Source organism: Cololabis saira, chromosome 16, assembly GCF_033807715.1.
Source record: "Cololabis saira isolate AMF1-May2022 chromosome 16, fColSai1.1, whole genome shotgun sequence".
NCBI classification, from domain to species: Eukaryota; Metazoa; Chordata; class Actinopteri; order Beloniformes; family Belonidae; genus Cololabis; species Cololabis saira.
In genome coordinates, this window is record NC_084602.1 from 12,579,682 (window position 1) to 12,708,816 (window position 129,135).

General features: G+C 41.1%; 2 protein-coding genes across 6 annotated transcripts; both read right to left on the reverse strand.

Annotated features, from left to right (window-relative positions):
• Nucleotides 1-212: 212 nt before the first annotated feature.
• Nucleotides 213-47,055, reverse strand: fermt2 (FERM domain containing kindlin 2). Of its 4 annotated transcripts, XM_061744455.1 has the most exons (17): nt 46,883-47,055; nt 43,463-43,620; nt 24,083-24,316; nt 18,645-18,773; nt 16,186-16,218; nt 13,403-13,628; nt 13,202-13,304; nt 12,825-12,932; nt 10,639-10,773; nt 10,023-10,072; nt 9,371-9,495; nt 9,103-9,209; nt 8,800-9,018; nt 6,688-6,708; nt 5,676-5,800; nt 4,305-4,446; nt 213-2,583 (listed from the first exon to the last, which is right to left on the reverse strand). In XM_061744455.1, exons 2-17 carry the CDS (start codon nt 43,617-43,619, stop codon nt 2,410-2,412), a joined length of 2,088 nt encoding a protein of 695 aa, XP_061600439.1. In that variant the 5' UTR covers nt 43,620; nt 46,883-47,055; the 3' UTR covers nt 213-2,409. The 4 variants fall into 4 exon arrangements, with proteins under 4 accessions (XP_061600439.1, XP_061600441.1, XP_061600440.1 ...); XM_061744457.1 differs by lacking the exon at nt 16,186-16,218; XM_061744456.1 differs by lacking the exon at nt 6,688-6,708.
• A 5,098-nt stretch (nt 47,056-52,153) lies between these two features.
• ddhd1a (DDHD domain containing 1a) lies at nt 52,154-76,271 on the reverse strand. 2 transcript variants are annotated; one of them, XM_061744501.1, is made up of 15 exons: nt 75,687-76,271; nt 72,856-73,355; nt 70,687-70,863; nt 66,970-67,071; nt 64,140-64,268; nt 63,113-63,260; nt 61,090-61,199; nt 60,840-60,946; nt 60,493-60,755; nt 60,048-60,123; nt 59,675-59,824; nt 58,312-58,376; nt 58,050-58,222; nt 56,932-57,126; nt 52,154-55,988 (listed from the first exon to the last, which is right to left on the reverse strand). In XM_061744501.1, exons 1-15 carry the CDS (start codon nt 75,845-75,847, stop codon nt 55,807-55,809), a joined length of 2,538 nt encoding a protein of 845 aa, XP_061600485.1. In that variant the 5' UTR covers nt 75,848-76,271; the 3' UTR covers nt 52,154-55,806. The 2 variants fall into 2 exon arrangements, with proteins under 2 accessions (XP_061600485.1, XP_061600486.1); XM_061744502.1 differs by lacking the exon at nt 66,970-67,071 and having other exon boundaries at nt 52,311-55,988.
• Between the last annotated feature and the right edge of the window lie 52,864 nt (nt 76,272-129,135).

Consider the following 129,135-nt stretch of genomic DNA (forward strand, 5'->3'; position numbering starts at 1 on the left):
GGAGTGTCATGTGGGGAAAGATGACATTCACGGGTTTTCTTGTAAATAGCTGTTAAAAAAAGAAAGAGAAAACTGTTGAAATAGCATCACAATAATACTTGGCTCATGCCCAAAAGGCATATTTCTAAAGAAGAAAAATGATGCAATAACAGCAGGGGTGCAAGTCACGTCATAGACCATGTTACTTGTGGATAATGAAGATCAGATTCCAGTCATTTTAAATAAAAATTACTTTATTTTTTTAAAATAAATGCATTTTTACAGTCAGAAAACAGAACAGCAGGACATGCACTGCTGCTCCAGACACAGGAGGCAAACAAAAGCATCAGAAAGAGGTAAAAAGAAAACAGACTTATTTATTTTTTTTGCTGATTTGTCTGAAACTCCAGGGTCTCCTTCATGTGGACATTATTAAACGGCACACTTCAGTTGTGAGAAAACAAGTTTAGTGGAAAAAAAAAAATTAAATTAAAATAAAAACACTGAGCAAGTAAAATTTGCAGGAGGAAAAAAAAATGCACGTAAAGAATCACTGTCAACTTTCAAAGGAGGAACTGAGTCATAAATGGACGTCATTAGAGGATAACGAAGAACAACCTACAGGGCCAAGTGCAAATGCGAGAACACAGGACATGCTAAATACAGGGTTAGGCTGCATGTGAATCTGAGATTCAGGGAAAGAAATAAGGTAGACAAAAACATATTTTTAAAAAAGCCTGGAGTTTGAGATTAGTGTCATCTTCATATATATTCATACATATCTTCATCTGGAAACGCTGTAACACCACAACATTTGCAGCTACAACTCTGAACACTACACATGTTGACAAATGGCTTACCCCCTTTCATCTGAAAGGAAAAACCTCCAAATCCCCGAATCTGACCACAAAAAAAAAAGAGAAAAAAAATCTGTACAATTCTATAAAACGTTTGTGTTTTTACATTAGTTACAAAAAAATAACACTTCATCAATTCTTCATACTGAGGACACAAAAAAAAGTTTGCATATTCATTCCTTAAAATCTATGACCTTTTGCTGGTGTGTATTCATAACAAACATATAATAATACTATATGGTGTGAGAAACAGAATTGCATTAATGTAGGAGGCGTTACAAGGGATAGTGATAGCGTTCCTCCTCTGATGTCGAGTACATGTACTTCACAATGACACATCTGCCGTCTCAATTCTCTGGTTGCCACTTGAAGCAACTTGTTGTCTGCTTAAAACTGTCCATAAATGCCATAAATGGTCATTTGTGGTAAAGTGTTACCGCTCTTTGGCACATTTTTATGTACTTCTATGCCATTAGATTAACCAACCTGGGTGCTGGCAGTCAGAAAACTGTATAGAGATGTCAGTTTAAGAAGTTTCTCAAACTTCAATTTGCATTTTCAAAAGCAAGTGTAACAACTATCAATGGAATGAGGTTTTACATCTTAAGTAGAACCCCCCCCTAAAACTATGAAAAGTATGTAACAACTTGATTTTTTTTTTAAAGAGGCCGGACTTTACGTAGGCCGTTTCTTAAAGCAACAGGATGCTCATCCCAGTCCACGATCTGTAGTGTTTTTAGACATGCACAGCTTTAATAGTCTATTCGATACACACACACAAACAAAAAAAAGACTCAACATCTTTCTGTCAGCTAATACATAATCAATACGGAGACTCAATACAAGCTGTGAAACAAAAAAAGGACAGGTAAGAGAAGAAAAAGGACATTTAACAGCTTATTCATGAACAGGACTGTATACTGCAGAAGTGCTTACATGTGAAGGCAGAAGAGAGGACAGGATGGACACGGAGAGCTGAAATGAGTTCACCGGACTCAACGGTGAAGTGTTTTTATGATAAATAATAAGCTATAACTGCGGGTATCTGTGGCACCGTAATCACAATATGTTTTAGTGTCAGCTCCTTAAGTCCAACTCTCGAGAAGAGCGGAAGGGGAAAAGGAAAATGAAGAGGAAAGAAGGAAAAAAATAAAATAAGAAAAAACTCTTTGGGATTCAATGTGATGCTTGATTAAAGGGTTGTCATGGACGTGAGTAGGCGGCCATCGTTCCAGGAGGAGAGGAGGCGGTTGGGGGTTCGGGTGGTGTCAGGCTTCTGCTCAACCACAGAGCTTCATCTGGACAGTGTCCACCACAAGATTAGTGTTTTAACAAATTACCTTGTCAAGGTTAATGCAAAAAAAAAAACAAAACAACAAAAGAAACACAAAAACAAAACCTGTGTCTGCCATGGCAATAATTGTGCTGCTCTGGACTCTTCAACACAGTTTCATACACTTAAAAAGACAGAAATATAATAAAATAAACCCATACAATTCCACCTCCCACCACCGGCCCCTCGTCCTCCTGGCCCCTGACCTACGACCCCCGACTCCTGCCGGCCCGGGGCCGCTCACACCCAGCCGCTGGTCAGCTTATAGAACATTTCCTCATCTAGCGACTCGTTCTGGTCCTTGGCGCGCGTCGACAGGAAGATGTAGCCGCCGATGAACTCGTGGACCACCTTGCAGTCGACTTCGGCGCAGATGAAAGAAAGACTGGGCTCGTCTGCAAACTCCACGGTCACCTGAGCACACAGAGCACGTCAATCACACTGATGATTTACAGCTGAAACCAGAAGTTTACATACAAATAGTACATACTAGGGCTGGGGATCGATTCAAATGTCAAGATTCGATTCGATTCCGATATTGATTTGGGTTAGTGTTATTAAAACTGTTTTTTTAGCTGTTGCATGAATTATATGACTGTAGTTATGCAAAATATTACTACTAGTATTATATTGAGATTAAACAGCAAGTATTGGCAGCTAATGATGCTGTAAGGACCAATCAGCTCCCAGAATGCTGATAGAACTGCTTTCAGAAACATCATGTGGGTCAGAATTATCAAACAGATCCAGGGAGGAAACAGAGACGGATGAAATCGGTTTTATTTTTTCCCACATTCCGTTTTTATTTGTTCCATTTTCGGTCTATTTTGGTTTTTAATTTTTGAGCATTTGGTTTTTAGAATTTTTTGCAAATGTAACCCCAAGACAATTTATGCAATTATAACCTAACACTTTAATGTTTTCATACCTTTAAACATATTTAAAGGCAAAAACACGGCACCAGTTATTCCCGTGTCCAACAAAACATTCCTTTTTTGGGGATAAACAAAAAAAAAAAAAAGAAAAGAAAAAGTTGTAATGTAATGATGAATTGGGAAATCGATTTTTTTTCAACACAGGCCTAGTACATACAAAGTAGTAATCAGTGGTAAGTAATGTCACTCTCTGACATTATATCAGAATAAATGTTTCCTGTTTTAGGTCAGTAAGGATGACCAAAATCACATCTGTTTTTACAGTTTTACAGATTACAGTTTGGGAATGAACACAGGGATGTTTCCACCTTAAATTTTGGAGCTATATCCTGTGTTGTGCTGAAACTAAAACTGAATTGTTTGGGCACAATGACCACTGTTACATGTGGAGGAACACCACTGTGAAGTACGGGGGCGGCAGCATCGTGTTGTCGAAGAAAAGAACATTATGCCCAGCAAACTAAAAAGGTTGTGGGAGGATGCCTAAAGGGTTTGACCCAAGTAGCTTACAAATGATACCAAACACTGAGGGAATGCATGTAAACTTCTGGCTTTGAAGAACTTAAATAGTAATCCTAACTGGCCTAATCAAAGGGCTTGTCTTTTTATACAGTCTATGTACATTTTTTGTTTTAACTGTAATTCTGAGAGCGTCTTTCTCAGTAGAGCCGTTTATCCATATTACACATTTCCATTAAATACTTGACAATTCCTAAAAAAACACTGCTTCTATAATGTTCCTAATCTTGCAAAACAGGACAACTAACGACAGTTCTCTGCAGCATTTTGTGCGATTAGCCATTCATTTTCCATCTCAAGAATCTAATTTGTTGATTTAGTCAGAGATTGATGACATTCAGCTGCTGTTTTCATGCAACCTTTGTTGGTTCCACTGAGACACTAAAGTCCATCTTTCTAAACAAGGTGTGCATCTTTTGACATTGGTGTTACACTTCTGAAGTGCAACAAGTGAGTGAAGTGGGGTGAAGATAAAGATGGAGAACCTGAATATTTTACATCTGAGTGTGATGTCAGAGGAGAGTACCATGGAAATCAGAATCACTGACCGAGTTGCACATTTTTCTCGTTATTTCAGAGATTGTGAGTTGACTGTTACTTCAGACACCCTAATACTGTATGTGTTCTGGAGCACAGTTATGTCAGGAAAAGCCGTTTTCTGATTTTCTACAGGTTCCCTACCATCTTGATTTCCCAGTTGACGTTCCACTGTTTCATGTTGCTGAAGCGCCAGGTCTTGATTGCATCTCCAGTGTGAGCATCCATCCGGATCAAACGGTTATAGGTGATTCCGATCAGCTCCTCCTTCTTTCCTCCTTGGAACCTGCGCAACAGAGAGGTACAATCTTCTGTAAGAACACACTAAGTTGTGTACTACAAAACTGAACAAATGGGTGACTGATAGGGGTGTAACAATATATCATGCTACGAAATTTTGTGATACAAAGCCGTCACGATACGTGTAGTGGAGGTGACAAACTGTATCATATGTATATGTATTGGGTTATTAATATTAATCTATCGTGTTGACTAGTAACGCGCATCCGACCACGCGTGCCGACCGCGCGTGCCGACCGCGCCTCGACCCGCGGACCAAAATCTCACTCCGCTCAGAAGAAACTAGTACCGTTTTGGTCCCGATCACGGGACTCTTGGGGGGTTTTGAGCTCTGAACCTTTACTTATGTAAGGCTGGTGTAGAGTTAAGCCTTACCTTATTAAATTAAACCTTTTTCGGGTGGTGAGTAGGATAAACACGGGGACAACTTCTGCTGAGTTCCAGTGTACTTTAATGTCCCTCAACAGTGTAGGATTTTAGAACATCAACACAGCACCTAGTGCCGTACTGTGGCGTATCACTCCACCCAATCTAAAACATACTAATCACTACAGATAAAATGACTAGTGTCATTATAGTCCCTGATTTACATCAGAATATAAAGAATATATTTATAAATAATTAACCCTGAATTACCAAAATAACCTTCTTAACAAAAATAAATCTCCTCTTACACTTATAAGGTGAGCATGAATCAATCTTTTTTATCATGTAAAATTGTATGTATTTATTTACTTTTATTTATTTATTTATTTAATTTTAGTTGTTAAATTTCTGGAAAAGAAAAAAGTCAAATCATACATGAGAGAAACTATTCAGTTTGTGGCAAAATATTTGTACTTGTATGAAACTGAAGATGCATAACGCAAACCTGACATTTACTTTTAGTTCAGTTTTTGTAAAATGGTTGGCCTGGCTTTCTCTTTAAAACTTAAACAGTTATAAAGCATTACAAACTGTAACAATAGGGCAAATGCACAGCATTGTTTTGTATTTTGTGTCTTTCAAATAAAAGACAATTTTTTCCAGTCATATGTTCCTCATGCAAGGTTGTTAAAAAAATACTGCTATATCGTATCGTATCATTACCGTGACCTCAATATCGTGTATCGTACCGTATCGTGAGATTAGTGTATCGTTACACCCCTAGTGACTGATGAAGCATAAACAGGCATCAGTCATGTATTGATCTTTAATGGAAATGGAAAAACCTACTTTGCAAGGAAATGTGTGATTCCAAACTCGGGCAGGGACTGCCATGCTTGAATGAAGCGCATCTTGGCCTCAATGAGACTCATCTGGGCCACGTTCTGGTGGGCTTCAAGAATCCGGGCAGAAATCTGGCAAATACAGAAGCACACACATTACAATTATGTTGCCCACAATAAAGTCATTACAAACGAGGACACAACAGCTTTATCCCATCACCGCAGTTTAACCAAGCACCACACCCAAATCCACACACACCCGGTGTGAAAACAAGCCACCTCTAACTCCATAAAGCCAACACAAAGTGTTATCCGGAAAGAAGAGAGCAATCACAGCACAGCTAGAAAAACAAAAACATATATTAATCTGAGCGCCTTGATAAACTAGGTTAAAGTTAAAAAGCTGAGGGAAGCTTTAAGCTATGCGAGTTTTCATGCGTCGATCAAATCTGTGCAGTCTCCCCTTTCTGATTAACATCAAATATAATTCATCTTTTAAACAGCTCCCAACTTGGAACGACCTTTAAAATATAGCATCTTCAGTCTGTGATGAACTGCTTCACAATAGAATAACAAAATACTACATACATTTACTGTGATGAATTGCTTCTCATCATTACAGACATTAAGATAAATCAAAAACATTATTCAAAAACACAGTAAAGCACCCATTATCTAAATTCTGATGGATCGCCTCGCTATATCAGTTGGAGTCACCTTAAAACTATACAATCTGTGGCAAATAGGCTGCAGCATGCGTCAGACTTGCATGGTTCATTTATTTTTCTGACTATCTCTGTTTTCACTGCTAGTTCCAAACAATGTGGATGTCATTATGTCATCGCAATACTTTTTTGGGGGTTGCATCCTCGTCTTATAGCCGCTTGCAACATATTAAAGCTGCAGACAAACGACAAACTCTCTCTACTAATTAGAAGTTAGGTGAAATGACCCACAAAATTGTTACATAGTCATGCACTTATCTAATGCTTGAAGGCACCCGGTGACACTGAACTTACCAAGTCCCTGATAGAGCCTGGCTGAAGAGGGGGGGGGGATAGAAGTATGGCGGAGATGCAGATGGAAAGAAAAAATAAATTTTGGACAAAAAGAACAGGCAAGTAAGATTACTGTCGACGGAAAAAGGGAATAAAAATAACAACGCAGGAGGCTATAAGTGTAATAAAAAAAGCCTAGTCAGGAGGTGTGTGGTAACAAGATGTCATGCAGTATTCAGACACAAGAGGAAGAACAGCAGCAATCAGGGAGTGCAGATGTTAAAGTCCAAGTTACTCTAGAACTCAGTGGTTGGTTTATTTTTAAAGCCTCCCCCACAGACGCATGTTATTCCTCCCTCCTCCACAAGATGGTGCTGTGTACCAAGAGGAGGACAGTTTCAACAGCTCCTTCTGAGGCCGTTTGTTTTTTATTTAAATCCACAAATTATGGACCAAAAAAAAAAAAAAATCACTCTGGACCAAGTAATCTCAGCATTTCTGTGTGTGTGCATCCGCTTGTGGCTGTAGCGCGGAAGTTTCCTCGGGCAAATCTTAAAACAGGAAGCCCAGAATGAGGGGATATGGGGAGGGGCCGTGGCTGACCGGAGAGCTAACGGGGCTTTTCCCAGAGAGTTTTCCCGCGCAGCATTCCCAAGCTAAACTCATTTCCGGTTGCTCCCACGTCCCCTAGACGAACAGGGCTGGAGTGAAAGTCCGGAGCTGGGAAGTAACACAAACGCAAATAGGAAAATCTATTTCTTCTTCATATGATAGATAATACTGAAACAGTTAAACACTGTCAGTCTTTTTGCTACTACAGCATGGAAGGAAAAGTCCTTAATGCGTCTTTTAGTATAATATATTTCAGGGAAACCTCTGGATTGTCTTTCAAACTAATGAGAAGAATAAAACCAAAAATGATTGACACTTAAAACAGAGGAAGAAAAAAAAAATTAACAAATTTCCTTTCCCATAGTATTAAATGGAGAGATTGACAATAATGTATTATTACTAAATAGATAAGTGCACTTCTTTCCCATCAAGGAATGAACGGCTCTTATGCAGACCTTGATATCAAGCGACGGTCATCATTTCATCTGGATCAGGTGTGTTGGAGCAAAGAAACCTGAGGGGAAGTGGCCACCGGGGAACACTGATGTACAGTCACCAGGAAAAACAACTTAAAAAGACGTGCCAAACGTGGAAACTTATTTTTATGTCGTATTTAAAGACAGGATGGTCAGACGTCAGATGAGCCTGTGTTTAACTCTGAAGCCTTTTGTAAACTATCATCATGAAACACTGGTGGTTCTTCTTAGTGAATTCCTGTTTTAAATCTCACTCTCCTAAAGTTTCAGCTCGGTCTACGTCTCTTTCTAGCCGTCTATTACAGTTCAGGCCGTTGTCCAGACCGTTTCTGAGTCATCATTTGATTTACCAGGCACCTCCTGACAGCCTTCCAGCCCTCTGACAACATTCCACAGTTCTACTACAACTTAAACAAATCCAGATTGAGTGAGTAAGCTACGGGGGAGGCAAATACCTCCCTCACCCATCCCCAACTCACACAGGCATGGCAGTCGTGTACTCAGCTGTTCCAATGTACACGCACACCTATTTGCTTGCATGCAAATCTGCCAGTCACACTGTAGAACCTCCCTGATGTTTTGAAGCTAAATTAGGCCCTTGCTCGCGACCAAATATCGCACCTGTGGCACATTGCTATCCCGTCCACAGTGCTATGTTTGCACTAGTATATTCTGATTTACGACCTGTGGTACACCTGAGCATCGATTACACGGTCACTGAGACTGCAGCTTTTCCAGGCCGTTACAGCTTGACAAAAATCATTTCCACTGTGATCGTATTGAGAGTTTTGGACGACCGCCGTCCTGGATTCCCCTCAGATAGAGGAGGGTAGGGGAGAGGAAATGGTGGGAGACATAGGAAAATAAAGAAAGGGGGGGAGTAGACGCTACATTCCTGTGATGGCGGGAGGTGCTGGAAAGCATCACATGCTCCTCGATCCGACTCCACAGCCTTGTCATCACAGGGGTAAACAACCTCCCACAAAATACACAACTGAGCCCATCGTTACGCATCAATCTGCAGAAAACGTTTCTACGAGCTTACCTGCTTGTTTTTGTACTTCTTTAGGTAACGTGGGGACACCAGACACTCCGGGTTGATGTCGGTGGTGATTGGTTCGATGAACTGAGGGTCGGGGTTCATGTGCTGCATCTTGAGGAAGGACAGAATGTTCTGGACCTCCAGATTGTACGAGCTGTCGGCCATGGTCTTCCCTTTGGAGGCCAAGCGGCACGCCGCCATCCAGTGAGCGTACTGTTTCTCCTAAGAGGTGAAACACAAAAGTAATGATGAATACATGGCAGAGATGAAAGCGAATCGGAAGAAAGGGCTAAGGTTCAGGTTTACCGTGTCACACCGAAGCCAGATCTCATTCATGCCGTCGGCCACCGGGATCAGCAACTTGATGTTGAATTTCTGGCCTGAGATGTTAACATCTGGCGTTACCTCGCAACCTATGCGTAAGAAGCCGAGGCGGAGACGGAAAGAAGGGGTCACGAGTCACAGTCATTCTTCAGATGCTCCACCTCGGATAACAAACTTTCAGCAGATAAATAAAACGACACATTCCAGCACTGGCGACAGAAAACATGTTTGCTGCGTTGTGTGACGGCACCTCTCAGGTTCATTTGGTGAGCGGGCGTCCCATGTGACTCCTCTTTACTCTTGTAACAGGAAATTGTGATATCCTTGAATGTGCACCAGTACTGCTTATAGCCCTTCAGTGTCAGTTTCTTGGGTCTAAAAATATAAAGCAGACAGAGAGACAGTCACAGTTCAGATGGGAAAAAACACTTTTTTTTTAAGGTAATGAACAGGAAGAGTGAGAGACGTAGAGGGTTTCTAAAGTGCAAAGTCAGCTAGGTGATTAGGAAAGGAACCAGCGGTGTGGAAAAGCATTATAGAGGAAATTCCCCTTGATATCAATCTGGTTTATACTGTACTGTACATTTTATGAGGAGCCGCTGCAGGGGCTGACCGCCTGTCAGCACAGTTTTTGACTTAAATGGATTGGCTTCCAAATGTGTTTGGCCCAACAGTAATTGCTCTGAATAGCCAAACTAAAAACTAAAAGGTTGCTGCAAGAAAATGGTCTTTGGCAAACAATCCAACCACTAACAATAATGCAGAAAGGTTTGCTTCATGGTCCCTTGTTGGGCTCATGTTTCAGATAAGAGAGAGAGGCTCAGACATTCAGTTTGCGTTTTTGGTTTAACAGTGAAGGAACAAAGTCTTGTGGGATCACGCAATCCTGGAAGCGAACTCACTTGAAAACTTTGACATAGTCTGCTAGCTCGGGAATAGATGTGATGTCACCCTAGAAGGAAAGGGAAAGCCCATTGTTAGTATAATACTGGAAAAGACTCTTCATAAGAATAAGACTGTGGTTAAGCAAAACCTTTAAAACCAAACCATTAACATTTTCCTTGTCAGTGTTCATCGGAGAATCAGAATCAGAAAAGGGTTTATTGCCAAGTTTGTGAAACACACACAAGGAATTTGTTGTGGTGATTGGTGCAATACAATACGAATATAAAATCAAATATATAAGAGATAAAATGTATAAACAGAAATGTACAATATGCGGTTTTAGAAGGCTAAAAAGACAACATTTCTCATGCTGTATCTCTATATCAGTGTCAAATCTTTTACAACTCTAGATTTTTGTTCGATACTGTGAGGAAAAACTGAGTAGATTTTTTCTCGTGCCTTTGTACTGCTAATGAAAAGAGACTTCAACAGGCAAAGAAACAAATCTTAACATTCATTTAGAGGGAAAGATGTTTTACAGGTGAATCAATTTGGACAAAAGTACTTGGGTAATCCCGTCCCAGGTGCTGTCAACACAAAAACGACTTAGTTATGATGATGATGCTGTCATACCAGCGCGTTGGATGTCTTCCCTCCCTCCAAAGTGATCTCCAGGTCGGACAGGGCTGCATCCACCTCATCCACCTCCTTCTCACTGTTATTCATGTGGTTGTCTGAAGACATGATGGACAGCTTGTTGATGTGGTACTGAGGAAGAGAAAAAGTTCGGATTAGGCTTGCTTTGAGAGGCGCGTCTCTCTAAACCATAACACCTAAGCTGTGACCGTTCATCGTTCCATCCTTTCAATGCTGTCGGATGGATGAAACCTTCAATGTAGCATCAACTAAATTTCCGGGGGAAAAACAACCACTTGGGATGGAAAGATGGAAAAGACTTTGCTGGCAACTGTTACCCACTCCAATAACTGTTGCTGATTTTTATGAAACTTTTCCGCTATGTGTGCTACTGGTGCAAAAATGCTCCAACTTCCTCTTATAAAAGGGAACGCTTTTGCAATAATTGCTATATAAATACTTTAAGATGTGTTGCCATTTATGTTAACATGTGCAATCAATATACACCAGCAATTGTTTTATGTTTTTTTTTGGAGAGTGAGATGTTGAAGTGGAGATGAGGAGTTGAGATGAAGACGATAAGTTGCAATGACGAGGATAGCGGTGATTGTCATCCAATCAGTAATAAGCACCGATGCCCGGTAAATGCATTTATACCACATCTTTGCACTGTAACATGAATTATCCTCATGTGGTGGGAGATTATCAAATTGCGGAAATTTGTTACAATGGAAACAACCATCCATCCATCCAGATAGGGTCATTGCAGAAAACCCCACCCTGAGTCACACACACTAAATGGAGCTTGCTGACAAACGGTATTTACAACGTCAACTCATGACTCTCCACCAATATGTAAATGAACAGCTGCTGAGAGAGTGAGAGCCACAGATGAGTGTTTGACAGAGATATGCGGCGCTTTGGATGGCAGGAAGTGGGACAAAGGGCTCAATCCCACATCCTAATCCTCTGCTTCTTCACTATATTACTTTAAAAGTCGAACACGGCGAGGCCCGATTCCTGTTCGCGTGTTTGACTATGAGGTCAGCCACTTTTCTCGCCCCTTGACTACCTCATTTCTGTGAACTGTCAAAGTGAAAACATCCAGGTAATTGCATGCCAACAGTCACCAGAAGCATACTAGATGGGGAAGATCATTGCTCTTTTTACACCCTTGTATTCCCTCCAAGTGAAACATTAGCCAAAATCCGTGAGCTCATACAACTAAACTGAATCTCAGCAGGGTCTACCGCCGAAAGTGTGAACAGACAGGTAGCAACAGAGTCTAAATACCCAATCTGGATCAGCATGTCTCTGGAGGCAAAGTAACAAGAAACCAGTTAAGTGCAATTATTAGCATTCTGATAAAAACACCCCCATCATCTCAAAGTGACAGAGTGCTTTTAAAGGAATGTTTGCAGGTCTACGTGTCTGGCTGGGGTGGGTGGTCTAGAGTAAGGCATGGGGGTCCTATGGCCCAGGATGCTCTATAATTACCCCTGGGGTGGGGACAGGGTGGCGTCCTCAGGTCTTGGCACCCACGGTTTATGAGGGTCAGAAATAGCAAGGGCCCTGAGACTAGGCGTATCAACCTGGGGGAGCAAAAGGGGTTAAAACCTGTATATGAACTATCCCTACTCCTAGCTCCATTAACAGCTGGAATAAGGAAAATTGATGCCCTCCTGATTTTCATTTGAAAATGTCTTGAATAGAAACTTGAGTGGGGTTTTGTAGAAAGTTCTAAGCAGCAGGTTTCAGTAAACACGCGTGTCACATGAGCAGAGTGGAAATCCCTCGCAACGTTGTGCCGGAATGACACTTCTGCAATTCTCTTAAGATCAGCAAAAACTTTCATTGCCATGTAATATTAGTCATAATGACTCATTAAATTGTTGACTTTTCAAAACATTTTACTCAAAAGCCTTACTAATGCAGTAATTCTATGAAAAAATATATGTGATAATGCACCCATTAACTGATTCTGCAACGACATAACAGCCAAGTTTTAGCTTGCACGCAGTTGCAGAACTGGCAGCCATACGTCTCACTTTGGGCTCCGATTCAATCCAATTCATTAGCTTGTGGTTGAGAAAGCAGTGTGCCCACTGAAAAGGTCTTTTCACCACAATGCTGAAGCAGGACAATTATGACCAAGCACTCACACAAACCCACAGACTTCTTACCTGCAAGGCGGCAAACATCATCATTTCCTCCTCTGTGCACTCAATTTCTTCCAGCAGGATAGCCCACTTGGACTGCTCATAAAGCTGGTTTACTCGAATGGCATCATACTGTGGATAAACGCAAAAGAAGATTGAACATGGGGGACCGTAAAATACCTGCTGAAGCAGAAGTTGAGGGTTGAACCTTGTTAAGCAAACGTAAAGCTGGCGGTGTTTCCCAGGCTCACACTACAGTATAAAATGTATGGTAAAACGAAATTATCCTTAAATATGCATCAGAAAAATTACTAGACTGTTACAAACTGTTACAAAACTTCTGTATTCTCTTTTAAACTAGCATGAGCATTGAAGTTGTGCTGCTTTGCATTGGGACGTACCTTTGGATTGAGGTCAAAGAAACAGTTGTATTTGAACCTCAACAGCAGAACCTCATTCTCCTTCACATCCTGCTCCATGAGAGACCTGGATGAGTCCAACCACCTGTACAGACAGTCAATGAGGTCAGATCAGAGTGAAATGCAACAAAAGGTTCTCAGTAGGAGCAGTTTAGTGAAGCCAGCAAACAAGCGCCATCTCACCCCTGATTGATCTTGGCTTTATCCAACAGAGACTGAGGCTTGTAGAGTTTGGCCAGGATGTCTGGTGAGGAAATGGGCTGGCTGACGGCGAGGATGCTGGGATTGCCCTCAGACAGCGGGCTGTCTCCGAACCAGGCTGTGGTGGGTGACAGGGGGCTGCCGTCCCTGGAGTCGTAGGTCGGGGTCATAGTCTTGCTGTATAAGCCTGGACTAGAGTAGATACTCCCTGGAAACACACAGCAATCAATTAGACCCCTGCTGTCTTAAAAACAAGCATTTCTTCTTGATCTGTCACTCACAATTCCATGAAGAATACATTCACAAATACACCATCATGGGAAAAAAAAAAAAACTGAACGCTTCTCAAAAGAGCACAAACTTGCAGCCTTGCCAAACCAGCTAGCGGTCAACAACATCATGTGACTACCGGCCAAAACTTTGCAAATGAGTGACTTCAATAACACCCCACTGCTGGAAGTGGGGCGGATGAGGACCAGCATGCAGTTTATGCACAATATGATCAAGGTCATCCACTTACTGTATGCACAGTCAAAAAAAAACCTGCAGGAATGCGCTGCACACAGCAAACATGCCCACAGGAGAGGGGGAGAGCACACACATGGGAGGCAAATACAATAACTACAGCATAAACAACTAAGTTTGAGGAAGAAAAAATTCAAATCGAGTTTCTAACTCATTCAATTGTTCATTCCTCTGTATGTTTCTATTTAGTTTAGTTTCTCAATCTTGATCTACACGTAAGCACCAAAGTGGAGCTGTTTGCATTTCCTGTTGGTTGTGGAGTATTTTTGGCCACATCGCCCCCTACATTCCCTCTCTCCCTCTGTGGGGCCTGTAGGTCAAGAAGCAACTCTGGCTGAGCTACTAAATCCTCTTTGAAATAAGGAAGTGGGCTTGATTTGTAAAAGTGCGTGCACGCGCGTGTGTGTGAGCTGAGGTCATGAGAACGGGGTGCAGGCCGTGTGGGGGAGGGTGTTGTCATGTGGTTCCTTCAAGGTTTTCCTGCAAATGTCGAGTTCATCGGGTCAGGGAGAGTACTCCCATCCCTCATAGAGTTTCCAGAAGAATGTGAAATATCCAGAGAAACCATGTACACGGTGAAAGCTGGCTGTCCAATAAAAACACAACAAGGCCTCCTCCATCCTGTTTACTGACACTTGAATGCCGGCAAAACGGCATTGAGGACGCTAAAAACAGCTTTACTCGCAGATGCTCCCACACTGAGGATTTGAGGAGGGCTTAGGATGGACCACCATCAGTCACTAATACTAGAAGTAAACAATGAAAAATATGTCAATAAATTTAACTGTCTTGTGCTTCTTGTGTGGGCTGTAAGTTGAAACATGAAAGCTGGATGTTGTGCATGTGACTGTTGCTAAACACTAAAGCAAACACATACAGGATTGTCTCAGAAAATTAGAATATTGTGATTTTCTGTAATGCAATTACAAAAACAAAAATGTCATACATTCTGGATTCATTACAAATCAACTGAAATATTGCAAGCCTTTTATTTAGTGATGCACTGAAATGAAAATTTGTGGCCGAAACCGAAACCCAAAATAATAATAAACACTTGGCCGAATACCGAACATGGTTCTTCAGCAGTTTTTCATTTATTTTGCCATTTTTTTCACCATTGCATAAATCAAATACATTTGATTTAGGCATGCTTTTCAAAGAAAAAAATCTTTTCCAAAATTACAAGGTAGAAAATATTTATTGAACATAAAAAAATGAAAATGTTTTAATTTCCCAGCATTATGTTGTTTTGGTTCCACCTCCTGGTGAATGTTAGGTAAAATTCTTATGGGGTTAGTTTTTGGTTGGCCAACGATTTATTACGGGAGCGGCCAGTCCATTGGGTAAAATTCTTATGGGGTTAGTTTTTGGTTGGCCAACGATTTATTACGGGAGCGGCCAGTCCATTGGGTAAAATTCTTATGGGGTTAGTTTTTGGTTGGCCAACGATTTATGTAGTGCGCAACGTTACGGGACGGAGCGGCCAGTCTATTTCCTTATTTTACAACGCCGTTATTAATTGTTCGTTTTTTTCCCCCAATTATTCCACCGAACACCGAAAGTGTTTTTTTTGCCATTTTCGGCCGAACAATTTCGGTTACCGAACAATCGGTGCATCACTACTTTTATTATTTTAATATTGCTGATCATGGCTTACAGCTTAAGAAAACTCAAATATCCTATCTCAAAAAATTAGAATATTCTGGGAATCTTAATCTTAAGCCATGATCAGCAATATTAAAATAATAAAAGGCTTGCAATATTTCAGTTGATTTGTAATGAATCCAGAATGTATGACACTTTTTTTTTTTTAAATTGCATTACAGAAAAAAAAGAACTTTATCACAATATTCTAATTTTCTGAGACAGTCCTGTATACTTGTAACATGCCCGCTGATGACCATCCGACTGCCCCCTCACCATATCCAGCAAAGATTTCATTGGCTAAAAAGTGACAGTCACCAGGCACACGTGAGCAAAAGCAGCCTTTTTATTTGTTTCTTTTTTTTTTTTAAGTGAGCTTTGAGCTAATTTCTAATAGGACGCATAAGCATTTATCATGAGACTACCAACATCAGCTGACTTCCTCCAGAGGAGCAGTCAGGTGACTTTACTGCCAGTCCCAAAGGTTAGGGATGTCATGTGACCTTTACACTCCAGCTGTGGGGAAGAGGGGAGGATGGTAACAAGGCAGGGGTGAGGAAGCAGTGCTGAAGAGGAAAGGACAGGGGAAAGCTTACCTTTGACAGGTCCGATGTATATTATCTCAGAGGCTACGAGGAAAAGAAAAGGAGTAAGAAAGATAAAGGGAGAAAAAAGTAGAGGGAAATGGTAGTCAGGGGAGGAAAAAACAATAACAGGTGACAGACTTAAGATTATGAAACTCTCAGGAGGAAAGAAGAAGAGGACAGAGGATAAAAAGGATTGAAGAATACAAGAAATGAGGAGATCCGTGGCATTTCCACAGAAATTGCCAACTGTTAGCCTCAAAGTGACTCAGTTTGCCCTCTTTGTGGAGTGACATGGTCCTGGCGTGACTAGTGAGGTTCCAGCCACCCATTTATAATCATCCAGCAGCAACGTGAATGACTTAAAAGCCGGGCGAGGCGTTGGTCGACATAAGCCAGCCCAGCACGTATGAACTGCAGCACAAATATAAATCACTGGCCGTCTGAGGTGGGTCATCTTTAAAATAGAACACGTCAAGATGTGCGATACGCTCTCTGGGAGTTGATGGACCGACATTATGGGCATCGCCACGGCTCTTAGTTTGAGCCATAACAACAGCTGGGAAGTATTTTCTACCAAAATGGTCCATTCTGTGGACACTTTATACGAGCGTTCAGACTGAAGAATGCTTCTTTCAAGAAAATTTAAGGTCAGAAATTGAGGTTTTTGACCTTCGCCCTGTGTGGCTTGTTGGCGACAAGAGTGAACCCAACTATGGAGCATCCATATACTAGTTACCAAAGTAAAAACTCTTCAAATACAAAACAAGTTTTGGATGAAAATGTATTTGAACAGAACTGACCATCATCTTAATAATTTTACTTAAATTTTTTGATGTAATTATTTTTTTTTTTCAATGTAAATCGTTAGTGAACTGTAAAAGACTACCTGTCACAGTTTCCTGGAGTTTAAAAAGACACACTGGAACACGTTCGTGATATCTGATTTGGGACTGGACGGACGCTGGGACCATCAAGCTCTTCCTGTCTGATGCTGAACTTACTGACATATACAGTAAAACCAGGAGCTCTCTCTCATTTAAGATAAAGCATGTATGTCTACTTGTTTGTAAACAATACATCAGTCATCCAAATTGCTGAAAACTATTTTTCTGCTGATTGACTGATTACTTTTGCTAATCAGTGCAGAACTACATGTGATTAAAGTCAAACTGAAAGAATGACGGAAGGCGGCGAAATACTACGGTTCTGATTGCAGCCCTGCCTCTCTGCAAAGCCTTGTGATTTCTATCAGGAGATCTGGGGCAGGGAGCCAGCGTTTCCCCACAAGGGACAGTAACTTCCCACAGACTATAGCGTATGATCCGATTGAAGGGAGAGCAGAAAGCGCACACGTACACATGGAACACATGAGGAGACATGAGACAGTGCAGTGATTCTGCACATTCACGATAAACGTCTCAACTTTTCCTGAAACTGCGACCGCATAGACACGGAGAATAAAATGTGATCTTCCCCACACGAAGCAATGTGGCACACCCTTGTCATGTAACAATGCAAGTCTCAATATCATACTTGTTTACCTTTGTGAAGTAGATAGTTTTTACATGTTCTTGTACTTTGCTTCACTGGGTGGAAATAGACTAAGAAAAAAACATCTTTAAATCATTTTGTTTTCCACCGCAAAACAAAAAAAAACACATTCTGTTGCAAGTGCACAATTATTGTTAAGGCATCTTTCCAGTCACTTGTTTGTGTATGGTGAAGAAATGCATATTGAGCAAACTCTGCTGTGCAGAAGAGACTCTAAAAACACCAAGAGCCGCAGTCACCCTGCCCCGTAGCGTTAGTATTTCTGTTGATGCTAGCTCAGTGACAGCAGCCTGGCCTGTTTTCTTCTGCTTCTCCCTGCTCATATGATTGCAACTCTCCCATCACTCGCTGCACAAAGGAGGAGGGCCGTAATAACTGCACTTGTGTTGCCTGGTTTGGTTTTAAAATGGCAGCGTGACCAGCTATGTGAGGAATCCCAACGATTCTTAGGCCTCCCTGCCAAGGAATTGTGAGCTATGACTTGTCTATCCCATGCAGGCCTCAAACTCACACGTTCATATTTGGTCACTGTGAGTAGGGTGCAGCAATCTGGAGTTATCTTAGTGGTTTCTCAGCCACAACCCAAGTAAAACAAAACAAAAAAACAAAACAGAAGGAAGACGCTCCATTTCAGCCAACAGAACCTGCTGCTTGACCGCTTGAGAGAAATTACATTATTACTTTTCACATTAAAAACAACTAAATAAACCAAATACTCCATAGTTCCTTACAAGCAGACCAAAATGCATACGTTAACGTTAGCGCAAACCAATTCCTCAGAAGTGAAGTGCAAAACTGCTAATGTTCTTACATTACTATGAGTCCTACATAAGCGTGATCCACCCTCCTACATTGACATTTTGGTTCCAGCTGTATTTCTGAAACAAATACTGCAACAAGCTCTTAGTGCAACTCACCTGATCCAGGAGTCAACAGTGGACCCTCCAGCTCAAGATCGTCTTCCTCCGTCTCCTCCAACTTTTTCTTTTTCTTCTTAGGATCCCGGGGTTTGCGCAGTAGAGACAGCTCCTCTGGGTGGCGGATATCTGAGGGTGGTGGCGACATGGCAAGAAGGTTCATTTGTTACCACGTAAACATAACTTTGACTTGCAACAAAGAATATCTAATCTGTGCACAAAGCTGGGCAGGTTTTGAGGTCTTAAAGTAACAAAAACATACAGTAATTAGTGGTGTTTTTTTGTTGTTGTTTTTTTAATACAAGCTTTTAATGAACTAGAATAACTCTCAGAGAAACAGGGACGTGTTGTTAACACAAACTGCAAGAATAGTGAGAGGCAAAGGGGAGAAGGAAGAAAAAAGTAGACTGGTAGGAACTGAAGACAGCTGTGCAGAAGAGGGGTGGAAAATTGCAAATCCCTTTTCTCTGGGCCCCAAAAAAGCCCATGCTTTAACTGTAATCCCCAGTGCAGGCAAGACAGACACGACCTCAGTCACTGGATTTACCTCTCTTTCTAGAGCTAGGACAGACTGGATTTTTTTATGAATAGTAAGAGAAAAACAAATCAGAGACGAGATGCGTGCGACATCCTAAACAAAAATGATACGTCGCCCCAATAATATAATATAATGACTAAAACAGCAGTCTATCCTTTGGCTTCTTTCTCCACTTTTATGTCCATGTCTCGGAATTGAAGCCGGGGAGCCATCAGTCAACGGCAACTGTGATGGAAACGCTAGATGGAGGAGGATGAGGTAGCCAGAATGCGTCAGGATCTGAATCGATGGAGCACGTTTAGATCCAAGCACATCTGCACACTCAGCTGGATTTGATTTTTCTATCAAACTCTGTCAAAAATTAAAGAGCTTTCCAGTATTAAAAAGCAATTTTAAATTACCTCCCCCAACATCGATAGGGAGAGCTCACTCGGAATTTTCCACGGATGAAGGACTGAAATGGCGCTCCTGACTGATGGAGGAGGCAGCAGAAGGTGTTGAGGACAACTCAAATAGGAGGTCAAGAGAACATCTCAACTTAGTGAGAAAGCTTGTTTGGTTTTTGTAACTAAAGCAAAAGCATTCCAGGGGTTTTAAGAACTACCAGATGGGAGCTCACCCTCTGCTTTTACCCTCCTCCCTCATTTTTGCTCTGCTGCAGCTCTGGAGCGCGGTCCCTGTGCCCTTATACAGCCATGCGAGTTCCAGGCGTGCTGCTGCGAGCTGTAGCCCCACTGAGCTACGTGAGGAGGCCGACAAACACGCTGTATATCAGACTGCTGAGGAACTGCAGAAGCATGTGGGATTTTACTACGCCATCACTAACAATTGTTTAACTCTTTCCAATCTAAACATGGGAACTTTTGTGACAAATATAACAAATGTAACTCACATATACCCCAATTATATTCTTTTTTTAAACTGTTCCTACAAATGCTTCCAGTCAAGATGTTAATCCTTATAAAACTGTTCCAAAAATATATCGAGATTATACAGCTAAAAATACCTTGATTGTGTGTTTTTAACTTTTTCCCCATCACTCTTATATAAGGGGTTGGCAGACTGGGAAAGACTCCAGTCTGGTCCAAAGAACTACTCATGAAGTTGTAGAGGAGTTTCAACAAAGACAGACCTCCGACATCCAGAGCCTTAAAGAACTGATGATAGCTCTCACCACCCTTGGAGCTTTTGAACGACCTCAGCATCCTCAGTGCTAGTTTATGAGCAAGTCCACAGACTCAGCCTCCTCCGGGGGACGGATAAGAGCCTTGAATCTGACGCCATTTCCAGAATTAAACTCAGTTTGCTAATAGCTTATTAATTTGAAAAAAAAAAAAAAAGAAGGCAACCTATACCAACACTATTTCTCCCCATCAAGTGAAATATCAATTTAGGGTTCCTTCAAAAATTGAAACTTTTTTTTTCCCCCTGGTAAAGATGCATGAACATCTTGATCCCACACTAGTGGCAAGTTTGTAGAAGCTGCCCACTTAGACCAGTCTACTGTTACCGAGTCACAGTTTCAGAGACATGGGCATTAAGGGGACATCATGTACTAAGGAGGCAAGACATGAAAACACTGAAATGAAAAAAACCAAAGGAGCATACCAGCTAGAGTATTACACAAGTATTTTTAGACAGGGAAGGTTTCTAGTTTATTTCTGATTACATTCTCACTTAAGAGTTTCATTGTTTGTACATCGTTAAACCTTCAGAATTATCTTAGGAAATTATTTGGGATCGTGTCAGGGACAGGAGGGCATGGTGGTGGTCACTTTGTAGATTTTATCTAACAAAAATAAATAAATAAATAAGATGTGAACAATGTTCGACCCTTCAGACTTGTGGCAGTAACCGGGCCTGGAGCCAGAGGAGAGAGGTTGAATGAGGGCCAGCTGGACTTGCCAGATTTGCTCCTTGGAAGAGATGATTCACTGCAGTGAGTAATGGCGACCACAAAGAATCACCATCATTGTCTAATTTTACTAAACTAAAATTTACTCAAAGAGTCGGAGAGCTCAGCTGTTTTACGCAAAAAGCTAGCATTTTTTTTTGTTTTTTTTCTTGCAACCCTGAAGACAAACATTAAATTCAAGGCTTAGAAGGGCAGAAATTTGATTAATCGACCAGACAAGCTAAAAAAAAAAAAGGTGCTAAAAAGGCACCTTAAAAGGACACGAAAGGATAATAATGCACTTTATGTAGGAGTTAGATTTCAGGTCAAACCACCATCGCCCTCTGTTATGACAACAGAGACCAGCACACTATGGCCAAGTTAACTACCCCACAGGTTGATGGGCCATAAATCTCCCAGACCAAAACCATAGGGTAACAGTTCACACAAATCCAGAGAGGTTTTGGGGGGACAAACTGCTCTGACCGAACACTATTCACAAAAAGGACCTGGACTTTCTACCTCCTGCTTCCCTCCCTTTAAAACAAGAAGATATAGAAATACGCCCATTTACATCGCTTTATTTTCTTCCATTAACGTTTCTAGTAATTTAATTGATTTGCTGTAATGTTACATGTTCTTCAAAATTGGACCAGTGTTGTACCACAAATGGTAGCAGAGGTTCGTTTACACATCACGACTGAGTAGACCAGTCTGACTCTTGTTACCCTGAAGTGGTGCTTTGCTGAGAGAAGCAGCTTCATTTTTTACACGGGCAAATACTCTATTCCAGTCACGTGTTAGTCAGTCGGGATGGGTGCATTTTCTGTGCTGGCCCCACAGGATGAGTTAAACAGCCTCCTGCAATGCATTAAGTGTGTAAATCATTTATCAAAAAGGGAACATCTGTTGGTTGCAACATCTCAACCAGAAAAAAAGAAAAAGAAAAACAAAGGATGATTCCCAAACTGTCTTTGTTTTATATCATTGTAAACTGAACTTCGGGGCTTTCAACCCCGGGACGACGCTTTTTAAAAGATGATAGTTGCAATGAATCAACAAAGAAAAAAAATATATATATTATAACTTAGAATGAAAAATCCTTGGTGCTATTTCTGCACCATCAACTAAGCAGTACTGTACAGGATGGGAGAACTGCCAGATAAAAGTGGTGTGATTTTCATGTTTTACAGTACATTGACCTTGGGCAGACTTCTACCCACCCAGTCAGTCCAGATTGACTGTATCCATGTCAGAACAACAGCTGCTTGGAACATTAATGAAGCACAGTAGGGAGTTTTAAACTTCCAACTTAAAGTGAAACGCCAGTTTTTGGTGCTTTATATACAGTATTGATGTTCATTATTGGATTATGCCACACAGACTGAAAACTAGACAAAATAGAAATATCAAAGATAACATATACCTCTTCAGATTAGAAAATGAAAGACACCAGTTTTCCTTCTCTGTTTTAAGTCAACTATTATCTCTGTCCCTCCCATTCCCATTCTACTGTCTGGAGTGAAGGCCATTGGGTATCTTTGTGTCTTCCTGTTCCCTCTGATTCTCTATGGTTTATAGCTCTCAGCTAGTCAGCAGAAAATATTCACAGGAAATTGTAAAATTCAAAGTTGCCTTGCAAACACAAAGTGCTTCCAGACCAGACTTTCTGGAAATAAGCCTTGTCAGACAAAACAACTCTACAATACAGAGTACTGTCTTGTACTAATGAGTAACACATAACATTCAAATAACAAATGTCTTTATTCAAAGACTGGGGAGCTGGGGATCAAACCACGACTTTGTGACTCAAACGCTCTGTCTCCTGAGCTACAACCACCTTAAACAACTGTGATGTCAAACACTGCATATACAAACACAGCGCAGACTTTTGCATTTACATTTAACATCCTGACCCATGCCGAGTCAGCTAAAGGCTATTAGTCCTGGATTTCAGTGGAGGCTAATGAGTTTTATAACAGAGGCAGCAAACACATTCCTGATCAGGACAGGCTGACAGAAACACTGCTGTTTTGTACATTCCCCATCTGCTGGCCTCCGTTTAAAAAAAATAATCTCTGTCTACATTTAAACTCAATAAAATGAGAGCATGTGTTTTTCTTAATATCATGTAACTCATTTGTAGACCCAAAATTAAAAACAAGGCAGACTACTACCTGGAAAAAAACGAATAAAAACTGGAAAGATGCCCCTGAAGGCTCTGATCTGCAAGACACAACAGGTGTGCTGTGACCCCGTCTTTAAAAAGGACTTGTTTGGGTGGGGGGTCTCCAAACCCTCCAGGAGATTGATAAGTGGAAGCAGGAGCGAGGGGTGAGATCTGTGCTGCAGAGAAGGGGTTGTCTGGATTCAGCATGAGACCCCTGACGCATCTCTGCCAGGGCTGCGTGGATCCAGTGATTCAAGGCATCAACAGAGCGTCCGTTTGAGGTCATTACAGCACCGGGGGAGCACTTAAATATGCAATGGGTCTTTATAGAAGAGGCTGTAGGTGAAGCAAAGACTGAGCAAAATGCGAGCTATTTACATGTAAATGAATATGCACTTTGGTGTGGTTTTAAACCCGAGACAGATTGATAATCTCTGTATACTAAACACGAGTGTGGGGTGGATACGCTTCTCCAGACTCATCTACCAGACTCATCTACCAGACCGTAGCACGCACAGCTTAAGGTATGTTTAACAAACACCACAAATTGCCAGATAAAAAACAGAGTGAAAGGAAGGGCATGATTAGCAATTAACAATTGATGTGGAGCATTTTCACGGCATTTCTAAAAATGCCATCACGAGGGGAAGTTTTCAGTTTAGTGGGGTGGGTACATTCAGTGTGTCCACTCAGACTGGATGTTACAGCCAACAGCTGACAAAACCCTCCCAACAAGTCATTTACACCTCATCAGACCGGTTTCCACATGTCCACTGAAAACAAAAACCTTCTAAACTGCTTTATGTGTTGAGAAACGGGTAGATATTTTCACTCACTGAACGTTTTGCAGCTGTCGGACACAGCCTTGAAGACCCGGTCTGAGAAGTTCACCTTGACCTTCATGTGCTTCATGTTGGGCAGCTGCAGGCGCAGCAGTTTGTGTTGTGGCGTGAAGAGCAGACGGGCATCAGCTTGGATGCCGTACTTGTCCAATGTCCAGTGGGTTTTCAAAAGCCATGTTTTCTTTTTTTCCCACCACAGAGCATGATCTGACCAATCCTTCTTCACATCTAAGATACAGAAGAAAAGAGAGCAAATTAGATCAATGTGGGTAATTGCACAGTGAAGAATGACAAAAAAAAAAAAGAATAACCAAAAAACGAAATCAACAAAAGGCTGAAAGAGTTGCATAGTTATTTATACTACACAATTTGTTTACTGGAGCATCCTAAAGCAAGTACAAAGTATTAAAGTATCCATCACGTGTGTGGACTGAAGTTGAGCTCAAAGCGACAGCAATGGGACATTTAAGTGAAAGAAGTGACTGTGTGACACTGGGGGGATATCATGTTCATACTTCTCAATATGTGTGAAAGTCACACTGTGATCTGTCTAAGTAGACACAAGGCACCACAATCCTCACATAGCTTCCAGGCTTTTGGAGCTCAGTACAAAGGAGACGGACCTGTTGTCTCACGGTTCTATGTATGAGACTAAAAGGGGAAGAAGAAAGCCTCAGGGATTTGAAATAGAGCAAAAGATCTGTTTTGTAGATCACCTGCCTTTAGAATGAGAGGCACAACCACAAGCCGAGGTTCTGTGTGAATGGCAAATCTCTTCATCAGGAAGGGTTAACGTAAAGAAAATCCAAGTTACACACGCTGAGTAAAGATGGCGTTAATAGAATAAAAAAATCTGAGTTTTTAGTTATTACTAAAGGGTCAGTTTAGAAATGTACTTCTCAAAGCTGCGTCTCAATTTCTCCACCCACATATCCCTTTATTGCTTTTCCAGCCCATCCTCAGCATCACTGAGTCACTGCACCCAGCTTCCTAAGACGTCTTTTAACCAAATCATTCGATCTGGACTTTTATTATTTCCTTTATTTAACCAGGCAAGCAAATTAAGAACAAATTTCTTATTTTCAAGTGCAGCCTAGGGGGGTAAGGAGAGGGGGGAGCTAAGATGAAAAGACTGTTTTAACTCAAGCAGTGCTGCATCTTTGAGGTGGTTTGAACAAACTGCAACGACTGCTTTAGTACCACATATCTAAAAATGCAACATATGGACCAAGAAAGAAGATTTTAATGTACGTCAGTCAGCTTTGTGCAGACTTTCTGGGCGAATCAAATTCTTTTAAAATGTAAAAGTCAATGCATTTGTATCTAAAATGGAGAGAGATGAAAAATGTTAATACAATAACCCACAGTCTTCCACTATTAAGGATGCTTGTCATGCATGGCAGCACAACGGATTAAATAATGATAAACAAGACAGAAAAGCAGAGACTTTAAATCCACTTTAGAGTTAAGATGTCCTGTCGTAATCAATGCTGCTGATGATGCCCCCCATATCCAGAATATTAAACTACACTCCCTGAGCTGCTCTCCTCCCTCTGTCAAAACAGCATGTAGCCATGTTTTCATGCGCTGACATTTTCCATGATACACTCCTGTTGACCTCGTCTGAGAGATGAATGAAGAGTTTGTGGATAAGCCAGCTGAACGTCATATTGTCTGTTTACACCACGCAAACAAGGCAGCTGTGACGCCAACAAAGCAAACTGAACAGAGGAAGGAAGTTGGTGGGCATCTCAATTCTGATGCCACTGAGAACGCCTTGTCGGGGAGGGTGCTGTATTTTAAACTGTTGGGTTTTATATTGTTTAGTATGCTGGGAAAAACAAGAGTGAAAACACTCCAAGCTTTCCGAGTCCCTGTGAGAGTCCCTCTTCTAGTTTGGGGGCGCCGCTGTCATCGCTCCATTCTGATGCCTCAGCTGTGCAGAACCCAACATCATTGCTACCATCAGCATAACCACACCCCTAAGTTTCCAGAAGCTACAAAAAAGGCAGAAATAATGAGAGGGAGTATAAGGAGAATAACTGAAAATAATCCTGAATGTATTTTCATAACTCTGCTAACAAATTTTCCCCTAACAACCTTATAATTTCTGGTGTCTGGGAACGATGCAGAAACGGCTAACGTCAACATCTGGCACTCAGGTCTTCACCACAGACCTCGTTCTATAGAAACTTCCTCATCATCAGCATGCATTACCACCATGGAGTCTGCGACAAGACGTGAACACACATCTCCGTTGGTATTAGTAACAACACGCTCCCCACGGCCTCTGCTTATCCGTTTCCTTGTCGCTGCCCCCTGCCAAAACCTCAGTGGGCACAGCCTCCCCCTCCAATGCTCGTTTGTGTCATTACGCAGTGGTTCGATGTGCTGTGATTGGATAACGGCAGCTCTGGTAGGCTTCCATTGGGCTCTTTCAGTAATAAAACGGTAACTCGACCCGCAGAGAGAGGGAGAGAGGGCCAATCTACCAGCTAAAAATACAGCCTGCCAAGTCTGACGTAATGCAGCAGTCAGAGGAATGGGGGGGCTTAAGTAATTGGGTGCATCAAATGTGGACCCACAGTCTCCAACATGTGTATATGTGTGTGTGTGTGTGTGTGTGTGTGTGTGTGTGTGTGTGTGTGTGTGTGTGTGTGTGTGTGTGTGTGTGTGACACACACACCGGCCTTAAAACACAAGGGGAGGGGAAAAAAATGAGAAAATGGTTTTATGACCTCTGCACAATGTGATGAGTGATACAGAGACTGTGTGTTGTGTGTGTTTGAGTACTTGATGGGCAGGTGGTCCTCTCACTCGTCCATTAGTTACATTAGCCTTGTCTGTGTTGTGCACATTTATGCTTTAATGGGAAACATTAATTCATAAATTCTGCTAAATTGACTCATTCTCATTCAGCGTCACAGCTCTAAATCAGAACGGTCTCCACCTCATGTTGGACTAGACACCAGAATCAGAGATACTGCTTTAAGAAAGAAAATATAAATATTCATTGTACTATAGCTGTGTGTCAACTTGAAAAAAAAAAACACTGTAGTTGTATTTAAACGATTAATCGTTGGTACTGAATTACCCAGCCTTGAGGGCCCTCATTGGGATAATACAGGACGCTCAAGTGTCACCCCCTTCCCTCTCCTTCACATCACTCCGCCTCACTCCTCCTTTTCCCCTTCAGCTCCGACTCTATGCTGTGTTTACATTAGGAGGCAGCTATGTTTATGAAGGCCAGTCTATGTGGGGGAGGGGAGAGGGCAATATTGAAATGGATGAGAAGAAGGGAATGGACAGGAAGGGCATGAAAGGAGATGAACAGGACCCGTCACTGGGGATGCAACAATACCAGCCAGCTATCAGTACAGTGACAAGTATGAGGAAGAAGCTGGAGGTGGAGGACATTGAACATTTAAGACCAAAAGAACATATAAATAAATATAATGATGTGAACATGTTAACAGGAACAGGTGCATACTTGGTGATGTACCACACACACACACACACACACACACACACACACACTTGTGAATCAGGAAGAGTATCAAGAACCTGGTACAAGTTCAAGACAACCCTGTAGAAGTACCAATAAGCGCCGTGTCAAACTGCTCTGGTAATCCTAACTATAGTGTGTAATTGTAGCTGTGCACTTAAGATGACCAAACTGCCAGTGTCAGATCATTACATTTGACTTGACTGTTTTTAAATTCTGCTCTTTAGTCATGACCAGACTCTAAAATGCTGGTTTATATCATCAAAAGTTTGACAACACTATTCCCCCTTGAGAAAGTGCCTGACTGAACATCCTGCAAAATCCTTATTACGCCTTATGTATTCACCTAATGATTATTTCCTTGGTTAAGCAATTTATCTACAAAAAACTACAAACAATATATAAATATTACTTAAGTAAAGCTAAAGTGTCAAAGAAATTCAATTTATTGATATGTAGGGAAAAGAATAGTAAAAAAACGTCAAAGCTACAAACATGCTTGATCATTATTTATATGTCAATCAACTGATCGGTGTGTGCATGTGTGTACTTTTGCATGTGCACTCCATATCAGCTGTTTCTATCTTCTTGATAATTCAAGCAGCACAGTGAAGCCAACAGACATGGACGCAAAAACCAGGCTCTGGCTCATAACATGATTAGTGAAGATGCTCTTACCAGGTCTAGACAATAAGCTTTCTCTCTTTTTCATCTTCCCACTTCCCATCAGAGCAGAACTGTTTGCCATCGGTAAAACCCAGGCCTATGCAGTGGAAGTTTTTTGTCATTTTCAGCAATCAGCTGATAAAACCATTACTGCTTGGTGAGACTGGTCATGCCGTTTCCTTGGCGACTCCTGGCTGACGCCGCAGGGGCAGTGGTGCGAGGCGACAACTTGTTTTCACACACAACAGAGATACCAAGTGCAAGCTTTGTTAAACTCATCTCTTGTGCTCTCTCAAACATAAAACATTTGCAGTGTCTCTCACTTTACATGAAAGCATTTCTGGTTCTAAATATAATTTAGTTTTGAAGCGGGCTGAAGGTCGGTTTTGACAAGCAAAGATGTTGCAAGCAACTGCTCTGCACTGTCCTTAAATTAGAGCAACAGTACATGGCACATACTGTAGGCTTTCTGTAGTCAACAGTGTCACGCTAGATATCATCAACATCAGATATTCAACATGCATACAAAACATGCTATAGACAGGTGATGACAGTATCTGTATTGCAGTCGGAAATCTGAGTCACGGGGGATTAAATGGAAGACTGAAAAAATACAATGATCTGACAAGAGTCCTGTCAGGTCGAAGCCAGTAAGAAGATCTAGATAGTCACAATCACTACATACCAGTAACAAAAGAGGCGCAGACAAACTTGTTTCTGGACTCGTGACACAAGGATGACTGATTAACATCAACTGGAGATGGCCCTGTTGCTAATGACGGAGCTCAAACTATAAATACAATACAATACAATACAATACAATACACGTGTTTCACTTAATTCAGATCTCATAAATCTGGACACTCAGTGTTCCGGTCACACCACAGAAGAAAAGAGGCAGCATGCTGTTAAGCTGATTTTCTACCTCGTCTGTCTAGCATAGTTTTGAAGATGAGTAATTGAGACACAGCTGCAGAGGTTGTAATGCCAGTCCACCGGGGAGTGGAGAAAAGACATTATAGTGGTACGGTAAAAGTAGCTTCCACTTAGCCTGATAGATCAGACCCACATCTCCAAAAATGTAGGGTCTGAAAACGATCCAGAGGGGCGACACCAACGGCTGCTTATTGAACTGCCTTTGCATACAGTTGGTTAGCGCTACAACTTATCAGAATAACAGACAAAATGATGAATTCGGAGGACATAAACGTGTCAACAGGAGAGTGTGTTGTGTAGAAAATAGGGCTGGGCGGCGATATATCGAGATTTTAATATATATCGATATATTTTCAAACGCGATATGGTACGAGACAATATCGTTTATATCGATTTAATTTTTTTTTTTTTTTTTTATGATTTTGATATAGCTTATTTTGTGACAAATTGACTTGAATGTTTTATTTGAGGTTTGCACAAATGTTTTGTTATTTGCACAACTGTCAACCTCAGTGGAAAAGTTTGCCTGTTACAGTATACATTGTATTAATTGCACAGTGTATTTTATTGTAATTGTTATGCAGGAAAGGGATATTTGTTTTATTTTATTCAAGAAGCATTTTTATTCTATATATGCAGGCAGTTTATTTTTATTTCATTTATTTTATACATTTTGATATTGTGCAGACCTCTGTTAATAAAAGGTACCTGTGTGACATTTGGCACGTGGCTTTGTATTAAAACTGACTGTTTTTTTAAGGGTTTGCCTCAGAAAAAAATGAAGCTAACAGAGATGCTATGCTATAATGCTTTGGGGGAAACCCCAATTATGGCACAGAAAAAATATCAATATATATCGAGTATCGCCATTCAGCTAGAAAATATCGAGATATGACTTTTGGTCCATATCGGCCAGCCCCAGTAGAAAAGTAAAAAAAATAAATGATTTAAGTGCCTTCTTCTGTTCATTTTCCAAAGAAAAAGTCAGAATCTAACCATCTATCCCAAAGCTGATTCAAACCGCTGTTAATCCTCAGATGCAGACATCTACACAGATTACGTCCACATAATGTTGTCGCTCTGCGGTCATCACGTTAAGCCTGCCCAGAGACTCCGTACAAGGGGAGACCGATAGTTGGACATGGCTGAAAAGCACATTTAAATTTTGCTAGCATTATGTCTACATTTATAAGCTAGCCTCAACTGCTTTTAAAGGTAGAGAACACTTGTCAGGAGTCTGACCAAAACTGCTTTACTCTAAGGCTGTCCACAGTAGGGAGGGGCATGGTGTTGACTCAGTGCTGATGTGGTAGGCTTCAAATATTGTGACATATTAAGAACACTAAATAACACACAGTAGCTCACAAATACTAAATGTAATGTTTAGGTCCAACACAAGTCATCTGGTTTCTCTTAATTTACAGGAAGTCATTTGAACTCTCAGAACCTTTCAAATTTAAACACTGGAAGTTTCATGACGAGTGCTTCGTCTGAGATTTTCACAAGATATGAAGACATATGGCGCTTTTACACTAGGACCTACTCTGCCCGATTCACCCCGGTTTTGCGCTTCTCCACTAGGGGTCGAGGCGGGTCGAGTAGATACTTTTCTGTATCTGTTCTGCCGAGGTTCTAAGTGTATGAGTCGGCTGCATCTGACCTCATCACAATACAGGCCACCGATTGGTCAGGGGGCGGGGCCGTCAGACGTTTGAGTCCGGGGGCGGAAATCAGCGAAAGAGCGACTCGCGGCTTCTTGTTAATTTTATTCAACAGGCAAATGGCAGCGCAAAAGTCTGTTTCATGATCCAACTCTGAGGTGCAGATGTTCATAAATCTGGTGGCTGAGGACAGAATTAAAAAGGGATCTAGACGAGCGATAAGGAACGACCAGATCCACCAGGAGCTTCATAGCTGCTCGCGGCTCCCAGTCGACTTTTCAGCAGCGCCAAGACAAACAAACAAAAAAAAAGTGTTGCCGCTTGAAGCTTCTCTCACTCCTTTTTTAACTTGATATCGAACACAAGCCACAGACCCAGCAGCACATCTATCATCTCCTCCAGGTTCTACATCTTTAGTGTTGTTGTCTTCTTCGTTTAGATCACACAATCAAATACGTCACAGCAGCTTCACTCCTACCCGCCTATTTCCCATCTGGGTATCGAAAAGAAACGAGGGCAAGGCGAGTCGAGTCGGGCTGAGTAGGTACTAGTATAAAAGCTCCAATAATGTCCTCCAACTACTGCTACTGTTAAATGCAGCATTACATAAACACTCATAGGTTCTTAGATGAGGCTCATTTCACTCTAAAATAAGTGAAATAGAGGTAACTACTTTTACCAGAAAAGAGGTTTAAAATGGGAACGTATGCACAATAATTGCAGAGATTGGATTTTTTTTTTTTTTCAAACCACAACACTAATCCACGTTGCTTTAAAGGACAAAGTAACAGACAAAAGAAACTGAAAAAGTTCAATTCTCTTTAGCAAATTTTCATTGGAACATTCCCAAAGTCATCCAGCCATTGATCAAACGCTGCTATGTTGATCAATGAGCCGATCCCGTTAAAACTAACTGTTGTTCATTGACGGGCCTAAATTGAACGCGGTTAGCTCAGATTATTTCAGACACTTACTACACAATAGCTCAGTGATCTGCAGACAGAGCACCAGACAAGCCATTTATAAGCATTAAGTGGGTCATACACACGGTGCCATAAAAAGAGCCTGAGAGCATTTTCATGTGTTATTGATCGCACTGGTGGATGAGAGCTACTTTCCCTACACATTTCCCAGCACACAGACACAGACAAGTCCAAATCTAAACAATTTCAGAAAATAAAGTGCCACGTCAAACTCAAAAAAGGTCCAGTTTTTAACTCATTTGATAAAGCCTTATTGACTCACACCAATGGATTTATCAAAACTCCCAAATGCCCATGACAACCTTGTTTCTCAGACTGAAAAAACAACAATGGTGACGTAAAAAAACATTTGAGGTAAAATATAAAAGTTTTTTATTGAAATTATTGTCTATATACACATATTTACCAAAACCTAATGTGTTTTGAAAATGCTGATGAAATGCTCAACATTTTAAATGGTGTGAATGGCGAACGCTGCATTAGTCCCATCTGGTGTGAAATGGTTCAAAAATGTTTAAAATAACTGAACCGGTACTTTTAATCATATTCAACAAAATGCCACCTCTTATGCTACTTTTGCTGTTGCCATTTGGATCAGCTATTAATCTTTTTGCTTCCCTGGAGATATCTTGTACGACAAAAAAAAACATGTTTTCAAACCCTAAAAGAAGAAAGTGCGGGTTTCAGTCTGAAGCTGGCAAACACCTGAACACCAGCGCATCAGTTTCAGCTCACCTGTCAGCTCCAGAGGAGATCAACGACTTTAATGTGAACCAAACAGGTCAGAGAAATGGATATAAATGTTGACTGATATGCAAGACAGTGAAATTGAAATGGGCTTTTATACCCCTAATAGCCAGTGAGAGAGAAATGTGAAACTGACATCTAAACAGGAAATTTAGGAGCAATCAGCCTGTTAAGTAAAGACTCCAACATTGTTGGCTTTCATGCAATAGGAAAGACCAGAGGGCCGTAACGGAAAGCCTCCTTACAGACAAACAGTTTGTATCCATTTGTGTCATAATCCCAACGCAGCAAGACAGTGGGGATACTCCCTCTCCGCCTGGACACAGCTTTATGCAATTTAGTCTTCAGGGGACAGGCATAATAATGATATTACAAAGAAACTCTGGGACTAAGATCAATGGGACAGAGAGATAATATTCATCTTTCCTTGTATCCGAGTTCACATCCTGCCAGACCAACAGGACTGAGACGACCTGGCCCACTGATACAGCTTTGAGCTGGAAACAGGATACTACACAGATCTAGAAACCCTCAGGTGATCCTACATGGTAAATACAAACTTTTAATTCTAAAAGCTGCTCAGCAGGATTGCTTTTGAATTACATTAGTAGCTCTTAAAGTCATTGGTACAGAATCTCTAAAAAAAAAAAAAAAAAATTGTCTTCACCATCTCCTCAGTCCAATATTAACCAATGCCTTGGTTATGAAAACAAACATGTTGCTTTGTTCTGTCAAAAGAAACTATGGGCTGAAAGGCGGTAAGATTTAAAACGAGATGTGAACTAAGAAGCTAAACAAAAAAAAAAAAACTGCAGATCAGTTTACCCTGTTAACACAAAGGTTTGGGGTGTTGCACCGCCACTGTTGAGGTCTAATATTTCCTTCCACGGGACCCAGTGTGTCATGTGTGTTACAGGAAGGTGAAAGGGATACGAAGCAATTGGGTTGGGATTCCCAGAGGAACCCATGAAAGTGCATTATTTTGCATGTTTTAGATACACAAAGGATTATATAACCGTTACATTGGGCATCAACTCCAGTGAAGATGCAACGGAACAGTGATGGAACCAACAAAGCTATGGCATAAATATAACAGAAATTCCTTTAAGAAATTAGATGTCTGGAATGGTCTGATATTCCAAAAAAAACTTTTAAGACAGAAATGTTGGAAACACTTGGGTGCAATAGAAAGGTCTGACATAAGGGTGCTTTTCATTTAATCAAATTCTTAAAATCATAAGACACAGCCCATCTTTTAATCTGTTTAATCTCTGATATACATTATATCACTCTGAAATGCCTATTGATATGAATTTCAATATGAAAAAATCCAAATAATAAAAGAAATACATGAAAATATAGGAAGCTTGGAGATATTTTATACTTTTTCTTTGAAAAATTAAAATTGTGATGTTAACCAATCTAATGTATTAAACAATAGGTTAACCTCTGAATGTCCTTTTTAACCCGTGTCTATCCACCTTACTCCCCATCCCAATTATGCTTTGCTTGAATTTGACCTCTCACCTACATCGATTCAGAAATGTTCTGTAGTCTCCCGCAGAGCAACTGGATTTAAAACAAAAAAGAAAAAAGGAAAAGCATTCGGGAGCACCATTGCTCACAGTCCAAGCAAGAAATATTCATCATGCCTTACTCGGGATCAGTGACCAGTGAAGGAGTCCGATGAACAATGTTTGAAACTGATACACTTCTGCTGCAAAAGTCAAAACAATGAGGTCAAAAAGCACAAGAACACAAACGGCAGCACAAGAAGATGTTTTATAAATAATTCAAAAATAATATAACCTATGATTTTCACTACGAGTATCATTATTTTGAACATAAATAAACTATTGCCTTACATTAAGTGCTTTTTGCAACCTGAATTGGACAATAAGACAAATTTGTACCAGGATCGGTTTTATTCGGATATAACCACTGCCGCTACATTTCAAGGTTTATCTTGTTAATCGTTACTCTACCAAACAATACTTATTCTTATAAGCCAACTCAACGAGGAGAATAAACTGTAGCAAGAATCGACTGCATAACTTTTGTTCATCATTCAGCATCATTCTGTCCATTGACAGTCTGTAGTGTCACATTAGGCTGTGTGTTAAAACACCAACTTACAGATAAATAAGATAATGTTATGTATGCAGGTAAAGTAACTTGTAATTCTATTGGGTTCAATTTGACTTAAAAGATACAATTATTATATATGTAATTAAATACATTTTCAAAAAGAAAATCTGCAATCATATGACTAATAAATACATGCAAATGTCTATAAAAATGTAAAATATCAGCCCCGATTACCCGATCCCAACTTTCCAACATCTAAGATTAGGGGGAAAGAAATTGTCTCAATGCATTTTTTTTTTTTCTTCATTTTTAAATTTAACCCTGTTGCTATAACAAAGTTACTGGACCAGAATGCATTTTCCTGCCGTCATTTGATATAAAACCCAGTGTTCTCTTTTAGTCTTTTTGTCAACAAACTTAATTTAACATTCAGTGTTTCCGATGGCCTCTCCAAATTGAGTTCCTCGCCCAAATTCTTGTGCATTCATCATTTGTTGGAGCACAAATGAGACTACAGCAACAGCTGTATGAACAATCCCTCCCCCATATATATATATATATATATATATATATATATATATATATATATATATATATATATATATATATATATATATATGTATGTATGTATGTATGTATGTAGGAGTTGTAAATACCAGAGCTCAATGAAGACATTTTAGAGTTTTTAAACATTATTGTCTAAAGAATAAGTAGCTTTGGTGATAAGTAAACATCTAAGTCTCTTATTTACTGTAACCTTCTCTCACTGGAAGCTGTGCACATCATTTCTACAGCTGTGCTACTGTGAATAAGGTACGCCAAGTATGTGGGCTGTAACAGAGGCGAGTGGCCTACATAAGATCACATCTGCAATCTGAGTACTGGGCAGAGATATCACAGCAGCATCTTAGTAGTGAAACAGGAAAGCTCTGGCCTGGGCAGGACCACCACTTAGGGTAACTACTTCCTGTCAGAGATTAAACAAAACGATGATTACACACAAGCTGCTGGGCCATTTCTCACTTCAAACCGCCAGATCTCAAGCATGGCTCCATGGTCATGTTCAGTGACTCCAATTACACAAACTATTATGCCTGAACTGTATGGCAAAAGGGTCAAAGGAGAGGAATCCACGTTATAGCCATCCGCTGGCAGGGTCCTGGTGTCATGAGAAAAAAATGTGGACTTTTTCATTATTCTCCTAGCATCGGGAAGAACACAACTTTCAATGTCACGAAACCAAGAGGATAGGGAGACCAGAATAGAAGACAGGGAGACAGACAGACGATAGGAGGTGAATTAACAAAAAAGACCTAAAGGAAGTTCAACATCCTGTGTTACACTGTGTCCGTTTCCTAATGAAAGCTAAACTCCTCAGCAAAGTCAAAACCATCTTCCTACCCTCAACTCATGCATAAAAAAAAAAAGACACTAAATTAAAACGGACAGCTGTCAAAAATAGAGCTTATGAAGAAACTTTACATCAAGAGTTTATAAGATAGTCTTGCTGGATCAAGAAGGAAAGAAACCAAAAACAAACTTTCAAGTCAGGGTTAACTGCAACTGCTTTTGCAAGATTTCTGCTAAATTTGGTACAATGTTATTCAGCAAATTGCTTGAAATGTGAATATCTAGGTCATGGCAAATAGAAAACACGCATTCTGTCTGACATGGAGGGAAAGTTCTCTGTGGCGAGCTGGTGGTAACGCAGCCAAAACCTGCAGCCCCCCTGATTTCAAGCAACCACATGCACCGGCGAGGTCACACCAGACCAATTAGTTTGCTCAAGATCTATTTTTGGACCACCGAACAGTCAGAGTCTGTGAACCAGGGTCGAAAATCATTGGGGAAAATAAGATGTAGGCTTCACTGTTTCCGACACATAATTAAACCTCGCTATGAGCAGTGGACGGTGTTCAATTTTAAGACGGGGCTACTGCTTACTAAAGTACAAAGTGGTTCTTTGAAAATGTATTTCAGAACCAGAATACTTATTAATCCAGGAATATAGAGAGAAGGGTGGAAACAGGGACAGGAAAAGAGGCAGGACTTACAGAAAGAGTGAGAGGCAGATGAAGCATGCAGCAGAGACTCCAGCGATGACGGCAGCCACCAGAGAGCAACATGCCGATCCCTGGAAGTCATTTCCTGCTTCATCGAAGACTTTTATGGAATTCTAGCCCCTTATATACGTCACAATTAGGAGAGACAGTAAGAGGAAAGAAAGCTTAGGAACTCTTCACTGCATTCCTTTTATCTTCCTCTGCCATTTTCCTTCTCCATCCAGTCCACTACTAACACTTCTCTAAGCAAAAAAAGCCACGAGTTTGAAGCACATGCCGATTGTGAACTTGTTTCTAAAAAGTACTTTATATCATTGTCTGAAGTTTGTTGTTCTCGTGCATTGTCCTCTCACCCATACATCCAAGTCACAACACTTCCTGTAAACCACAAATTATCAAGCCTAAAAAGCCATGTAACTTTGGCAGCATAGGTTTAAATGCAATAAAACCGTCGCTGTTTTGATGTTTGTTTTCTGTGCCTAATGGAACAACTTTCAGAGAACAGTGTGGCACTTCCAGAAAACATAAAAGGCAGAGAAATCAACAGTAATGGAAAGCATAGAGGAGGCTGAAAGGATTACAAAAGCAAGAAACAGGGGGTGGTGATTAATCAGCTGACTTTAAATACTGCCCTCCTGGAGCTTTGCGGCAAAATGGAAGCAGTATCTGTTATGGGATCAATACGAAGTGCCTTCCTGGCATTTGTCTATTTAATCCATTATTGAAGCCCATCTGAGCCTGCATAGTGGACAGGAGGACTGCAGCTCACAGCAAGAGTAGAAAGATGGATACATGCAGTCACACTCACCCACTGAGGCCACGTTTACACGTAGCCGGGTATTTACAAAAACGGATATTTTCCCCTCTACGTTTTCAAAAAAATCCTCGTTTACACGGACCCGCATAAATACGCTGTTAACGTCATGCCAGCCAATCAGAATCCTGGAAAAACATCAACAAATGACACGTGTAACTTCCAGTTAAGGCTGATTTATGGTTCCGCGTTACACCAACGCAGAGCCTACGGCGTAAGGTACGCGGCGACGCGCACGTACGTTGCGCGTCGCCGCGTACCCTACGCCGTCGATTTGACGCGGAACCATAAAACAGGCTTCATGCTGCTGGCTGACGCGCTCACAGGCTTGAATGAGCAGGAGGCTGGACGGGGGGGGGGAGTTACTTTTAAGTGTGACTTTAGAATATAAAACAGGTAAAATACAAGAAAATATTGACGGTGGCCAAACTAATTGTAAACACAGGTCGCACACATGACGCTGGTGAGTTTCTGGTGCATAATGTGACGTTCTAGCTTAAATCTCCGTTTTCCTCCGTTTTCCTCCGTTTAGACGCAAACGTGAAAACGGAGTTTTTGAAAATCTCCACTTTGGCCGGAGTTTTCAGAAAAGATCGTTTTTGGGGGCTTTGAGCTGCGTTTACGTGTAAACGAACGGCCAAAACGCATGAAAACGCCTCCGTTTTTGCCCCGTGTAAACGGGGCCTGAGCCTCACAACTCACATGTGCAGGTGCTACTTACTGAGAACGCCGCTACAATAAAAGGCCAATTAGGCCAAAAAAAATTAACTAAAACATCACATATAATGCAAGAGCAAACCCCATACCTATAAGCAGCAACATTTTTAGGAAAAACATAAGTTTTGTCAAATGAACGCAGAATCTCAAGTGGTTTTTATTTGACTTCATAGAAGCGAAGACAAAATAGCACTGAACTTTAATCTCTGTGTCAATTTGAGGAAAAGACAATGAAAAGCTGCTTGTCTAAACTTCAGTAGGAGTTATCCTTTCTCACGGTACAATCGGCACATTCCCATCAATGAGCTCCAGTTAATACGCTAACCATTATTTATATTGTTACTACATTCAAACAACTGACACATCCAGTAGTCAGTTGTCTCAGTATGTGTCAACTCTTCTGCGTTTGGGCTGTGAGGTAGTGAAACCGGCGGCTGAAGACGAGAGACCAAACAAGTCATTCATCTAGCGATGTCATCTGAGAAACAAGTGTGAAGATTATGACTACAAAAACAGCTCACCTCATCATTTGAGAAGCATATCTTTACTATATTGGTAATGGCAACAAATCACGGGTAAAAAGATGCAACTGATTTATCAAGAGTTGTACGCTGGCTCACTCTCAGTTCCACTGCGCGGGCTGATGTCTGTAGTCCAGTCAAAAGTAATAAATTAGAGCGTGGTGCTCCTCTGAACTCGTACTTCAACACAGGAGTGGATCCTACAGGAGCCAGTACATTGCCATGCCTTCATGTTGCAGTTTATAGGGTTTTCTCCTGGGAGGAAATTCTTAACTCCTCAGAGATCTAGTTGTCTGGAGTATGTGTGCAGATTAATAGCCTTGGTGGGTATACCCATGGATTAAGTTGGGATTTGTTATGCAAGGGAGAAGGGGCTCTGTGGTTTTAGGGTTGCAATTGCACCACACGTATGCTCGTGTGTGTGTTACAAAATCGGATAAACAGCATTTGGCAAACTTAATAAAACAACAACCCTCTGGTCTGCACAGCAACAAAAGTCTTTTTCAGAACCGTCCTGTGAATCTGGATACTCCTTAGTAAAGTTGCTGACATACAAACTAAAATAGTCAGATAAATCCATATAAATAAAGATGAATGAAAAAATTCTTGACAGTGGCATTAAATTGGTGTCAATGTATATTTTACACTTCACATTTTCATACATTAGACTTTTGAGTCATATCATTTTCAGTCCTGGACTGGATTTAAAACCAAAATTAAATAAATAAAGATTAGGACTGCTGGCTCTGTAATTTCCGCTGGTTAAAGTTAAGAATTAGTTGGATTAGCGCAGCTCACTTAGCCATGGTGTAATTCATTCTCATATTGTGCTCAAACCACCAATGTTGTGACAATACTACAATTTCTAGCTTTGAAGGTCTCAGATTATGCTTTCAATGATTTTCAAAAGGCTCAAAATTCACTTTAACTGTAAAATAATGTAAAATGCCTTTTAGCACTTGTTTAGGAAGGCAAAGAAGTCAGCAGGGAGCTGAGGGAGGGGAAGGCAAGACAAAATGCTCACCAGAGCACATAGAAAAGAAAAAGATTTAGCGTTCATGGTCCAATAGCCCCAGAGAGTTGAAATAGCCATAAAGGATTTGATACAAAAGTTGAACTCATTAACTTCAAGTTAATGGTTGCTTCTTTTCAAATTACAATGCTCACATGTGCATCAATATTATAATTTAATTTGCATAGTTTTATGTAGAAATAGGGCAACAAAAACTGCAACAAGAAAATAAGAGTAAATCTTGGACAACTTTGCAAGCCAGTGCCTATAAGGGGATATTTAGAGCTAAAAATGGCAATGTTCCTCTGTGCACTTTAAAGTCCTTTCTTTAAATAGCTTAGCAAAAGCTTGGTTCAACTAAAATGAGTTCTGTTTTAGTCCTGGGCAACCAAAAAAAACATATCTATACACTGCGATTTGCAAAAAAGAAATGGATCTATGATCAGTATCCAGTCTAACCAGTGTGTGGCCATGTGTTAAACCCATACAGACGGGTGAGTTAATGATTACAATTTAAAAACAACCTGTTGACTGAAAGTAGCCGAAATGTCTGCACCCTCACTGTGAGGCAGGTTAGGAGACATCACACCGGCTCCAAACACTCACTGAGAGATTTAATGCCACTGGACAGTTCTAGTACACAGATGTAAGATTGATTAACTTCAGGCATAGTTTAGTGAGCTGAATTAATGGCAGAAGTGGTGGCAGCACTACAATAATATGGAGGAAACCTGAATGTTGTCGTGAGTGAATAGTAACCATGGCTGGAAGTACTGAATTTAATGCTTTTTATTGTCATTATACATTGTGTAAAGAAATTGTAGAGCTTCTCTTGTGCTCAGAGCAAAATTAACAATTAAAGTAAAAAACAACAAGTAAAAAAAAAAATGCAGATATGCTAAATAATAATATAAGAATAAAAAGTATAAAGTCTTTAAAAATGTATCGTAACTGTACATCTTGTATCTGTTCAGGATGTTGCTGGCTTTTGGAAAGACACTTTTTCTCAATCCATTTGTTATTGCACTATAGTCAGTCAGTAAGTAAGTAAGTAAGTAAGTAAGTAAGTAAGTAAGTAACGACAAGATTTAGCAATGAGACAAAACCCTGCTTTCCGTTATATTGGTTTCATGCAAAAGCATCCTGAAATCTACTGTCAAAAGCGGATGTGAAGACAATCCTCAAAACAGCAACATCCTTTGAAACAAAAAAAAGGGGGTTGTTGTCCTCCAGCCAGAAGGCTGACAATTTAATGCTGAGGCCTACCATGTGTTCAAGCATCCTTGAGTAAGGCACGGCATTCCCCCTGCTCACTTGAACCTCAATGTGATGATAAAAACAAAGTGCTACAAACTGTTTATAGAGTGGGTCAATGAAGTTATCCCCCATAACTAGTATGGCACACAAAAACGTAGACAAAGTAAGAAGAAGAACTTCCCCACATTATGTCACATAGAAAATATTCCATCAAGAAACTTTACAAAATGCATGCGCAGAACTCTAACAATGGATAAGGCAGGCCTTGAATGGAGTTCCTGTCGTCCCACACATGGAACCAACACTGCATAGATGCTGCTCAGCGCTGACGACCACAGAGAACAAAGACCTCAATTATGTGGAGCTCAAACAGGAGAGCTAAAAACGGGACCATGGGCAGGGAATAAAACCTTGGAGTGCTGCAGGAATTCTGTGCATCCGTGCGCCATCACCACACGGAAAACTTGTCCCTCCTAAATCGTGCTGGCACCACTACTGCCCTTTTCTCCAACTCCATGAAACAAGGCAGTGTTCAAGTGTCTGGAACAGAGGGCTCTTATGCTTATGTGCACCAGAATTTGTCAACTGCTTAACTGCATTTACAGAACAGTGCATGCCTGAGTGGAGGGAGCTGTGTATGGTCACATGAAAAAGATACATGGATGCTACACTGTATCATTGACAGTTTTATATTCAACTACCATAAATAGGAAACATTTTTTCAAATTCAATGTACCCTTTTGGCATCAGTCACGGATCCAAATATGTAAGAAGTTAATGTAGCACGCAGGTGGCCCTTATCAAATGCATTTGATTAAATGATGGCTACGTGGAGGAAAGACATAAGCAATGATCTTAGAGTCACAATTGTTCCTGCCCATCAATTTGGAAAGTTTAAGAAGTTATTTCTGAAAAATATGGAATCCATCATTCTAAAGTGGAATAAATCATTTACAAGAGAAAAAAAAGTCAAAACACAGCTGCCAAACTTCCCAGGAGTGAATGTCTCAGCAAGTTCACATCAAGATCAGACTCAGCAATGCTAGAGAAATGGCGGCACCCCTTGGGTTTGCAAAATGCACTTTGAACAGACCAAAAGACTTCTGGAACAGTGTCCTTTGGACAGATGAGTTGAAAATGGAGATCGTTTTTATAATCCAAAGCACAACATCTGGTAGAACGAGGTAGAAACATTTCACCCTTTTTTGTGACAGAGTAAAATGGTTTGCAGAAATATCAAAAAGCAACTATTAAACATGGTGGTGAGTGGATGATAATTTGGGCTTCATATGCAGCCACAAGACTTGGGTGCCTTGGGAGGTGCTTTAATGTCACTGAGTTGACGTGAACTCTTTTAAGTACACAGACAGAACAGAGTCAAAATGTGAGGTTATCTGTCAGTGAGCTTAAGGACAATAATCCTAAACACAGTAGCACATTTAAAACAGATAAATCACGATGTTGCCACGGTCAACTTGAAATCCAGACCTCAACCTGTAGCACAACCTTAATAGTGTCGCATAAGTGAATGCTCAAAAACCTTAATAAGGTCAAGTAACGTAAAAACAGCAGACTAAACCTAATATGAGACTAATGTATGACTAATAGTGTCATACAAAAAAAAAAAAAAAAACAATTCCCTCAAATTATTGGTAGTTGTGGTCTTTCCACACACTGCTGCTGTATTCTGTCTTTGCTGCCATTTATATTGTGTTAAATACATTTTAAAACCCAGTAAAGTCCGTATTACTTTTTTTCCTGATGTCCTGATGTGCATCAGAGGAACTACCTACTTTTTTACACAACTGTACCTTGAGTTACAAAGGCATGTTGCTGGGTAACAAAGAGGAGCATAACCCCATTTGAATCTGTTTCTAGAATAAAGCATCAACTTAAATTGCGGATAAATCATCTGCACAGATTGTTAAAACGTACCTCAGCCTATTAAGTCCAAAAATAGCAATATTTTATAGCTTGTCCCTAAAGTCATCCCCGTCCTTTGGTTTCATGCAGTTTATTCTACGTCTGAATTCCAAACTAAGACGAAGTTGTGAAATATAGTTATTCCATTTGACCAGTATCCAGAGACGGTTTGTACCAAGAATCTGAAAAATGATGGAATTCAGTTTTTTTTTTTTAAAGGGTGCCTTAAGAAAAAGTAATTTACCCCCAACAACTATGAAAAGATAAAAAAGACAAAAACTTTCATGAAGTAACTTGGAATAAGGAATGTTTTGTTTTACATTTCTAATCTTTAACAAATGGAAAACAACTTAAACCTCCAAACTCGTGGAGATAGATGTCATGACTATGATGGATCACATTTAAGTGCATATGTAGCCCCACTTATCACCCTTTAGATAAACTGCTTTGCAAAATTAAAAACAGCAGCATGCACACATACCTAGTTTCTCCACCAGCTTGAGCATTACTCCACCAATGTGGATTTCTCCGGTGACCCTCAGAGAAACATCCCTGTGGAGGTCGGTGACATGCATCTTCAACTCCCACGTCCCGTCGGCATAGCAGCCATCGGGCATCCGGATCCCGTCCAGTGCCATCCTGCCAAAAGCAAAGAAACATTTAAATGGTTGAAAGGTACTAGTCCTTCTGTCATGTTTAACCCCCTTAGAGAGGAGTAAAAGTGCTGCAGAACCCATCAATGGATTGCAAGCCCTGTTTAATATTTCACTTTCTTCACAGGGTTTTTAAAAAAAAGTTATATTTACATCAGTACTTATTTTCTGTGGTTTGTTTAAAATAAAAAACAACCCTGTGGTAGATTATGCTATGGACTAGCAACTTGACAACATGATGAAGTAGTAGATGACAACTTTGACTATCAGCAGAGGCTTTAAGCTGTGCGTCGCCGTCACTCCAGCATATCCACCGGTAATCTTTGCTGCATGCTGTATCTGCCTAAGAGAACATTTCTAAACCGGCTTTTGTTGCTTTTAAAGTGAGAAAAAGTAACTGACAGCACATTGATGTCGTCAGGGCTATTGACTGATTAAATAAAACACGTCATGTGGTTCAAACAATACATCCATTTACAAGGAAAGAAAAGAATGTCTAAAGATGCAGCTGAGATGTATTACAGCACATGCAGGGTCCAGTATTTTGGCAGGGTTTTTTTTACATCTGTCTTGAACAATGGCCCAAATATTTAAAATGTCTGCACTGGGAAGTCTGTGGGTTACTGGTTCTGCTGGTATGACAGATTCAGTCCCTATATAGACAGAGCCAGTTTGGTTCCCATTGCCGGTAGCGAGTTGGATTCATTCCAGGTGGGAGTACGAGTCCGTCAGGGCTGGTCTTTATCATCATAACTTCTAATCGACAGAATTTCTTGGCCCAGCCGAGGGGCAGAGCGTGTCTGGGTCTGTGGCAACAGAATTTCATCTCCGCTTTGTGCACATGATGCAATTCCTGTTGATGCTGACGTCCAGTGCGAGGTGGCGAGGATGAGAATCAGCACCTCCAAATCTGAAACCATTGTTCTGTTACAAAAAAAAAGGGTTGTGCTGCCTCAAGTCTCTTCTGGATCTTGAATGAGGGAAGGATGAATCGGGTGATTGACGGGCGGATCGGTTCGGCAATGACAGGAGTGCGACCTCTCTACTGGTCTGTTGTGGTGAAAAGAGACTTGAACCAAAAGACAGGACTCCACATTTAATGGCAGATTTCCATTTCCTAGCCTCACCTATGGTCAGACAGTGTGGCTAGTAAAGCAAGGCTGCTGGACTCTCCCTTGGAGATAGTTAAGTAATCTGGGAGGAACTCCGAGTAGAGGTGGTTCAGAAATCTGGCTAGGATGCGTACCGGTCGCCTCCCTGGGGAGGGACCCAAATCGGAAGTTGATGGAGGGATGACATTGTGCTACTGTAGCAAAGGTTGGAAATCATAGACATCTTGTTTGTCAGTGAAACAGAGTTCCACCATTGTAGCTGAGTCATGAATATTTACAAATACTATTACTAATCATGAATAAATCACACTATTGACTGGTAATGGGGGAACTCTGATTCATTCCCATCCTGAAAAGGCGGCTCGTTCTTTTTCCTTTACTGAAATGCCATTTTTAAATCAAGTGAAAGGTGATAAACTATGATGCAGCACCCTTCCTCCGCATTGGTGACAGTTGGTGACAGGACTCCACATTTTAATGGCAGATATCCATTTCCTACCCTCACCTATGGTCAGAAACTGTGGCTAGTAAAGCAAGGTTGCTGGACTCTCCCTTGGAGATAGTTAAGTAATCTGGGAGGGACTCCGAGGAGAGCGCCTGCTCCTCCACGTCAAGAGGAGCTGATTGAGGTGGTTCAGGAATCTGGCTAAGATGCCGACCCTGGGGAGGGACCCAAATCGGAAGTTGATGGAGAGATGACATCGTGCTACTGTAGCAAAGGTTGGAAATCATAGGCATCTTGTTTGTCAGTGAAACAGAGTTCCACCATTGTAGCTGAGTCATGAATATTTACAAATACTATTACTAATCTTGAATAAAACACACTATTGACTGCTAATGGGGGAACTCTGATTCATTCCCATCCTGAAAAGATGGCTCATTCTTTTCCCTTACTGAAATGCCAATTTTAAATCAAGTGAAAGGTGATAAACTATGATGCAGCACCCTTCCTCCACATTGGTGACAGTTGGTGACAGGACTCCACATTTTAATGGCAGATATCCATTTCCTACCCTCACCTATGGTCAGAAACTGTGGCTAGTAAAGCAAGGTTGCTGGACTGTCCCTTGGAGATAGTTAAGTAATCTGGGAGGGACTCCGAGGAGAGCGCCTGCTCCTCCACGTCAAGAGGATCTGATTGAGATGGTTCAGAAATCTGGCTAGGATGTCTACCGGTCGCCTCCCTGCCTGGGGAGGGACCCAAATCGGAAGTTGATGGAGGGATGACATTGTGCTACTGTAGCAAAGGTTGGAAATCATAGACATCTTGTTTGTCAGTGAAACAGAGTTCCAACATTGTAGCTGAGTCATGAATATTTACAAATACTATTACTAATCATGAATAAATCACACTATTGAGTGCTGATGGGGGAACTCTGATTCATTCCCACCCTGAAAAGATGGCTCATTCTTTTTCCTTTACTGAAATGCCATTTTTAAATCAAGTAAAAGGTGATAAACTATGATGCAGCACCCTCCCTCCACATTGGTGACAGTTGCTGTAACTTGGCTCCCTGATGAATATCCCAGTATCAGGAATGATTTGGGAAGGAAGGAAGGAGGGAAGGAAGGAAAGGAAGGAACAAACCAAGTGATTACCCATTTCTGAGCCTCTCCCTGTTATAAAGTAACAGCATTTTTAAAAAAAAGTGCTTTTGTAGCTGTATGTAACATCATTGGACCCCATTGGGTTGATTGGGAAGAGTGGCCTGGCGATCAAAACAGCCGTCTAACTCAATAAACACGGCCGAACAAAGGCCGGCAGCTGGCGGATATAAGTTCAGCAAAGACCTTTGGTAGCTGTTATCTACACAAAAGCGCAGTTTCACCTGTTAAAAGTAACGGTAAAGGGAGTCACACCAATAGGGCTGGAGGGTGAATTACGTAAGGCTGTGCAACACAGTCTCCTGCTGCTGCAAGCACGTTTACCTCACAAAAGTCTGGAAAAAACACCAAAAAAACTACTCAGCTTTTAAATGAAGCCTTAAAAGAACAAGCTTCAGTTACGTACAACAAAAATGTGTTTTAAAAACATAGTTTTTTTTTTCATTTATATATATATAGATAGATATATATTTCACAGCGGCGAAGCGAGGAAAGCTTTGAGGACCAACATCTTAAATGTAGAATACTGACCTTCACAACGACGAAAAACACCAAAAACAAGTCGACTGCGCGGTACAGAACAAGTGTCCCCTCTTTAAATCATGTAGAAAAGTATCGTTTGGGTATTTTTAAAAGAAAGAAAGATATCCCGGAGAAGTCGAAGCGAAGTATTCCCAACTGTTTTCCAGCAGGCGGCTTAATGGAGTCCAGCCCTCCCTGTTTCCACCGCCCTCCCTCCGGCCAGCGGCGCTCACGTCACCGCGCTGCCCTCCAGGAGATTTATGGTTCCGCGTTACACCGACGCAGATCACGGCGTGGGTTCGCGTACCCTTCGCGTATCCTCCGCCGTAGGATACGCCGTCGGTTTAACGCAGAACCATAATTCAGGCTTCAAATATTGAAAATAAAGTGGAACCAGAAACCAGAACTTATTTATTTCTACCACTGTGCTTCATCTCTCAATTTCTGGTCTAAATTTGAACAATATATAGTGTCTAAAATCGAGATAAACATCTCAATTGACTGTAGGAGTGTGATATTTTATTTTGTCCATGAAGAAAATGACTTTTATTATATTAATTAATATATATAATAATAATATTATATATAATAATATTATTTATTATATTAATCACTTTTATTATAAACCTGTTCATTCTGTATGGCAAATTTCACATACACAAATGTAAATACTCCAAAACTCCACCCCCACTTTAAAGGTTTCTTACTTGAGTACATTAAATCCCTTAAACTAATTGACACCAAACAAAGTATAACATTCACCCGATATATACGATAACTTTTTAAAAATACGTTTTAAGTAAGAATTTTTTAAAGATGAATACTATTTACATTTTAATTATTTATTTTTTCATTTACTTTTTTTCTTCTTTTTCATATTTTATTTATTCACTGGTTTATGTATCATTCTCCCTATTTCTGTTAATTTCACTGGAAATTTACATTTATTTTTTAGTTACATATATATTGGAGCACCGATGTTCTCTGATGGTCTTTGTATATAACTTCTTCTCAATAAAAAAAAAAAGAGTGGGCTGTCACCAGCCGGCATACTTCACACTCTTGATGTTCTATGCACCCCTAATATTTGTGAGAAAAACACATAAATAAATACGTTTTGAATTTTCAAATGCAGCCACCTTCAAAAATGTTGAGGTAACAAAAGAGAACTATTGATATATTGTGTACCTAGTTATTTATTTAATTTGTTAAATGTCTATAAGTACTTTAACTGTAATTAAAAAAAAACATAATAAGATGGTAAACGGTAAGACATTTGTCTAAATTCAACATATTTTAAAAGTAATAGACCGTAAAGGGGTCACATGACCAGAGCTCAGCAGAATCCTTGAATGTGGAATTATGGGTGGGATTCAACCTGGATCCCAGGGGGTAACCGTAGACTGTGTAATTACTGGACGGGCTATCTGTGACTTCACCCAAAGGTTTTCTGGGGAGCGGTTTTGAAGCCTCTCTTGCCTCGTACTGCATGGCGCCGTGTTGCAAATGTCCAAAACAAACAGGCCCAGGAAACCACTGGAACACGCCTACCTTATGTCAATCAAAGTTAACTATGGCTACCAGCTCCTTCAAGCCGAGGAGCTGCTGGTGAACGTTTGCAGTGGAATATCCCGTTCCAGATGTTGTTTCCGTGGTAAAATACGAAATGACGGCTGCAATTAGCAGACGCTGGGATAGTAAATATGCTTACTGCTTGGCTACGCTTCATGGCATGATGATGACTAAAGGGGAAATGATAGCGGCCAGTCATTGGATAAGCTGACTGCCAGTCAAAAGGCTAAACCTCATATTATGAATAAATGTATTGCTTTATATAAATTCCCCAAGCCAGCTTCTATTGGTCAGTGGATGAGCTGCAATTTTTGTTACTTCCAGGTTGGCTTCAACCCAGAAGTAAGATTGTTGGTATGTTGTTATTACCATACACAAAAATACACTCACACGGCATCACATTAATACTCAACGGATGGCGCTTCTGACTTCCCTTATGACGCAAAGAATCCACAATTCAATTCAGCGATGTGTGGTCCAAAGTGAACATATGGGGACACTTTCATCTCATACGTGTGGTTGCATATGTATGTATGTATGCTTTGAAAGCATCCTGTTATTGTTTTTATATTTCTGTTGTTTCATGTTATTGACATGACTTCATACGCATTGTGTAGCACAATTGTTACGTCATACTATGTGTTTTTGCTATTTCAGACTTTTAAAATAGCAGAAACTATAAAGCAACATTATATTTAATTTATTTTGTAGGTTTTAATGTGTCAGATGAAAAAAAAAACAGAGATAGAAAGAACTGAAGCTTGAAAAGACATCTGTATGACACTATTATTTCAGCCATTATTTCATTGGACCTGTGCAGCTATAGACGGGTTCAGTGACGTCGCACATCCAGATCAGCTCACTCATCTTGTTCTTCACTACAATTCACGTTACACGTCCTGCTGAAGTGAGCACCACAATGCCTTAGCACAGGGGTTCTTAACCTTTCTGACCTTGGGGCCCAATTTTTTCAGTACAGAGTGGCCCGGGGCCCATTAAATATTAACACTGTATAGCAGGGGTATTCAACTTTAAGAGGTCCATTTAGAGAAAATTTACTCAAGCGAAGGTCCAGAACATAATAATAAATATATATATATACTTGAATTACACATATTTTTTCTCTTAAAAATAAAATAGATTTTATTTTATTTTTCAAATGCTATCTTATTTTATTTCTCTACCAGCAGTTTGAATTTCCCCTTTTCTTTGTTAATTGTCTCAACACATTTTTATAATAAATGAATATAAACACATCTTAACAATTGAACAGTTTTGCAGTTTTTCTTTCTTCCCCTTAATCTTATGCCCCCACTTTCTGTCGTTCAGTGAGAGAACTGAGCTCTAATTTCTCCTGCCAGAACTTAAATCTGGGCTGGATGGTGTCAGGTTCTCATATGCATGTGGAGGTGCTCGTGTCATTGATGAGCCTGGAACGATATTTAGTTTGAATTAAGTTCACTGTGGAGAAAGCTGCTTCACAGCTGTATCTGGACCCAAATATGTTTTAAGATGGTCAGCTTATTTTTCTGTGACTTCAGTTCAGACTTGAGTGAATACATGTTTGATGAAAAACTTTGTGTTTTGTTTCAGTGGCGTTTCACTTTCGCACTTTGAACGCCACGGTCTCTGAACGTATGAGACACTGGTTTTGTCCCAGTGGGAAGACTGAACCAAAACGTAGTTTGATTTTACTTTAAGTTATTTACATTAATAAGTTGTCAGGACTCAGTGTGTCGGGCTTCATCCGAGCCTGATCCGCTGCGACGCAGAACCAGCACCGCAGCTCTCTGGTCGCGCTGCAGCAGTTACTTTCCGATGCTTTTTCGAAAGCCCGAACAGTCCAGTCCAGCAGACACGACAGCCCACGCATCTACATCTACCCTCCTTCAGCAGTAACGACGGAGCCCACCGCCCGAGCGGCAGCCTCAGCCGACCTCCCCGGCCGCAGGGACGCGTCAGGATAAATGATCATGCCGCGCTCGCTCGCTCTGGGCGCAGACCCAAGTAATCGATCCCTGATCCTGGTGGATCTAAACCTACTCTGTGCAAAATGAAGAATTTTCTCTGTAAATACACACCATTTCTCTTACTATTACACGTACAGCTAGCTGAGTGTCTTCTCCTCATTTGGTCGGGAGTTGCTATGCAGTCCCGCGGCCCTCGCGGCCCACATGTACAAAACTGAAATTTTTTCGCGGCCCACTAGATGGCGCTCGCGGCCCAAGTGTGGGCCGCGGCCCTATGGTTAAGAATCACTGCCTTAACGCTTATCTCAAAAGAGGTGTGTCCTGTGAAGAATGGGGGTGGAGTAGAGTCGAGTGCCTGACTACGCCCACTGAAAAACTGACTGCTATGAACACAGCAGTGCAGATATGGCTGAGAAAGGAGCTTTTGTACTATATCTCTGTGGAATTTTAATCAAAGCGTGTCACAGACTTTTTTTTTCTTAATCTCAGGAAATTCTTTCAGCTTTGAAAAAAAGATCATAACATGTGCCCTTAAAGGAGCACTTATACCCAATTACAAAAAGCAGACCTATAAAAGGCAAGTGAAATCCATCCTCATAGACAGAAAGTGAACGCTTTCTCTGACATTTATTTCAAAGAATACTTTCTGGATTTCCTTGATTTATGAGAATTTTGAAATTGGTGTTAAAGTTGTAAAATAAAATAAAGGTAACATTAGTGTGACCCTGTGTGTGAATGTGAAAGCATAGAAGATTATGACGTCTTCAGCCTCACAGATTTTGCTGAACTGAAACCCTCCACAGCAGCAAACTCCACATCCTGTAGAAGGGTTAATGGACACACAGGAAAGATCTCAGGCTGCCTTTTATGGTAATAGCGCTGCTTGGGCTTCCATCAGCATCCAGGGACCTGTGCTACCCTAAATAACTGCGCTAAACAATAGAAAACGTTAATCTCAACACTTTTGCACTTTTTTTATGACCATTCATTTCCCTCTAAAGCCTTTTGTAATAGCTGTAAATATTATCAGGTGCTTATTTTCTTTTAGCATAAATCCTTAGTTAAATGATCCAATGAATGACTGAAATATTTATTTTTGTTCTTGACACTTGCATTTTTTCAATTTACAATTGTAACAGCTCATATAAAGGTATGTCAAGCTTTGTCATACCATGACATCAGAAGATTTAAGTAAATCAGCCTTTTTAATATTGCATGTAAAGTATGAACAGCTACAAGTAATTAAAATTGCAGGATTTGCCTTTGTTTTCTAATGAATTAATCAAATGTATCCAGAAACTCAGTTATTAAGAGACTTTAAACATCAAAATTAAGTTTTCCAAGATAGCACATCAGCCAAAAGAAAATAATCTTGAGAAGGGATGTATTTCATGTCCAAAGTTTTCAAAAACCAAATAGTAACCAGGCGTTCTTTAATAAATGATCAGTGTTTTTGCAAATCACATGAAACTTTTGTTTGGGGAAGAGAGCAGAGAAAGGCAGCCGTCTTCCGTCTTTCCAAAATCAGCAGCACAATACACACTCCTGCGCAGACTCTTCAGGAGATGTAGTCCCATGAATCATCAGCTCTTCTGGCCAAGCCTGCTGGTAAACTCATGCAGCTCCAATCTTCCAGCTCAGGAATCCGGGCCTTCAGACCACGGTCAGCATCAAAGCGATTTATAACCCTTCTCCCTGCAGCTCAGACCCCCTCGACAGTGTCTGGCCGCCAACCTTTTTGCCTTTTATAGGCTGTGTTTTAATTGCCAAGTAAACATCTGAGTCAGATGCAGAGCAGGAGAGCCAGATAGGGAGTTGGCTTGGCTTCTGCTGATGTGGACAGAGTTGGAGAAGAAGACAAAGAAGCAGTAGACAGATGGAGGAGATAAAAATGTGACACTTTTTTTTAAAGTACTCAAGACTGTAGTTCCTTCCACTTTATGCTGGTTCATTTTTCATACAATACCAAACATTACATTTTAGAGGATTAACATCTGTTGCGGCTTATTACTGAAGAATAATATGACACATGGTCAGAATGGGTTGTGCTTCCTGCATTTCTCAATATTTTACTGACATCTTCTGGTCAAAAAACAGAACAGCAAGGCTTTTTCTTTTTCATTATGCATGACTCAGCTCCGATCAAGCTGGTCCCCATCTGTGAGCCTCGTCTTTGCAGATGTTCCTGCACTGCATTAAAAGCCCGAGGAACTCATCTGGAAGCCTGACTGCTAATGGATTACAATGCAGGCTATTTAAGACCTCGTAAACTAACTCTGTTACTCACTTCAGGGGAGTGTCTTGGAAAGAATCTCATCAGTTTCAGACGGACAAAAAGCTTCTTTGTCCTACTGACCCAAGCTGCATACAAGTGTGGAGGCACAATCTCCCTCTGTTGATTCCTAGTTCCTCCTACACAACAGTGGCTCAAAGGCCAACATTTTCGTTCTGCTATAATCCGTGAAACATGACAGACTTCAGCATCCAGTATTATATTTCAAAGGAAATGCTTTAATAAAAGGAAATAAATATAGTGCTTTTGGATGGCAAAGTCCTTTACAGGCATGGGTTATTGCACAGCTCTAAGGACAGGCAAACACTTTCATACATTGGTTCAAAAGTTAGAGCAAGTATTACCTGCTAAACACATTTCATTAAAGCCATCCATAGCATAACATTTAATGCACTCTCCACTTGTCTGGCTAAATATGGACGGAAGCCATTTGTATCCTCTTTTATTGACTTGTGAATATTTTACAGTGACATGTCTGAGCTGAATTGTTGTAATCAATGATGGCTTCAATCGACCTGGCATCAAACAGGAGCGTTGGACCTAAAAAAAACAACATATAAACAGCAGACATTTCCCTGATGCTGCAGTGCCTTTGCCAGGAAAAAAAAAAAAAAATCATGTAAAAAAAAAAAAGCTGTAAAATGAATTCTCATATAGTAAAAGTGTTAATGCACTGTTACATAATGCTCTTCAGTTAACCTGCTACTTTTTCAGAAAGCAGAGTTAACACATTAGAAAATCTGTACTTCAACCCAAAATTGCTTGAATGGAAAATATTTTCCATGGATGTTGATAATGTGGCCAAATCACCATGATTGACAGGAACGTTGTTGTTGTTACAACAATAGTATGACCGCAGTCTTACAGACTGTAAGTTACAGTACATCTGATGTGTCCATACTGTGTGATTCAAAGATGCAGAGGCAACGGTGGACCTGTTTTCTTTGTATGTTGAGAGCACTCTCTGCATTGATCCTTGCTATGTATCACATGCTCAGCAAGTAAAGAGAGAAAAGCAGAGAGGGGGATCTTTTCAGTAAAGCATCTGTGCAATTCATAGCTGATGAAGGTGCAAAATCCACCAGATCAAACATTAAAACACACTCGTCGCTTTGTCAAATTTGTTCAAGCTTCATTACATCCTGGTTACCCATCGGGTCAGCTCCTCAAGGCAACCTGGTTTTTATAAAAGTAGGCTGTTGCAAACGTAACACTGACAGTGAACAACAATAAACTGATAGGATTCAGTGGTAAACCACGAAGGAACAGTACAATGAAGTTGCAGCTTGCACCACAAAAAAACTCTTTGAAAACTATGAAAGCTCAACAAGTGGGATAAATTAGACTCTAGGAGTAATCAGGTCTGTTGTGGGTAACTCAATTACTATTAATATGAAAACTCATCATTGCAAAATGTATTAAGTGGTTTTGCAGGAATACATTAAAAAAAAAAAATCTTAGATGTGTGTTGGCACGCTGCACTGTTTGTTTTTTTCGTTCTCTATTTTTTTTAAATTATCTTTTGGCTCCAACATTTATTTAAAATTTACTTGAGACAATGCAAAGTTAGTACGCATTTAAATTTCTGGAGAAATATTACTGGGGCTTCTATTTATCTATTATCTTTTTTTAAATCTAATATGAAAAAAAAATTGTAAGTGGTTTCATTTACACAAGTTAAATGACTTTGACTAACTGACTGGCATTTGCAGATTTTAAAGAGTAGAGAAACTGCTTTGTTCAAATAAATGTGAAGCAAGCTTTGACCAAAGGAGGAAAGTGCAAATGTCACAAAAAAGTGAACAAGATACAATTAACTCTTGTGTGCAACTAATAAATACCTAAAAACAAAAACTTTTAAACCTGCGTGTCAATGACATGTCCATGAAAAACTTCTAAGCGTTAGTATTACCAGAGAAGCAAACAAACTAAACACGTGTAGTTTGGCCACGAGTTTGAAACCCATTTTCACCACAATGAGATCCAGGTTTATATCCAGAATAGCCTGAAAATCACTATGAAAAATATATGTTTAAATCTCTCTCTATATATAACTTTTTAAGAAAAAATACATTTAGTACCACTGATTTTATCTGGACACCAATATAAAGATACAAGGATAGAAAATGATTTCCATAACTTATCGTTATTTTAGTATCTGGGATGTCAGTTGGCCGTGATTGTTTTGATTTTTAACTATATTTTCTATAGTTTTCTTCGGGTTATATTTGGTTATTTCTATTTGATAGATCACATGATCTTGAAAAGCTGAGGGGAAAAAACAAAAATAAACAAAATATGGAAGAAAAAAAAAAGTTAAACTAGCATGTCCTTCATATTACATCATTAAAGGGATAATGCCATAAGTCATGTTTTTGATTGTGAAAAATCTATAAATATTTGACATAAGTAACATCGTTTGGCAGATTTTCAAAAGGCATAGCATTCCTTTGTCAGCATTAGGTTTTCTGAGATGATGCAGCTAAATGTTTAGCTACAAAAGTGACAATTATATTTCTCTCTCTTTCAAAAGACCGGAGGACATTAAGTTTCAGTGACTGAATCAAGCAAATATGTCACAAAGCTCCAGATTGTATGTGTTGGTATAGACTTAATCAGGGAATAACAGACAATTTAAAGACCGAACATCAACAGGCTGCTGTTGTTCCGATTTAAGGTTGGGAATAGTCAGAACTCTCTTTTGCTGTTTGCAAAATGTCCATGTGTCAGACTCATTAAACTCTTCTTCAGTTTAATTTTCAGCTTGCGGTCTCACTGGCAGAGGGTGCACCTCAGTTTCTGGTCCAATGCTGTCACCCTTAGGGTGTGCTATTGCGCACAAACTCAACAACATGCAAAAATGCACATCTTGGAACGAGGCTTTGCGTCAGTTTCTTTGTAATGATTCCGAAAAAAGACCTGGATTTACAAAGAAATGACGGACAATAGTTTGTTAGTATGAGTAGCACAAGAGGATCAAAAATTACAGAATAAAGACACTTTGAGTCTATATGGTAACAAAAAAATGCCTTCAGTGTTGCACACCACCATTCAGGTGTGTGTTTGTGCTAATAGCAAATGTGAACAACTGTGTTTCCTCAGTCTGGTTCCGGAGTATCTTCTGCTGGAGCAGCTGGAGTGGACTTGTATATGAAGGTCAACAAGAAGAGTGCTATGTCATGTGAGCACCAGTAACCTGTGTGTGAGGTCACAGTCGACCAATAGCGACTCTCCACCAGTCCCTCCCGGAGCTCAAAGTCAATGCGCCTCTCCAGCTCCACTGCAAGACAGAAACAAACTATTACAACCATGACATGACAATACCCTATTGAACCTCTTACAAAGTTAAGCTGGGCATAGACTGTGCGATATTTTAAATAGTTTGATTCAGCCCCATCTCACACTGCACGACTAGATCGCTGAGTTCAAAAGTTTGCAGCCCACGAGTCTCACACTGTACGAACCGTCTGCTCACACTATACGTTCATAATCCTCACGTCGGACTTCTGTGTACTGGAACTGCAACGTCAAAAAGAAGTGGAAGAGGAGGAACCCCGAAGTGGGAGACACCAAAGATGCTCAGCAAAAACAAATGCGCTGCCTTGGCAATTTGTGCCATTCTGTGTGGCGATAAATGAAAAAAGATCGTGATTGGACAAGGAATTGGCTGGGCAGACGTGGGAAATACCGTCTTTTTTCTGCTATTAAAACATGATTTGTAATTTGAATTTGCAACACTTTAAACTACAAATAATAGTTTTTGACGTGACATCAGAGATTGCGCATGCTCTCTGTGAAAGGATGAGGCAAATCGGGTCGTAGCTGCTTCAACTGTGCGATACGTTCACGAGGAGCGACCAGGATTTCAAACAAGTTTGATTTTCTTGTGAGCACACGATTTGTGATTTGGGAGCTGGTTGTGAGGCGTTAATCTCTTGTCGTTACCCCACGTACACTGCACGAGGCACGACCAACGGTTGGGTCGAAACCTGGCCCGATCCAAAAAATAGTCGCACGACTGGAAAATCGGTTCAAAACGAGCCGATAATCGCACAGTGTATGCCTGGCTTAAGAAGAACTTTTTCCACCAACAGAAACAACAATAATTCACTCCTGTGTGTGTGTGTGTGTGTGTGTGTGTGTGTGTGTGTGTGTGTGTGTGTGTGTGTGTGTGTGTGTGTGTGTGTGTGTGTGTGTGTGTGTGTGTGTGTGTGTAAACCTACATGAAGTGTCAGCTGTGGGGGAGGTGGGTCGAATCATTGTGGAGAGGCCGTAGGCTGATTGGCTTTCCGTGCGGTTCTGCTCTTCTTCTTCAGCATTGGGCCCATCAAGCCCTAAGGACACCGAAGGCTGGCTGTTGGAGCGGGAAAAACGCGAAAAAAGGATGCCGCCTATGCCCTTTCCTATGCTTGCAGCACCTGCAAGTAAAATACATAAAAAATACATTAGGAAAAAAGCCAACGTAATGAAAATGTATTCAACGGTGCCACTTGATGGCACTCTTGACTCAAGCGTCTCATACTTGGCCCTCCAATGCAATTTTCTTTATTCACAGATACATTTATCATTCCCAGATGTTGTCACATGTCACACGAACGGTTGAGAGATGACGTTATTTAGATTTGAAAAACAAAGAAATTTAAGTTCGTTTTTTTTTTTTTTTTTAAATAACCAGGATATCACATGACCTCTTATGGAATGTGCTGGTTTAAACTTCCCAGTGATCCTGACCCTCACAAGCTCAAATCAAATGCAGCTGGGCTTCTTTTTCTTGGGTATTGGGGTACCTACTTCCATGTAGAAAGTTTCATCTGTTCAACTGGACCAGAGGTTATTTACTCGGTCAGGTTGTGGGATGTTTTGGTCATGAATCAAGATGAGAATGTTTGTGAATTTACCAAGTTAAGATACTTCTACAAGGTAACAACACCAACCCTTAACACACAAATTCACATCTGCATTTTGATTCTCACCACCCACTCAAACCCAAAACTGCCCGTCATCAGCCCATCAGGATATTTCCATTAAAACAGGAAAAATAAAAAGGGAGCAAAAGTGGATCATGTGACCAGAACCATCTCACTAGCTGCCCAAGTAAACAACTTCAAGTGGGCAAAAGAGTAATTATGACCCACAAGTGTGATGTGCAGATTAATTAAACAGTTAAAAGCAAAAAAATCCCCAATAGTCACTTTGAAATGACAAAGCTTTCTGAACAGAAAGTGAAATGTCTTCAAGAACCAAGAAAAACAAATCTGGTTGCCCTCGATTTAAGATTTGTTCTTTTGACATGATGAACAATGAATGTAATCAAAATGTTTGTATATTGATGATGGTTTACCGAGTATGCTGGCCTTGCCCAGACTGGTAATGGACTCGCCGTAGTGCTTGCGTGGAAGGACAGGAGAAGTACTTGGACTGGGGATGCTCTCGGTGTCAGATGTTGGATCTTTGACAGGGTTAATGAACGTGGGCCGGACTTCATCATAGCATGTAGGGTTAGTGGCACTAGACCTGGTGAAGAAAATAAATCCCATAAGTTTAGGGCATGAAGACCAAAATATTTCTGTACAAGAGAAGGCATTCTATATTCAAGTCCTTACCAGTGTATTTGGACAGGTGCAATGTTGCTGTAATGTTTGAGGATTAGGGGCTCCAGTCTGTAAGCCTGAACAGAACAACAGAAATTAGAAGCAAGATATAGAAAACACACACTGACCAGTTGAAATTCATGCATATAAATAAGCTGAGACTCTGATGTCAACACTGGCAGATGACAGTATAATCCTGTTGACCCGTACGTTATTGTCAGGAGTGCACATAGTCGGCCCTCGAGGGCAGTTGTCATGCAGTTTTTAGATGTTTCCCTGTTTCAACACACCTGATTCTAAATAAGGGTCGTCGTCAGCATGTCATCACGGTCTGGAAAAGTCTGTTAATGACGCGGCCGTGTCTGTCAGGGAAGCAGGGAATCATCTAAAACATGCACTACACCAGCCCTCAAGGACTTTCTGTGTGCACCCCTGGTTATTGTCAAGGGGAGTTCAAGGGTATGCTAGCCTATGAGAACATTTAGAAAAATAGCCTTTTAAATGATAGATTTGGTAAATTGTGTGGAAATAAAAAGGGCAACATTCCGACATGAGATGAAGAACTCCAATGTGAACCGATATTACAGTAAAATCTTTACACAGTCCCAGGCTTCAGGACCCCCTGAGCTCTGAACCCTGAGTTTCCTTCAGAAAACTACCATTAAGTTCAATTATCAATAACTGCAGAAAAATCTAAGTGGTAGAAAAAGAACTGAACTAGAATAATAATTAATGAGAGCTAAAAATGAAAACAATATAGCTTGCATGCCGTCTCAAAAACAGAGGTGTGTGAGGGCGATTTCATCCTCTGCTAATTTCATACATAAGCTGATTGTAAATGACAGGTCGTGCCTCAGCAATGAAGGTGCAGATGCAAATTTTTTGAATCATCCATTGAGTGTAGAGGTACACCTGGTTGCCAGACATCTTCTATCCAAGTCTAGCGTCATTTACTCTTTGGGCCTTTGTTGCATCTTGACGCCATCAATTCGATAGAGGAGCATAAATTAAACACAGTGAGCGCTGCCAGTATAGGAAATACCTTCAATGACACTTGGAGGGACTGCTGGATCTGAATAAATCTGTTTCACCAAGAACCAAGGCCCAACCCATTTCTGGTTGGGTAGTAGGACTACTGTTAGTGGAGTTAAGAAAGAAAGCTGCACCTCTGTTAGATCCAGAGAAATGCCTGTTAGACAGTTTGTGTCGATAACAACATTTTTTTTTTTAAATTAGTGCAATCACACTGAAACGCCAGAGATCTGACATGGCATGGGAAAACTATCAGCCATGCAGATGGCAGTTCCTGTACAAATAATACATAGGATTTTTTTTATTTTTTATTTTTAAATCAAAGTTACTAAAGGAAACTAACCACAGGATCTGTGGGATGAAAGACGTTGAAGAGTCGGCTACAGATGGAACTGGGCAAGATGTGGTCCTGGTGGCAGCTTACACCTGGGCGGATCCCTCTCAGGGCCAAAAACACAGCCAGAGGAGAACCCATGCAGAAGAAGTTCTCTACCTGTAAGATGTTTTGTAAAAAACAAAAAGTATTTTTTTAAGTTTTTGAAATTGACAAGCATTTCTTTAATCCTAAGAGCAAAAAAGTCAGTTTGAATTAATACAATAATAATAAAACAAACACAGAATGGTTATTTCAAACAGGAACTCAAAATAATTTCTCTATTTGTAGCATATTAGAATGGTTCTCATACAATGTTTTGACAAGATTAAGAGTATGTCACCTTGAATTTGAGAGCTGGAGGGGCTGACGGCTTTGAGGCCTCTAATGTGACGAGCTGGTTTTCCAGCTCTCGCAGCCTGTTAAAAGCAAACAGGACATTCAGTACTTTGTGATATAAAATGCAAAAATTCATTAAAATCTTACATCATAGTTACAGTAGGAGTATAATGCACTCTACACATTAGCTCATGTTACTTAGACATTCTGTTCTTGCACCCTTTTAGTCCAAAAGTCAAAAGATTTTCCATAATTTTCTCGGTAATATTGTCTCATAATGCAATAATGAGCTACAACCAACACAAAAACAAGCCTCTTTGATAACTTGGCCATTTTTCTCCTAAATTGATGATCCATTTTTTTGAGGTTGTTTATAAACATACAGCCATACATTCATATATATGTAGTTAACTCTTAACTGCCACTGATCTGCATAACCAAGGTTTTACCTATTCCTTGTGAACTTCAGCTGTTCTAACAGTTGTCTCTCCTCATAGGACATCCATTGTAAATCCAGCTCTTCCTCCACGGCTCGGTGCTCCTGCAGACAGAAGCGGACGGGATCCCAGCCCGTCATAATGTCATAGGTGATGACACAGCCGAGGGAGTGAGACACAATGGACACTTTGCCGCCTTTTTCCTCAAACTCAGGGTTCCGTGTGCAAAAGAGTGTGTACAGTCTGTTCAGCTCTTGTGTAAGGCCTTTTGTAATCTGGAGAGAGGGAGTGGAGAGGTTTTAAGGAAAGTGGAGGCAGCCAGAGATATCTAAAAGCTTCTGAAAGTGTATGGCTCTCACTTCATCCCGGTAAAGAGGGCTGTTGTAGTACATGATGTCCATGGCACTGCTGTTCAGGAGGTCTCTCAGTCCTCTCACTTTGTCCGGTGTGATCGACTCAACCGTATCTGAGGGACGATGCCAATATGTTAGTAGAAAAACAGATGTAATGCTCGCTACATATGTCTTTGTAACGTAAATCCTACTAAACTCATGCTTTGACTATGATTTTTTTTGTACCGAAAGAAAAAAAACAACAAGACAAACATACTTCCATCCAGCGTGAGCTTCGAACGCCACTCCACAGGGAGGAACTCAACATGTTCATCGCTGTGGTCTGAAAAATGCTTCTCCTCCATTTTTCTCACACCTTCCCTCAACCTTGAAGGATGCAGCAAAAGAGAAAATATAGTATATGATGACAATATTGCACATTAAAAGCTGTATGTGTGTATTTGCGCATCTGTTGGTTTGAAATAGAAATAAGATAAGTGAGTAGATTACGCACAAGGAAGTGTACAATATTAAAAGATTATATTTCAGAACGTCTCTGTTCCCAACCGGCCTCTCAGTCAACTAGATGTTGTTTGCACTCTCTCCCTTCGACACAAATGACTGTCGGGAAGTGAAGAATGACATCCATTTTTCCATTAACTGATGCAGATGCTTCTTTAATGCAATGTGTACACAGTAGCTCCACAGCAAACAACCCTTAATGGGGCTGAATTAACTTGCAGGATATACTACACAAACAAAGCGACGGTGAGGTCGATGTTTATGGGTAAATTTAGGCTGAGAGAGGCTTTCAGGTGGCTGAATGGAACATGTGACCTGTGTTTTGACAGGACCATCTTGTCTGTCTGCAAGGTAACCTAAATGCTCGCAGCTCTGAGTATTGCATAAGACAGCTTTAGTTAGCATTAGATAGTGAACTTGTGATTTCAAACAAAATTCCTAACTTATCCAAAAACCTAAACCTGACAGAGTTTTGGTGAAAACCTGAAAGTCCAACAACGTCCTCCTGCTTTGCAGCAATCTGCTTTGCAGATTGCAGTGCAGTTATGGAAAGCATAGAACTCTAATCAATCAAGAATAAAACTTTTATAATAATCATCAATCAAGCAAAAAAGAAACTGACTCGATATGTTAGCCTGATTTTCCCTTTTGTGTGCTGTAATCCCCAGGAAGATTGGAGTCAGGTCTAATATGCTATGCAGCTTGACTTGGTCTACTTTATCTGATTAGTCGGTCTAAGCTGGTTCAGTGATCAAGAGCCAACTTTGTGGCAAAGAGTCACACATGAATCTTGTCTGCACAGTCTGTACTACTTTCTGCTGGAGTAGCCACGGGTCTCCACCACGAGACAACGGCTAAAGCCGATTTTGTACACATGCAACTATTTTTATCTCGCATTAGAATAGGTCCAGACTGAGTTTATCATGTGGCATTTATAATGTACTATTCTTGGATTTGCCCTGATTGTAGTGCATTTCCCTTGTGCTTTCTCAAGTGTTGGTATATTGCACTATCTTGGTTACAATGATATATGACACATATCAGTAACAGGAGGTAAACAGAAAACACAAAAAGAATAGGTACAATGGGGACAGGAGGAGAGAAGCAAACAAAGATTGTGGCTGCAGTGCCTTCACTCCCTTCCACAGAGCAATGATTTAAAGCCACTGCGGGTAACTTTGAATAATCACAGAGGGGAAAGCGTTCCTGATATAGTTAAATTCCTTACATGCTGTATGTGTTCTGATGCTTGAGATAAAAAAGAGCTTTTACATAGTGCAACAACTTACCTGTGGATTCCATAAACAGACAATTTGCATAAAGTTAAATGGTGCTGAACAAAAGTGCTGCTAATAATAACAATGACCTACCCAACAGGTTTGTGTAAAATATTAAAAAAAAAACCCAAACACTTAATACGTAATATGAAACAGAAAATGTCTTTGTAGTATCTTTGTCAGAATGCAGCTAAAGAGCACCCGATGGGACAAATCATAATCATCTAAGGTAGAGAGTCATAATTGATATTTGTGCCTCTGACTTTTTGGTTTTTTTTTTTTTTTTAAGAACAGAAAATAGAAATAAGTAACTGTTTTTTCTCTGCTCACATTTTGCTTGACAGTGCTACACTTCATCTGAATTGAATGCTGAAAGGTGATCGATGTCCTTTAATCTTTACAAGACAGATGATAAACTCTACAAGTATAATTAAACTTTTAAGAAAATATGCACACAGGAATATTCTCCATCAAATGATCTCATTTAAGATTGCAACTCACATTCCAGTGTTTTTAATAATGCGCCCCTGATCCATCTTCTGTCCAATGCCATGCACCACAAAGACGATGTGCGTCGTCTGGGGGGGTCTGTCCTCAGGAGAGGCCTCCTCAACGTAACCCCGGTGGAGTCGTGTGCCGCTGCTTGATGCTGAAACCAGAGTTAGGGCAGGGTTTCATATATTTTCTGCAGTAATAAGAGTGGGGGTATCCGTCATTTAGAAGAAAATTAGTCAAATCAAGCGTTTTTTGTTTGGAAAAAAACCAAAACAAGCTTCACTTTGCTTACATCAAAGCTATTAATAGCTCAGTGACTGTGCTTCGGTACAACGAGGCCAGTGGGTGAGACAGGGAGCCCCGCTGTGACCGTGACCTAAGACTATCTGGCAGCTTCTGTAATGTGCTTGTGGGACTGAGAGTGTGCCCTTACTTAAAACCTATAATCTAATCTAGTCATGTGCTGAACAGAAAGGTGACATGAGCCATTGGACGGTGTAGAGAGCACTAAAGAGATATCTCTTTACAGAGCATCTGTTGGACAGGGAAGACTGAAGAAACCAGCGGCTCCTCCTCTAACAACGTGCAAGCTGGAATTGAAAACATACCACAGACCAATGAGACTGCAGATCAGATGATGAGGAGCATCCCATCATATAGTTTTTAGCATTTAGTGGAACTTAGGCAAGGAAAACATTCAACAATGTGTAATTTAAATGATAAATACATTTTACCTACACAGACCTGATGCAACATTTGGCAAATGTGCAGTTTTAAAACAGTTGTGAAATAAATAAAACAGCAGTTCATTTGTTTCTTCAAATATTGATAAACAAGAAAAAAAGTGAATAATCCACAATAAAAAGGTAAATAGTGTTTTTTTTTTTAAGGTCTTTGGTCTAAAGAGGTTTAACTGTACCAAAATATATTTAACAAAAAAAATGTTTGCGATTGTTTGATAAGACGAGATGATTATACACTGACTGTAAAACTGTGCCCAATCCCAAAAACAAAGACAAAAGTGCTTACACACCTTTAGAGAAGCCCAGTTTCTGGGTGACGGTGCGTGCAATTTTGGAAGTGGTAGCGTCGCTGTAGAGATACACCTCGTCCACGCTGTGCCAATCCACATGTGTCCGACTCAGCTTCAGACTGTGGATGGCTGCAGAGGGAGGAGAGTACGAGTGAATGGAGAGGAAAGAGGAGAGGGTACTGCCAAACGACATACCTTTTTATTTTGACATAGTAAATGGTAAAAGCACATAGGAGGAAAGAGGCTCAATGAAATATGGTTTCACATTATGAAAATAAAGAAAAAAAGGAAAGCTGCGAAGGTGCAAGAAGGTTATTATTTCAAACATAGTGGGAGGGGGGGGGGGTAAAATTCTGTGATCATCTACTCAAACAGCTCAATCAAATGCAGACAACAGCATTGATCTGCAGAGAAAAAAAAAACATCACACAACAGAATTGCATATTTCAGCTCTTGCTTGTCATTCTGCTTGCAGATTCTTAGACAATGAAAAATGATATATATTATTTATATATCTGCGTGTTTTTGCCTCCGTCTCTTATGCAGTAAATAAGGCAAGTAAGAGCAGATGCATAGCACCGTATGACACCTACAGAAGCCAAGAGCAATAAATGAAACTGCTTGACTGAATAGTTATTTATAGGTCTGCTAGATGTCCTTGAAATGCCCTGTTCAGTCCAGTTCATTTACTCAAAATTGTTTACGAAGTTGGCTTTGCTCCAGCATGCAGTCAAAGCTCTTTGTACTGAACTGCACCAAAGTAGATGTTATAAACCTTTAAACCTTTTTTGGTGTACATGTATGGGAGAGATATTGCTCTTTTCCTGTAGGTGCATTTCACCGAAAACAGATCAACGTTTAAATCCTTAAAATTCAGCTGACTGAAGTGCAAGAATGACAGTTTGACAGTTGTGTTAAAAAGTAGTAAAACATTTTCCTGTTGAAGAAATAATGCACTCAGAATATTGGACCAAACAGAAATGTAGCACTGCAAGTGCCATCCAAAGGTTCTGGGCCACCTCAAAGGTACTATATCAATAAAAAGTTATTTCTATTTTAGAATAGAGAACTCTGTTTAGCCCGTTTTTTCTGCGCTGGCTATGAAGGACATATATGTGCGATGGAGAAAAAAGTATTTCCCATACTTGATGAAACCCAAACTGCTGAGAGCAGTAGAATATATCTTTGGCTGACTACAGGTGCAGACTAGTACTCTGCCCAAACAAAGATTAACAGTGAGAACACCATAACAATGTTTTGTCTACTAATGTTTTGTCTAATCATCATCTACACTTCAAAATCAGTATGGTTTCTTTATTTCATTGTCACTGCATCGAGATGCCTGATGTATGTTCAGACCCTTTTGCATGTAATTGTTTAATTATATCTACCGAAATCTGAATCATCTCTCAAGTCTTATTCGTGGTAACTTAGACACTCAGTTTTCAGTCCAGTTATTCACCTAGTTGAATAGAATGTGTCAAAGAAGTTTGGTAGGTTTTTCCACAACAATATGGAAGATAGAAATCCAACTAAAGCCAAAAAAATATATATATTTGTCTATTTACCTGGTGGTATTATCTGAAATAATGTTTTACGATTGACTAGGTCAATTCCCGTTTCACAATTAAATGCATGGTATCACAACAAGATGAGAAAGTGGAGATCAAGATTTAAGTGTACAGACGTCCTGAGTTTGGTGAGCTAGTCTGACAGCACATCCCATAGCCTGGTAACACAGCTAAAAACAAGGGGATGAAGGGGGAAGATGTAAAAGAATGGAAGAGAAAGACATCTTGCATGAAACTACACTGTCGAGGAAAGCTGCAAATGGTTCATAGTTGGGAGGAGGTAGGGGCAAAGGAGATGAGCAAGCCAAGATCTTTAAACTAACCACCAATGCCACTGGCCTAGGACTATGCCATAACATATTTATAGAGAATTTTTTGGGTAACAATGGATAGATTTATATAAAAGGTGATATGTGATGCACAAAAAAAAGTAATAAAAAAAAAAACCTCTGAGGTCTAATTTGAACATTTTGTTTTTGATAAATTACCACTTAGATTTCATATAAAATCAGGACACATGGTGCTGAGGATTCTGTATTCAGTAGACCCAGATTTAGGACAGGGACAGACCTCAATCACAGTGAATGTACAGAATGAGTTAAGAGCTACCATAGTAAAAAAAAACAAAAAAAAAACCCTACAATGGCTCTTCTGTGTGGCTCACCAATTGTGCTTGGCTCTCAACAGAGGGCTTCATTCAGAGAGCTCTCTGTTGAGCTGGTGAAGGCAGTTCATTAAAGTTGCTGTAATGTTGCCCGATGAAAAGAAAGAAACCAATGCAAGTAAAGTGGGAGACAGAGCTGGGAAGATTACAAAAGTAGCACAGCAGGTTGGATATTTTGAGGATTAACTTATTTATCTCATATTCAGTGGTTTAAGGTGTCTTTTTTTCGAATGTTTTTGCTTAAACCATATTGACTTCTCACTATTAGGAGATACATGGAGATACACAAGGTTCCTCAAAAATCAGCAATACCAGCTCCAAACTCTGAGTCACACCACAAAAAGGGAGTTCTAGCAACTAGGCCCAGTTAAAGCTGCAATGGAAAACTGAGACGACAGCCTAAATCCATTTCATACAGCCATTTCTAACTGAGCCTAGGTCTAGTTGGAGATATGAAACTTCAAAAGGTTTGTACCACAAAAGAAAGGAAAATCTAGTCCCACAAAGACCTAGGCCTAGGATCTACAAGGAGGGGGTACAAACTAAAAGAGCTAAGACAACAGAAGTAATCAGAAAACTCGATATTTTACAGTACCTTGGCAGCGTTTGCGCTTGTGACATGTAGTTTTAGCACTCCTTTGATATCCACTCCATTTGAACAGAAAAGGGAGGTAGAAATGGGGCAGGTGGGAGAGAACTAACAACCAACAGAGAGTGAGTAATGGCCATTGTCCCAGTGTCACTCACAGAGGCTTGCAATCATTAATCTTAAAAACATACTATTCTATCAAGTAGAACTGCAATCAGATTAGTGTTGCAACCAAGACAAAGAGCGTCTTTAATGTGATAACAACCTGGTGACTACAGGAAAAAAAAAAAACGGACTCCGTGCCAACAGAATGGTTTAAAATTTGATGAATCTAAAGCCCACAATGCAAACATGTTTGACATATATCAGAGAAATGAAGATGATCTGGATTTGCACTCAATACAGAAGTCTATAGAACTGGCATCTATAAAATATATTACATTATGCACCACAACTTTTTCTTTGGTAGATGTTCACACTTCTGACAACTCTAATATTTCTTTTACTGATAACTACTTAAAAAGTAAGCCTTTATGTTTGAGGAAATGCTGAAACTGTAATCAGATTTTCCAAGAGAACATTGTTCTGTAGTCATTTGCTTTACATTAGCAGAAGAATATTTATTCTGATACATAATCTGGTTGATTTAGTATTAAACAGTAAATTTGCTGTACTTATACAAAGATAAATATAACACAGGATTTAAATACATTACATTATTCCTCTATTGTAGATAAATAGCTTGAAAAGACATTTGAAAGGGTTCGTGGGTATTTGTTGATCAAAAATGTGACCTCCACAAGTCTCAAGTCTGACTAACTCAATCCGTAATAAAATAAACATGAGGCATCCAAATGTCAGCGGCGTCACTCTCAGAGGAAGTAGAGAGCTGTGGAGGGGGAGAGAACTGCTGAGTGTACAGTAAGTTTGTTTGCCGTAAGAGCTATTTGTAACATCCATTTGGACATTACAGCACTGATGGATCCATTCACTACAAGTGCTTTAGTTTTAGTGGAATCCCTGTTTTAATCCGAACAGGTGCATCAAGGTCAAAATGAGCTCTGTGAGTTCCACTTTTGCAATATTCCATCATGTGTAACCTATTTTGAGGTTTTGATTAAAATGCCATGATTCGGGTGATGAATGAGGTCCTCTGTTTGTTGTTCTGTTATTATGAATGCCTTTTTTTTTTTAAACATACTTTAAAAACATTAATAAAGAGATGGAAAACAAAATGCTGTGATTCTTTGAGGGTCCACATGAACCGTAACCAATCCATTATCAAAATGAGCAGTAGATTTATTTTAGACAATCAGACATTTACTAAGCCCACATGGTCCTGTCTCCATGATGGCATTAAAACATTTTAGCTACCTTGAGCAGAGCTGATGACCATGTCCAACTGGCTCCCAAATGTGCATTTATTTTTGGAGTTCTTAAAGCATGTTTTAGTCATCAGTTTTAGAATGTGCTCCAAGTGCCACGTGCTGCCTCAGTAATTACAGTATAGAGAGTTGAACAGGCAGCACACACAAATCACCCAAGGCCTTTGCCTACATAAAAAAAATGCATACTGTGGAGTGCAAAGGCTGAGATGATGCTATGAACAGCCTGTTGACTGGTTTTCCTTGACGTCATTCCAGCCTGACAGACGATGCCACACCTTTCCACACCTGACTGACTACTCGGTACATCCAGGCTTTAAAATTGATAACACAATCATACTAAGAAAGTATGTTGTTGATTAGAGTTAACTGTGAATGTCATAAAGAAAAAATCATTTGAAATAACAGAAATGACACACTATTTGCTGATAAGACCTATAAGCAGAAAGCCTCCCTTACTAACCTTTAGTCTCATCTAGCTACAACAGCACACGGAAAGAGTTAAAGAGTAATGTAAGCAGTGAAGTCAACAGATAGCAGGGCTATGGACTGCAACAACGCAAGGGTTCAGTGCATTCTTAAGATCCATGAACCATTCTAATACACTTCAAGGTAGACTCTCTGTGGTTCTGACTGTTTCAAATTATTCATTTAAATATAAAATACTGTTTTCTAAAGGCTGTTTGTGAAATCAGGCCAGAGAAAAATGAATTACCAGGATCAATCATTCACTTTGCTTTAAGACTCTGCTAAATGTATAAGCGGAAAACAGTGAACAGATAAAGAAAGAAGAACGTTTAAGTGGACAATCTGAAATTTCCACTCCTTTAGATATAAATAAATGTAGCAGGCATTAGTTATGACAGTACACAGTGCTACAAATAAGAATCTTATCACAACTTCCTTCATATCACAAGCAGAATAGACTTGTACAATATTCCCTTCTTTGATAATAAAACCTGCCCACGAGACAATATACAGTCAATGTGATGGTTCTTATGCAAGGGGCCTTGAAATACCACTTAATCAATTAATGTGCACCTACACTAAATGTTGCATACCTTCCAAATAATCTCAGATCTCTCCGGGACTGTGTATGCCCACATGCACTAATCTAGATTTCTTAGTGTGGTTGTGAGTGACAAGTGACTTTCGAGTGTGTTGTCTTTAAGATTATTTTGCTGAATTTGAGAAAAGTGTCCCCAGACACCAAACGTTGGATTTCATTTACAGGCCTTACGGGAGTAGAGAGCTATAGACAGTGTCTTTATTGTACACGTCAGCTTCACCTAGAGTGCTAGAACTCTGCAAGGCAAGGCCTGGTGAGACCTGAGGCAAGCAAAATGACGCTCATTAGATTACATCAATGAAACCTTCATGGAGTGACTGACATTTTTTTTTCTTTGAGTCACATTAATTTAACAGCAAGACAGACTAAAACTTTATGCAGTTACACAAAAGCAACAGATTATATTTAATTTAATATTTTAGTGTGTATTGTCAAAATGAACTTAGTGATTGCCCTTTGCTCTTGTGATGAAATATTACACCATTTTTTTCACGTTCTGTAAAAGTGACTGCATTTTTTTTTTTTTTTTTGCTGTATTTATCTAAATTTCACACATGCACCACAAGTGAAAGTCCTGAGGATCAGGCTGCCACATGGAGACTGCTGAATCAAAGAGATTCTTTCTTTGCATTTTGGAGGTTAGAGAGTCCTGCATTTAACTTAAGCCAGTCCATCAGAAAAGGCATGTGCCAAAACGTGTATGAGCTGCACCTGTTTTACACACGAGGGTGACATAACAAAGCCTACACAAAAATGAATGGAGGCCCATACCTCATTCAGTGCTCTTAACTGCATTCATCTTACAGCAGGCAAGAATGCCTCATCATTCGCTTTTCAAGCCTCATAGTGCAGTTGTCCTGGCTTCAGTGTAAAGATTGTTACTTTTTTCTGCTCACTTCTATTTTTAACAGAACTTATAACTAATAAAGCACATGGGGTCATTTCATCCCTATGCTGCTGTTACTACTAAACATGTGTTTTCGCTACAACAGCTTGGTGAAATCAGCATCAGAACCATATGTACTTTGCTATTAATAATGATAATCAAGATTATGGCTTTTGCTTCAATCATAAAACACATTCTTACACGATGAAGGCAACAAATTGCAATTAAATGTTACGTGTAAATTAAGAACAATTCATTGAGAAATTAGTCAAAAGAATGGATGCTTCAGTGCTGTTTAGGGCTCATACAAGACGGATCTCTGTACAATAAAGACCTCCTGGTGTACTAAAACCATTTTATCTTCACCTTTCTCCAGTACTCACCATCTTTGCTATCAATGGTTTTGACCACTAAATCTGTCTCAAAGGTGTCCTGTGTTTGTTGTCCACGGAAATGGTTCAGATGCTCCTGCTCAATGAGGTCGCTCTCCTCTTCCTCTAACGGGAGCCAGGTACCATCAATAAACCACTGCCCTCTCATCACAGGAATATGGTCTTGTTCTGTAAGAGCAATAACACACGCACACATGTAATTCATATATATATATGTATATATGCATAAAATTAACTGTATCAGTGGACATTTTGTAGTATGATTCTTTTGGGGCTCTGGGAATAAATATTGTTTATAGATTAGTTTTCATTGCAACAAATGCTTTTAAAGAACCAACCCCTTTTCTGATCATGCTTTGCCTGATGTACACTGAACTGATTTCCATTTAATTAATTGAGTTTGACAGTCCACCAGGACAAAGTCTCAGTGTTGAACAGAGCTAGGCCAACTGTGATTACAGCCTATAATTCTGGTCTGATTCTCCCGGGATGAGGGAAACTGTAAAAACAGATCTTAAGTTAGGCACACAGTGAAAACCACAGGGCTACTCTGTTTAGAGTGAGACAGTTCATTGGGCTGGTGTGAATACATCAGCTTACTTTTAAATACTAAGAACACAATCTAAATGTTAAGACTAAAACAGACAAGAAAAAGTGATAAAGAATCAGCAGATACTATGTGCTTGGGCTGGTTCCGATCTGGTCAGGTAAGATAAACTCCCACTCTTCACATAATCTATGTTCCAGTTATATTACATATAATTTCACAATAATTGCAAAATTCAGCCAATGTCTGTCATATCATTAAACCAAAACAGTGTTTAACTTCTTTTTTTTTTAATTAAAGGATTTTCCTCTTTCTATTACAGTTTGGCAACAACCTTTTTAAAAAGTTAAAATACTACATTAAAGATAATAAACCTGATTGCTAAAGAACTAGATGTCAGTTTACATAAAGCTTCAACAGGATCAACTACCCATGAGCCCTTTCATTGGGGTCAGGTTTGGGAGGTTGCTTTCATTTGTTCCCACCCTTTTCTTAGAAATGGCCATGAATTAATTAGTGCAGATCAGCTGAGCCCGATTGATGGGCATCCTGTGTTGTTCCCAAAAGGCAGGTTTGAATCGTTTTTTTGGTCATTAAAAAAAGAAAAACCTTGCAAAAAATTTACTGCTCAGTAAGTTACTTATTTCAAAAACACTATCACCCAATGGAACTACATTTTGAAAATGTTTTTAAGATATATGACGTATGTAAGTGGTTGACCATAAACAGGAAGTGGTCATTGGCTGCGTGCAAGTTGCCTTTATGCTGTTAGACATTATACTGCAGAATATAAAATATATATAAGGTGTATAAATGCAGCAAAATAATTGTGAAATGATTAACAGCTGGTCAATCTACAAAGTGAAACCTTAAAGGGGACCTATTATGAAAAACATGTTTTCTCTTGCTTTAACATATATAAAGTGGTCTCCCCTCAGTCTGCCAACTCAGAGAAGGAGGAAAGCAACCAAATTCTGCAGTGTCTGTACATTCGCCCGGATGAGCCATCCAGTGTCATGTGGCTTCTACGAGCCGTTCAGATTCTGCTTTACATTCTGATTTACATAGGTTGGTCTCCGATGCGTGAAACCACGCCCACAACTAACTCCACCGGCCGGAGCTTCCACCATTTTTTCGTAGCGGTGTATATCGTCATTCAGGCAGCCAATCAGTACAGAGCCTCATTATCATAGCCTCCCCGCCCACTCAGAATCCCACATAGAGAAGGAGGTTAGAGAATGGGACGATAAAGACATGGCTCAGAGGCTGAATTTTTAATTTATTTAGCAAAAACAATCAAAAGCTTGTTTTTAAGACATTCAAGGCCTGTTTAAAATAGAGATTAGATGCCATAATAGGTCCCCTTTAAGTTCATGATGATTCAACCCTGAGGTTCACATTTACTCTACTTACTGAGGTAGGTGCATTCATGGAGCAGGTTCTCCTGCTCAAGGTTTAAAAAATTCTAACATGCTAGACTTCTGTCAGGGCTTTGTACAGTAAAATCGCTATTCCACCATTTATGGTTAATGCCGAGTAAAAAAAAAATCTATATGTACAGCATAGTTTTATACATTTTCTTCAGGGGTGGAAGGAGGAAAAAGTATACTCACGCTTCCAGTAAACCGGGAGGCATTCCCTCTCTTTGACGTCCACCTCGTACAGCCCGCCCCGAACACAGACAGGCTCCACGTTGATCTCGATGCCGTCCAGGTCCCTGACATCAGACTGGGTGGACGTGTCCAGCGTGGACATGTCCAGCGTGGACGTGTCCACGGACTCGCTGCCAGGTCTGGTCTCCCCCGGCAGCGTGCCGTTCTGCCCCGGGCTCTGCTCGTCCTTCTTTCCCTCCTCCTCCTCCTCCTCCTCCTCTCCTCTGCTTACCTTGGACGGCACCGCATCTGGGTTCAGCTCGCAGTATTTCCGAAACATGAGTTCAATTTTAAGCGAATCGTGTCCCACAAACGCCTTCCACGTCTTCTTGTCCTCCTTGTAGAACCAGCGCACCTCCTCCGGGACCAGCTCCGTGACCACCTCGTTGAACCGATGCCTGGAGCTGTTGGACCGCGACCGCTTCCTCCTCTCGAACAGCGGGCCGCCGCTGTTCCCGGAGCTGGAATTCGATTCGAAAACAAACATGACAATTGTGTACAGACAGACTTGATTCATACAGGTTTCTATCATAAGCTATTACCATAACACATGGTTTTAAGATATATATATACAATATTGTAGGAGCTTGGGAACAAAAGATCTGAAAAACACTTTTTGCGGACGAAGGAAAAACTTGAGTTGTTTATTTCAGTCTCTCCAAACAACTGCCCCGTAACCAACGGTAACAGAACACTAACTGAAAACTCATCGTCATCATTAATAACGTCTAGATTCTTGTGAATTCTAACCTACTGAAACTAAACAGTGTCCTGCTCGTGAGTGGCCACTACAATATATATATATATATATATATATATATAAATATAGGTCAAAAGGCAAAAGAGGTCTCTACTGAAACCCTTGATTTGTGGTAGTATGGCAAGTAGCTCCTTTATTCACGCTCATATGGATTTGGAAAAGGTGTAATATACAATTTATCAACAGTTTCAAAAAACAACACATTTCACTTTTATCCTATCAGGCCCAATGGCACTTGTGTTTCCAGTCTTCTTAACTTTACAGGACTGTCTCAGAAAATTAGAATATTGTGATTTTCTGTAATGCAATTACAAAAACAAAAATGTCATACATTCTGGATTCATTACAAATCAACTAAAATATTGCAAGTCTTTTATTATTTTATTGCTGATCATGGCTTACAACTTAAGAAAACTCAAATATCCTATCTCAAAATATTAGAATATTCTGGGAATCTTAATCTTAAACTGTAAGCCATAATCAGCAATATTAAAACAATAAAAGGCTTGCAATATTTGTAATGAATCCAAACTGTATAACATATTCTTTTTTTTTTTTTTTTTTTTTTTTTTTTTTTTTAAAATTGCATTACAGAAAATAAAGAACTTTATCACAATATTCTAATTTTCTGACACAGTCCTGTATATATGAAATCACTCTATACATTTATTTGTGAATCTTTACCTAAAAGCCTATTACATTTTACCAGTTGCTCAACCAAAACACAGTGATGTTTGGTACACGCACAATCAATAACCAGGGATTTGATGTGCGCACTTTAGTTTAAAGTTATTAATTAAACACAATCGATCTTCTTTTAAGTAAACAGCGCTGTTGAACCTTTTCTTTAGTCAGTCATGTGTCTGACTGTGATATGAAACATTAACCAAAAAACATCTATAATACCAGAAGCAGTTAGATTTTCACATAATTCAGCAATGGGAAGCTGGGGTATTTTCTTGCACTGGGGCATGACCAAAACAATTGATACTGTACTTCCATTTAGTGTGTCACATTTTTCTGTTCTACGCTTACAGAGATGCATTTTTCAACAAATTACTGAACTTTTCTATCAACAGTTTCAAAAAACAACACATTTCACTTTTATCCTATCAGGCCCAATGGCACTTGTGTTTCCAGTCCTCTCAACCGTATATGAAATCACTCTATACATGTATTTGTGAATCTTTACATAAAAGCCAATTACATTTTACCAATTGCTAGACCAAAAGACAGTGATTAAAAAACAATTTAGAAAAACCGATGCACTCAAGAAGTTAGAAAAATATAAAAAGCCTTTATTGAATCATGGCTTAGTAAAAGTTAAAAAATGCCAACATGTTTCGGTGGTCTTTGTTATCTGCCTTGAAAAAGGCCTACATGGCCGAAACATGTTGGCACTTTTACTTAGCCATGATTCAATAAAGGCTTTTTATATTTTTCTAACTTCTTGAGTGCCTCGGTTTTTCTAAATTGTTTTTCAATCTTTTGGATCCCCATGCCGAAGAGCACCTAGAGTATACTTTTCATACACCCAGCAGCACTTCATGCGTTTGTAGTTAGACTTAAAGCAGCACAATGTAACTTTTCCAGATAATGTAATATTTCCAGAGTCATTGTGATGGTACATCAACTTCCAACAGGTTTAATGACACCTCTGTCATGGTCTGAGGGGTCTGTATCGCCTTCACTGGCACTATGTAACTTTGAGGAGCATGGTAGGAACCCTGCCACACTACTGGTAAAGCACTACTGCTTTTGTCCAAAGGAGCCGCCAAACTCAACAAAAGCTGAAAGTTACACTGTGCTGCTTTAAAACACAGTGATGTTTGGTACATGCGCAATACCATGGGGTTTGACGTGCGCACTTTAAGGCTGATTTATAGTTCCGCGTCACACCGACGCAGAACCTACGCTTTAGTTTAAAGACAACCAAGTTATTAATCAAACACAATCGATCTTATTTTAAGTAACCATCACTGTAGAACCTTCTCTCTAGTCGGTCCCGTGTGTGACTGTGCTATAAACCCACCAGAAGCTGTTCCCGGCGCTGCCCCCGAACCCCGGGCCGGTGATGAAGGCTCCGGGCGGGCTGAGCTCCAGCAGCATGTCGTCCTGGCCGGCGGGCAGCAGGTCCAGCCCGGGCTGCACCGAGGACATGCCCGCCCGCACCGAGTCCTCCCCGGAGCTCATCTGGGGACCATGGCTGGCCCGACTCTCCTCCCTGGTGTTGCTGCACGGCTCGGGCTGCTCATCCACACCTCACATGGTCAACACCATCAACACCCGCAGAGATCCCGTGCAAACACTCACACTAAACCAGGAAGGACGCAAAAAACAACAGAAACAAGCCACTAGAAGCGGGACGTTTGGACGAGGTTCATTTCCGTGAACGAGGCTCGGCTAGGCGGCTAAGCTAATGAAGCCGGTGTCTCAGCGGATCTGAGGAGATAAAACACAAACTAACGGGGGAAACCCGGACGGGACTTCCCATGGTGTGAAAGGACGGGTTGGTTATTGTTATTGTTGTCAGGTGGCGTTAGTCCGGCTGGTCCACAGGAACGTTATATTCATCCTGCTCAACTGTCCCCGAAGAATTTCATCCGTTCACAAACAAACCTCACACAGACAGTAGTAGTACCGCCGTGTTGCCAGACCCGGGGGCAAAAACAAGCAAATAACTACGCAGTTATAAGTTAGATTTAGATTTAGATTTAGATTTATTTATTTGCACAGTTAAACATTACACAAATAAAAGTACCATCTTTACAAATTAAAGTGCAGGAAGAGGCGAAAACTCAAAGAGCTTATCAGGTGCCTCCACCTATAGTTAACATAACATTTAATATCATACTTATAAAAACAAAATATACAAATGAGCAGTTAGAAATCTATAGATGATAGAAATTAAATGAAAATTACAAAGAATTTACGCAAAAGAAAAATGATTGGATATATGAATAACGATAAAGAGTACAATTTAATAATTAAGAAAAAAAAATATAAACGACTAAATAACAAACCAAATGAACACAAACAAAAAATAATTTCAAGGAGATTACACAAGACGATAACATTTTTCAGCACATCCATTACTTATGTCAGAGCAGTTCCATTTACAAAACAAAAATTAAGTGGTGTTTCAGACATCCTTTAAAACCTTGTACAGAGAAGCATTTTTTTGCTAAATGGGAATATGTATTCCATAGTTTGACACCCCTGTACCGTATTGCATATATGCAGAAGTTAGTGCTATAGGTAGTTAGTTAATATTTATTTCGGTCAATCACAAGTATAACAATCAACAAACAAGATAACAAACATTCACAGGTTTTGGTCAACATTGTGATTATTTTGACCGAAAAGGTCTGGGCTTGAAGCATAAAGCTTATCTTGCCCACCTTTTAACATAATATACAAAAAGAACAAATGAAGTATCATGAGGTTACACAAAATAATAAAAATAGTAATAATAATAATAGTAATAATAATAATAATAATAATAATAATAATAATAATAATAATAATAATAATAATAATGATAATAATAACTGTAATAACTAGATAGATAGTTCTTTATCGTCATTATAACTTATGTACAACGAAATTAAAAGTGCTCTCCAGTCAGCGCATCCTATATAAAAAAAATAAAATAACTGAAAAATAATCCAATAAAATGTAATTTTAAATATAAACAAATAAAATAAATATATATATATATATATCTAGACACATTCACCCTTCCACATCAACACAGGGAGCCCACAAGAACCTTCATCAGCATACAATAATTTTGTGATTGTTATTGCACATTAGCTTCTGTTTTTGTTAAGGGTGGCTATTGCTGTTGGATAAAAGCTGTGTTTGAGTCTGTTTGTCCTCGTTTTCATGAGTCCTATTCTCCTCCCCGATGGCAGCAGTTCAAACAGCGAGTGTCCGGGGTGTGAAGTGTCTTTTATTATATTTTGGGCCTTTTTCTTATACTAGTTACTAATACTAATAACTAATACTACTAATAGTAATAATAATGATAATTAAAGCTGCAAGCAGCGATGAACGGGCCCTCGCGTGTGCAATTTTCACCCATAAAGATCAAGGACTCAAAACTAAGTCCATAACACCACCAACGACTCTTTATGTCAAACCATTCAAAAAATATGGCAGAAAATAGGAACTATCAAATATCGACCAATCAGAAGAAGGGGCGGGGCTAATTTGCACCAATTAAGGTGAAGATCTCAAAACCAAGTCCGATGACACGACTCTCTATGTCAAACCATTCAAAAGGAGAAAAACGGGAAAAACAACAAGAACTCCTACAGAGACAATAGGGCCCTCACACTGTAAGTGCTTGGGCCCTAATAATAATAATGATAGCTCTGAAAACAGAAAGTGAAAAGATGCTAAAGAAACCGACAAAACCAATTTAGGTTGTCATTTCATCTCATGCATGTGTGCAGCAAACTATCTTTATTTAATTTACTAATATTATCACTTGAGTGATTTTTTTTCTCATGTCACTGGGGATATTATCACCCCATGGTAAGATTAGTTTCATTGCAACAAATGCTTTTAAAGAACCAACCCCTTTTCTGATCATGCTTTGCCTGATGTACACTGAACTGATTTCCATTTAATTAATTGAGTTTGACAGTCCACCAGGACAAAGTCTCAGTGTTTAACAGAGCTAGGCCAACTGTGATTACAGCCTATAATTCTGGTCTGATTCTCCCGGGATGAGGGAAACTGTAAAAACAGATCTTACGTTAGGCACACAGTGAAAACCACAGGGCTACTCTGTTTAGAATGAGAGAGTTAATTGGGCTGGTGTGAATACATCGGCTTACTTTTAAATACTAAGAACACAATCTAAATGTTAAGACTAAAACAGACAAGAAAAAGTGATAAAGACTCAGCAGATTCTATGCGCTTGGGCTGGTTCTGATCTGGTCAGGTAAGATAAACTCGCACTCTTCACATAATCTATGTTCCAGTTATATTAAATATAATTTCACAATAATTGCCAAGTCCAGCCAATGTCTGTCATATCATTAAACCAAAATAGTGTTTAACTTCTTTTTTTTTAATTAAAGGGTTTTCTATTAATTATAAGTTAGTGCTATACGTGTATGCAGCAAACCTGCTGATATTATCACTTGAGCAATTTTTGCTTATGTCACTGGGGATACTGCTTGAGGTTGAAATAATAAATATTAATATAAATATTCTATTATAACGACTGTTGTGGTTATTCTTTAACTATCACTATCGTTTTCCCTCTTTCAGGAGTTCACAGTTGTCTATTATCTTAGGTATATACCTGTATAGTAGTGCTGGTATAAGTGCTGGTGTAAGTGCTTTTGCAAGGATGCCCTGTTATTTAAAGTCTAGGTTACTTTTATTGATCTATTTTTCCTTTCTCCCTTCTTTCCTTTTTCTTTTTTTTCTTTTCAAATTTTTTCCCTTTTATTTCTTCTATGCGTAGATGATGAGACTTAAGATGCTTACAAATTGTAAAGCAACATGTATAAGCTGTCTGTCTATTTTGCAAATAAAAAATGTAATAACAAAAACAAGCAAGTGCTAGCAGTGACCAGCGAAGCCCTACGGACAAAACGAGCGGGACAAGAAATCAGGCCATCAAGAGCAGCATTGCTGAGGAAAAGTAGTCCCACGAAGGTGACTACACTAGTTTAACGTGTCCTTCTGACTAGTTTGTATGTAAGAAGGAGAGGGGCGGATAAAACAAATAGGATAGTGACAAATACCTCTCAAGAGGGGGAAAACAAGTTGTGCAGGTTGTGCTTGTTTAGTCAGACAAAATTCAAATTTAGAAAAAGTTTAAAAGTCAACTCCACGTACGCAGCAACAAAAGCCCCAATGTGTTTTAAAGAGTCCTTACAAACACCAGGAAACTGGACCATATCACACCGGTCATGAAATCACTACACTGGCTTCCAGTGAGTCAAAGGATAGAGTTTAAAATCTTACTGCTGGTCTACAAAGCACTGAATGGTCTTGGACCAAAACACATGCTTGATCTGTTAGTTCCTATGAAGCTCAATTTCATTTTATTTGTTATTTACTGTTTAATTGTGTCTTGCTGCTTTTAATGTTGATGTAAAGCACTTTGAATTACCTTGTGTTGAATTGTGCTATACGAATAAACTTGCCTTGCCTTGCCTTAAAGACGTAAAACGCCGCTTATAATAAGCTGACCTGGCAACACGGTAGTATGCGTGTCTACACTGTAACAGCTGACGCAGAGATCACAGGATACATTCGTGAACGCGCACGTTGATATTTCACCGACTAAAGTCGTTTGTTCAGGTTGTTTTAAAACTGTAATGTTCTGTTTGCACACTAGATGGAAACAAAAAACCAACAAACAAAACCCAATATTTAGTTACAGAACTAGCTGCACACTGTTTTAAGTCTCAATACCTTGAGTTCTGTTCATATTGTGAGTTTAGAAATGATTATACTTTCACTATTAAACATCAGAGTGAAATCAATTGTCTTCAGTTAAATTTAATTAAAGTTTAATGTGATCTTCCATCACAAAAAGCTCCAATAACATTTCTTCCACTATGATTATGGTTCACCATTGTCCTTCCAGATTTTAATAATTGATGGAGGAGCTGATGTTATCATTTGAATCAGGCGTACTGGAACACATCGAACACATCGAAAACATGTAGGATAGTGGATCCTGAGGACCAGGATTGAAAAATAAACACTGGCGTAGATGAGCTAGACCTGTCATGTACAGTGTTATTAACCCACCCAGAGACAGAAAGATATTTTTGGGATTTTTATTTGAAACCAAATATGACAATTTTGTACAGACAGACTTGATCACAATTGATCTTCTTTTAAGTAAACAGCGCTGTTGAACCTTTTCTTTAGTCAGTCATGTGTCTGACTGTGATATGAATCTCCATTAACCAAAAAACGTCTATAATACCAGAAGCAGTTAGATTTTCACATAATTTAGCAATGGGAAGCCAATGGGAAGCCAATGTGAAGCAGGCGTATTTTCTTGTACTGGGGCATGAACAAAACAATTGATACTGTACTTCCATTTAGTGTGTCACATTTTTCTGTTCTATGCTTACAGAGATGCGTTTTTCAACAAATGACTGAACCTTTCTGTCAATTCTCTCCACATAATTTTTCTTTTTAGCAATTTGTGTAGGGAGTAGGGACATACTCTGTCCCATGAAAATACTTAAGTAGAGTGTAAATATTGGACTCAAATGGAAAAGTTGTCCCCAGTTTTTGACACTTTGTGTGATATGTGTGAGCAAGTGTATGTTGAAGGTCATATGGTCCTTTCCATAAAGTCTTTGAAACTCAATAACACATTTTTTAAGAGCCGGTTCTGTCATCACGATGCTGCTCATCTTGATCTTGTCTTGCAGTAATGTGTATATGCTGAATACCAAAAGGAACAGATGGTTAGAAAACCTGACAGGGAGTACACCTTTCAATATGGGCCAAGCATAGAGAAAGGCTTTGCCACTCTGAAGCTTTCCAGAATTTCCTTTCACTAATTGACCATGGTGCACTTATCATTTGGAAGTGACCAAAAGTCATTAAAGGAGATGGGCTTTTAACTCAAAGCACTGGGCTTTCAACTGATGCTGAGATTGCATGACTGAAGTGATTCCTCTCATTTCAAAGGGGGGGCTCGGGTCTATTATACAGGTGTGTAGCGATTTTCGTGCATGTACATCAAACCGTATTGTGGGGAAATATAAAATTTTTCGCCAGGCCTGGCTTGCGTGCAAAATTTAGTGACTTTTGAGGCACGTTTAGGGGGGCAAAAGGCCCTCCTAAGTTAACGCGTCGTTAACGCGTTAACTTAGCGTTCTCTTAACGCCGACAATATTTTTAACGCGTCGTTAACGCGTTAACTTGGACAGCCCTAATAATAATATTATTATATAATATTAATATTATAATATTTGTATATAATAATATTATATAATGTAATCTTATTTCGGCCAGAATAAACGGGAAAGAGCGGAGTGGAGCTGCTACCGCTGCTATGACACGTCACTTCCTGACGTGACGTGTGCGCTCTTAATAGTACGTCCGAATTAATGCACACTACTGATATTTACTCAAAAGTGTGCCAAATTTAAGTATACTTTTTAGTATATACTGTTTAATGTGGCATTTTGGACGCACCAATCTTGTATTTGGGGTTGCGTGAGCGTTTTGATGGTTCCTTGTTGCTGGTGACCCCTCTGAGACCGATGGAGCCCCGGTGTGTCGGCTGCAGGAGTTACAGAGTGCTGTTAGCGGAGAAACACTTCAGCTTTTTTACAAAGTTAATGTACAAAAGAGTATTAGGGCCATGCAAGAGAAAAGATATTTGAGAGGGGAAGTTTTTTTTTTATTGTGCACTTCGAAAAACAAGTCGAAATGTCGAAAAGAAAGCTGAGATGTCGATATTAATGTAAAGTCGAAATTTTGTGAATAAAGTTGAAATACAATTTGGTGAATAAAGTGGAAATGTCTCCTCTCCATCAGATCCAGTTAGAGCGACTGACAGCTCTGCAGGAGCAGCCGTAACTAACTAACTAACATCCTTGGAGTGGAACGTTAAGTTTAAGTTATGCAACTGCATATGTGTGATATATCTTTCAAATCAATATCGTAAAGGCAATCCTTGTATTCTGAACCTTGTTGTTACCAACCTAACGTAATTCAAGTAGTCAACATTAAAGCATATGAAGCATATGACTTTTTTCTCAACATTTCGACTTTTTTCTCAAAATTGTACTTCAACATTAATCTCGACATTTCGACTTTTTTCTCGAAGTGCATAATGAAAAAAAAAATCTTCCCCCTCTAAAATATTATTTAAAAAATAAAAAAATATAAAATATTTTTCTCCTGCCTGGCCCTAATACTCTTCCGTGTTAAAGTCACGATGCCTGGTGAACAAACCTTTTCAGGTGGAGACTCTGCAGGCAGTCGCCCCGGGAACCGTGACCCGAGTGTGATGAGGATTCCCCCCAGCAGCCCGGCATACAAGGCCCGGCTCAGACCTGAGGAGAGAGACATTATCAACGTTACAGTCTACAGACTCATCTCCTTTATTCATTATTTTTCTTCAAAAAGATATTGAGTTTACAGTTTAAAAGCACACTTTTTAACCACAGCTTTACGTTTCTGTTCAGAGCTTGGTGTGAATGACATTTCTACAAACAAAAGTCCATATATACATTGTTTGCTCTTAAATCAGCGCTATTTATATGGGCATGTGTGTACAAATATATAGAAATATTCAACTATGTGTATGTATGTATGTATAGGTATGAGGTATAGGTAGGTATATAGGTGAGTATAATTACAGTATATAATAATAATAATAAAAATACTGTTATTTAGCAGTGTGAGTAGTACAGTGTGTGAGTATTTATAAATACGGGTTAAATGATTAGTGAATGGGTTTAGGGTTAAATAAGTTTACAATTCTTCCTACTCCTTTTTGCACATGTAAATTAAGATATCAAGTGTTAAAGTGGGAAATTCTTTGTTTTGTTTTATTATCTCTTGAATTGTTTTTTTTTTACATATTCAAAATAAATCAAATCAATTTAAAAAAAAGTCGTTAATCAGTGTTTCTGGGGTGTCGGATGGGCATTCGGGGACTCAGAATATCAGATTGTCTCGCATGTTTCTGGTTTGAATGTCCAGTCTGGTTTCTTTCATGTTTTTGTTTTCTTTCATGACCAAGTCCATGTTTTCGTGTGTTTTGACGGAGGTTTTAGGGAGTTGTTTGACTGCTATAACTTCTGGATGTAGTCGTAATCAGTACTGGAGTTGAGGGGGCATGAGGGGGGACGGCATCTCCCCCTGAAATAAAAACGGTCCAAATCATCCCCCCCTGAAATAAACAGTCCAAATCATCCCCCGTGAAACAAAAACGGTCCAAATCATCCCCCCCTGAAATAAAAACGGTCCAAATCATCCCGCCTGAAATAAAAACGGTCCAAATCATCCCCCCTGAAATAAAAACTGTCCAAATCATCCCCCCTGTAAAACTGCGATCCCTTATGTCATTTCATCAATGAATGTGGTTTTACTGCTATTTGAACATTTAGAGTCATCACCAGAAAAATAACACCAGAAAAATAACTTATTTGACAATTTTCACCTGTTTCAAGTAAATTTTCACTTGAAATAAGTAGAAAAATCTGCCAATGGGACAAGATTTAACTTCTCATTACAAGCAATAAAATCTTGTTCCACTGGCAGATTTTTCTACTTATTTTAAGTGAAAATCTACTTGAAACAGGTGAAAATTGTTGTTTTTTCCAGTGATGATTCTTGTTTAAAGTGTAATGAGATTTCTTTACTAAAATGAGACATTTTAACTAGAAATAAGACAAATATTCTTGTTAAGATTTTGAGTTTTTGCAGTGATCCATTTTACTTATCCTGTGAAGGACAGAATCATATTGATAAGTTCAGAAAAGTGTTTTTTATTGTTGTGTTTTGATGTATTTGATGTAAGCCCAGTGGATATTTAAAGCTTACAGAAGGCTGCATTTAACTGCTGCTATGTCATTCCTGCAGTATTTCTGCAGGTGTTTTGGTCACTGCTATTATTTGTAATATATTATATTATTTGTAATCAGCACAAATTATCTGTCCCCATATGATAAAATCCACCATCCCCCTGATTTCTTTTACAACTCGAGTACTGGTCGTAATCCAGGCTTGTGCGAAGTTCTTTTATTTCCTCATGAAGTGTCACCAGTAAATCCAGTGTCGTGTTTATAAAGCAGCAAAGTTTAAACTGGCTTGGACTTCTGTCGTCTTGCAGATCATCCGTGTCTGTGCATGAGGTTTTTTCTCCGTTTCTATGTCTGATAACTGCTCCAGTATGATGTGAAAGTATTCCGCTTAGTGATCGACGTATGGGGTTGGAGTTTGTGTTAGAAAAAAGTCTGAAGAAAAGTCAAAACAATAGTTTTCCTCAGTGAGCGGGCGCCGCCATGATGGGTCTGCCCGTCCGCGTGACGTCATCACGTCCGCATACGTCATCGCGTACGTCGAAGAGATCGTTTTTTTCAGGTTGGGCGGGGCCCTTCAGCGCCCACAAGGGTTACCAATGGTAACCTTCTTGACGACATTCTATAGTGACGTCAAAGCACCGTTGCACTATAAAAGCCCTGAAACTCCGGACAGAATTATAGTGTATTGAACCTTCAACACGCTACCTGTTGCAAGTCTCTCTGGTGAAAACCACGTCTAACGACTCGGAAAACACCTCAGAAAACGCTTCAGAACCTCAAACTTACATTTACTGACACATTTCAAACCGTATATATCTTGAATCCTTTAAGACACGACCTGTTGCGAGACTCTCTGGTGGAAACCAAGTCTACGACTCGGAAAACACCTCAGAAAACGCTTCAGAACTTCAAACCTACGTTTACTGACACATTACCGACCGTAGTATCTTGAATCCTTCAAGACACGACCTGTTGCGAGACTCTCTGGTGAAAACCACGTCTAACGACTCGGAAATCACCTCAGAAAACGCTTCAGAACTTCAAACCTACATTTACTGACACATTACCGACCGTGTTAATCGCAGAAATGCCTTTTAACGGACGTCCAAGACCCAGACAGGGATTTGTGAGCTCTCCCAAGGATGGAGCTCCAAACGGACGTCCACAACCCAGACAGGGATGTGTGAGCTCTCCCAGGGATGGAGCTTTTAATGGACGTCCAAGACCCAGACAGGGATTTGTGAGCTCTCCCAAGGATGGAGCTCCAAACGGACGTCCACAACCCAGACAGGGATGTGTGAGCTCTCCCAGGGATGGAGCTTTTAATGGACGTCCAAGACCCAGACAGGGATTCGTGAGCTCTCCCTGGGATGGAGCTCCAAACGGACGTCCACAACCCAGACAGGGATTTGTGAGCTCTCCCAGGGATGGAGCTCCAAACGGACGTCCACAACCCAGACAGGGATTTGTGAGCTCTCCCAGGGATGGAGCTTTTAATGGACGTCCAAGACCCAGACAAGGATTCGTGAGCTCTCCCAGGGATGGAGCTCCAAACGGACGTCCACAACCCAGACAGGGATTTGTGAGCTCTCCCAGGGATGGAGCTCCAAACGGACGTCCACAACCCAGACAGGGATTTGTGAGCTCCCCCAGGGATGGAGCTTTTAACGGACGTCCAAGACCCAAACAGGGATTTGTGAGCTCTCCCAGGGATGGAGCTCCAAACGGACGTCCACAACCCAGACAGGGATTTGTGAGCTCTCCCAGGGATGGAGCTCCAAACGGACGTCCACAACCCAGACAGGGATTTGTGAGCTCTCCCAGCGATGGAGCTCAGTCCCAGGTCTCAGAAGATCTCCACCGACTCCAAAGGCAGTGCAGGGAGAGCAAAAGAGAACATGATTTCCTGACCAAATACAGGAGCAAACTGGAGTGTGTACTTGTTGGTCACAAAGAGGAAATAGAAAGTATCTTGTCGATCAACCAGAGCATGTACTCAAACACAGTTGACCTGAGAGAGCAACTCCAGCAGCTGCAGGAGGAGAATAAAGCCCTCCAAGAGGAAAACAAAAATCTGGAAGAGGACAACATGGAGATCCATCCCCAGCAGAAGCAGGAACAGGAAAAATCCTGGGTCCGGGCGGAGGAGGCTCTGGCAGAACTGAAAAGTAAAAGGCAAGGGTTGGAGGAAAGAGGGCTCGAGGTTGAAAAGGAGAAAATGAACCTGGAAGAGCTCAAAAGACTGACTGAAGAAATAAAACTAGAATACGAGAAGGAAAAAATGGATCTGAAAGAGCAGAAGGAAAGCTTGCAAAGAGAAGAAAAGATAGTGATGGAGGCCAAGAAAAAACAGGAGATGGAGATGGAAGAGTTGCAAGCGGCAAAGCTTGATCTGGAGGAGAAGAGGACAGATCTGCAACTGTTGCAGCGCAATGGGGATCTGGAGAAAGCTGAGATGAAGAAAATGAAGGAACATGCTGTAAACCTGCAGAATGAGAAGAACAAGCTGCAGGGAGAGATTGAGATTTTAATGGAGAAAAAGAAAGAAATGGAAACGGGTCAGAAGGACCTGGAAAAGGAAAAGACACAAATCTGTGATACCGAACTAAAAACAGACAAAGACTGTGCAGGACTCAAGAGAGAGGTGGAAAGTGTGGAGGAAAAGGAAGATGAAGCAGCACAGGAGAAAGAATTGGAAGAGGAGGATGAGAAACTGCAGCTGGAGACACAATTAGAAGAGAAAGAGAGAATCCTGGAGGAGGAGGAGAAGAAGATTGTTAAAAAGGAGAAAAAGAAGAGACGTTTCTTAAAGATCTTCAAAAAACAAAGGGGAGATGAGGAAAGAAGAGGTGAAAAAGTACAGAAAAAATGGAATGACAAGATGTCAGAAAAAGATGAAGAGCATTCTAAAGAAATGGAAAGGGGAGAGAACAAAAAGAAGGAAAAGGTGAAGAAGAAAAGTTGGTTCAGCCGGATTTTCAAAAAGTCCAGCAGAGAGAAAGCTGCTGGAAACCAGTAGCTCAGCACCTTCAACTCCTCTCCACCTTCTCTCCACCAAACTCTTCTCCCCAACATCTCTTCTGTTCCCGTCTTTATCCTCTAATTTCCAGAGGGCTTTATTGCAGGAGGATAATAAACCCTTCCAAGAGAAAAACAAGTCAACAGACAGGAAACGGAGCAGCTGAACTTCACCTTCAGAGCGTCTTCTGATGCTCGTCGTCGCATGTGGTGACAAAGCTTCAGCTGCAAGAAGAAAGAAAAAGCACGACAAGTGCAAAGAGCAACAGCAGAGCTATGTCCGGATGCTCTTCGTGGACTACAGTTCTGCATTTAACACAATAATCCCAGACATCCTCATTACAAAACTGACCACCATCGGCCTGCCCCCTCTCACATGTGCCTGGATTAAAAACTTCCTCACCAACCGACCCCAGACTGTGAGACTCGGCCCCCACCGGTCCTCCACCCGCATGCTGAGCACCGGCTCAGCATCCGGATCCACTGGACGGTGCCCCCTCACCCTTCTTCTCTTCTCATAACCATCATTTTTGTCCATTGCTCCTGTAGTTTCTTGTGCTGGCCCCCCTTTTTTCTCTTTTGTGTATGTTTGCAGGCCGGAGCTTCAGGAGCTGCGTGCTGGCCTGCGGTCCCCCCCTCTGGTCATCCCGCTGCTGCTTCCACATGCCTGCGGTGTCCCGGCCCTCTGGTCATCCCGCTGCTGCTTCCACATGGCGGTGAAATTCTTTGTTTTGTTGTTTTGTTTTCTTATCATCTCTTGAATTGTTGTTGTACAAAATAAATCAAATCGAATTTTAAAAAATCTAATACTTTTTCCCGGCCTATCTGTGCAATATTCCACCACAGGTGTAGTTATATGTTATTATCTGTAGATAGGATCTCAGGTCTTGATTTGACTATTTAAAAATGCACCTTAGCCTTTTTATATTATTTATATTTCTTGTATCTGTTATCACTGTCTTGCACACTGGAAAGGTGATGCTGCTTTTAATCTCACTGTACCCATGTATAATGGCAATTATACACGGTATTCTATCCTATTCTAAAGCCGGGCATACACTGCGCGATTATCGGCTCGTTTTGAGACGATTTTCCAGTCCTGCGACTATTTTTTGAATCGGGACGGATTTTGACCCAATCGTTGCTCGTGCCTCGTGCAGTAAACGTGGGGTAACAACGAGAGATTAACACCTCACGACGAGAGATTAACACCTCACGACGAGCTCCCGATCACAAATCATGAGGTCGCAAGAAAATCAAGCGTGTTTGAAATCCTGGTCACTCCTCGTGAAGGAATCGCACAGTTGAAGCAGCTACGACCCGATTGGACTCATTCTTTCGCAGAGAGCATGCGCAATCTCTGATGTCACGTCAAAAACTATTATTTGTAGTTTAAAGGAGCTTGAGGCCGGATTGTGGCAAGATTTATGAAAAAAATCTGCATACATTTTAAGTTTTCTAGTAATAATGTCAGATGAAGCGTTCCAAACCCAAAAGAATGAGCCCTCTAGTGTATCTCTCCTTTGCCTTGAACAGGCTGTGTGCTGCAAAATGTGCTGCAATTCGGTCCCGAATTTCCCGCGCTGGGCTGCGGATGTGACGTCACATGACGCTGCATGTGCGTTCTCCCCGTTCTCCCGTGCCGGCTTCACTGTTGGCTGCAGTACCCCCAACGGCCGTCGTGGTGAAGGGTGGCGCTAGAGAGTCTCATTTCTTAAAAGGAGCCTCAAGCTCCTTTAAGTGTTGCAAATTCACATTACAAATCACGTTTTAATAGCAGAAAAAAAGACTGCATTTCCCACGTACGGTGCGCGTCGCCGCGTACCCTACGCTGTAGGCTCTGCGTTGGTGTAACGCTGAACCATAAATCAGCCTTTAGTGTGCGCTCTGTGCTGTTCTGAACACTTCTCTTCTCTGTTGTGCTCATTTTGCTGGGATGTCGGGTCCCTCCGCCAAGACACAACTTTTGCGGTATGCGTTCATTGTTGTGTCTAAAAATGATGCGCAGTGCCCACCCAATCAGAAACGGTACAGATATTTTAGGATTTTTTCTATATATATATAGAAAAATAAAATTATAAAAAAATAAAGGATCCCCATAACCTTTGATCGGGTGGGCAGGACGTGATGGGGGTTGTTGTTTGCACACTTTGTCCTGCATTATTATGCCCATGAATAATATATCGTTGCTGTTCTTAAATAAAACTCAAAATATTACACTAACATTTGTTTTTGAAAAAATGCTCAGTCAAAACGCAAAACCAGTGCGTGAAAAACAAAACACGGCCTTTTGATTCACTAACTTGTAGGACCACCTTTAGCCGCAATCATTTTAGGAAATAATTTTCTGCATGTTGACATCATTGTCTCACATTGTTGTGGGGTTTTAGCCCACTTCTTTTGCATCATTGGTCTTTTTTTATTTGGTTGATCGAGGTTTGCAGTCCGATGTACATTCACAGCTTTCTCAAAGCCCCTTCACAGCATTTATGAGGCCCAAACTGACTCGGATGATTCATGCAGTATCTTGATTCTTTACTTTTTTTAGCCAATCGATTGCATGTTTCTTTTGCTGGTGTGCGTGGGCTCATCATCTTATCAGTCCTGTGACTCAATTTTGGATAAGATTTTGCTGTCACACAGATGACCTCATATCTAACTGAAGAATACGCTGACACACAGAGGACTTCATGGATGACTTGACGGCTAAAAGATACTCAGGTGCTGAGGCTATAAAACAAGCCCAAATCATTTCCTCCATGACCATGTTTGACAATTGATATGAATGTGTTTTGCCAATATGCTGTGTTTTCTCTTTTTCCCAATTGAAGCAGTGCTTTTTAAGACTAAACATGTACTCTTTGGTCTTGACGGTCCAATAGACATCGTTCAAGAAACTTCTAACAGCTACTGCACGTTCTGTTTAAAAAAGAGTTGTTTTTTTTTCTGAACAATCCCTCTAAATAAGTCATATCTTTGCAGTCTTTTTTCTAAATTCACTGTCATTCATTTTAACATGTAAGATACTAACTGAGATAGCTCTTGACATTTTATGCAATTTCTTCACTCATTGCATTGTCTGAAGATTGTGGTGAACTTTCTGGGAAGTCCCCTCCTGGGAAGGTTGTTATGGTACTTACTTACTTTTATTCTTTTCCATGTTCAAATAATTGTTACTATCCATAGATCCATTCCATAGAAATCACTATTAATCCATGCAACCTCATCTTACAGCAGTGTGACTTTCCGAAATCCAAAAATCATAGGATTTTGCTGTTTTAGCAAATTGAACTGCAGAAAAAGGGAACAGAAAAGCCATTTTGAAGTTTGTTTGGCAAAAATTGTTGCCAAAAATTCCAGATTTTTCAGCTAGAATAGAAGATCGATTTAAAATGATGACCTTGTAGTGTGGGATGAGTTGCCTTTAATTTCATTTTGCTTTTGAGGAAAAGTTTGGAGATATTTCTTCAGTCTGGCTTCAAAAAAAAAAAGTGGAAAACTGCCATGAAAGAACTTGCTTCAATCAACACAAAAGACTTTATGATGTCGAAGTATCAAGTTTCAGTATCATTTGCAGGAAACATCCATCTTATTGTGGTGGTGTTCTGCCTGTGCTGTCGGCAAAAATCACCCAAAGTAACTTTTAAATCCTATCTCAATTGTTTCTTCCTTCAACAGTGTTGTTTACATGTGATAATTCAACAAGGATGAGTTTAGCTCAGAGAGCTAACTTCCATGTAAACAGAAGGCTCTACTTACTTACAAATGACAAAAGTTGCTCTTTTCTGCTTTAACATTTTGTGAAATTTGGTCACATGATATTATTTGATATGAAAAAGATATGAAAGTGTTTCCAGTGTAAAATCAGACTATCATGCAGTGTGAGTTGTGTTTTTGAAACTACAGATATGATTTGAGATGAAACATCATTTCAGTCACTCCAGCTCCTATCATTAGTCTCAGCTGCTCCCAATAAGGAGAACTAAAGGGGCAGCTGTTGTTGCTGATCCAGTCATATTTCAGAAGTAGAAGAGGAGCGGTAAAGCAGCAGGTAGAGATGTGCCCTGTCCTTGTAAAAGCCCATTTCCTGGAGGACGGATGTTTCTGAAAAGTGTCATTCCATTTACTTTCTGGAATTTCCCGATTTTTTTTTCAGACGTAAATTCACATCTGTTATCATTCCCAAATTGCTTGAAATAAACTCAACGCGTTTCGCAATCTCTCATAATCTTCTGTTGATGGAAACCAGCAGTCACTTACCGTGGATGTCAACTATTTTAAGAACATTTTCTCATTAAATGGACCAGATGCGTTCCTTTTGTTTATGTGACCAATTCCAAGGACACAAAACTGTGCAATCCATTTCAAAGAAAAATCATGTGTGGAGGAACTGTGTGTGGTATGCAGGAAACCTGCTGGCATGACCACCGGTAACTGCTGCAGTAACCCTTTCTGCAAAGCCATTGAAATGATGGCTGTGTTTACTAGAAATTATTCCACAGAAATTCATGCCACGCAGTATGAACACCAATCACTTGGTGTTTTTTGGTATTAAACGTAAAAATACTTATATATTAATCTAAAATTGTGACCAAAGTGACACTAAAACCACACATTTTAAAATGTGTATGTTTAAAGGCTGCCAGTCAATTCATGGCCTGAAGGAAGAGCTGCTTGCCGCTAACTTTTAATTCACTCATCTAACTTTAAAATACATTTATTAAGCTCAGAACTGGCAGGCATGTCCATGAGGTGGTTGGTTTCAACCCACTCATAGCTCCAACAGTGGTTGCCTTCGGGTTAATGCCGTGATAACAGTTCAGATTGTGGCAATCGGACATTAGACGTCTCTTGAACAACCACGCACTGGCTGCCACAGCTGGTCAGGAGGATCAGGTGGGTCAGAAGCAGTTCTGCATACAGCACAGAAACTCAATCCAAATATGTTAGACTCTGTGTGCATGTGAAGCCAGGGCACAGATTGAAATTCACAAAACACTGTTAAGTTTGGCTGCACGATTTAAGATTTCTGCTGATGTAGAATATTTGTAGGTTGAATATGGAGTAAGATCACTGTCAAAAACAATGCGTATGTATAAGTCAGCATTTGTGCATAGCCTATTTATCTTAACATGTGAATCTTTTTTTTTATTTTACATTAAAAACATCATGTATAAAACGTGTATTTTGTCTCATATTTCTTTTGTGAGAATACGATTCAAATAGTTACAACTTTAAAAGATAATGAATACGAAGTACAACTTTATGGCTGTTCGTTCATTCTAAATATGAAGATGCTACTGAGAGGTCACTGTCAAAATGACGTCTTCAGTGGAACACGGGGTACGTGGATTCATAGACATATATATACGTAGACGCCCCATCGAGTGGTTTTGCCCGCTGCTGCGATACGTCAACGTGAAATAACATTTGAACCATTTTGCAGACAATAAAAGCTGTTACTGCTGCTCTGTAGACACGTCATCTACTGTACTCCATCCTGCAAACAGGACCATGTGATACGGTCGCGTTTTCCTCGCTACCAGTATCAAATCAAATCAAATGGTTCAAATGTTATTTTGTTGTCTGCAAAATGGTTCAAATATGTTATTTTGTTACTTGAAAAATTTAAAATATTTTTTGTTGATGAGAAAATATGTTTCTCTATTTTTCTTATTTTTGTGATGGGGGATATATATTGTTTTTCGGCACTACCTTGTTCTCTATAGCTGATATAACATGAATTACTCCTATGTGTGGGATCAATAAAGTTCTTATTTTTGCCATCTGAGAAATTATTATTAAATTATTATATTTGGTGCCTAACTATTTCCCAAGTATATTAGTGGGTGTGTAAATGAATAAATGAGACGTAAAACGTAAATTTCTTTGTAGAAACGCCCTTTATGAAAATAAGTCAATTTACATGTATTAGTTTACAGCGCAGTCTTGCCACATCCAAAATGGCGGCGACGTTGACGTATGGCTCAGCGCTCGATGGGGTTATGTCTCTGCGTGGATTTCACAAACTGCGCATGCGTTCTAATTAAGTTCAACTCCATGCGGTCCAGGTGGATGCGACCTGCACGGGGCCAAATCAGGTACGATAAAAAAGTTTGTTTTTACACATTGACTTAACATATCCAAATGTTATACCTTCAAAATTAAATGCACGTGTCGTTGGTTTGCTTTGCAGCGTCTGTTTTTATATTTAAGTATGTGGCTTCATCATTTTCGTCTCATGTCTAGTTAGCAGATATTCTGCAGACAGCACAAAGTCTGGTCTCCATGCTGAACAGCAGTGTGCTGCAAGTTCATCATTCTCATGAACTAGTCTAGTTCAAAGTTCAGTTCACATAATTTAAAAATAAAATGAATAGTTCACGTTCATAGTTCACCATTTTCTTTTTGAACTAGTTCAAATTCAGTTAATTTCAATATTTTTAGGTGAAAATAACGAATGAAACGCCCCACTATCCTTAAACTGTTCACTGTATACAATCATGTATTGTCCTAGTGGCTTTTCAACTTTACTCAGAGGCTGTAAATCTCCAACAATGTAGTGCATTATCAGTCCACCTGTTGCTGGGAAGTCAAACCCCCATATCCTGCATGTTTTAGATGAGTCCTTGCATCATCACACCTGATTCTAATTAATGGTCATCAGTGTTTCCTCTAGGAATTTTTTCAGCAGTGGGGGCATGCTTCCCGGGGGGGTGGCGGCGGCGGCGTAAATGTACGGCATACACAAATGACCACTTGACAGCAAATGTAACTTTCAAAACCTATTTATTGGCTTTTATCCCTGAACAATAAATAAATGTTACTTCAACTTCAACTCTAACCAGTTGAAAATGTAAAAAATAAATAAAAACAATAACATTAAATAAATAACATGTAAACATCAGCTAGATGAGGCTGTGTAGACTCAATGACAAAGTTTGCACCCAGGCTCAGAGCACTTAATTTTCCTTGGCTTTTTAAAGAAGAGCTCTAAGGCTCTGTTGTAGGGAAATTCTCCCAGTATGGTATGGGGTGGAGGTGGCCCCTTCTGGGAGAATTTCCCTACAACAGAGCCTTAGAGCCGATTGATGCTTAGCAGCATACATGCTGCAAGATGATCCACCTGCAGCCTGTTTCTCAAGTCAGTCTTCACCTACAAATAGAAACAATAATGAGATTGTTTCTCTCAATTTCTCAATTTCTTCTCAATTTCCTACACCCTAATCATTTAAAATTAAATTAAAATTAAAAAAAAAAAATTAAAATCCCAAAATATATGTACCGTTTCTGATTGGGTGGGCACTGCGCATCATTTTTAGACACAACAAAGAACGCATACAGCAAAAGTTGTGTCTCGGCAGAGGGACCCGACGTCCCAGCAAAATGAGAAGAGAAAAAAGAGAAGTGTTCCGAACAGCAGACAGCGCACACACTGAAGGCTGATTTATGGTTCCGCGTTACACCAACGCAGAGCCTACGGCGTAGGGTACGCGGCGACACGCACCGTACGTGGAAATGCGGTCTTTTTTTTGCTATTAAAACATTATTTGTAATGTGAATTTGCAACACTTAAACTACAAATAATAGTTTTTTGACGTGACATCAGAGATTGCGCATGCTCTCTGCGAAAGGATGAGGCAAATCGGGTCGTAGCTGCTTCAACTGTGCGATTCCTTCACGAGGAGCGACCAGGATTTGATTTTCTTGCGACCTCACGATTTGTGATCGGGAGCTCGTCGTGAGCTGTTAATCTCTCGTCGTTACCCCACGTAACAGCTTTAATGTTATCAATTCGTTTACCCACAGTAGCGTCACTGAGTTGGCTAATAAGTCTACCTTTTTCTCCGGTAATTCGCCGCCTTATTTCTTACTGCGACTTCTCCTTTTTTTTTTTCTTACGACGACTCTGACCCAATAGGATCACCCAAACATCCCACTCCCTCCCTCCCCTCCCCCCACCGTTGCGCTCATCATCACACAGGCTGTGCTGTGAAGGTGGAGAGATGCGGCGATGGTGCATTTGCGACAAAAAAAAAAAATAATAATAATTTTTTTTCAGGCGTGGCGGCTATGATATAGCAGTGGCGGGCCGCCACTGCTGAATGAATGTAGAGGAAACACTGGTCATCATCAGCTTGTCATCCAGGTCTGCTCAAATCTGTTGATGACACAGTCAATTTTATCAGGGTGTGCTGACGCAGGGAAAAATCTAAAACCTGCAGGACAGGGGGTCCTGAGGACCAGGGTTGAAGACCACTGCCCTGAAGGCTGCAGGCGGTGAAACTTGGGTCGTTTGGGGCTGTTAGGGGTCTTCTTGGTCTTTCCTGATATTTTTTATTTATTTTTTTTTTATCAAGGACTTGCAGATATTTTCTCATACTCGACGGATGCTTTAACTCCACATGACGTTTACAATTTGAAGTTCACGAGACAGACTTTGGATTTGTTTGCTCAGCGCAGGTGGACATAATTTTCACAGAAAGGTTAGATTTTTACCGTCGGACTCTTTGGGAGACGATGTGTAAAATTCCCTCAGATAATGATAAGCGAAGGCATCATCTGACGGCTCGCTGACGCAACGTGTCTCTCTTCACTGGTCATTGTAAAGACTACGCCGGGCTCGGGCCACCGTTGCCATGGAGCTGGTGCCCGTTGCTATGCTAGTGTGCACTGCATTGTAGATGATGTAGTGTGAAGTCGTCGTCTCGTTGAGTATTTTAAAACGTGCGTGCCGGTGAAATGTGAAGGAGGATTATTCTGTAATAATTGGACCTAAAACTGGACCTAAACAGTGAAGCTGAAACTCACATAATCTGAACAGTTCAAATTCCAGTTTGTGATCTGCAGATCGGAACAAGTTCACGTTCAAGTTCTTTATTTGCAAATATGTTGCTTTCCGTTCAATGTTCTCACAGAAATGAACGTGTTCAATGAACGCATTCATTTGAACTCGTTCAAGCACAACACTGATTGAGACTACTCCACTACCACCTGAAGCAAAATAATTTGAAAACATGCCAAAAGCTCTGTGTTCTACCTGCAGAAAGATGGTTCCACTCCAGGGTCTTCCACTGCGCATCAAGGGTTGCAAGGAGGAGAGTGTTGATCTGTGGAGTTCCTCTGAGAATGTATGTGAAATCTGTGGTTGTCAGGCTTGGACAAATATGCCCAGGACATTACGCTTCCATTGTACCCTGAATATCAATGACAGATGGTAAGATTACTTTTAGTGTTATACTAATTAAACATTAAAATCAAGTGACATTGACGTAATTGAGATTCATGCAACAATCTGTGGATTGCGGTACTTTGGTTGGATATTGATTACTATTTTAGAATAGCATTTTAGTTCAAGATGTACAGACTGTCAATATAGTTTAATATTTTTTTTTCTCTGCAGAACTCCAGATCGTGATGGTAATGGCGACGTCTCTAGTAATGTAAAACATTCCTTTCAAAGGTAAATCTTCCCATCTATCTGCTGTCATTCTGAGGAAAATGACAAGAAAACCAAAATGTTTACCCCGGCAACTATAGAAGGATTTGTTTACATAGTTTAACTCTCACACTATTATTTTGTTTTATGATTGCCTTTTTATCTGTTTGGTCAGCTTTGTTACAACTTTATTTCTCATTAGGACTTTTTATTTTCTGCATTGTATCCTGTGTTTTATTTTGTATGTATGTTTATATGTATTCATTTTAAAGCTCAGTGGACATCTTTAACTGGATAAGTTGCCAAGTGGATGAAGACAGCATATTTCCCCATTTGTGTATCCAGAAGTGACCGATTCAGTATAGATATGCAACAGTGGTAACGCCCCAAAAAATCCTCTCCAAAAGGCAGGCTAAAGGTTTCCTTTTTGGGGGAAAGCGGCATTGACACAGACGCTCTCTGTAAAGAGTTCCTGACAGGTAAACCTGGATATCATTTTAAAAGTTTTTTTTTTTTTTTTTCCCAAATGGCAACCAAATTCCAGTATAACACGTGTTTGTTATCCAGAAACGGTAGCCAAAAATGAACTTTTCTTGGCTGGCAGTGACAAGAAGGGCACAAATCCTCCTTACTGTCTCAACAGGCTCGACCAAGAATACTCCAGGTATATTCTGTTGTCGATTGCTACTTTCAATCAAATTTGTTGAAAAGTCCTTTCAGCTAAGTGCAGTATTCTATTTTTGCCCTCTCTCCGGTAGAAGTTATGGTGGCCAGTATGGAACAAGGTGGATTACTCCCCACTGGGATTCTTTCGTGATTGGTGCGACAGCTACCTCTGCTCTGGTGATTTGGACCGCATACAACTGTCAACCGATGACGTTACAGATCCAGAACTGTCACAGCTTATTATGGAGGTAATCAAGTGTCTGAGAACTGAGTAACATATTGGACTAACTGTGAAATCTCTGGGAATGCAGATTGCCTTTTAATTTGTCATGGTGCACTCACACAAAAAGGGACAATTATTTTCTCCTTTTTGTATGTAGAAGATTGCACCAATACATTGACAACTAACAGAAAAATGAAGTTCCGGGGAGTCAAGAACTGTGACATGGTTAGAAAATAAAATACAGCCTATATAATGTATTTTCTATGCTTTAAGTAACCAGAGTGACTGATGAGAATATTAATGAACTGGTTGATGACATTGTCAGCTGTGAATACACCAGAAAAGTGTGTGTGTGTGTGTGTGTGTGTGTGTGTGTGTGTGTGTGTGTGTGTGTGTGTGTGTGTGTGTGTGTGTGTGTGTGTGTGTGTGTGTGTGTGTGTGTGTGTGTGTGTGTGTGTGTGTGTGTGTGTGTGTGTGTGTGTGTGTGTGTGTGTGTGTGTGTGTGTGTGTGTGTGTGTGTGTGTGTGTATATGTGTTAGGGATGCAACGGTTCTCGGTATAAAACCGAACCGTTCGGTTCGCCCTCCACGGTTCAATATGCCCTTGTGTGCCGCGGATTTACGGTTTTGCCATTAATTTTGCATTAATGCTTTTCAATCCGCGTGTTTGTGTGCCTGTCAGCCTGCTGCAGAAAAGCCCTCCTCGCGAGTTGTAGTCACTGTTGTAGCTCCGCCCACTCCCCCCTCACACAGAACAGACACAGACAACAACAGTCATGGCGAGCACAAGCGGGACAATTGAGAGAAAGTTCGAAGAAGCACCGGCTTCATTCAAATCCCTGGTGTGGCTTCATTTCGGTTTTGCTGTTGATTACGACGATGGAGTGAAAATAGTTAAGAGCTTCTACTGTCTGTAATCATTGCTTGAGACCGGCTAGTGGAAGATTAGAGCCCGTCTCCGCCTGGTGAGTGAAACGTTACACTGATCGGGCGGAGACGGCTCTGATCTTCCACTAGCCGGTTCATTTACAGGAAGGAAACGAACAGCTTTACAGTCATAAACAAAGGCAGACTCCTAACGTCTCAGGCAAACTCCCCCAACAACTTAAACTACAACAAATGAAGAAGAACTCTGGGTTCAGCTCAGAAAAGGCCTGCAGTTGTATGACCTGCTCAAGGTCACGGAGTTGCACCCAGACCTTTTGTTTGTCGCTTTTTTTACCCAGGGGACGATGATATAAGCATAGATACTGTGTTTAAAGCTGTTGAGGAGCTTAAGAGTTAAAGGGGACCTATTATGAAAAACACGTTTTCTCTTGCTTTAACATATATAAAGTGGTCTCCCCTCAGCCTGACAACTCAGAGAAGGAGGAAAGCAACCAAATTCTGCAGTGTCTGTACAGCCGCCCGGATGAGCCGTCCAGTGTGATGTGGCTTCTACGAGCCGTTCAGATTCTGCTCCCGTCGTTACGTAACGACGGGAGCGGCTGGAGCTTCCGCCATTTTTTTCGTATCAGTATATCGCGTCATTTATGGCGCTTTTGCATTAGTCTCACTTCTCCCCGGTTCTACCCGCTATGGCCCCATTTTGCGCTTTCGCACTAGGGCTGAGACGGGTAAAGCCGCTCCAAGTCGATACTTTTTTCTGTAACCATTTCAGCCAGGTTCTTTGCGGGCTGAGAAGGGACTATTTCTGACGTCACCACCCTCCTCGCCACCGATTGGTCGGGGGGCGGGGCCGTCACCACCCTCCTCGCCTCTGATTGGTCGGGGGGCGGGGCCGTCAGACGTTTGAATCAGGAAGCGGGAGTCAGAGCGAGGCGACTCGCGGTTCGCAGCGATTTTATTATAAAGCGCAAAACGTCTGTTTGGTGATCCAACTCTGAGGTGCAGATGTTCATAAACCTGGTGGCTGAGGAGAAAAAATTTAAAAAGGGATGCAGACGGGCTGTTTTACTCTCAGCCGCTCGCGGCTCCAGCTGATTTCTGATCAGCGGCGACATGAACAAAGCGGTTGCGCAATCGAGTACGTCACAGCAGCTTCACCCCAACCTGCCCACTTCTCCCCTGGCAATGCGAAAACACACGGATGGAACCGTGGCGTACCACGCCGAGCGGAGCCGGGCTGAACCGATACTAGTGCAAAAGTGGCATTAGGCTGCCAATCAGCACAGAGCCCCACTTCTGTAACCAACTTAGACTTATAAAAGTGAATTACAGTATAATAACAACTTGGAGTAGTTATAAGACTTGGACCAGGATCAGAAAACGCTAAATTCGAGAGGAGCCACGGTATTGAGCAACAATAATGAGACAGGCACACAAGAGTTGAGTAGCCACTGCTATAATATTTTTTCAAGTGAACAAGTATTTTACAAGGTACCAAAATTGTTATCAAACCCGTAGAAAAATAAAAAAAGTAGTGTGCACACTAAGGGTGCTTTCACACCTGTACCGTTTCAAGCAGTTGTTCCGATACAGGGAACGCTTCCCCCTAAAGATCGGAACGTTTGGTATATGTGAACACAGCAATCGCGCTCTGAAACGGTACAAAACAAGCGTTCCGAGATCGCCTAGGAGAGGTGGTCTCGGCCCGATTCCAATCGAGACCTGAAACGGTTCATTTTTTTTATTTGGAGTGAGAACATGATCCACACAGCAACCGAGACAACTCCATTCATTGTGTGTGTGCTGCCGCGGCGCAAGGAGAGGAGTCGGTCCTCCACCAACTCATGTCTTCCCAGCACGGCACAAATTAAACTTTGTTTGAAATTAAACAATGTTCAATTCGGGCAGAGTTTGCGCAGCGCAAACCCGGCTGCAGCAGGCGCCCTCTCGTCCGCTGCCGGGCTCCGCTCTGCGCCGAGCGCACATAAATGAATGGGTAAAGCCTGATTTATGGTTCAGCGTTAAATCGACGCAGAGCTTACGCCGTACTCTATGCCGTAGGCTCTGCGTTGGTGTAACGCGGACCATAAATCAGCCAAAGCCGCGTCTGCGGTCTGTGCTGCGCTGAAAGGGGCGTGTTGTTTTTCCCGGGGTGCAGAAGAGGAAACTCCTTCCGCGTTCATTTGACCAATCAGAGAGCAGCTGGTTCGCGCATGGAATTTGTTAACAGCTTTGAAACGGTACAGACGTTTGCCTTGTGAACACAAACTCCACAGACGAGAAACGGAACAACTGTATCGGTTCAGCCCCTGAATCGGAACAAAACAAACGGGCCACAGGTGTGAAAGCACCCTAAAACAAAAAAGAGTGTCCGTTGGGGCCCTTAAAATAGAAAAAAAAAGGTTGTTCCAGGTTTTGCAAGTCACCTGGTTCCAAGGATCCTTGTGTAATGTAAGTGTATCATGTGCGTGTGAATGAATGTGTACGTGGATATCTCCTCGGTGCTGATCTTCCTTCAGGGTAGTTGGCTCGCCATCTGGTTCAGCAGGAAGTTGTCCTGAATCCTCGGACTCTTTAGTCCTCTTAAAAAACCTGACCTGAAGACAGGGTCATACAATACATTCAACACTATTCATTTTCAGATGCATCACTAGGAATATGAAAAGTTAAAAGATGCACAATATTACATCTAACTCTGACACAAACCTTCATCTCTGTTCAAATCTTAAATCTGTCTTTGGTTCTTTTTTCTGTTTTGTTGTACAACATTTAGTCTAGAGTTTATCATTTATGAGAACATTAAAGTGCTCACACATTTACCTGTTCTTGTAAACAGTTTCAATACTATATGGTAAGTAACCATTATCATTCAAAATAAAATTTATCATAAACATTATCATAGCCTCCCCGCCCACTCAGAATCCCTCATAGATAATAAGGTTAGAGAATGGGAAGATAAAGACATGGCTCTGAATTTCTAATTTATTTAGCAAAAACAATCAAAAGCTTGTTTTTAAGACATTCAAGGCCTGTTTAAAATAGGTATTCGATACCATAATAGGTCCCCTTTAATATTTAATAAATATGAACAGATTTTAAATGTAAAAACAAGAGGTGTATCTCCTGCAGCCAGTGGAGTACTATGATCCAACACTGATTTTGAGTCAATTGATCACATGACCTGGAAGCTATGGCTAAAATGGTAATATTTACAAATAAAAATTAAGAGCTTAAGAACTTTTAAATAAAAAAATAGAGGTGGAGAAACATGATGCAACACTAGTAGGGCTACAATAACATGATTTTATTGTTAAATTAAGAAAAAATAAAACAAACATGTCCCTTGTTTGTGTTTTCCTTATTGGCATAAGGGACATTTCCAGGTTTTTTCCTTGACATCCTCTATGTCAGGGCTACTCAATTACATATTCAGGTGGGCCAGATTTTCAGACCAAAAAAATAAATGAAAGAGAAATTGGCTTTGACCTGTAAGCAGCAGTTAAAACTCAAATAAATCAATAGATAATGGAAAACAAATTCATGTTTTGAAAAGTGACCAAACTTTATTTTTCTTTTGAATTTAGTCAGATCTGACAATGGCAAATCAAAAATGTACATAATGAAAATGCTGGGGAGAGCCAATATATTTCTCCCCTAACTGCACAGTGAGGGAAACCTTATTTTGAAACCACTGTGTGATATGACATTGATATACACACCTAATTATTTAGATATGTGAGGTTCAGTAAGCCTGCTGACTCTTAATGGGAAAAGTGACATTTTTTGCTCTGAAAAAGAGCAGTGATTTTTGGTTCATATGATGCCAATGCAATCCACAGACAGGGGTGCAGAATCCTGTAAGTCATTGAGCAATGTGGGCTGCCTTTGGAGTTCATGCGTTAAAAGCTTGATTCACATGTGTATGTTGATCCAAACATAGTGAGGACGATCAGCCCAAAACTTTGCAGGCCTGTTGGTGCACAGCTTCTGTGGCCTGGTTATGGATGATTGCATGTCAACCAGGTCGAGTATGAATTTGTCCTCGTAATTTTGTCATCATTAATCACCTAATCTAGGACCACTAGCATGCACTCTTTTCTTAAAGGACCGAAACTGCTGATGATTTAACCCTTTAGCTCGGATAAAGTTTATGGTCTGCGTTACAATGCTCATTACATGGTCCATTTTCAGGACTTTGCCACATAGTGCTTCCTGGTGTATGATGCAGTGATATGCTGTTAACTCACCAGTACAGTTCTCCTCCTGCATCTTCACTCGCATACTTCCCACTAGTCCACACTTTTCACTGCACATAGCCGATGCTCCATCAGTTGTAAGTACAATAAGTTTGCCCTAGGGCAGTTTCATGTCGGTTACACTTTGACATACTTTAAAAAAAAAAGTATTTTCCAGTCGTTGTCCCATGCATCGATTTAATGTCCATTACTTCTTCTGTTACGCGCAAATTGGAGTCCACTCCACGGATGAAGATAGCAGTTGTTCAGTATCAGTCATGTCAGTACTAGGGTTGTCACGATACCAAATTTCTGTTTCGATACCGATACCAATATGTATTTCGATACTTTTTGTAAAAAGGTGGAACACTCTCAAATGTCAACATTTTCCTTTATTTTAAACCAGACTTTGGGAACAATAACAACGATGAATAAAATAAATAATTGGCATGGGATATTAAAATTTTCAAACCTTTAAAACAGTGAGAACAAGTAAAATAAAGCAATGCCATTCAAATTAAAGTCACCATGTAAAATAAAATGCTGTAGCAGCAAAAACTCCTCCTAGGGTGGCTGGTGGGCTATCACTGTTTTTCTTTTTTCAGGTTCCTAGCCAAGAAAACTAGAATGTCTACATTTTCCTCGGTCAGTCTAGAACGCCTTGGACTGCAGATATTCCCAGATGTGCTGAAGACGCGTTCAGATGAACAGCTTGATGCTGGAATACACAGATACTGTCTTGCAAACTGGGGCCTGTACTACGAAGCGGGATTTGGGGTTATCGAGGTAACTTCAGGTTTAACCCTGGGTTTTCAGGACTACGACGGTGGTTCACTTCTTACCGGGGTACATCGCCATGGTAACTTATGCTGAACAGCTAACCTGCTCCGGAGCAGGTTATGTTCGAGATACAGATCGCCGGGTATAAAAGCACCGCCCACTGACCAATCAGCTCTCTTGGAAAATGGCATGCCCTTTCGAAGAGAATCCAGTGGAGCTCGGTGCGCGGATCGTGAGAGGATCCCTCCGAAGAGAACGCGTATTCAGGGACCACCAAAACCCCTTTGCTTTCCCTGATGAGTACCTGTATGAACGATCCAGATTCTCCACCTCCAGTTTAACTTTCTTTATTTTGTATTTCTTGTACTCAATGTCAAGCTTTTTGTTTTCTATATCTAGCTCCAGTGTCCTTTTGTAAAGAGCTCTCACATTGTCTGCTCCAACCTGAAACAAATCAAACACATAATACAGTAGCTGTGACATTTAAGCATTGTCACTTTGCTATGGTAACTTGAAGAAAGGTGCAAATGTTACTCTTGACTACCCTATTTAAATGAAGGTTAATTCATTACCACTTGTGATCCCCTTGGCCTAGATGTGGAGGCCATAGGCTCAGGGGGAGGAAGATTTCCTTCTTCCTGCAAAATTAGGATCATAGCAATGGCAGCAATTGATTCATATTAGGATAGAGAGCACTTGAAGCAGTTTTTACTCCCATGTGCAGACCACCACCATTAGCAAGAAATTAAAGGGAAATCAATTACAGCCAAGTGTCCACACTCTCACCACCTGTGTTAAGATGGGCAAATTGACAACTGAATAAAATTGATTAAAAAAGACTTAAGTGTACCGCCAAAGCTCTCTCTGAACAAACAGACACTGTCTCATCATCCTCCACCTGAAAACACAGGACATGTAAATGGTCTATTTAATCCATGATCAGCAACCACAGATGACATGGCAGTGTATATGACAGGTTGTTTCCACTGTTACCTCTGTATGGGACAGAGTGCATGTGGGTGGTGGCAGTAGCACCAATGTCTCCCCATCAACTGTAGAGAAAGTAAAACGATGTTACTTACTCCCACAATAATTTGTATATAATTTTGTTTTATTAGCAACTCAGTCTTTTAACATTGACACTTACCCTGTACAAATGTGGCCTGTTGGGAGCAGCTGCCACTGCCACCAGGGTGTGAAGAAACACCCCCTTCTACCCCATCCATTAAAGGACGCCCTTCGTTGTTGGAGAGGGCCAGCTCCTCAGCAGGAGTGTACTCCTGCGTAGGAGGGCCCCCTCCTGTCTTCTTCTTGTCATTTTTTTTTCTGTTTGCTGCAAGTAATGTCAATGCTATTTCATTGTGCTTTTGTATACTGATATCATCCTAAAACAGAGAGTGATAGAAACACTAAAGCCTTGTACTTGTTGTACTTCTAAGATATGAAAGTGAGCCTACTTACCGCTTTGAATTATGTTTTTATATTTATTTTTTATTTGCTCCCATGTGCGTTTCACTCCGCTGGGGTTGCAGCTGAAGGAATGAGGCTACAATTGTCATACGAATACATCTAAGCAGCACATGCATTTAACAGAATAGACAACTGTAATTATAGTCAGATCTACTTATGCCCTAATGATGGGGCAGTGATGTTTATATCCCTATGAACTTACGCATTTATACAGTCAGCGATCTTTTGCCAGCTGTCTTTCCTGCATTTTGCAGCTGCAACTGTGTTGCTTTTTGCCTGTATTATATGCCTATACTCATCATATTTCCGTAAAATTATTGTTTGCTCTTCGCTACTGAAATAAGCGGCTCTGACAGCGGACTTCTCCATGCTTGCGATTGGTCATGCGCTGAAAACACCGCCCCTTTTATGTGCACGCGCTCATATCCAGATTGGAGAAACCTGGGTTGATATACCGAGTTGATAACCACCGTCGTGTGACCGCTTAGCGTGATTGCAATTGTCCGGGTTAGTGAATCTGGATAAGGAAAAGATATCCTGGGTATAAAAACAAGAAAAAGCCGAGGCACTCAAGAAGTTAGAAAAATTAAAAGGCCTTTATTAAATCATGGCTTAGAAAAAGTTAAAATGCCTAGAAAAAGTTAAAATGCCTGATATCCTGGGTATGTTGAACTTGCTTCGTAGTACAGGCCCCTGGTGTTGCTTCCACCATACCAGGGGGTCCTCTGCAGGGCTGATTTCTCTTGTCTATAATCAGTCATCTCTCCTTCTAGTTTATCACTGGGTGTTGTCATGGGTGTGGCAGAATCCTGTCTAGTATCTGCCCCCTTCTTTTCTGAGGTGATACTGCAGAGCAAACTCTTTAGGTCACTTCTCCTCTTCTTTGATGTAGATGCTCCTGCTGCGTCATCCACTGACTCTTCTTGTTTCTGGCTGGGCTCCCTAGGAAGATGAACTGTGTCAACTTTTAGGAGAAGTTCTCTCTTAACTTCTTCTTCCATAGTAACAAACATATTTTTAAATCTTGGATCTAGGAATGTGGCGATGTTTAGTGTCATCTTCAGATTGTACTCATCATATCTCTTTTCAAAGTCTTCTTTACTATTGTGCTTCATTTCCCGCGTCAGTGGACTGTCACCTTCCTCATCTTCCAGGCAGGCTCTTATCTTCCATATGAGTGGCAGGGCTGATGAGAGAGTTGCTTCTTTCTCTCCACTTAGGGCATCTGTGAATTCACTGAGTGGAGCCAAGACATCCCTTACTGTTTCCAGAGTTGTCATGTCTGAGTCTTTGGGCATCAGGTGCCACTTCTTTCTATCATCCGCCAGAACTGCAGAGACGGCTTGTTGCTGCTCACAGAATCGTTCCACCATGTCATAGGTGGAACCCCAGCGGGTGGGCTCATCATGAATTAGTTTATGCTGTGGTAGCTGTAAAGAGGCCTGTTTCTCTTTCAGCATTCTTGTCATCTTATTGGACCTGGAGAAGGCAGAGATGGTCTTCCGGAGTCGGGACAGAGAGCTAGCCACGCGATCTGTCGCTATGGCTTTCTTGACAGCCAAATCCAGGTTGTGGCCAAAGCAGGGTATCCAGCTGAAGTCAGCAAACGCCTTGCGGTTATTAGAAGGATTATCTGTTGTGATACCAGACATTTTGGTCATATCCAACCCCCATGACTCTGTTACAATATCTTCCAGGGCTTCCTTCAGACTTTCAGCTGTGTGGTCAGACTGCAATGCAGAGCATCCTAGGCACCAGGACTCCATTTTCCAGGCTTCTGTAATATACTGGAGTGTTACAGCCATGTATGCACTTGCAGTTCTGCTCGTCCAGAGGTCTGTAGTGCAGGCAAAGAAAGGCTTTGCTGCTAGCTGTGCACTGATCATAGACCTTGTCTCGTCATATATCTTGGGAATGTCATTATACATGAAAAAATTCCTTGACGGGAGGTCATACTTTTTGTCCAAATTATGTACAAGGTTTCTGAACCCAGCTTTCTCTACTGAATATATTGGCACTTGATCCATACAGATATACTCTGCAATTGCCCTGTTGAGCCTTTTAGCATCTTTGCTGTCCTTTTGGGTACTTAATATGCTGTTGAAAGACATCTTGGAGAGTAGGTTGCTTCTGAGTGGGTGGTGTCACCCTCTCCCTGTAATTGGGGGAGGGAGGGGGTACAGTATTTTAATTAACATGGTCATTTTAATTTGAATGCCATTGCTTTATTTTATTTGTTTCCTTGTTCAAAAGGTTTGTGTTTTGAAACTATAGGCCACATGAAACATTAAATGGAAAAGAAAGACATTAAATGGAATAGAAAAATAAATTGAGGCTCATTCTATCATCTACAGGACTGTCTCAGAAAATTAGAATATTGTGATCTCCTGTAATGCAATTACAAAAACAAAAATGTCATACATTCTGGATTCATTACAAATCAACTGAAATATTGCAAGCCTTTTATTATTTTAATATTGCTGATCATGGCTTACAGCTTAAGAAAACTCAAATATCCTATCTCAGAAAATTAGAATATTCTGGGAATCTTAATCTTAAACTGAGTTTTTATTATCAATGATCAGTTCTAATTCACTATTACCTTGTTTACTCTGTTTGCCTGTTAATTTGTTGATGTTTTGCCACAGCTTTTTCCCATCACCCCTTGCATTTTCCATGATTGTTATAAAAAAATTTGCTTTGGCCTTACGCATTAATTGGGTGACTTTGTTTCTTGCTGCAGTGAACTTCAACCGGTCGGTTGTTAGGCCGGATTTTAGGAAGTTCTTCAGTAAAATATCACGCACTTTCATTTGGTTTCGGCATTCAGCGGATAGCCATGGTAAAGATACTTTCACTTTCTTTCCGTTCCCGTTTTTGGTAAATGAGTCCATTGTGACCCTAATGTATTTATGAAAGTAATCTGTGCTGCTGTCGATATCTACGTCAGAAGTGATCATATCCCAGTTTAGGTTTTTTAACGTTAGCTTGATATTTTCTTGCTGGCTTTTCGGGATGTAATTAAAAGTAGAATTGTGGTGGTGTCTAGTATTTAAGAATCGGGACCTAGTGAGCTTCCTGGAGAAGGAAATTGCATTGTGGTCAGATAAACCAGTTAGAAAGTTTTGAGTTTTGACAATTTGTTCTGGCTTGTTAGTAAAAAGTTGGTCTATTGTGGTACTGGATTTAGCAGTGATTCTGGTGGGTTTCTGTATAAGCTGGGAGAAATTCAGATGTTCAGTTATCTGTTTAAGGTTTTTCTTGTCTGCTGTGATCTCCCAGTTTATGTTAAAGTCTCCAAGAATCAGGATTTCCCTCTTATGATTAAATGTTTTCAGAATAGATTTAAAGTTGTCATAAAGTTCTTTCTTAGCTGTAGGTTTTATATATAAGCACAGTACAGTGAGCGACATCTCTGAGGACAGTACAATATTTACACCAACACATTCAATTTCGTGGGGCCATGTAATCTGTTTGCATTTTAAGGTGTTTTTAACGTATAATCAAACTCCCCCTCCCTTCCCTAAGTTTCTGTCTTTCCTAAAAACATTGTACCCGGGCATAGTTACAGCAGCATCAGGTGATGAGTGGGATAGCCATGTTTCAGAGAAACCCATAAAATCAATATTGGAGTCAATCAGAAGGTGTTCTAGTTGTTCTCTCTTAGGGACTAGGCTCCTGATGTTTAGATGGCCACCTAGGAGTCCTTTCTTATGGTGCGGGTCCCAGATTATCTTGGCCTGCTGTAGAGTAGAGAAAAACCTGGTGGCCCTATATTTTCTGAAAGCTGAATTCTTACGAGTGGATTTATGTTTGCTTTGGCGTGTGTGTGTTACAGTACCCATGGTTGATAGTTTAGCTACAGTCTCGGGGATGTCGTGGTCGCGTTCAGGCACAGTTGCAGGAAGGTTGGTGGCCGCTGGTTCCGCCGCCGCAGGTGAAGAGCCCGGGTCAGGGCCCGGCGATGCTAGCTCCCCAGCTAGCAACGCAAGTGGTTGTGGCCTGGTGGTCGCAGGTGGAGGGTCCAGGTCGGGGCCCAGCGACGCTAGCTCCCCAGCTAGCATCGCGGGTTCGAGGTATACGGGCTCGGGGCTCGTGGGATTCTGTGTCGCTTCAGCCGCTGATTTAAAAACGTGAGGACCAGGGCACGGGTGTATGTCCCCTGATATAAGCAGGCAAATGTGGACAATACAGAGAGCGTAGGCATCATCCCGCTTGCCGCTGTTGCTGGGGTGGCAGAGCGGACGCCATGGGCGCTTCAGTAGGTCATCTGCAGCTGCCTGACCGAAGCCTGGGTGTTTGTTTATCTGGTGGTTTTCCAGTATGTAGAAGTTGGGGAAGTTTGCCATTCTTTCCCCGACAGTTGGAGTGTTCCATGTGTGTTCTTGTCTTAAGGTGGTTGTCCAGAGCATAAAAAAGGCCAAAAAACACAGCGCTGTGATAGACGAGAGAGATTTAGAGAGAGCTGTCGACGCCGCCACGTGAAGGTGTAGCATTGAACATTTAAAGCAAAGTGTTCGGGAGTTTACATGTGGTTTTGGCTGGAAGAGGCGCGTGTGTCATGCGTAAAGCGTACATTACGCACACACTTATACATGGCATGAGTACTCTTGGAGTAAATTAAAATGGTCAATTCACAGGGACCCTCTGTGTAGTTTTAAAACCCCTATGAATCACACAAGAATGAAAAGAGAAACAAGTTTAATTCAACCATGAATATAGACACAACATGTCAGGAAATGAATCAATCATAATTCACAGGGAGCGTCGCCCTCTGGAGCGTCGCCCTCTGGTGGGTCGCCCTCTGGAGGGTCAGCTCCACAGCGCCTCGAGAAGTGGCATCTGTCTCCGCTGCAGCTCTAATTTCTCCCTCTTGATGTCCACCATCTGCTGCTGGAGGGCAGTGGACCTCTCGAGGTGGACCTCCATACGCCGCAGCACTCCGAGCTTCTCCCTCTCCAGGTCCACCAGCGTCTCGCTGCAGGTGCAGGTGGTGGTAGCAGGCCGCTGTGTGCGGCCGCCCCGCATGCGGACGCCGGTTCTTGCTGGTGCAGGTTGGAACTCAGAGACAGGCGAGAGTGCATGTAGGGCGAGGTATTCCTCGGACTCGGTACTTGGAGCCGGGAAGGTTTGACCCCGCTCCCAGATGGCTCATGCACCGGTTCTGACAGCCCCTCGTTCCCCAGGACATCTACCCCGCCCTCAATGCCCTCAAATGCGGTCTTGCCAATTATGGCCATTACCTTTTCTTCATCGGGCGTGAGCTCCGTGTTGGCAGGTGAGCCACCACCCGTGGCCTGGCTCTCTCGCCTGACCCTCGCTGGCTTCTTTTTGGTTTGGCTCTGGAACTCCTGCCACTTCTTCCTCACTGCATCCCACTCACGTAGGCCACAGGGGCTGGAGGGAGCCATGCGCTCAGCGATGGCTTGCCATATACATCTTTTGGCCAATATGTTTTTTTTTTCCTTTCGTCCCCCCGAAGAGGGTGTCCCGCTGTTGCCACACTTCATCCACCAGGATGCCCATCTCCTCAGCAGTGAATGCTAGTGACCGCTTGGCCCGCTGCTTCATGACTTCTGCCATTCTGTCTTAGTGTGCACCTACCCACAGGTAATTTTATATCCTCAGTAACTGATTGATGTGCGTAAATGGATGTGATTGCTACTTGGATACACCTGTTGAACACACCTGTCACCTATATGTGTGATGACAGGGAATTAGTGCATTGAGAAGCAGCGCTGCGCGTCTCCACACCTCCGCCGTGTGTCTCCAAACATCCGCAAATACAACGTTGATGAATGCAAGATTCTTTTTAATAGTGAAAAAGGTCAAGCAATAAACTTCAGAATGTTTTTTTGAGGTGAAGGATTCTGTTTTACTAGTCACGAGAATACAATGTGGTCCTACATGCTGATCGTTAAGATAATTTGTCCTAATTTGTCCATCTTTCACATTTAATTTAAATGTTTTAATAAAAACAATACATTTCCTCATTATTCTCTTACCAGGACTACTTCTTATTTAGTTGCAGTCTTGTTTTCATCATGAAAAAGGGTCATTGAAGTATATTTATCATCTTAGTTTTTCATTATAACACACATAACGCGCAGGCAGCAGGGAATTAGTGCGTTAGGTAGCAGTGCTGCGTGTGAAAATGCGCTGATAGTGATCGGTGATCGATTTACCTGGCATCGATTGATTTGGTATCAGAACCGGACAGCTCCTCCAAAGAGCTTCTGAAAGAGCGAAACTAAAGGACGATGTTAAGAAGTCATCTGGGAAACACCCGTATCTTAGGGTACCTTCTTAGTTGAAACCTTCTTTGAACCTCTCTTAAATCCTTAAGAGAGGTCGGATCTGGGAAACCCGGCCAATGTTTGTCCAAGTGATGCCAATATCTGAACCCTATTTCCCTGGTTCCTTGAAGTACTAGTTACTGCTCTTACTCTGCGTTCCTGCTCTGCATCATATTCAGTTTCTTAGCTTCTATCTGATTCAGGGCTCCAGAGTGCGACCTATTAGGTCGCATATGCGACCTAATTTATTAAGGTGCGAGTTAAAATTTAATGAGGTCGCTCCGGTGCTACTTGCAAGAGGACTAGTGGAAAAAAAACAAACATTTTTTTTCCACCCGGCTGCGTTAGTGCGTTAACGCGCGCGTACACGCAGCGCGCTCAAAAAGGTAAACAAAGCAGATGCAGTATGAAGCGGTCTATACTCGATTCTTTTAAGAAGAAAAATGTGCCAGAGGCAACAAACGAGGCTGGTGGAGGAGGAGGAGGAAAAGAAGGATGGATGGATTCTTCTTCTTCTGATGAAGCGAGTGACAGGTTGGCGAAAGAGGCGGGGGAGAGTGGGGAGAAGAAAAAAAAGTACAGCTTTCTGGCCAGTTCCCGTGGTTAAGATACGAGGGACAGGCCCAGGCCCGGTTCTACGAGGGTGCATCAGCATTGCACCCTCAGTTTATGTCTTTGCTCAGTTGAAAAGACGAAGAGAAAACTGACAAATGCGCGCGCGTTAAGCCTCATTTATGGTCCGCGTTAAATCCACGGTGTAGCCTACGGCGTAGGTACGCGGCGACGCGCACCGTACTTTCGCGTCCCCGCGTATCCTACGCCGTAAGCTCTGCGTTGGTGCAACGCGGTACCATAAATCAGCCAGTGTCCGTCACTCATCTGCTTCCTGCACCAGCAAGACGCTGCTCTGCTGCTCCGTTAACACAAAGTAACGATGGATATTCAGAAGTGGTTCAAGCACAACCACGCCAGCAAGTTTACAGGACTGTCTCAGAAAATTAGAATATTGTGATAAAGTCCTTTGTTTTCTGTAATGCAATTTAAAAAAAAAAAAAAAAAAAAAAAAAAAAAAAAAAAAAAAAAAAAAAAAGTCACCCATTCTGGATTCATGACAAATCAACTGAAATATTGCAAGCTTTTTATTATTTTAATATTGCTGATTATGGTTTACAGTTTAAGATTCACAGAATATTCAAATTTTTTTAGATAGGATATTTGAGTTTTCTTAAGATGTAAGCCATGATCAGCAATATTAAAATAATAAAAGGCTTACAATATTTCAGTTGATTTGTAATGAATCCAGAATGTATGACATTTTTGCATTACAGAAAATAAAGGACTTTATCACAATACTCTAATTTTCTGCTTATTTTTTGCTTAATCTGCAATTTGCTTATTGGCCATATTGAGGTTTGTGTCTCATTTTTGTAGGTAAATGATAGGTATCTTATAAAAACACACAGAGGTAACACTTTACCATAAAGTCACCTTAATTAGCCTAACATTAGTTAGTACATTAACATTACTAAGCATTTATATAAATTATATTATCCAACTTTTAATTTATCAACTAACTATGACTAGTAAACATTAATTACCCTAACTGTAGGCTGTTTCCTATACATAATAATTGTTAATCTGTAAACAGGTAATTAATGCTTAATAATTTAACTAATGTTAGCAATGAAAAATATGGTGCTACCTAATTTGTTTTGGTGCTACTAAATGAAAAGCTAGGTGGCACCAGTGCTACCTGTGAAAAAGTTAGTCTGGAGCCCTGATCTGATTGGAACAAGCTCTTGCATAGTAATACAGCACTGAAGAAGTTCTTTATATATTTGTTAAGATTAATTGAATCCCTCTCTGGGCTGCATCTTCATGCCTCTCAGATGTTATGGAAGTAGTGGAGTTTTGTGACCGTGTGAGAAAGTGAGCAACCCCTCCCCTTCTCACCCTCACCGGACATTTTTTTAATGTGTGTGTCAGAGTGGAGGATTGGGCGTGGTCTGCGGGGGAGCAGCACACAGGTGTGCCTGGTTCTTCTAATTGGAGCCCACCTGTGTCCAATCAACCTCTCCTCCCAACCAGGGTTTATAAACAGCAGCTGCATACCGGAAGAGGAGGCTGCTGAATGGATGTAGCTTGGTGAGAGGCTATGCCCAATGTGCCATTCTTGTCTGAAGACTGTTTTTGCTTCCGCCTGTATGTTTGTGCTTTTTTACCTGGAATAAAAAGCCTTATTTTTTGGCATTCTACGCTCTGCAAGGTTTTTTTTACACCTCATCACCCAGCTCCAGTTTTGCCTTGTCCCCTTGTACGTGGGGAGGCCGCTCTGGTTCCTCACATTTGGTGTCAGGAGTGGGATCTTTGGCGCCACCTGAAAACTGGAGAGGAGAAGTGGGAAGCGACGCCGTGGGTTTGGCGGAGTCTGGGAGACCCGGTGACCAGCAGGAGTCTGGGAGACCCGGTGACCAGCAGGAGTCTGGGAGACCCGGTGACCAGCAGGAGTCTGGGAGACCCGGTGACCAGCAGGAGTCTGGGAGACCCGGTGACCAGCAGGAGTCTGGGAGACCCGGTGACCAGCAGGAGTCTGGGAGACCCGGTGACCAGGAGGAGGTCTGTAACCGGCAGGATGCGTCCTCGGATACCGGGAGGAAGCGTCCTCGGATACCGGGAGGAAGCGTCCTCGGATACCGGGAGGAAGCGTCCTCGGATACCGGGAGGAAAGCGTCCTCGGATACCGGGAGGAAAGCGTCCTCGGATACCGGGAGGAAAGCGTCCTCGGATACCGGGAGGAAAGCGTCCTCGGATACCGGGAGGAAAGCGTCCTCGGATACCGGGAGGAAAGCGTCCTCGGATACCGGGAGGAAAGCGTCCTCGGATACCGGGAGGAAAGCGTCCTCGGATACCGGGAGGAAAGCGTCCTCGGATACCGGGAGGAAAGCGTCCTCGGATACCGGGAGGAAAGCGTCCTCGGATACCGGGAGGAAAGCGTCCTCGGATACCGGGAGGAAAGCGTCCTCGGATACCGGGAGGAAGCGTCCTCGGCAACTGGGAGGAAGCGGCCGGCAACCGGAGGAAATGGCCGTTTTCCTGTCTCGCAACGGGGTTGGCGAGACTCCAGAGGGGGAGGGAAGTGTGAGAAAGTGAGCAACCCCTCCCCTTCTCACCATCACCGGACATTTTTTTTAATGTGTGTGGCAGAGTGGAGGATTGGGCGTGGTCTGCGGGGGAGCAGCACACAGGTGTACCTGGTTCTGCTAATTGGAGCCCACCTGTGTCCAATCAACCTCTCCACCCTGCCTGGGTTTATAAACTGCAGCTGCATACCAGAAGAGGGGCTGCTGGAATGGAGGTAGCTTGCTGAGAGGCTATGCCCCATTGTGCCATTTTTTGAAATGCTGATTTTGCCCTCTGCCTGTATGTGTTTTTACTACATGGAATTAAAAGCCTTATTTTTTGGCATTCTACGCTCTGCAAGGTTCTTTTTACACCTCATCACCCAGCTCCAGTTTTGCCTTGTCCCCTTGTACGTGGGGAGGCCGCTCTGGTTCCTCACATTTGGTGGCAGTGGTGGGATCTTTGGCGCCACCTGAAAACTGGAGAGAAGAGGTGGGAAGCGACGCCGTGGGTTTGGCGGAGTCTGGGAGACCCGGTGACCAGCAGGAGTCTGGGAGACCCGGTGACCAGCAGGAGTCTGGGAGACCCGGTGACCAGCAGGAGTCTGGGAGACCCGGTGACCAGCAGGAGTCTGGGAGACCCGGTGACCAGCAGGAGTCTGGGAGACCCGGTGACCAGCAGGAGTCTGGGAGACCCGGTGACCAGCAGGAGTCTGGGAGACCCGGTGACCAGCAGGAGTCTGGGAGACCCGGTGACCAGCAGGAGTCTGGGAGACCCGGTGACCAGGAGGAGTCTGGGAGACCCGGTGACCAGGAGGAGTCTGGGAGACCCGGTGACCAGGAGGAGGTCTGTAACCGGCAGGATGCGTCCTCGGATACCGGGAGGAAGCGTCCTCGGATACCGGGAGGAAGCGTCCTCGGCGACCGGGAGGAAGCGTCCTCGGATACCGGGAGGAAAGCGTCCTCGGATACCGGGAGGAAAGCGTCCTCGGATACCGGGAGGAAAGCGTCCTCGGATACCGGGAGGAAAGCGTCCTCGGATACCGGGAGGAAAGCGTCCTCGGATACCGGGAGGAAAGCGTCCTCGGATACCGGGAGGAAAGCGTCCTCGGATACCGGGAGGAAAGCGTCCTCGGATACCGGGAGGAAAGCGTCCTCGGATACCGGGAGGAAAGCGTCCTCGGATACCGGGAGGAAAGCGTCCTCGGATACCGGGAGGAAAGCGTCCTCGGATACCGGGAGGAAAGCGTCCTCGGATACCGGGAGGAAAGCGTCCTCGGATACCGGGAGGAAAGCGTCCTCGGATACCGGGAGGAAGCGTCCTCGGATACCGGGAGGAAGCGTCCTCGGATACCGGGAGGAAGCGGCCGGCAACCGGAGGAAATGGCCGTTTTCCTGTCTCGCAACGGGGTTGGCGAGACTCCAGAGGGGGAGGGAAGTGTGAGAAAGTGAGCAACCCCTCCCCTTCTCACCCTCACCGGACATTTTTTTAATGTGTGTGTCAGAGTGGAGGATTGGGCGTGGTCTGCGGGGGAGCAGCACACAGGTGTGCCTGGTTCTTCTAATTGGAGCCCACCTGTGTCCAATCAACCTCTCCTCCCAACCAGGGTTTATAAACAGCAGCTGCATACCGGAAGAGGAGGCTGCTGAATGGATGTAGCTTGGTGAGAGGCTATGCCCAATGTGCCATTCTTGTCTGAAGACTGTTTTTGCTTCCGCCTGTATGTTTGTGCTTTTTTACCTGGAATAAAAAGCCTTATTTTTTGGCATTCTACGCTCTGCAAGGTTTTTTTTACACCTCATCACCCAGCTCCAGTTTTGCCTTGTCCCCTTGTACGTGGGGAGGCCGCTCTGGTTCCTCACAGACCGCTACAGTCACACTCTTTCTATCTGTGCGATATCTGCGACTGAATGGACGCGGTGCGCCGCAAGGGCGCCGAAGCGTTGCATTGTGGGGTGTTAAGTTCTGTGCAGTATTGTTATCAGCACGGCGAAAAAGGCATAACCTCAACGTCATATATGGAGGAATAGGTACAGTGACCAAAACGTCAGAATATGAAGTTTAGGGATGAGACGGCGTTGTTTATATCGAGGGGCCATTATAATAACAATAATGTAAAATGGTCTTGCAGGACGGATATGATTACACAGCCGGATGTGCCCCCCGGGCCGTGAGCCCTATAACAATTGGTGATAATTTTAACATATAACAGTACAAATACAAAAACCCACCTGTGCATCTTTGTCTTGCTGATCCTGTTTGCCTGTTACTGTCTTCCGCTTGCTCTTGGTTTCTTTGGGTGGATTGAAGTACTTTGATTTACACTTAGACTGTCTAGCTGAGCTGTCGTGCTTGTTCCAGTGTTCAACAGGGTCTTCATCTGACTTGCTTGAACTTGAATTGAGCTTTTCCGAAATGTTCTCTGGAAGATTCTGTTGCATGACGTGCTCAATAATTTTTCCCTGCAATGAGGCATACATTTTGGATGCAAACTCTGCTGGTTGCAAGTATCTCTTCTTTTGCAAGATGAAATGCTTCACTAAACTAAACCACAGCTCAATATGGCAGTTTGTGTCTCTTGTTTTAGGCTTTTCGTCACTTCTTTTAATATCTGCCTGAGATCCCCAAAAAGCAGACAATCCAGGAAAGATCCCCCATTTAGTTTTTAAGTAGCACATCGATAACAGCAGGACAGTGGTACTGGTTTTTTGTGCCAACAGCATCATCCGAAAGGATGTCACATTCTGCTTGGTCCCTTTGGAGTTGAAAAGCTTGTGTGAAAGGCGACTTTTGAATAATGGTATTTGCAGTTTTGTCCATGATGACCTTCTCACCCTCCTATCATTTGGTCACTTTCTTCCACCGTAAGGCCCTTGTTCTCAAAAACACACACATCAAGATAGCCTTTGCTCTGGTTCACCACTCCTCTGTCCTCCTGAATAAAAAAAGCACACGTGATTTAAAAAAAAAAAACAATCTCCATGGCCATCTTCATGGTAGTGCAGTTTAGGATGGAAGCGAAGTCATATTGCTTTATGCCTTTTTTGTCAGTGGTTTTCTTGACCAATGCTTATAATACAGCCTTCAAAATGTAGGCAGAGCAAAGATGAAATACTGTAAAGGTTGGAATTTCTGTGGTTTGTCCCATTCTGATTTTGTATGCTTTTGACAAGGTAGACAGGAACAGTTTCTTGGTTAAATGCATTAGTGCAGAGTTAATCATAGCCCAGCTATTATTTCTTCTAAATTCCATAAGCCAGTGTGATCTGGCAGGAAGTGAATGGCTGTTTGACAGTTCTGTGACAGGTAGGGGGGGGCTGTCCTTGCCCATGCCAGGCAAAACTCGCATAGCCTCACAGCAAGTTACCTCTACTCAGCGCCTTTGCTGGTATGCAGCCGCTGTTTATGAAGCCAGGCAGGTACTACCAGATCCTTAACATACTAGGGTCTTACCTTCAAGGTAGTTGTAGGCTTACCATGGTCCCACGCAGTCACCGCGTGGCTGGCTGAAGTGGTGGCTGTACCTGGGTCTGAGGAACCAGGTTTAGATTTTTTTCCTATAAATGAAATGCAATTATCAGTATCATTGTGTTAAATCATCTTTACAACTTTCAGTGTTATTATCTCTGATGTGCCCATCATGACACAAAGATCTGATTATGCTGTAAGAATTCATTTTACTATTAACAGTGGTGGTACGGGGAGGAGGCATTGCTATCATGGGGAAACGGCCCAGTCTCATATTCTGTAAATAATGTCCTTGCATATGACATCAGTGTCCATTAGGCTATTCTCAGCCGTTTAAAATCTCCCCATTTACTCCCATTATAATTTCTTAACACTGGAACTGGTCCAAATAATGCATCAATACCACTACTTTCCTTTCTTGAGAGCCAACTCCATCATCATCATTCTCCTGGACACAGGCCTCTTTTTGCCTGAATTGTCCTTCAGGGTTTCCTGCCATGGTGTTGACATGACAAGTGTGGTGTTAACCTGCAATTAATAAGAGATGTTCACATCAAAGCAGCAATGACAACCTCTAACCACACGTTCAAAATGCTCAACGCCAAAACCTCCTATCTACATACATGCAGATATAAGTTTTTTACCTAGACGTAGCTAGGCTAATAAACATGCTAATTTAAGGCACTCAGTGATGTTTCAAGTATTATCCCTAACTTTTTTAATCAACTCACCCTCTTGGTGTCATAAAATTTTCACCATTGGGTGCTAATACCATAAATATATCTGGCTAAAACGCTACTATGCTAGCTCTAAAATGCTACCATGTCCCATTCAGATTAATTCTTATCATTAACTTGACAGAGATATTACCTCGTGAGATTATTTTTTTCTTCTGCAGCTACAAATAGAGTTGATATTTTTTCCTCAACAAACTAGTTTTATCTGCAGATCGGGGTTATGTATGTATGTATGTATTCTGTATCATCCGGAGCTGAGATAGTTCTGCCCTTCAATTAGAGACCTGTAATTGCGTTTTTTTTTCGTCATCGGACGCCAGGCGATCAATAAAATATTCTTGGATACCTAAAATAAAACAAAACATAAACAGGTAATATTTAATTGTGCAGACGTGCCTCGTAAGGAGAGGAGGTGGAGAGAGCTATATTACAGTGTTTAATCATACACTCCCTTATCTCCCTATTCCTCTATTCTTTCCTGCTTATCGCTCAAACAAATCATTATTTATAAATTAACATCAGCATTAATTTAAGATACCTTCATTATTTATGGAAGGCCACTGTCTAACATCATCAATCCAGCTATAATGATGCTGTAGAGCGTCAGGTTACAATAACAGCGGTGCGGTGGCAGATTGACACCTGCCACCGCAGCGATGGCGCCGCCGCAAGATGGCGGCGCACACAAACCGGTCGCCGGATTCGTGTATAGGTTGTCCTAACACTCTAAAACACACACACACACATAATACCTGTGGCTGTCTCTCTCCTCTCCTTCTCATCTGTGTTTCAGTCTGGCTGTCACCCATCATGTTAATGTTAATCATGTTAAATAAATGTAATATGGGATGTCCTAACACACACACACACACACACACACACACACACACACACACACACACACACACACACACACACACACACAGTACGTTTACATGCAGCAGCTCAATCGGGTTGCATTTCGTATCAGATAACAACATGCAGAAGATCGGATCACTTGTCTGAGTATACATGCTGTTCAGAGATCAGACTGAATCAGACTGAATAACCCAGTGATAACCAGAGTATGGCTGACTCCATGACGCTAGGTGGCGCTGGACCGGATCGTGACCACTTCTAGAGTTGTTCTGTTTGGCACCAATGTACGCCTTGGGTACATTCTTCCATTTGATTTTGATCTGCTCCGGTGTCCTGATGAAGCCCATGTCTGCCATCTCTTTTGCGATCTTTTTAAAGAGGTCCGCGTTCCTACTTTTACGCCTATCCATGAACCTCAAAATGTTTAACTCCTGTATCTGCCGTAGCAGAAAACGGGTCTCCTCGTCCGACCAAAAATGAGTTGCTCTTCCTGAAGACACGTGTGAAGAATAAAAGAATGGCTGAGCACGCGCCGTCTCCTTTCACTTCCGGGTGAATCCCCTCCCCCGGGGGAAGACTCCACCCGGGGGAAATTCTCGAGCATGCGCAGACTGCAATATCAGATGTCCCCGTATACATGGCGTTAACAACCCAATTGCGACTGGGTTATCTAGGTGGTCCAACCCGATTAATAAATGTCCCACATAGGTCCAAACTAGATCGGGTTCAGGTGTTTACATGCAGTTTAAAAGTCTTAACGATGTCTTATACCAGGGGTTCTTAACCTTTCTGACCTTGGGGCCCAATTTTTTCAGTACAGAGTGGCCCGGGGCCCATTAAATATTAAAACTTTATAGCAGGGGTATTCAACTAAAACTTTAAGAGGTCCATTTAGAGAAAATTTACTCAAGCGAAGGTCCAGAACATACATACATATATATATATATATATATATATATATATATATATATATGTATATATATATGTATATATATATGTATATATATATATGTATGTGTATGTATATATTCAAGTAGCCTCATAGTTGTATCAACATCTGCATCTGACTGTTATATTAAAAAAGTACATATTTGCCACTTAACATGTGTAACTTGAATTACACACATTTTTTTCTCTTAAAAATAAAAATAAAATACATTTTATTTTATTTTTCAAATGCTTTCTTATTTTATTTCTCTACCAGCAGTTTGAATTTACTCTTTTTTTTGTTAATTGTCTTAACATATTTTTATAATAAATGCATATAAACATTGGTGAGCCTGGAACGATATTTCGTTTTAATTCTGTTCATTGTGGAGAAAGCTGCTTCACAGCAATAGGGGCAGGATGTTTTAAGATGGTCAGTTTTTTTTTTCTGTGACTTCAGTTCAGACTTGAGTGGATATGTTTGATGAAAAACTTTGTGTTTTGTTTCAGTGGCGTTTCACTTTCGCACTTTGAACGCCACGGTCTCTGAACGTATGAGACACTGGTTTTGTCCCAGTGTGAAGATTGAACCAGGATGAATCTGTCCATTCCGGGTTGAACTTTCCTTTCCACCTGTTACGCTTCTCATCTCTGTATATAGAGCCAAGCTAATTACCGTATTTTGACGACCATTCGGGCGCCGCGTGGAAAGGAGCACCCTCAGTTTTGTGTGTGTCATTTCTGTTTTTAAAACACACACACAGCGCGCCGTGTGGAAAGGCCCCGTCAACACACACGGAGCGCCGCCTTAACACACACACAAGCATACAAGTGTGCATATTTAAAAATAGAGCGGGAACAAAACTTAATTTGATTGTACTTTATTAGATATTACATTAATCAGTTGTCAGAGGACTCAGCGCGTCAGGTTTCATCTGAGCCTGATCAGCTGAGACTGGCAGAAGCCAGCACCGCAGCTCTCTGGCTGCGGAGCAGCAGAGTCTTTCCGATGCTTTTTCGAAAGCCCGACCAACAGTCCAGTCCAGCAGACACGTCAGCCCTGCATCTACATGTACAATCCTTCAGCAGTAACGACGGAGCCCGCAAGCCCGAGCGGCACCGACCTCCCCGGCCGCGGGGACGCGTCAGGATTTATGATCACGCCGCGCTCGCTCGCTCTGGGCGCAGACCCAAGTAATCGATCCCTGATCCTGGCGGATCTAAACCTACTCTGTGCAAAATGAAGGATTTACTCTGTAAATACACACCATTTCTCTTACTATTACACGTACTGCTAGCTGAGTGTCTTCCTCTCCTCATTTGGTCGGGAGTTGATATGCAGTCCCGCGGCCCCGCGGCCCACATGTACAAAACAGAAATTTTTTTGCGGCCCACTAGGTGGCGCCCGCGGCCCACACTTGGGCCGCGGCCCTATGGTTAAGAATCACTGTCTTATACGATCTGCAACCCAATTGAATTGCTGCATGTAAACGTACACACACACACACACACACACACACACACACACACACACACACACACACACACACACACACACAATACCTGTGGCTATCTCTCCTCTCCTTCTCATCTGTGTGCCTCTCCTCTCCTTATCAGCTCTTTGTCCATTTTACTCCCATCTTCTTTTCTCATGATTAATCTCTGACTTGTTTCTTGCTTTCTTATTAGCAAACTCAGTTACAATCTCATCAAAGTCCAACTTCTTGACGAGCTGAGACTCAATGGCCATCAGTGACAGTGCACTAAGACGCTGTTGTGTTTGTGTTGTTCGGAGTTCATTTTTAATTCTTGCCATCTGTGAAAATGATCTCTTTCTCCTTCACAGTTTGTGACTGGTAGGGTCAGAAAAATACGTAAGGCTACAAACACATTGGGGAAAACTGATTGCAGACTATTTTTCAAGAGCACCTGCAGCAGTTTTTGAGGGGATGTATCTTGTTGGCTCTGTACAAAGCATCTGAATTGGATGATTTCATCTGCCAGGTTCTGATCTAAATCAGATGGGTATGAGGCACAGAGTGCAGCAGCCTTTTCACGTACAGTGAGCAAATCAACAGATTCCATGTTCCGAAGAATCCCAAACCTGTCGTTAATGCTCCTATAGGCCTCCATTCTGTGATCTAAACAGCTGCTTAGCTTGTCAATGATCACGCTGAATGTTTCAACACGGTATCACTCCCTGCCTTGTAATATTATTTCATGCTATGTGGATTCATCTGAAAGTGGTTTGCGCCTCTTGGCCCATGTTACTTCATCTCGATACGACTGGCACACTCCAGGAACGCTCTTTGTAGCACTTTCAAAATGTTCAAATTGGTCTCGCAGTAGGCCCTTTCACACAGCAAGTTCGAGGCGGGAACGTTGCGCCTTTAAGCCGCCTCGCTGTTCTGTGTGAAAGTCACGGAGGCGGAATGGGGGGGCCAAGTGGCCCCACCAATAAGCCGGCAGCGGAGGTAGTCACAGAGCCGTCACAGAGACGAAACGGGGTCTGTGTGAATGACACAGCCGGCATGCCGGCATGCCACTAGACGCTGACGCTGTCGTCACGCCTCTGATTGCGGAACGCCGGCATGCTGTGTGAATTTACAGACGGGAGCGGCGTTATGCCGGCGTTGTATGGTTCTGTGTGAACCAACAAAGGCGGCGTATTGGCAGGACTTCTTTACACCAATATTGCGGAATCTCTGTGTGAAAGGGGCTAGTGATACAAACCATGATCTCAAAGACTCAAACGGATGAATAGCTGTCATCACATCTACGTCAGCCTTTTGCAACGCTTCACTAGTCACTTTAAATCTGCTTAAGACAGTCCCAAAACTGTGCCATAAATGACATTTCAAGACACCCTAATTTTGAACCCAATGCTGCTGCCTCATTGCGTATGTCAGGGTTTTTTCCCATATCAGATGAAATGCTCTGAAGTACATCCCTTATCTGATCATAATTCTTCCAAAGTGCCCTAGATGCATCTGCACAGCAACTCCAGCATGTCGATGATAGGGATGCAAATTATCGATTATTTCATTAATTGACAGTTGATAACCTTATCGATCGATCATCGATTAGTTGATAAGCGGCGTTTTTCCCCCATCTGAGATACAAACATAATTTTTTTTGCTTATATAAAATACAAAGGACATTTCATTTTAATGTATTCCTTAATCAAATATTTATTTGATACAAAAGTAACAAAGACATTTTTGTACCACAAGGAATATAATATAAAGTGCACTTCAAGGCTATTAGTAGTAGCAGCAGCCATAATAGCTAGCTTGATTTATAATCCCTCTTGAACTAGGAAGAAAGGTGCACATCCCTGAAATAGTAAACATCAGTAAGCCTGTTGGCTGTTGCAGACAGTCTGCTGCAGAACAAGAACAGTGAGTCATTCAAAATAACATTTGGGCTCAGATGAGGCTGACGGAACTGAATGAATCAATGAAAAACATGTCACTGCATAAAATAAAATAAAGTTAAGTGCATGCACTATGCACATCTTAAGTCTGTCTCACAAACTATTAGAGCATTAATGTAATAATCCCTCCCTGGGAAAAGTGACAGTAAAATAATAAGTAGGTGGACAATGGACATTCTGGACAATTATTTTTAACAAAGGGAAAAGTAAACTTTTTGAGAAGGCTCTTGCCTGAGGCTCATGCCTCACACATGTAACATGGGTACAGTTGCTACTTGCTATTTATTTTTATTCAAGAATATGAGCATGTCTACATGCTCAGGTGTGAGCCGTGAGCGGAGCTCGGTTACAGTAAGGCCACATGCTGCCGTAGGCTGCGGCTCTGCGTCGATTTAAGGCGGAACCTTCAGGCTTTAGGGGAGCATATCGGAGAACAACCAGAAGAATATAGAGTGGATTAAAAATAAAAGTTAAGCACTGAGCTACATGTGTCTCCCTTCTGGGCCATTGCAGACTCATTGCCTGAGCATGATATTACTAAAACCAAACATATCCGCCGTCTCTTTCTTCTAACTTTATGTGCGCGTTGTGTCGCATTAAATGTGGTCCGGGCGTAATACCAGCTGGTGAAATTAAACAAAAGCATTACCTTCACACAGAAAAGAGAAAACCACCTCACGGTCCGCACCGTGACGAAATTGTCAATTAATTGTAATCGTTAATTTTAATCGGGTAATTTCATAACGGCAATGAATCGAAAATCGATTAATTGTTAACATCCCTAGTCGATGACAGCCATTTTAATGTCATGTCTATCTTCATTTCTTCATTATTGAAGAATCTGTTCCACCTTAAGTGGAACCAGCACAAAATGCGTTTAAGGACTGCATGAGATCGAAGAAACGACTTGCATGTTGACAACTGCTCTCTATACTGTTGACACCAACCAAATTGAGAGAAAGTGCTGTGCAGGGTATATAATGGATCAACGGGTTCTTCTTCAAGTGAGCCTGCAGCCAGTTGTATCATCCTGACATATTACTTGCATTATCATATGCCTGGCCTCGGCAGTTTGCGACATCTAGACCTAAACTGTCAAGCATAGACATTAGTGTTGGCTAGAGTCTCCCCTGTGTGACTCAATTGGCTCAAAGCCGACAAATCGGTTCAATTATTTTCCCCTCTTCATTCACAAATCTAAAAACGAAGGTCAATTCGTCAGTATGTGACAGATCAGGATGGGAGTCCACAATCACTGAAAAGTACCTTGCCTGCTGTATCTCTGCAGCTATAGTAGCTTTCACTTTGTCACCCATTTGCTTGATCAGCTCCTCGTATATTGTAGATGAAAGATAGGATGTGTGGCCCCTACCCTTCTGACCATACTTATTCATGTGCTGAGCAAGGAAAATGCCAAGAAAGTTTCCATTGTGAGTTGATCCGATAATTTCATCACCACGGAAAGGGAAGCCTCTTTCACTCAATAAATGAATGACAGCCACAACACGCTTCAGCACTTCCCGGCAGTACTGCTTCTCTCCCTCCAGCTCTTGCCGTAGTTGAGCACTCAGTACCGCTCCCGGTGACAGATGGCCGCCGGAGTAAAGCTAACATGCAGCTACAGTGCTCTTTTTTTGTGATCCCGCACACGTTCAGGGTGCCTCCAGTCAGAGAAGCCACTGACAAACTGATTTTTAGCCTTTGAAAAGAGCATGCAAGCAAAGCAAAAAATATTACCTGTTGATGGTGAATAGATGATCCAGTCGCGGCAAACTCTTTCCCCGTTAGGTAAACGACAGCCCAGCAAATCATTCGTGAGAGAGCGTTTTAAATCACCCATGCCACTATCCCGTGACGAAGCTGGATATTTATTCCTTCTGTTATGAAAGGCAGCAGGTCCGTGTTCAATCAGGACAGAGCGGGCGATTTCGCCAACTTCCCCCCACAATGCCGGGTCGGGGTCAGACACCTTGTACATCCAGCTAGCATCCCCCGGCATGCTATGGCTACAGCAAGCAACCGGCTGTGTCGCGCTTTGTCCGGCATCCTCCTCCGGAGGACCTGGCGGCAGGACCGGTGAGGCCGGCGACGGTGGTGGCTGCATAGATATATATAAAGGCTAGATGACTCGCCCGCGCTGCTGCCAATGGAGAGCGACGTAGTCACACGGCGGCCATCTTGTTTCGGGGGAGCTCGCTCACTCATAACATTGTGTTTAATGGTGCATGTACTGCTTAAACAACCTTAACTTGCTCAATTTTCAACAGATTTTCAAACTGTTTGGTTTCTTATGAACGTCAGAGATGTAGTTATGACACTGCATACTTGTGAATAATTATAAACATTGACAAATGTACTTTTATATGAAAATAACAAACTGATAGCTATGACATGGTATTTATATTAAATCAATATTTCTATAATATTCTTAGTAATATGTTTATATATATATTAAACATTATCATACATACATGTAATATATATACATATATGTATATTAAACATATTACCATACATACATTCATTTTCATTTTATTTTATTTCATTAAAAAAATAAAATAATTCAATACAAATGTTCTTAAATTGTGAATGAAAAGGGAGCAGAAAGAAGAAGAATCTTATCTGATCTGCCCCTTTTTCCAAGAAATAACTTCACAAATAACATACATTAAAAATAATAAATAACAAATTAAAAATACATGTGTAAAATATATATATATCTATATATATATATATATATATATATATCTATCTCTCTCTCTATCTATCAATACATGCTCTTCCTCCAGCTCTTCCGGGGGGGTGTCCGAGGCGTACCTTCATCTTCTGATTAGCGAAGTTCACATGCTTATCTGAGACTCTGTTGGCAGCATGTAGTCCACTTCTCTCTTGGACATTGTTCAGGTGAACTATGTAGCTCCAATTGATTCTGCCAGTGATGGTTCTGATTGGGCTGTATGCCTGCAAAATCAGAATATTTTGTCACTGTACATGTCAAATGTAAAGCTCCACATTCTCCACAATTATGTAAATACAATAAAAATGTATAAAAAGCAGAATAGATTCAACCAGAGCAAATAGGCAATAATCTGAAAGTACCTGCAACATATTGCGTGTCAGCTTCAGCATGTGGCAAGCGTCCATCATAACAAAAACATCGTCATGGGTTACTGGATGTGGAAAATGAGTCTTCAAAGGCTCAGAGGGGTTTCCTCTTAGACCACATCCAAGTTGGGTGCACATACTGACATTGGATGCATGGCCATCCATTGTCATGCACACCACCCGTATCTGACGACGATGAAGCTCCTCCAATGCATGCTCTACCAAGACTTTCTGCGTTTCTGGTGTGAGGTTCTTGGTCAAATAATACGCAATTGGAGCTTTCCAATAACCTTGAAGCCCAACCACCATAAACACAAGAGCCTCGGAAGCAATGTCGGTCTCATTCAATCGATCCCCCATGTCCACATATCCGGACATTGTTTGTGTCTGAGGATCATATTGAATGTGCTTTTTTATGGCCATGGTATCCAGCATCAGAGTGACATCCATATTTGGCCTCATCTTCTTGACGCCGCCTTTCCAGCATGTCCAACATCATTTTGTTGAGACCAGGTTTGGCGTCAAGAGAGCTCAGCCACCTTAGTGAAATTAAAAAGTAGCCATTCAACCACATTTCCATTTATCCATTGACCTAAACAGGCCTATTGTGGACATACTAAAAATAGCTACAATATCAAAATGTATCAGCATGAGACATGAGCTGTTCAATAATATTAACCATTCATGATAATACAGTCTGCAATGCTTAAGTGATTAAAATAATTTAATGTAAAATTAGACATCTTTAGGAATACCTCTGCAATGAACTGGGATGTGGGAGGTGAATATGAAGGGTGTCCCTCAGATAATGGTAAGCCTTTGGACCATGCAAATGGAGAGTGAGGGCAAAATCTCTCTGGGCCTGGGTGTATTCTGCACCGTGTCTCGACAGGAGGTGAACAGGAAGATCTGAAATTCAATAGCAGAAGTGATTTAGTATACCACCTTTTAATAATAACTAGGAAGTCAATAAAAGGACATAAAATAAACAAAATATTCAATGTAAATAATATTTTATTTTACCTGAGTAGCACTCAAGCTCGTCTTTCAGCTCTTTGTTGATCAAATTTTTGTTCTTCAGCTCCTCCAGAAGAGCCCGCATATTTTTTTTTTTGCCCTCGTTTCCCTCGCCAAGGCATTGGACTTCTCCCGCTGGAGTTTCCTCAACCTTACCGAGGCTTTATTAATCTTGGCCTTTACAGCCTTGGGGCAAGCAGGCAATGCGTAAAGGTGGTCAGGAGCCTGTCGCTTGCGGCTCTTTCGCCTCTGTCCAATGGCTCCCTGTTGCTTTGGCAAAATATAAAATATATAAACAATAGTAATATGGAAGACATTTTTTAACAACTCAATGTTCACGGCTCAATGCTGTGAGCCTAAAAATATTTATACGTTATCCAATTCTCCAATAAAAGGTTAGTGTGTCGATTGCAATGGTTACCTATCCTTGGGTGTAGTTTTAATGTTTGCAGAAAGTTTATTCCAAGTGACATATCACATGCAAATACTCACAACATCAGGCTGAGTTTCCTCTTGAGACCTGTCCAGATGGAGGTCTTCCACTCCTCTGGAGGTGTTGGTCCTTTTTTCTGCTTTCGGCTAAAATAAACATAAGTAAAGAACGTTCGAGTGTCTAAAATCTGCTGTAATAAACATGTTATTTATTCCTAAACTTGCAGAAAGAAAAACTAAAGTGTGAAATTGAATCACATATTATATACATATATCTTATACACCTTGGATTCTTGTTGGACAATGATACACATACAGTACCCTTTGAAGATTAGCTGGAAAGCTGAAAATTGATGGCACAACACCATCTCTCAGACGGACTTTCTACCCCGTCCTGTCAAAGTCTGCACTCTTAAGTGCTCGCTGCAGATCATCCTGTCCTGTCATTTGCCACAAAACCATCCCTTCTAAGGGCAACTTCCCACTGCCTCTTCCTCTCTCTGGCTTTGGGAAACCTTAAAAAAACGACACGTGGTAGATATATAAAGTATTGTCAATATTTTCCACTCTTTTTCCTTTAACATTAAGGGTAAGAACAAAAATAATGAATCATATTTTTGGGGTAAATGTATGTAAGTGCCTATGTGTGTATATATGTATGTACTTTAAAATCAAGACAACACTAAAATGGTTATAAAAGGTGTCAGAAATAAACATTTCTTGATTTTATAGACAGATGGTAGCAACATATTCTAAAAGGCCTTGGGTCAACAACAATACTATTATCTCATATACCCCCGCTGTTCTTGTGTAGCAGGATCTTTACTGT

Bases quoted from the DNA above. Each gene is read 5' to 3' on its own strand.
- fermt2 (XM_061744455.1), bottom strand. From the start codon at position 43,619: ATGGCACTGGACGGGATCCGGATGCCCGATGGCTGCTATGCCGACGGG. The intron at 24,317-43,462 runs GTATGTGTGCAT...TCTGTATCTTAG, and splicing joins CAAGCTGGTGGAGAAACTAG to ATGTGAAGAAGGATTGGTCA. The intron at 13,305-13,402 runs GTGAGATGGCGC...CTGTCTGTACAG, and splicing joins AAAGCCAAGATCAATCAGGG to GTGGTTGGACTCATCCAGGT.
- ddhd1a (XM_061744501.1), bottom strand. From the start codon at position 75,847: ATGAGCTCCGGGGAGGACTCGGTGCGGGCGGGCATGTCCTCGGTGCAG. The intron at 70,864-72,855 runs GTGAGTATACTT...TTGCTCTTACAG, and splicing joins CCTCCCGGTTTACTGGAAGC to AACAAGACCATATTCCTGTG. The intron at 67,072-70,686 runs GTGAGTACTGGA...GTTGGTTGTTAG, and splicing joins AACCATTGATAGCAAAGATG to TTCTCTCCCACCTGCCCCAT.